Below are 144179 nucleotides of genomic sequence, written 5' to 3'. Positions count from 1 at the left end.
AGCTAACCCTGCCACCCAACTTCGTATCGTCTGCAAATTTCAAGATACTTCTATCCCTACATCCAAGTTGTTGATATATATCGTAAACAACTGCAGCCACAGCACTGAGCCCTGCAGTACCCCACTAGTCACTGGCTGCCATTCTGAAAATAACCCATTTATCCCTACTCTTTGCTTCCTGTGCCTCAACCAATTCTCAATCCACCTTAATACCATACCTCCTATACCATGCTCTTTAAGTTTACCCCCTCTCTCCTCTCCCATCTCGATCTATGTTCAAACCCAGTCTTAGTGTCATCTGCAAACTTGCTGATCCAATTTACCACATTATTATCCAGATCATTGATATAAGTGACAAACAACAATGGTCCCAGTACGAACTACATGGATATTTCTGCACAAAAATTTTATAGACAGTCATTTTGGTGTCACCCCCAATCGTTGTGGTTGTAGTGCAATACACAAAAGTTCTATAGAAACTCAGCAGGTCTCACAGTGTGTATTGGAAAAATATTGGAAGATATAACCAATGTTTCAGGCCTGAGCTCTTCCTCAAGGTGTAAACAAAAAAAAACAGGCAGGTGCCTGAATAAAACGGTGGGGGTGTGTTGAATTGAGAAAGCATATCAGGTCGGTGGGTTCAGAGAGAGTCTGGACACAAGGGTTTGCAATCACACGCAGCTTTTATTAACAGACAACAATTGTAGAAGAGCATTGGAAAATCTTAACAGGAATAAAACACACACACACACACACACACACACACACACACACACACACACACACTCACACACAATTTATAAAGGAGCGTGGGAAAATCATAACAGGAATAAAACATGCATGCACACAATTTAAAAAAGAATGTGGGAAATATTAAGCAGTACACAGTTACTAATTCACACAGGTGATTCCAACATTCGAACACTATAAACAGGGGTTCTACACATACTCCCAGACCCCTGAGTGTCGGGAGGTGCAGCTCTACTGCAAGTATCAATCTATAGCAATTTGAACTATAGTGATACTATGGCTCAGCTTCAGAACAGTAACCCTTCTGAGCAAAGTCAACAGTAGCAACTTGGCATGGAGCAGTGTCCGGGTCTTGAACCACAAAGCAGAGAGAGAGAGAGAATGCTCCGTGCTGGTGCTAAATACAGGACTAATTTGTGTGTCTAGCCAATAGTGATGGCGAGTGATTTGACCAGGTGTGCGCTAATTAGTTCCAGAGTCCAACCTTGAATGATGTAACTTCTGAATAAATTTGAAACGGGAAGGACACATGACAACCCACAATACACATGTTCCAGAGAGGCAGGGAGGCCACATTTCTTCCACACAAAACATGCCAACACTCGGAAGCCACATTACTCTGGAATTATTATGATGATAATCAATAACTGAGGTCCTCCATCAGCCAGCTCCCCACCATGACTACCAGCCCCCCCACATCTCCATCGGGCACACAAAACTCAAAACGGTCAACCAGTTTACCTATCTCGGCTGCACCATTTCATCAGATGCAAGGATCGACAATTAGATAGACAACAGACTCACCAAGGCAAATAGTGCCTTTGGAAGACTACACAAAAGAGTCTGGAAAAACAACCAACTGAAAAACATCACAAAGATAAGCGTATACAGAGCCGTTGTCATACCCACACACCTGTTCGGCTCCGAATCATGGGTCCTCTACTGGCATCACCTACGGCTCCTAGAACGCTTCCACCAGCGTTGTCTCCGCTCCATCCTCAACATCCATTGGAGCGCTTTCATCCCTAACGTCGAAGTACTCGAGATGGCAGAGGTCGATAGCATCGAGTCCACGCTGCTGAAGATCCAGCTGCGCTGGATGGGTCACGTCTCCAGAATGGAGGACCATCGCCTTCCCAAGATCGTGTTATATGGCGAGCTCTCCACTGGCCACCGTGACAGAGGTGCACCAAAGAAAAGGTACAAGGACTGCCTAAAGAAATCTCTTGGTGCCTGCCACATTGACCACCGCCAGTGGGCTGATATCGCCTCAAGCCGTGCATCTTGGCGCCTCACAGTTTGGCGGGCAGCAACCTCCTTTGAAGAAGACCGCAGAGCCCACCTCACTGACAAAAGGCAAAGGAGGAAAAACCAAAGACCCAACCCCAACCAACCAATTTTCCCCTGCAGCCGCTGCAACCGTGTCTGCCTGTCCCGCATCGGACTTGTCAGCCACAAACGAGCCTGCAGCTGACGTGGACTTTTACCCCCTCCATAAATCTTCGTCCGCGAAGCCAAGCCAAAGAAGAAAAAAAATCAATAACTTTATGTACATGTAATAACTGAAAAAAACAAAGATGAACAAAAAAACTTGTTTGAAAGAATACTAACCAAATGGTTCAATATATGCACAAGTGCCTTCTGAATGCTTGAGAAGGTGCATCATCAAATTCAATGACAGCGCCCCACCACCCCCCCACCCCATTGAGCAAACAGGGTTGCTGTGTTACCAATGGAACAGGGAGCTGTGTGGGATGCTCCCCAGTGTCAGAGAGGAGGGTAGAAAAAATCATTTGCCTGGTCACCGACTCCCATGCCTGGTTTCTCCAGCTTGGCTGGCGAATGTGAACACTCTTGCCATCAACGTCTGCGAGCAGGCAGTGCAGGGTCATCTATCAGGTGCCAGAACCCTCTCTTGGGTTGCTCATCCTGCACTTTGGCCTCACGTTTGGTCACTGCCTAAGCACAGAGCCCAGATGCCTGTCGCCATGCTATCCTGTGATGAGGCAGGCTGGCAGGCATACATCCAGGGTGTACCGGGATTGCCCTGTTTTGCTGGCCTCCCATTTGACACCAGGGTGCCATTGCTGCTCGCATTCTCTTTAAGTGGGTGCCACGAGTGCATGTGTCGGATTCCTGTAACGATAGCCAGGAGGTTTCGGGACTGAAAGTTAGCCAATTTAGTGATTTTAAATAAAAGCTACCAAAGCCCCCACCCCATGAGGTATTTGTTTCTGTTAGAGGGAATTCTGGGTCAATGCTGGCATTTTCATGATCATATTGAATGATTGTGGTAGACAATAGACAATAGACAATAGGAGCTGGAGTAGGCCATTTGGCCCGTCAGGCCAGCACCGCCATTTTAGATCATGGCTGATCATTACCATCAGTACCCCTTTCCAGCCTTATCCCCATAACCCTTAACTCCGTTACCCACAAGAGTCTTATCTAACTCTCTTTTGAACATAGTCAGTGAATCCGCCTCTACCACCCTCTGTGGTAGAGCATTCCACAGATTCACACTTCTCTGGGTAAAAAAATGCTTTCTCATCTCTGTCCTAAAGGGCCTACCCTGTATTCTTAAACTATGCCCTCTAGTCCTCGTCTCCCCCATCATTGGGAACAAGTAATCAGACTTCACCTTGTCTATCCCCCTGATGATTTTATATACCTCAATCATGTCCCCCCTCATCCTTCTAAACTCCAATGGATACAAGTCCAGTTTTTCTAGCCTTGCTGCGTACGACAACCCTGCCATCCCTGGAACTAACCTTGTAAATCTGCGCTGCACACCCTCTATAGCTAGTATGTCCTTCCTCAAGTTTGGAGACCAGAACTGGACGTAATACTCCAGGTGGGGTCACACCAGGGCCCTGTATAACTGCAGAAGGGCATCTCTGTTCCTATACTCCAATCCCCTCTTTATGAAAGCCAACATTCCATTTGCCTTCTTCACAGCTTTCTGAACCTGCATGCTAGCCTTCAGTGACCGGTGAACAAGTACACCCAGATCCATTTGCACTTCCCCACTCCCTAGCTTGTCTCCATTTAAATAATACTCAGCTTTCCTATTACTTCCCCCAAAATGAATAACCTCACATTTGTTCACATTGAAATTCATCTTCCATTTAGCCGCCCATTCCTCCAGCCTGTCCAAGTCCCTCTGCATTTTCCTTACATCCTCCTCACACCCCACACCGCCACCCAGTTTAGTGTCATCTGCAAATTTGCTCATGTTATTCACAATCCCCTCATCCAAATCATCAACATTAACTACAAACAACTGAGGACCCAACACCAATCCCTGAGGCACTCCACTCGTCACATCCTGCCATTCTGAAAAAGACCCATTCACTCCAACCCTTTGTTTCCTATCTCTTAACCAATTTCCTATCCATGTCAGCACCTTACCTCCAATACCATGCTCCCTGATCTTGCCCGCTAGACTCCCGTGCGGTACCTTATCAAAGGCCTTCTGGAAGTCCAAATACACCACATCCACTGGCTCTCCCGAGTCCACCCTCTTTGTCACATCCTCAAAAAATTCCAGAAGGTTAGTCAAGCATGACTTACCCTTAAGGAATCCATGCTGACTAGCCCTTATACTATTATTACTGACTAAGTGTTCTGCTATTTCTCCTTTTATGATGGACTCCAATATCTTCCCCACCACTGATGTCAGGCTAACTGGTCTATAATTTCCCGTTTTCTCCCTCCCTCCTTTCTTAAAAAGTGGCACCACATCAGCCACTCTCCAATCCTCAGGGACCTCCCCGGAATCTATGGAACTTTGGAAAACGTCGACCAGTGCCTCCACAATTTCCATAGCCACCTCTTTAAGCACCCTAGGGTGCAACCCATCAGGCCCTGGGGATTTATCAGCCCTCAGTCCCAACAATTTACTCATAACCTCCTGCTTCTGGATCCGGATATCCATTAGATCCCCTACCTCCCCAGTAAAGTTCCCCAAGTCTCTTGGTACCGCATGACCACTACCCCCTAACTGACTATAACCTATATCCTCCTTGGTGAAGACAGTTGCAAAGTATTTGTTAAATTCCTCTGCCATCTCCTTGTTTCCGGTAATAATTTCACCCTTGCCCATTTTCAAAGGGCCAATTTTAGACCGAACCAATTTCTTCCTCTTCACATACTTAAAAAAGCTTTTGCTATCCTCCGCAATATTATCTGCTAATTTCCTCTTGTACTTCATTTTCCCGTCTCTTATGGCTTTCTTAGTTACCCTCTGATGTTCTTTGAAAGTTTCCCAATCCTCTAATTTCCCACTCCGCTTCGCTATCTTATAATTACTCCCTTTGGACTTGATAATGCACTTGATTTCCTTAGTTAGCCAGGGCTGCCATTTACATCTCCTAGAGCCTTTCCTCCACTTTGGAATAAATTTGTCCTGAATCCTGTGAAAAATGTCCATAAAAACCTGCCATTTTTCCCCAGTTGTCCTCCCAGCTAGTGTATCTTCCCATTTTATTTTGGATAGCTCCTCCCTCATAGCTGCAAAATTCCCTTTATTTAACTGAAGTACAGATGCTTCCGACTTCCTTTCCATTTCCCTTTCTAATTGCAGCTTAAAAGTAACCATACCATGGTCACTATTCCCTAATGGCTCCCCTACATCAAGGTCACTTATTAAGTCTGCGTCGCTGCACAGCACCCAGTCCAGAATCGACTTCCCCCTGGTAGGTTCCTCCACTAGCTGTTCCAAGAAAGTATCTCATAGACATTCTATAAACTCGCTCTCTTGTGTTCCTGCCCCCGTCTGATTATCCCAGTCCACCTTCATGTTGAAGTCTCCCATAACTACCATATTGCTACCACTTTGACATGCCACTCTTAATTCCTGATTTATACTACTACCGATATCTGAGCTACTTTTCGGAGGCCTGTAAATGATCCCCATTATATTCCTCTTGCCCTTGCAATTTCTTAATTCAATCCAAACAGACTCTACCTCACCTGTTTCAATGTCCTTCCTTTCAAACGCCTGAATCTCATTTCTTACCAACAGAGCTACCCCACCTCCTCTTCTTAACTTTCTGCCCTTTCTAAAGGACGTGTACCCTGGAACATTTATTTCCCAATCCTGCCCTTCCCGCAGCCATGTCTCCGTTATTCCGACAATGTCATAACCTCCCATTGCCATTTGCGCCTCAAGCTCATCCATTTTATTCCTTACACTCCTTGCATTCATACACAATACCTTGATGCCATACCTCCTTCCTCCCTCCACCTTGGATCTTGGTGCATTCGTTCTTATTCTCCTATCACTTTTAGCTCCCTTATTCCTTATTGTTTCACCGTCTATCGGAACCACCCCTATATTCTCTCTCCTATCTACTTCCCTATCAGTCCTGTTCCCTTCCCCCTGCCAAATTAGTTTAAATCAGCTCCGACAGCTTTATTAAACCTAACTGCCAGTATATTGGCCCCCTTCGCATTCAGGTGTAAACCATCCCTCCTGTATAGGTCCCGTCTTCTCCAGAAGAGATCCCAATGGTCAATGGACCTGAATCCCTGCACTCTGCACCATTCCCTCAGCCACACGTTTAACCTCTTGATTTTATTATTCTTGCCCCCACCCTCGCACAGTACAGGAAGCAGCCCCGAGATTACAATCCTGGAGGTCCTGTTTCTCAACCTCCTTCCGAGCTCACGGTAGTCTCTCTTCAGGATCTCCTCCTTCAATCTATCTACGTCATTTGTGCCCACGTGTATCAGGACCTCTGACCGGTCTCCTTCCCCCCCCAGGATAATCTGAACCCTATCCGAGACGTCACGTACCCTGGCTCCTGGGAGGCAACACACCATACGGGAACACTTGTCAGGTTCGCAGAATCTTCTGTCCGTTCCCCTAACGATGGAGTCCCCAATGACCACCTTGTTCCCCTTCTTCTCCTTCCGTACCACTGTCTCCTTTGGCGCTACCTCTGGCAGGTTATCTCCCCCTACTTCATCCAATACTGTTCTGTCCTGTCCTGAGTATAAATGGCTGGCCCACCCACTGATGACTTGATCCCCTGGAACCCCTCACCCTGTGGACCTGGCCATAAAAGTCAACCTCCCTACCCCCTTCTATTCATTCAAGCACTCATGAAGTCAGGCCAGCTGAAATCTAATGTGTATTAAAGCCGATCATTCCTCACTCAGTCTTTGGAGTCATTGACAGTACATATCAATGATCTTATTGAATAGCGGAGCAGGCTTGATGGGCCGGATGGTCTACTCCTGCTCCTATTTCTTACCTTCTTAAAATATATACAATGTTTCTTACTATTGTTTGATCTACGACACTGCTTATTTGAATTCCCTAAGTGTGCTTTGTAAAGACATCATTAGTACAGCTCAGGGTGATTAAAAAGGAGAAAAACAGCACAAAAGGTCCATTCAAAAGTCTATGCCCCTAATGCAAATCACAATAGATGCAATGAAATATCCAGTGTTGAGGTTTAGGTTTCCATGGAAACAGCTGTTACTTGTCTTGCTGAGAATTGTTTGCATAATAGGTGTCAACAGCTCCTTGCTGATTAGAGGAGCTGGTATGGTGACTGAAATCAGTGACGGGATCGCAGCAGGCTGGATTGATGGACTTCACATTGAGATGAATTGCAGTTGTATGTTGTGACAAAGTGGTCTTTGTCCTGCAGGGTGGGTGGATGAGTGGAATTTCTTAACTCCCTCTTGGAAAGTTTGATAGTATGGTAGCATATTAATGCAGTTTCACATGGGAATGCAACCCACTGAATGCTTCCCAGTCCCCGAGCAACTATCTCCCCTTTTCTGGGCAAACCTTCTGGCTGCTGCACTCATACCCGAATGGACCCCCTCAGAGTCATGAAGGTCAACCTTGTCCAATTTTTGATATGTTGGTGTGGCCAAATGTCTATACAGTGGGGCATGATTTGAGATGGTCCACTGCTTCTTGCAGCATGCTGAGGCACCCCTTGAGCGTGCTGATGAGTAACAATGTTGAGGAATCATTCATGTGCTCTATTAACCCTGATGCTTTTGTGTGGTAGGGGATGTTCAACGGCCATGATATACCAGCCTCTGTTGCCCAATTCTGTGTCTTAGCCCCAGTAAAATGTGAGCCCTGATCAGACTGTACCTCCCATGGTTTTACATAATGGAAGATTGGTATTTCAGCCTCCGAAAGGTGCTGTCCTGGTCGGGATTGAAGACCAATAAATCCTCAGAACCCAATGATCTACATCCCAGAATACTTAAGAAAGTGACCCTTGAGAAAAAAATGAATTCTAAACTTCGACAGACTTCAATGCTTTCAAAAGATTAAAAGTATTGAGAGAAGTAAGACAGCTTCAAGTAGTTTTTCATACTGATTTTTTTTTAATGAGTTTGATCTGAATCCACTTTGGTGGGAAAAATCAGAAAAACTGTCATAAAAGTAGTAAAATTGAGAACTCTGTCAAACAGTTTATTAAAGCCCAACCATGTGCCACAAATAAAATAATTTAAATGCAAGCAGTGCAACTGATATTTTATATAATGTTTCATAAAATTACTGAGGTACGAGAGAAAATGTTGCACTTTAATAGTATGATTTTCCTGCTGAGTTTCTCCAGCATTAGGTTTGTGCTTCAACCACGGTGTCTGCAGACTTTTGTGTTTTACCCCTGTATTTGGTGTCTGATATGCCTTAACCCTTTAATCCATTTGTTGTTCTCTTGCCACAGATGATTAATCCTGTCCTTGCTCTTTTAATGCCATATTTTCCAACTCCAGGTGACTTCAAATTGAACTCATTATTCCTCCCTCTGATTCATTGCAAGATGTTTCTCACAATATTTTAATCCTTAAATGCAGCTACATCGATCTCTCCGAGTATTCTTTACATTTATAAATCAAAATCACATCCATGATAATTTGGTTAACACAACCATACCTTTTGATTATATCCTGTGTGTCGCATGTAGGTGTGCTTGACGTTCAACTATTATCATAACAAAAATGTTTTGATGGAGAAAAGTTTATTTTTTGAGTTTATCACCAGTTTAATAAAACACAATGAAGGCTTCCATTCACATTCAGATTTGCCAAAGCCTGTCAATGACAAAACTTGGCATGCTAGAATCACCTTGTCATTTATGCTATGCCTTGTGGCAGCACACATCGAGACGCAGGTGAACCAGCTCTGCAATGTTGCGGCAGCAGAGCAGCCAAGTCAAGATGGCGCCGCCAAGCTCATCTTCTCCCGTGCTCAAATGGGCCACGCACGCGCACTCGGCTGCATCGTGACATCACCGGCCAGACATGGACGGGACTTATGGGCCGCCTTGTACGCCGCAGCATGGGCTTTACAAAATTAAACCGTTGGAAGTGCAAGTGACTTAGTGTGTGTAGTCTCCTTATTTCACTTTCCCTTAGTAGCTACTGCTACATTGGTGACCCCAACAAGCCCAGAAGATTCTGGACTCTACACCATGGACGATGCAGCAGTCAGCACAGTGGCTATGAAATTGCCAACCTTCTGGACGCTTTGCCCAGGTTTTTGGTACAGGCAAGCAGAAGCACAATTTCACCTCCAGCAGATCACCTCCAACTCAACAATGTTTTACCATGTCGTCAACTCTCTAGACCAAGAAACTGCAGCCAGGGTGGATGACCTGATACACGACCCACCGGAGAAAGGTAAGTACGCAGCTCTCAATAAGCTCCTCCTGAGTACCTTCGGCCTGTCCAGATGACAGAATGCTGCCAGGGTCATGCACCAAGATGGCGTAGGTGACAGAGCACTATCCACCCTTATGGACAAAATGCTTGTACTCGCAGAGGGTCACAAGCCTTGTCTCATGTTTGAGCAGGCTTTCCTGGAACAGATGCCAGACAACATACAACTGCTGTTGGCGGACAAAGATTTCTCAGACCCACATAAGGTCGTGGCCAGAGCAGACATGTTGTGGCGCACAAAACATGAAAACAAGTCCACCATGAGCCAGTTGACTCATCCCCACCCGGGTCAGCAGACTGGACCCCATCCGAACTGAGCACAACCAAGCCCCAGAAAGCCAGCAGAGGCACCGAACACTAACTGGTGTTTTTATTACCAATGTTGGGGGGAAACAAGCATGAAGATGCAGACAGCCTTGCTCATTTTTGGAAAATGCCCTGGCCAGCTGCCGGTAATGGCTACGGTGGCTGGCCATACCAATAGCCTATTGCATGTCACCAACAAGAAGCGTGGCTGGCGATTCCTGGATAACACAGGTGCTGAACTCAGTGTCAACCCACCAACCACCCTGGACAAATGAACGTGCCCACAAGGTTCCACTCTCCAGGCAGCAAACAACACCGCCATCAAGACCTTTGACACACGCAACGTTCAAATACAACTTGGCAGAGAAAAGTTCCAGTGGAATTTTACACTAGCCATTGTGGCACATTACTCCTCGGCGCAGATTTTTTACGAGCTCGCAGCTGGTGGACATGGAGGCCAAACACCTAGTCCAAGCCCAGACATTCCAGACTGTCCAACTTAAAGCAACCAACCACCGCAATGCAAGCATGGCCACGGTGAGTGCCCCAAAGGACAAGTACAATTGCATCCTGGACAAATTCCCATCCATTCCCAGACCGCAGTTTACTTCCACCATGCCACAGCATGGGGTGCAACACCACATCTCAACCCAAGGGTTCCCCCGGATAAACTGCAATCGGCCAAAGAAGAATTTTCTTGGATGCAGGAGTTGGGCATAGTCTGTATGTCCACCAGTCTGTGGGCATCCCCACTTCACATGGTCTCCAAGTCCTCAGTCAGGTGGCTGCCCTGCAGGGATTTCCACCTCCTTAACAATTCCACCACACGTAACTGCTACCCAATCCCGCATATACAAGACTTCATGACTAATCTGAATTGTGTGAAGGTTTTCTTAAAGGTTGAGCTAGGGCGTGGCTATCACCAGATTCCCATCCACCCAGAAAACATTTGAAAGACAGACATCGTCACCCCATTTGGACTTTTTGAATTCCTCTACATGCCGTTTGGCCTCAAAAACGCTGTGCAAACTTTCCAGCACTTGATGGATGCAGTGGGAAGAGACTTGGACTTCATGTTTATCTGCCAGGATGACATACTCATTGCAAGCAAGGACCATGAAGAGCACGAAGATCATCTCTGCAGACTCTATGCACACCTGTTCGACTTCAGCCTCACGGTCAACTTAGCAAAGTGCCAGTTCGGGAAAGACTCCATGCAATTCCTGGGTCATACTATCACCACAAACGGGGCAATGCCATCAACGGAAAAAGTCACAGCCATACGCCAGTTCACCTGCCCTAACACCCTCAAAGGCCTCCAGGAATTCACCAGGTTGGTTAATTTCTACAACAGCTTCATCCCAGGCGCAGCACGCATCATGCGACCACTGTTCGCCATGATGTTAGCCAAATGCAAGGTTCTAGCTTGGACAGAGGAGGTCAACGTGGCTTTCACCACAACTAAAATGCCCTGGCCAATACACCCCAGATCAAATGTTCCCATGGCCTTCTCCATTGATGTATTAGCAACAGCAATCGGGGGCATCCTCGAACAGTCCGTCGACAGTCAATGGAGGCTGGTAGCCTTTCTCAGTCACCATCTATGCCCTCCAGAGCTTAAAAACAGCGTGTTTGACAGGGAACTCCTGGCACTCTACCTTGCCATGAGATATTTCCAGTACTTTCTGGAGGGCAGGCCATTCACGGTTTTTACCAACCACAAACCCCTCATGCATGCCTTCTCTATGGTAAATGACGCCTGCTCAGCGTGCCAGCAATGCCATCTATTGGATATATATCGGAGTTCACCACCGCCATCCGGCACCTCTCCAGTAAGGACAACGTTGTGGCTGACACCCTCTGTCAAACCACCATCCAAACCTTGTCCCCCGGGCTGGCCTACTCCCAGCTGGCGCAGGCCTAAGAAGAGGACGTAGAAATGCAGGCTTTCCACACAGCCATCACCGGCTTCCGATTTGAAGACATTAGCCTGCCAGACAGCTCCGACACACTGCTGTGCAATGTTTCCACTGGCTCACCATGCCCGGTCATACCACAGCAATGGAGGTGCCAAGCTTTCCAGACCATCCACGACCTCACCCACCCATCCATAAAGACCACAACCCACATAGTGGCGGAGAGGTTAATATGGCATGGCCTGAGAAACCAAGTTGCTCAACTGGCCTGCAATTGCACCCAGTGTCAGACCTCCAAGATTCACCAACATGTCCATCAGGTCGACCCTCCAAAGAGGCAGTTCACATCATATACACATCAACATCTTAGGCCTGCTGCCTGTCTCCCAGGATGCTCGGTACCTGCTAAAAGTGGTAGACCGCACCACAAGATGGCCAGAAGCCAACCTGTTAAAAGTCACTTCCACTGATTCCTGCACCAGGGCACTGCTCACGCATTGGATTGCGTGGTTTGGGATACCAGCTCATATTACCACCAACAAGGGGGCACAGTTTGCATCGGCACTGTGGACACAGCTAGCAACTGTCCTGGTAATTAAGCAGCACCACACCGCCGCTTACCCTGGGTCCTAATTGGCATCTGAACTGCACCCAAAGAGACCTGCATTGAATTGATGTACAGTGCCCCATCAATCCTGCCAGGTGAATTCTTCCCAGCATCCCAAGACCCAGGTGTCGAGGGGAGAGCAGAGTTGCAGAAACTATGGGACAGGTTAGCCTCCTTCATCATCCCCCCACCCTCACAACATGGGTGACAGCCCACTTCCATTCCTCAGGACTTATTAACGACATACTTTTTTTGTCCCCTGTGGACCACATTCTGCACACCCCCCCCCCCCAACGACTCTATAAGGGCGTGTACAACTCCTACGCAGCACGGGCAAAACCTTCACACTGGACATCGGGGATAAGGAGGAACTGTTCACAGCTGACCGGCTGAAGCCCACACATCCCGAACTCAGCCAGCTGGTCATGCCAGTGCAGCCCAAGCGCCAGGGACGACCTCACAAAGGCCCGCTCCCACTACGCTCAGGAGTAACGGAAAGCTAGAGCCGGTTCTGGGGGGTGAGCTTGTTTGACGGTGCACATTGAGACATTGGCAAACTGGCTCCGCAATGTTACGGCCACGATAGTGGAGCAGCCACGTCAAGATGGCGCCACCAAGCTCATTTTCTTCCATTCTCAAATGGGCCATGAGGTGCACTGGGCTATGTTGTGACATTACCACCTGCATGTAGGCGGGACTTACAGGCCATCGTATAAGGAGTAGCGTGGGCTTTTCAAAATTAAACTGTTGGAAGTGTAAGCAACTTACAGTGGGTAGTCTCCTTATTTCACTTCCCTTAGTAGTTACCGCTACAGGCCTTGTCATTTTTAATGACAATAATCCAGTATTAGAACACAAAGTTAGTCTTTTAAATTAAATCCAGGATTTCTTTTTAGCTTACAGTCTGCTTGAAATGTTTGGCATTGACATTGGATCTCATAATTCTTTGGGTCAGGAATATCAGTTAACCTTTTAGTTGATTTTTGTTTCGTCAGGAGTTGCGACTTCTCACTGAATGTAATTGACTCCATTGAAAAGATGCATTATTGAGGGAGAGCAGGGACAAAATTTGTTCAGCTCCTCATGTTAGGTTTGAGAAATGTTTGGCCTCAGAGGAAGGTATGAACAGTCGGCTCATTGTAAAACATATTCACACTTTATGGATTTTTTTCTGATTAATCTGAAATATTGTCTTCAGAGATATGATTTCATCAAAGAATAATTGGTTAATTTTTTTCCTCTTTTATTTATTTGATGTTATTTCAGACAAAGTCTTAATTTGGCCCATTGATCATGTTCTGTGATCTTTTGCTCACAATAGATCTCCAACATAATCAAGCTCCACCTTGTAGAATGGAGTGTTGGCAGCCCTATATCATTCTGCCCAGGATTTCTTTCAGCTTCTTGGTGGAACACACCACCGTTAAAAATAACTTGTAAAAAGTTCTTTATTTAGGGCTTTTTCTAAATACTCATGAAATACAAGCACTTATTAAAGGGATTCTGACCTCCAAATGTGTAATGAATAGGTTCGAAATTTATGCAAACTGTTTACTCTACTCAATTTCCTTCATAATTCTTTGAGCCTTTATTCTGTACACAATATGTGTGCATTGCTGTTAAAGATAGCATTAACTAGCCATTGCTAATTGCCTCTGAGAAAGCAATAATGAGCCACCTTCTTAAACCACTGTTGTATTGTCAATGGATTAATGTGAATCAGTACACTCCATATTTATCTTCGTAATGTTCTTACTGCAACATTAATATTGCAATGTTGTTCAAGGTTTATTGGTTTCGGGTGAGTTCCTAATTTGGTTACAATTTGATTTTTGAATTTAAACTTTTCTTATTTTGTCCATAACATCCTTCACTAAAATTCTCCCTACAACAGTTCTTCTCTCTCAATTTCCCATCATAACCTTCCCAAACTCATTAAGCAGACCTTTGAATCTCAGGCATTGTAAATGTCTTGCCACCCCAGCTCCCCTCCACATCACCAGCATCCCCAATTCTCTTAAACTCTCCAATTCTCCCATCTCCTACTTCAACATTTCTGTTTTGTGATAGAAAGAGCCAAGATTTTGTGTAACAAAAGCCATTTTCACACTTGCAAGTTATCCCAGGAATTAACCGCCAATCGCCCTTGAAAGTACCATTTGTGAAAGCAAAATCACCACATCACCAGCATCAGATGATGTCATCAACCCCTAGTACAATCCCTGGCATCTATAGATGCTAGCATTGCAATCAGGCAAGTGTGAAACGGGTAATTGGATAGTGCGATTCAAATGACTCAAGTTTTTGCGTGAGTGCAGGAAGAAAAGATTAAAATGAAGATATAAACTTTGCGTGAGAAAGTCGCAATGGGGAGAGAAAGAGAGAGAGAGGGGAAATAAATAGCAATGAACAGCAATAGATAACAATAGTGGACATTTTTAAACAGCGTGGGAAAATTAGTAGCCCTGTAGCACACAATTTATAAAGACTGTGGGGAAAAAAAGCAATGGTGGACCTGACTTCCTAGAATGCCATGCTCCATGCATGCAGCCCAGTATACAGCTCTTTCTCTGCTGCAAGGCATTCTGGGAGGGTAGGTTTGCCATCGCTTTTTCCCATGGTATCTATAAATTGTACATTATAGTGCTACCAACTCTCCCACGCTGTTTAAATTGTACGCGATTGTTATCAACCTTCCCATGCTATATAAATTGTGCACTAAAATTTTCCCACCCTATTTAAAAATAGTCCACTATTACTATTTATTGCTTGCCCTTTAGAACAGTCCCTTATAAAGGTTTATATAGGTTGGCACAACAACAGGGGCTAAAGGGCTCATACTGTGCACTGCAGAAAGCTTAACTATGTTATAATTATGCATGATTAATTTTGTTCAAATATAAGATCAGGATTTAGGGCAGGTCCACAATCTCTTGATGCGTCATGATGTCATCAGTAGAATATAGAACAGTCCTAATCCTGGGGATGGCTCCTTGCAAGAGTGACACCATTCAGTGTCCCAGTTAGGAGAGGTCAAATGTGAAAAGCCCATTCCTATCCCAAGACACTGAATGGCCAATTCACTGGGATGCAAGGGTGAAAGGGGCTAAATGTGTGAAAATACCACAAGTGGAACAAAATCAGAGAGATTAAATTGCTGGACAATACTGTTTCATCTGATTGTATGTGAACAGCAGTCAAATGATAATAAATTAACTTGAACTAGAATCCAGCCTGGGACATTGATTTAAAGACATGTCCAGAATCCCTGGAAAATTTAAATTGAAATGTTTAAAAAAATGTAAAATGAAAAGCTCAGTTTAATTTCCCATGGTTACTTTAGTTATCCTGTATTCAGGGGTTTGAACAAATATTGCATTTACAGTCTTCCCTTTTTTTTTGATGCCATTTAGCTTATCACATTGATAAGGAGGAAAATGTCTACAAAGATAAATATGATAGAAATTAAGATGTTCACAACTGACCCTTGCTTGAGGAGAAGTGAGTGGGAGGAGAACAGTTGTCTCCATTTAGTCCTGCTTCATCTACTATCATATAAGGCCTGGAAATCTCCACAAAGCTCCACCAATAACTCTTGTAAAATTAACTGGAATTGAACCACCAATGTAACATTCCCAAGACTTACTATATGCAACAGGCTCTCAAGAAGATACTCAAAAGAGGATCAATAAATATAAAACATACAACACAAGAATTGTATTGCAGCTCAGTACAGGCCCTTTGGCCCTCGATGTTGTGCTGACCCATTTATTCCTTAAAAGTACTAAACCTTCCCTAACCTGTAACACTCTATTTTTCTTCTACCCATGTGCCTATCTAAGAATCTTTTAAATGTCCCTAATATTTCAGCCTCCACCACAATCCCTGGCAAGGCATTCCAGGCACCTGCTGCTCTCTGTGTAAAAATCTTACCCCTGATGTCTCCCCTAAACTTTCCTCCTTTCACTTTGTACAGATGTTCTCTGTTTTTTTGCTATTTCTGCCCTGGGAAAAAGGTACTGGCTGTTTACCCAATCTATGCCTCCCATAATCTTGTAGATCTCAATTAAGTCTCCTCTCATCCTTCAATGCTCAAAAGAGAAAGTTCCTGCTCTGATAACTTTGCTGTATAAGAATTATTATTTTCCAATCCAGGCAATATCCTATTCAATCTCCTCTCCAACCTCTCCATAGCTTCCACATCCTTCCTGTAATGAGGTGACCACAACTGAATACAATCCTCTAAGTGTGGTCTCACCAGAGATTTGTAGAAATGCAACATGACCTCTCGACTCAAACTCAATCCCTCTATTAATGAAGCTCTACATCTCATGGCCCTTTTTGTTTCAGTTTATACAAATCTTTATTACTAAATCTAAAGCTGATTTCAAACTAAAATATGCAAGCCCTTCCCAATTATACTTATCAACACCTGGACTGGTCCCAACTGCCGAAGCGAGGCAACGACTGCACATTTGTAGTAGGTTGTCTGGGCGCCGGTAGCAGCTTCTCCACCTCCCCCAACCGGGACGTTGGTTGGAGTCTAGAAGTTCTTCTTTTCGCTGAGAGACGTTTCCACCCCTTAGAGAGTCTCATCTCATAGCCCTTCTTAATTATTCCATCAACATGTGCCACGACCTTGAGGTATTGTATGGATTTGGACACCAATGTATCTCAGTTCATCTGCACTCCTGAATAACTGACCATTAACCCTGTACTCAGCCTTCTGGCTTGTCTTTCCAAAATGCATCACCCGACACTCATCCAGATTGAACACCATCTGCCCCTCTTTTCAACCAATAATGCATCCTGTATATATCAGTTGGTAACCCACAGCACCATCCATAACTCCTCCAACTTTCGTATCATTCACAAACTTACTGACTCACCCTTCAGCTGCTTTATCCAGGTCATTTATAAATATCACAAAGAGCAGGGGTCCCATATAGATTCTTACAAAACTCCAGTAGTCACTGACCTCAAGACAGAGGAACTAAAGCCTCTTTCTTTCCTCCAATGCTGTACAAGCACTTCTCACAAACCCATGTTCCTCCAAAATTCTCCTGCTGACATTTAAACACAAGAAGTTGCAGGTATTGCCCCATGCTGATGTAGAATGTCTCTTATTCAATTCTGACAATTACTTGATTTAAGTCATCACATCCTGGTGGGTAGATCCCTCTATGACTTTCAATCTTATGGATCTCTAGCACCTTCTCCAGTACTTCCAGATCATTGGGCTCCTCCAGGTCAGGATTGATTTTTCCAGTATTTTGCAGTATAAATTCCTGTTTACATAGCACCTTTAATGTACCTTTAAAAGTTGCAAGGTGGTTCATCAGGGTATGTCAAACAAAATAAAGAAATCATAGAAAGTAATCACCAGGGTAAATGAACCAAGGCCTGGGTAATGAGTTCGGTTTTAAAGGAGGAGAGATAATAGCTCTGAAATGTTTAGAAAGCGAATTCCAGAGCTTAGAACATGGACGGCTGAAAGGCATAGGCGACTGGAATGATTACATTAAAATCTACTCAAGAGGCTAGAAGTGGAGGACTGGAGACTATGGATGGATATGGAGATAAGAGTGGAATGGAGGATTACTGAAACAGAAATCTGATGGTATGACAACTAGAGTCAGACATCACAGAAACAGGCTTTTTGACCCTGCCAGTCTGTTTCAAACATCAAACACCAACATACAACAATCTTACACTTTTTCTTTCTTTTGTCCTTGAATGCCCAGCATGAGGAAAGGAAAGCGATGTTAAAAACCTGAAATGATGCTTAATCAGGAATTGAGCTCAGCCACACCTGGTGACTGTGTTTTCTTCCTCCAGGCTTTTTAATCTTTCTTTTTCAATCTTTTTATTGATTTTAACATATGCAAAATACATAGGTATATATGGTAATAATAATAAAATAAATTAATATCAAGTTACAGGTATCAACCAACAATGAGCAAGGTACATATGAACCCATGTTATTAAATGGGAAAAAAAAGAAAGAAAAATAAACATATTCCTAAACTAAGAATCAAATCCATCCCTATGAGGGCTGCTGGCCAAGTCAAGGAGTCCTCTACTACTACTAATAATAACTATGGGGTCTTGAAAAAAAAATCAAAAATAATTAATCTGCAAGTTTTGAAAGTAATTGTGAAAAAGACCCCAAGGAGAAAGAAAGTTATGATCCATTGCAGTGGAACACCTAATTTTTTTCTAGAGACAGACATGCATCACATACAACAACCAATGAGTATGAGTGGGAGGGACAGCTCAACAAAATGGTCTTTCTAGTGATGAGGGAAGCAAAAGCCATGATATGGGATTGTGAAAAAGTCAATAATAAATCCATTGGCCCACTCATTCCAAAAATAGCAGTGAAAGGGTTTGGAGTCAAGTTAATATTAAGAATTAATGATAAGGTATGAAATACACCTTACCAGAAATTAAAGAAAGAAAGACATCGCCAAAACATATGATACAAAGTATCTTCCTCAGTTAAGCATTTATTACATTCAGAAGAAATGGTAGGATAAAATTTAACTAACTGAATCTTGGAAAAATGTGCCCGATGGTCTACTTTGAATTGCATTAATGAATTCTTAGCCAAAAGAGATAAGCGAACACATTTTAAAATAGAATCCCATGTAGCTTTGGCCCAAATGAAAGTCTTGTTCCCATATTTTCTTAATGCCACTCTAGGAACTACCCCTAGATGTTGAAAGTAATTCATAAAGTGCAGAAAGCTGTTCTCTATAATTATGTTTAAAATTATATTATTCACAAATAAGGTTAAGATCTAAGTTCTGGGGAAGCTTCAATGTTAAATAATTAAAGAAGGTACTAATCTGTAAATAATGAAGAAAAGTGATGTTTAGGTATTTTAAATGGTTTAAAAGAAGAAAAATTATGGTAACTATATAGTTACCATAATTTAGCCATTGAGTATAACTAATATCTTGGACAGGCTTTTTAAACTTTGAATATTATTTACACCCCTATACACAGTCTTGTAAAAATTATGGTGCAGGAAAGAGATTCAGATACAGTGAGGTTAAGGTTATGTTTCGGGCCTAAGCCTTTCATTGCAAATTCCCAGAGCATTCTTGATGATGAAATGGCAAGAGTAAAAATACGCTGCTAGGTGTTAGGTACCAAACAGTAGCCAGCATGGTGACAACAAATTGCAACAGCAGATTGAAAAGGTGTGGCAGAAGGGCATTGTTATGGTAGTCATGGAGAATTTTAACATGCAAGTAGATTGCACTTGCCGACACCATGTTTCCCCAGGATTCCTGGCCAGGTTTCTGAGTCTTTGCCGACGCGAGCGCTGAAGTCGCCAAGGATGACAACCTTGTCGGCTGTAGGGGTGCGTTGAATGAGGTTGTGCAGATCAGTGTAGAACTTGTCCTTTTCTGCTGGTTCCGCCTGGAGGGTTGGAGCATAGACACTGATGAGGGTGATGCGACGCTTGTTTTGAAGGGGAAGTCGCATGGACATGATCCGGTCTGAGTGGCCTGTCGGGAAGTTTTCGAGTTTGGAGGCAATGGAGTTCTTGACCATGAAGCCTACACCAGATAGGCGTCGTTCATCCATAGGCTTGCCAGACCAGTGGAGTGTGTACCCCGCGCCGCGTTCTTGGAGGCTGCCTACATCTACAAGGCGGACTTCACTGAGAGCGGCTATGTCGATGTCAAATCTGAGGAGTTCACGTGCGATGAGGGCAGACCGACGTTCAGGTCAGTGGCTGTCAGCCTTGTCTAGCATGGTTCTGATGTTCCAGCATGTTAGCTTGAGTTTGTGAGCATCTTTTGAGGGGGAGGACGTGGAGGGGAAGGACGTGGACCTGTCCTCGGGCCTGCGCAAAGGAACTTTTAGGTGGAGTGCAGTGTGCGCAGTACTGGCCCCACCCTTTACACCCATAGTTCTTGTGCCATGGCCAAGCAAGCTGGGATGTGGCAGCGAGGTCCTTGGGTCGTAGGTTTTATATCGGAGTGACCTTTTCCTATGCAGGTATCTTACCCGAGCTGGAGGGGCCTGCCTCCCCTCCTATGTCGGACCATACCTGGTTGCAAAGGGTGTGACTCGGTCAACCCCGTCAGAATCTAACCGGGTCCCTGACCTACCTCAGAGGTAGTTAGAGAACTCAATTAAACTTACCTAGGCCATGTCCACAGGTGATTTGCGACCAGGTATGGTCCGACATAGGAGGGGAGGCAGGCCCCTCCAGCCAGGGTAAGAAACCTGCATAGGAGAAGGTCACTCCGATATAAAACCTACTACCCAAGGACCTCGCTGCCACGTCCTAGCTTGCTTGGCCACGGCACACGAACCATGGGTGTAAAGGGTGGGGCCAGTACTGCGCACACTGCACTCCACCTAAAAGCTCCTTTGCGCAGGCCCGAGGACAGGTCTACGTCCTCCCCCTCCACGTCCTCCCCCTCAAAAGATGCTCACAAACTCAAGCTAGCATGCTGGAACATCAGAACCATGCTAGACAAGGCTGACAGCCACCGACCTGAACGTCGATCTGCTCTCATCGCACATGAACTCCTCAGACTTGACATCGACATAGCCGCTCTCAGTGAAGTCCGCCTCTGCGCAGAACAGCGGCTTGTCATTACAAACACCCTTCTTCAGCAGAGGGACAGCCTGAAGACTACCTGGATGTATCCCCGATCCAAACACTGGCACCTCCAGGACTACGTCCTGGTGCGAGAAAGAGACAAACGAGATGTGCTCCACACCAGGGTCATGCCCAGCGCGGAATGCCACACTGACCACTGGCTGGTTCGCTGCAAGCTCAACCTTCACTTTAAGCCAAAGTCCAGGAACAGTAAAGCCCCCAGAAAGAGGTTCAATGTTGGAAACTTGCAGTCAGATGAAGTGAGAGGAAACTTCCGGGCAAACCTCAAAGTAAAGCTCGAGGATGCAATCCGCCTCACGGACTCGGCCCCTGAAACCCTCTGGGGTCAGCTGAAGATTGCCATACTGCAATCCACTGAAGAGGTACTGGGCTTCTCCTCCAGGAAAAACAAGGACTGGTTCGACGAAAACAACCAGGAAATCCAGGAGTTGCTGGCAAAGAAGTGATCTGCCCACCAGGCTCACCTTGCAAATCTGTCCTGGCCAGAGAAGATACGAGCCTTCCGTCGCGCATGCAGCCATCTTCAGCGCAAACTCAAGGAGATCCAAAATGAGTGGTGGACTAGCCTCGCCAAACGAACCCAGCTCAGTGTGGACATTGGCGACTTCAGGGGTTTTTACGAGGCTCTAAAAGCTGTGTACGGCCCCTCACCCCAAGTCCAAAGCCCGCTGAGCAGCTCAGATGGCAAAGTCCTCCTCAGCGACAAGATCTCCATCCTTAACCGATGGTCAGAACACTTCCAATCTCTTTTCAGTGCCAACCGCTCAGTCCAAGAATCCACCCTGCTCCAGCTCCCTCAACAGCCCTTAAGGCTAGAGCTGGATGAGGTCCTCACCCGGGAAGATACATATAAGGCAATTGAACAACTGAAAAATGGCAAAGCAGCACGTATGGATGGAATCCCCCCCCAGAGGTCTGGAAGGCTGGCAGCAAAACTCTGCATGCCAAACTGCATGAGTTTTTCAAGCTCTGCTGGGAGCAAGGAAAGCTGCCTCAGGACCTTCATAATGCCATCATCATCACCCTGTAAAAAAACAAAGGCGAGAAATCAGACTGCTCAAACTGCAGGGGAATCACGCTGCTCTCCATTGCAAGCAAAATCTTCACTAGGATTCTCCTAAATAGAATAATACCTAGGGTCGCCGAAAATGTTCTCCCAGAATCACAGTGCGTCTTTCGCGCAAACAGAGGAACTACTGACATGGTCTTTGCCCTCAGACAGCTCCAAGAAAAGTGCAGAGAACAAAACAAAGGACTCTACATCACCTTTGTTGACCTCACCAAAGCCTTCGACACAGTGAGTAGGAAAGGGCTTTGGCAAATAGTAGAGCGCCTCGGATGCCCCCCAAAGTTCCTCAACATGGTTATCCAACTGCACGAAAACCAACAAGGTTGGGTCAGATACAGCAATGAGCTCTCTGAACCTTTCTCCATTAACAATGGCGTGAAGCAAGGCTGCGTTTTCGCACTAACCCTCTTTTCAATCTTCTCCAGCATGATGCTGAAACAAGCCATAAAAGACCTCAACAATGAAGACGCTGTTTACATCCGGTACTGCACGGATGGCAGTCTCTTCAATCTGAGGTGCCTGCAAGCTCATACCAAGAAACAAGAGCAACTTGTCCATGAACTACTCTTTGCAGATGATGCCGCTTTAGTTGCCCACTCAGAGCCAGCTCTTCAGCGCTTGATGTCCTGTTTTGCGGAAACTGCCGAAATGTTTGGCGGGAAGTCAGCCTAAAGAAAACTGAGGTCCTCCATCAGCCAGCTCCCCACCATGACTACCAGCCCCCCCACATCTCCATCGGGCACACAAAACTCAAAACGGTCAACCAGTTTACCTATCTCGGCTGCACCATTTCATCGGATGCAAGGATCGACAACGAGATAGATAACAGACTGGCCAAGGCAAATAGCGCCTTTGGAAGACTACACAAAAGAGTCTGGAAAAGGAACCAACTGAAAAACCTCACAAAGATTAGTGTATACAGAGCCGTTGTCATACCCACACTCCTGTTCGGCTCCGAATCATGGGTCCTTTAACGGCATCGCCTACGGCTCCTAGAACGCTTCCACCAGCGTTGTCTCCGCTCCATCCTCAACATTAATTGGAGCAACTTCATCTCCAACATCGAAGTACTCGAGATGGCAGAGGCCGACAGCATCGAATCCACGCTGCTGAAGATCAAATTGCACTGGGTAGGTCACGTCTCCAGAATGGAGGACCATCGCCTTCCCAAGATCGTGTTAAATGGTGAGCTCTCCACTGGCCACTGAGACAGAGGTGCACCAAAGAAGAGGTACAAGGACTGCCTAAAGATATCTCTTGGTGCCTGCCACATTGACCATCGCCAGTGGGCTGATATCGCCTCAAACCGTGCATCTTGGCGCCTCACAGTTCGGCGGGCAGCAACCTCCTTTGAAGAAGACCGCAGAGCCCACCTCACTGACAAAAGACAAAGGAGGAAAAACCCAACACCCAACCCCAACCAACCAATTTCCCTTGCAACCGCTGTAACCGTGTCTGCCTGTCCCACATCGGACTTGTCAGCCACAAACGAGCCTGCAAGTGACGAGGACATTACCCCTCCATAAATCTTCGTCCGCGAAGCCAAGCCAAAGAAAAAGAAAGATTGGGAAAACTAGGTTGAGACTGGAACTCAAGGGAGAGATTTTGTAGAAAGCCCATGAGATGACTTTTAAGAACAGCTTGTTGATGAGCCCATGGAGGGATCAGTTGTACTGGATTAGGTGTTGTGTAATTGTGTGATTAGAGAGCTTAAAGTAAAAGAACCATTAGGGGGCAGTGATCACAACATGATTGAGTTCAATTTGAGATTTAACAGGGAGAAACTAAAATCAGATGTGTCAGTTCTTCGGTGGAGTAAAGGGAATTGTAGTGGCATGAGAGAAAAGCCAGCCAAAGTTGATTTGAAGAAAACACTAGTAGGGAAATGGCAGACCAGCAATGCATGATGTTTCTGCAAGAAATGAGGAAGGTGCAGGATAAATACATTCCAAAAAAAGAGGAAATATTTGAATGGAAAAATGTCACTACTGTGATTGACAAGGGAAGTCAAGCCAGTGTGAATGGAAAAGAGAGGGGTACAACAAAGCAAAAATTAGAGGAATGATAGAAGATTGGGATTTTTAAAATTTACATAAGGTAATTTTAAGCTCATAAGGTGGGAAAAGATGAAAGTAGGTTAACAAATACTTGCAATGAAGATACAAAAAGCTTCTTCAAGGATATAAAGACTAAAAGAGAAGCGAGAGTAGATATAGAAAATGACACTGGAGATATAATAATGTGAGCTAAGGAGATGGCAGAAGAACTAAATGAGTACTTTGCATCAGTCTTCATAGTTGAAGATGCTTGCCACATGCCAGATGCCGAAGGGTATCAAGGAAGGGAAGTGAGTGCAGTTACTAAGGGGGAAGTTGCTAAGAAAGGGTGGCTAAGTCTCCTGGACCAGATGGATTGCACCCTTGGGTCCTGAAAGAAGAACAGTAGAAATTGTGGAGGCATTGGTAATAATCTTTCAGGAATCAATAGATTCTGGCTTGGCCTTGGAAGACTGAAAATCGCAAATGTCACTCCAATGTTAAATAAAAGGAGAGGCAGCTGAAGGAAATTATGGGCTGCTTAGCCTGTCATTAGTGGTTGGGAAGATTTTGGAGTTGATTGTAAAAGATTAGGTTTATTTCGAGACACATGACAAGATAGGCCAAACCCTACATGGTTTTCTTAAGGGAAAATTTATTCTGTCAAACCTTTTGAAATGTTTTGAGGAAGTGACAAGCAGGCTGGATAAGAGAGATGCAATGGATGTTGTGAATCTAGATTTTTAAAGGGAATTTGACCATCTGCTGCACATAAGACTACTTAATAAGATAAAAACCCATCATATAACTGGAAACATTAGCATAGATAGAGCACTGACTGATTGGCAGGAAGCAGAGAGTTGGAATACAAGGACCATATTCAGATTGGATGCCAGTTGCTAGTGTGTTCCACAGGGGTCAGTATTGTATATTAATGATTTGGATTATGGAATGAATGGCTTTGTGGCCAAGTTTGCAGATAATATGAAGATAGGTGGCGGAGCAGGTAGTGTAGAGGAAATGCAGAGACTGCAGAAGGACAGACATATTAGAAGAATGGGCAGAGAAGTGGCAAATTAAAGTGGAAAGTGTACGGTCTATGATTTGGTGACCATCTTTTAGTTAACCATATAATTATCTAACAATTACAGCCCTTCTAGTCCATCCCAAACACCTACTCCCACCTAGTTCCATTGACCCGCACCCAGTCCATAACCTTCCACACCTCTCTCGTCCATATAACTATCCAACTTTTCCTTAAATATCAACATCGAACCCGTATCTACCACAATTTTCCACCACTACTTTCTGGAATCTCCCATCCAACCATTGTTGAATCCATTTCACTACTTCAACATACCTAATGCTTGAATGGTTGAAAGTAAGATCTTCTCATCGAGGTTCTGACTGGCCAATCCCTAATTTTGAATTAAAGACCCTTGTTTTGAGACACTGCTCTATTTCTTATACACTCATAAATGTGCAGCCAAATTCCGCTTCAAAACAATCCACTTTCAATGACAACACCACCATTGCTGCTGAATAACAGGAAATGATGATTGTGAATACTGGCTTGAGATCGTCTGATTGTGTGGTACCAGAACAACAATTTTGCTCTCATGTCACCATGATTGAGGATTATGGGAAACTTTAATTTCCCCAATATTTTCAGGGACATCCTTAGTGCCAGAGGCTCAGATGGGGTAAAATGTGTTAAATGCGAAGGTTTCTTAGTTTAGTTTATTCTATTTATATAGCACATTTAAAACAACTCATGTGGACCAAGTGTTGTACAGATCATAAATTACATCTCAAACTAAGCAGCAATTTAAAGTGTAGAATAAAACAAGTACTTGAGGTTCAGAATTGTACATACAACATGGTATCGATCAACAATCTCCTCAAAATAATTTCAAGTGAAAATACAACTTCAACCTGGATTTAAAAGTGTTAAAGGAAAAGGTTGATTTGATGGAGGGAGGAATATTGTTCCACAGTTTGGGGACTGCAATAGTGAAGGTGAGATCTCCCCTGAGTTTGCGATCGAGCACGGAACAACCAAGCATCCTAAATTGGCTGATCTGAGAAGTCTTAAATTGGAGTAGGGCATTAAGAGATCAGTGATGTAGGAGGGGGCTAGTCCGTTAAGGGCTTTGTAAACAAACTGGAGAATTTTAAAATCTATTCTGAGCCTCAATGGCAGCCAGTGAAGGGAGGCCAGAATAGGGGCGATGTGGTCCTTCTTCTTGGCTCCTGTCAGAAGCCTTGCTGCAGCATTCTGCATCAGTTGCAGATGGGATAATGACGACTGACTAATTCCCATATGTAGAGTTAGAGTAGTCTAAATGGGAGAAAATGAGGGCGTGGATAACTTTCTCAAGGTCTTTCAGTGACAGGAATGATTTGATTTTGGCAATATTGCGGACTTCGAAAAATCTAGCTTTGACTACTGTGACTCAATTGAAGATGGAATCGAATATCACACCAAGGGATTCTTGGAGCAACAGTATATCATCCAACCAGGGAAGGATCAAAATTTGACCTTGTATTAGGTAATGAGCCTGGTCAGGTGATCAGATTTCCAGTGGGAGAACATTTTGAGAACACTGTCAGACATGGAACACCAACCCATTGGTGATATTAAAACAAAATGACTTTAATGATATGACACAGCAGATGCATGCTGAAAGCTGTTCCAAAATTTCCAATACACTCTCACTCATCCTTAACTCCCAACACCTTTCATACATATTACCACAGCCCATGAATTTCAGACGTGGGATATTGATCTGGGATGGTGGCATCACTTTCTCTCCCACTCGCCCAATTTTACTTAAAATAGCATTTTTGCTGTTTACCCTGGAGGCAGCTCTCTCAACCTATGTAGCATCACCAAAGGCCTCCAAACGAGCAGCTTGCCTTCCTCTCCTGAGGTGGGCGAACCAACAGGAATGGAACAATTCGTTCTTTTTATTTTGCTACTTCATGGAAGTTTACTAATTCCAACATCGATTTCACAGACTGGAGTATCTTGGATTAATTATTTTAGACCTCTCCATTAACTATCATTTCTTGTGCTTTGCTCCACCATCCTGATCAGTCTCCCCTTTGACAAACAATCATCAACATTTTAATATAATATATTTATAAGCAGCAGACTGTTTTGAGCCCTAGGCCGAGCTGAGCACAGGGGGAGGTGCTGACCGGTGGGTGCAATACCTGATGTGATGGTCACTGTGTGCCATACCACTTCCTCCCTCTGCCTTACCAGATTAACGTGTGTGTTTAAAGGACCTTAGTCAGAAACACGTTATTCATGATGCAGAAGCAGGAGTGCGGCCAGGTTTTAACATTATGGGGAGTGGGAGCTCATAAAAAAGATGCCATGACCACACGTGCACAAACGTTTTATAACCAGCGTGCACACACACACACACACACACACACACACACACACACACACACACACACACGTACTCAGACACACACTCATACTCACACACACACACACACACACACACACACACACACACACACACACACACACTCACACTCACAGACACATGCACACACACTCACACTTTAGGGGCCTCTATGTGGATGGGAAAGGGTTATTAAAATAAAGGGGGCAGATTGTTGGTATGATGACTGCACAGTTGGTCGGGCTGGAGATTGCAAAGAGTTATCCAGAGGTTCCATTTCAACCCCAACCCTTTCTGACCAAAATGGCCACAATGGCCACACTGATTTTTATCCTCATCTCTGGTTGGTCTGCGATTTCATCTTGGCCTGGCCCGTCGTTGTGGTGTCACCTTGCTGCAATATAAACCGCTCCCAATAGCTAAATTGTGTTTTGTTGAGCAACCTCTGTTAATAAGGGAGGCAAACCAATTCAGTGAATCCCTACTGTTGCCATGTTAAAGTAGCCTGAGTGACCCATGAGCCCAGGCAGTTTAAGAGGGTCAGTACTGCTGAGGGAATGCCATTAATAGAGGCAGAGGACTGCCAAGTATCATGGAACTGGAAGATGAACTCAGTTATGATTTCTCCTGACTTTGGTGCCTCAACGAAGTCATGATGTTGAGATGGCCGCACCTTGAGCCAAATTTATCTTCACACATTGCCTTGGCCATTATCACTGTGTGCCCAATCTCCCACTATTCCTCTTGGCACCCCAGATCCTTTTCACGGTGCAATCTACACCATCTCCAGTTTCATTTGAACATCCCTTGTAAACAATTGTTAAGGATTATATTTCTCAGAAATTTGATCCCACTGTCTTTTATTAATTGGGGTGGGAACATCCTGTATCAATCCCTGGACACAGAGGGGGTCCACGGTTGGGGATATTGTTCAACAAACTCGCTCCCTTCATTCTCCTCAAATATCCCCTTGGGTTCTATTGGTTCCTGTTATCTTCTCTTCCCATCATGACTTTGGAAATTAATTTATTGTCGCCCCATCCTAGTGGTTCTCAAATGCCTGAAGCACTGCTAATTGCACTCATGTGTTTTGCCGTGAACAGGTGGGTTGATCGTTGGACTGTCGCCTCCACATGAGCAATATACCTGGCCTATGACTTCTGCCACAATTCGCCCCGATACAGGGCTGGATGGGAGCTCTGGTGTAGCTGAAGGGAAGGTTCAGAGTTGGGACTTAAGCATCGGGAAGCTCCGGTGTAGGCCGAGGGGATGGTTCGGAATTGGCTGTCAGGAGCTCCCAGCTCTGGTGACCGGAGCTCTCGACACCTGACTCCAAAGACCGAACCCTCCCCTTGACAGTCAGTCTACAGGTGCACACCGGAGCTCCCAATGCCAACTCCGAACCCTCCCCTTGGCTTACCTGAGCTGTGGGCATAGATTGTAAATCAATTCAATTTTCAAATAAAACAAAAATAAATTTACCCACAGCTCTCACCTCGGGTTCTCCCTCTGATTTACTGTGCAAACATAAATCTCAAATTCTTTTAGCACCTTGTATTAGCAATCATTCATGCACGCATGGCCAAATAATAACTCAATCAGCAGGGACATCACACAAGGAGATGTCAGGGTAGACGCCATGGTCTCACAGTTCAAAAACAGGCACCACTTTTGAACGAATGTGCTCAAATGGAGTGGTCGCTCCCCCTGCAGCCCCCTCCTCCCCTAGCAATGCCACTGAAGCAGAGGTGCTGGAGCTCTTGGAACCTCTCTTCAACAGCCCCCCTCTGAGGTTTGCACCCTAGGCTGCAGCTTCATTGGCCTAATGGAGGCACCGATCCTGTTTATAAAGGAGTAATTAAAGGTTGTGATAGATGATAGTCCTTTGGGTTGGATTTATGTATTTAAAAATATTAAGGGAGGATTAATAATGATCAAAAGATAGAGACTTTTAATGAATGGGCCATTTTCAGATTGGTGTCTGGTATCCCAAAGTTTTATAATAATCAACATTAAATCTCAGCTAACAATCAGCATTATGTTTTGAATGAGTATAACTTACCCAAATTTTGTGACAACACAAAGTCAGGTGGTAAAGAAGATGCAATAAGGCTGTAAAGGTATGGAAGCCAACTGAATGCATGAGCAAGACAGTAGATGAAATACAATGAAGGTGGAGGGACTCCTCAGGACAGGCAGAAAGAAATGATTAGTTGACGTTTCGGGTTGGAACCCTTTATCAAGGTAGGTAGGGATGATATCAAATATATCAAGAAACAGCATAAATAAAAGGGCAATAATCTGAGGAGGGGTGAAAAACTGATAGAAATTTGGACAGGAGGTGGAGAGACAGGTCAAGGGAGAGACCATTTGGAGGGAGGGAAGGATTGAGAGAAAAATAAAGACGGGAGTAGGCAAAGATAAAATGGAAACAGTGGAAGCAGACAGAAATGGGGGTTACCTGAATTTGGAAAACTAGATCAAATCAACACAAACCTGTGGATAATCCTTTTAGTCTCCTGTCAGCACTCAACTTTGGCCACATCAGTGTAATTTTGCTTGGGTATCTGGAGTGGCAATTAAACCAGGGTTTTACTAGATTCTTCCAACAATGAAAATTTTCTCCCAGTACTTGTGGAGTTCCCAGTAAAAGGCGAATGAACTGCTGTTTCTTTTTTCAATTTCAATCACTATTAAATTAAATCAAATTGTTTATTGTCATGTGGGTGGTGAAAACTTTGTTTTGCATGCTAATCAAACAAGCAATCCTTTACCTATTAGATCAGGTAGTGCAAGAATGAAAATGTAGTGCGGCAATAAAACTAGGGTGCAGACTATAAGATCAGAATGAAAGATATAATGTAAAATAGAAAAGCACAAGGCATCAGCTACTGCTTATGGGAGTCCATCTAAGGGTCTGACAACAGAAGGAAAGAAACTGCCCTCGAATCTGGAGGTGACTATTTTCAAACATGTATCTTCTGGTCAGAGGAAGCAGAGGAGAGTATGACTGGGATGGGAGGTGTCCTTGACTATGTTTGTTGCTTTCCTGAGGTATGGGAAGTGAAAATAGAGTTGAAGGAGAGGTAGCTTGTTTACATGAAGGGCTGAACTGCTTTCATAATACTCTACAGTTTCTTGTGGAAAGAGCAGTCCCCATAGCAAGCTGTGATGCATCTGACAAAAGAATTTTCTGCGGTGCATCGATAAAAACAGAATGTTTTCATCTGTGGCAGCTCCATTCATTAATTCAGGGAGACATTCATGCTGAATGTATAAGTTAGAGTTTCCCGGGTTGTGGAGACATTGTTATTCCTAAAAGGTTGGATTTTTTTTGGTTTTATTTATTCTTACTGTGATCAAAATCCATTTCAGATTAAGATCCCTGTTCATATTCCATACACCAGCTGACATAATGTTCAAGCATCTGAACTCTTGTATTCTGAATCTTAATTTAAATTCAAGATTCCAGATGCAAGATTCACTTATTGTTATGTAATAGTACAGAAAATGTCATGTTACATGAAATTTCCTTTTGCCTACCGTAAGGCAGAGAAATAGTCACCATGAGCATTGCTCAACACCCCTTACAGTAAGAGAAAGGGAAGCAAAAGAGACTTCCTTCCGAGGCAGTGCGTGTCCATTGTCTCACCTCCAGCTCTCCCACAGCCTCTGCACCCACACAGATCCCTGTTTGATCCATCAGCAACCTGAGCTCCAGATCTAAATCACCAATACAATCAGGAAGCCTTTAGTGCCTGAGGCTATTTGGGGTCCTTCTTATCCTCAGCACCATCTCGAATCGTATTCGATACCTGTTCCCCATGAGCTTGTCTCCTGCAGCCTGTGTGGATTCTTCGACTGACAGTTGCCAACAGCTTGCTGCTTGTGTGATGACCGTTGAGTCCCTTGCTGGTCCTCTGATGTGGTCATCATCAAGTTGGGTTGTCTCCTATTCTTCTCCTTTTCTGGTGCTTTGCGCCAGTCCACTACTCCCCCACAATCTGAAGTCCCTTAAAGCCATTGCCCAGCACAGATGCGGCATCTTGTAATAATAATAATAATAATAATAACAATTACAGCACGGAAACAGGCCATTAGGCCCTTCTAGTCCGCACCGAACCAAACACCCCTTTCTAATCCCACCTCCCTGCACAATGCCCATAACCCTCCATCTTCCTCTCATCCATATACCTGTCCAACCTTTTCTTAAATAATACAATTGACTCCGCCGCCACTATTTCTCCCGGAAGATCATTCCACACAGCTACCACTCTCTGAGTAAAGAAGTTCCCCCTCATGTTACCTCTAAACCTCTGCCCCTTAATTCTTAACTCATGTCCTCTTGTTTTAATCTTTCCTCCTCTTAACGGAAATAGTCTATCCACATCCACTCTGTCTATCCCTTTCATAATCTTAAATACTTCTATCAAATCCCCTCTCAACCTTCTACGCTCCAAAGAATAAAGACCCAATCTGTCCAATCTCTCCCCATACTCCAGATGCTTAAACCCAGGCAACATTCTGGTAAACCTTCTCTGCACTCTCTCCACTCTGTTTATATCCTTCCTATAATTAGGCGACCAGAACTGCACACAGAACTCCAAATTAGGCCGCACCAACGTCTTATACAATCTCAACATCACCTCCCAACTCCTATATTCCATGCAATGATTGATAAAGGCCAGCATACTAAAAGCCTTCTTCACCACCCTATTCACGTGAGTTTCTACCTTCAGGGAACGATGTACCGTCACTCCTAAATCTTTCTGCTCTTCTGTATTCCTCAATGCTCTCCCATTTACCACATATGTCCTATTCTGATTCTTCTTACCAAAATGAAGCACCTCACACTTATCAGCATTAAATTCCATCTGCCATTTTTCAGCCCACTTTTCTAAGCAGCCCAAATCCCTCTGCAATCCTAGAAAACCTTCTTCATTATCCACTATTCCACCTATCTTAGTATCGTCTGCATATTTACTAATCCAATTCACCACCCCATCATCTAGATCATTAATGTATATAACGAACAACAATGGGCCCAATACAGATCCTTGAGGCACACCACTGGTCACCGGCCTCCAACCTGACAGACAATTATCCACTACCACTCTCTGGCCTCTCCCTTTCAGCCAATGTTCAATCCATTTGACTATCTCAAAATTTATACCTAAAGACTGCACCTTCCTAACTAACCTTCCATGTGGTACCTTATCGAAGGCCTTACTGAAGTCCATATAGACAACATCCACTGCGCTACCCTCATCCACATTCCTAGTCACCTCTTCAAAAAATTCAATCAGATTGGTCAAACATGACCTTCCTCCCACAAATCCATGTTGAGTACTCCTGATCAGACCCTGTCTATCCAGATGTTTATAAGTACTATCTCTAAGAATTTTCTCCATTAATTTACCTACCACAGACGTCAAACTTACAGGCCGATAGTTGCCAGGCTTCCTCCTTGAACCCTTTTTAAATAACGGAACCACATGCGCAATGCGCCAATCCTCCGGCACTATCCCCATATCTAATGACATTCGAAAAATTACCGCCAGAGCCTCTGCTATTTCCTCCTTCACTTCTCTCAATGTCCTGGGGAAGATCCCGTCTGGTCCTGGAGACTTATCCACCTTTATATTCTTCAAAAGCCTTAAAACTACACCTTTTGTAATCTCTATATTCCCCATATTTACCCAATTTGCTTTTTTTATCCCACATCTCCCAATATCCTTCTCCTTAGTGAATACCGAAGAAAAGAAACTGTTCAATATCTCCCCCATTTCTCTAGGTTCCACACACAGTTTTCCACTCTGATTTTCTAAGGGACCAATTTTGTCTCTAGCTTTCCTCTTACCATTAACATATTTGTAGAACTCTTTTGGATTTGTTTTCACCCTGCTTGCCATAGTTTTCTCGTACCTTCTTTTAGCTTTCCTAATTCCTCTCTTAAGATTCCTCTTACATTCAATGTATCTTTCAAACATCTCCTTAACTCCATGCTTCTTATATCTAATGTACGCCTCCCTTTTTCTTCGAACCAAGTTTCCAATATTCCTTGAAAACCACGGCTCTCTCAAACCTTTTGCCCCTCCTTTTAACCTAACAGGAACATAAAGCTTTTGCACTCTCAAAATCTGATCTTTAAAAGACTTCCATCTCTCTACTACATCCTGCCCATAAAACAAATTGTCCCAATGCACACCCTGCAAGTCCTTTCGCATCTCCTCAAATCTAGCTTTTCCCCAATCAAAAACCTCAATCCTTGGCCCTGATTTCTCTCTTTCCATAATGACATTGAAGCTGATGGCATTATGATCACTGGACCCGAAGTGCTCGCCAACACTAACCTCCGTCACTTGACCCATCCCATTTGCCAACAGTAGATCTAACACTGCTCCTTCTCTGGTCGGCACCTCTACATATTGTTGTAAAAAACTATCTTGCACACATTTCACAAACTCTAACCCATCCATTCCTTTCACAGAATGTGTTTCCCAATCTATATGTGGAAAATTAAAATCTCCCATAATTACAACCCTGTGCTTATCACAAATATCTACTATCTCCCTACAGATTTGCTCCTCTAGGCCTCGGTCCCCTCCGGGTGGTCTATAATACACCCCTACAAGTGTAACCTCTCCTTTCCTACTCCTCAGTTCCACCCAAATAGCCTCCGTGGATGTGCCCTCTAATCTATCCTTCCTAGGCACCGCTGTAATATTTTCCCTGACAAGCAATGCAACCCCACCTCCTCTTGCCCCTCCGACTCTATCACACCTAAAACAACGAAACCCAGGGATATTCAGTTGCCAATCACATCCCTCCTGCAACCATGTCTCACTAATCGCTACCACATCATACTTCCAAGTATCAATCCACACCTTCAGCTCATCCACCTTTTTTACAATACTCCTGGCATTAAAATATATGAATTTCAGGGATTTCCCATTTTTTAATCTCTGTTTTCCCTCATCTTTAAGAACAACATTATTTACTTTTCCTGACAATTGCCCTTCATCTTCTTCCAGAGCATTTCCCTTCTCTATCACCTGCCCATCCATATTCAAATACTTACTACAAACTTTCATTGTTTTCATTCTAACCTTCTCCTTACTGCTCTGTACTATTTTGTTCCCTCCCCCCAACCATTCTAGTTTAAAGGATCCTGAGTAGCCCTAGCAAATACCTCTGCCAGGATTCTGGTCCCCCTGGGATTTAAGTGTAACCCGTCCTTACTATACAGGTCACATCTCCCCCAAAAAAGGTCCCAGTTATCCAGAAACTTAAAACCCTGCCCCTTACTCCACCCCTTCAGCCACGTGTTAATCCTCCACCTCATCCTATTTCTATTCACACTGTCACGTGGCACAGGGAGTAATCCAGAGATTACCCCCTTTGCGGTCCTTCTTTTTAACTCCCTACCTAACTGCCTGTACTCACTTTTTAGGACCTCTTCTCTAATTCTCCCTATGTCATTGGTACCTACATGTACCACGACCTCTGGCTCCTGTCCCTCCCACTTTAGGCACTTGGGCACAGATCTTACACACACACACACGAGAATTTTAGAAAACATTGTCGGCTCCTTTAATAGGCCGATTATCTCACCAGACAGTGGGACCCTGTGGAGCATCACTGTGTCTCCACTCCCTGCTCTCCAGGGTCCACACCAGTGGCAGGTCTGCCATTACATTAGCTCTGGCAGTGTCTCTATTTTTTTTGCAGTAAAGCTTACTCGGTGCAATATTTACTCTCCATGCTGATGATAAACTGAAGATAATGAATTGATTACACATCCTCTGTGTTTATGATTCCAGAATGAAATCTGCAGTTCCTTAATTATCATTCAATCATTCCTGAAATGACTCATCTATTTTATTTCTAAATATTTGAAGTTCAGCCAATACAGTGACATATTTTTCACTATAAAAGTTAAAAAATTAAAATCTGGATTGAATCACCAATTTTCCTAAAATAGATGCATGAAATATCACAAAGAAATAAATTGCTCCCCCATTATTTCAGAATGAATTTTTAGTCAACAACGTTCTAAACCTTTTTATTGCTCCATTAACATTAATAAAAACAAGAATGTGCACTTACAACTGTATATAATTCTGTGCACCATTTTTTTGTGGTTTTAATATGATTTGCATTCCTGATTTATTAATACAGCACCATAATACATTGGTGGGTAAAGTGGTGGTAACACTTTATGACGGTAGTGGCTGTTCCATTGTGTACAGTTCCACATAACATGCTTGGTTCACTCCTTGGATTTATTTGCAGGGCTGCTTACATCAGTTGTATTGCTTGACTCTCTCAAGCATCAGTCCATATTTGATCGAACCCATTCCTATATCAGAGAATGTCACTCGGAATGAAACAATGAATTAGGAATTTTCATGTGACTTTTCAGTGTGTTTTCATTCACTCACATCTCAAGTCTGTCAGCTTCCAGCATTTTCAAACAGAAATATTGCTTGACTGTAATAATAAAGATGTGAACAAAATTTTTGATATTTGAAAGCTAATCTTGGGGGATTTTAAATGACCACAAGATGGAGTACAGGAACAAAATAGAGTGTTTGGTGGCAAGGTAAGAGGGCTCCAGATAATGTTAAGGCAAACAGGATTTTTTCATTGAGGTTTGGTGAGACAAGAACCAAAGGACGTGGGTAAGGAGGCAAGAAAATGTTTAAGAGCAACATTAAGGGGAATGTCTTCACTCAGAGGGTGGTGAGGGTGTGGAATGATGTTCCTGTGGAAGCGGTGGATAGGGATACAATTTCAACATTTAAGAGAGGATTGAATAGGGAGGAGTACAGAAGGCAATAGTCCAGTTGCAGGTGAATGGGACTAGGCAGAATTAAAAGTGCAGCAGCAAGTGGATAGGCTGAAGGGCCTGTTTCTGTGCTGTAGTGTTCTATTGTTCTAATGATATCAGGACAACAACCTCTCCCTCATTATCAGCGAGACGAAGGAGCTGGTCCTTGGCATCAGCAAAAAAGGCATGAGCATTGTCCCCTGTGTATATCAACTGTGCTGAGGTGTAGATGGTGGTGAGTTTCACATTCTTAGGAGCAGATGTCATCAATAACCCATCCAAGTCAAACAAAGAAAGCAAATCAATAATTCTACTTTCTTCACAGCCTAAAGAAATTAGCTATGCCACTGAGGTCTCCTCCTCCATTTTTACTCCATAGACAGCAGGCTGTCCAGATGCATTGCCGCTTGGTACAGGAACTGCTCTGTCAAAGATCACAAGAAATTAGAGAGTTGTGAATGTAGCTCAGGCCATCATATATACAAACAAACCTTCCCTCCATTGACTCCGACTACACCTCTTTTTGTTTTGAGGAATCTACCAACATAATAAAGGATCCATCCTTCCTTGATCACATTATTTTCTCTCCTTTCCATTGTGCAGAAGGTACAAGAGTTTGTAAACAAACCTCCAGATGTAAAGGCAGCTTCTTTCCTGTTGTTATCAAATGCTTAGTTGAACCTCTCATTAGTAAAAGGCAATGTCGTTCACTTTGTCATTGTATCCTGCATTCTTTGACTAACTGAAACTCTATACCCTGTGTAGCGTAGTTAAAAGCTCACACTTGACTGGAGGGAGAACAAACGCTTTTATTAGCTTACAACACTGGTGGGTTGTAAGGACCATCGCCTTCCCAAGATCGTGTTATATGGCGAGCTCTCCACTGGCCACCGAGACAGAGGTGCACCAAAGAAGATGTGCAAGGACTGCCTAAAGAAAGCTCTTGGTGCCTGCCACATTGACCATCGCCAATGGCCTGATATTGCCTCAAACCGGGCATCTTGGCGCCTCACAGTTCGGCGGGCAGCAACCTACTTTGAATAAGACCGCAGAGCCCACCTCACTGACAAAAGACAAAGGAGGAAAAACCCAACACCCAACCCCAACCAACCAATTTTCCCCTGCAACCGCTGCAAACGTGTCTGCCTGTCCCGCATCGGACTTGTCAGCCACAAACGAGCCTGCAGCTGACGTGGACATTACCCCTCCATAAATCTTCGACCGTGAAGCCAAGCCAAAGAAAAGAAAAGAAGACACTGGTGGGTTCATGAACAGGCTTCAGAGGGGTTCTGGGTTTAGGTGGGAAACCAGGGTTATATATTGGCCCCTGGAAAAGGAAGTGGGAGGCAGGACCAGTCGTCAGTACAGGATATTTTAGTAAATCCCAGTTCACTACTTTTGGGCGCTATCGGTAGCCCCAATAATGACGCAGACAAAGACTGAGGGGAACGATATGCTTTATTGAGCAAGAGACTGCTGGCTCAGGTCTAGGCTAGGAAAATGAGCGGGAAGGAGAGGGGACTCGACCTTTATGTCCTGGGATCACATGGCTGGGAACAAGGGAGGAGCTAAGACAGGGAGACCCTGGAGGGCAAGCCAGCCAGTGCATACAGCCAGATCACCACATTCACCACCCCCCCCCCACCCCCGCTTTTTAAAAAAGAACCCACCGGTAACAACAAAACTCAGAGGCAATAACAGCAATACAGAAATATTTAACAATTAACAAACAACCAGGTTGAAGAAGCGGACGCCCCCCACTGGCTAGAGGTTGAGCAGCACAAACGACCTCCTCTGTCTGCCGGACTGCCGGGGAACTGGCGTGTCAGTACAGCGCTCCTCTGAAAAGGGGGCCGATGGGGGAGTGTCCGCTGCAGGAACTGTGAGGGTTGGAGTATTAGCGCTGGACTCCTGGAGTACTGGGAGGTCCTCCACAGCTGCAGGAGTGGTAGGAGCCTGGATTTCTGGCTACAAGGTAGGCACCTCGGACTCCAAGGCTGTGCTTGGATGTGGCACCATCAGGTCTGCGGTGTGGTCAGCAGCTGGCAAGGGAACCTCGGGGACTCCGGCCCTTGCTAGGTCTCGTATGGGCACAGTGTCCTCGTGGCCAACTGGGTACCTCACAAATGCATACTGGGGGTTGGCATGAATGAGGTGTACAGCTTCAACCAGTGGATCTGTCTTATGGCCTCTGACGTGCCTCCAAAGGAGAACCGGTTTTGGGGATGTCAGCCAGGGAGGGATGGAAGAACAATTTGCCGACCTCCTAGGGAATCCAGTAAAGGGGCGTTCAGGCGGGGTGGTGTTAGTAGCGGTGCAGAGTAATGACCGGATAGCTTGGAGGGCTTCGGACAACATGTCCTGCCAGTGGGATACTGGTAAGTTTTTGGACCTCAGGGCTAGGAGCGCCGCCTTCCAGATGGTGCCGTTCTCCCTTTCCACCTGGCCATTATCTCTGGGGTAATAGCTGGTGGTACTGCCAGTGGCTATGCTTCTGGTCAGGAAGTACTGATGCAGCTCCCTGCTCATGAATGAGGTCCCTCAGTCACTATGAATGTAGTCAGGGTACCTGAACAAAATGAAGATACTGCTCAGGGCCTTGATGACCGTGGCTGAGGTCACATCCGGGCAGGGAATTGCAAAAGGGAACATAGAAAACTTGTCCACCACCATCAAGAAGTAGGCATTCCTATTTGTGGTTGGGAGGGGGCCCATGATATTGACACTGAGTCGCTCGAAAGGGTGAGTGGCCTTGATGAAGTGTGCCTTTTCTGGCTGGTAGAACTGAGGCTTACACTCGGCGTAGATCTGGCAGCGTCTGGTCGTGGACCGGACATCCTTGATGAAGTATGGGAGATTCCTTGACCTGATAAAGTGATACAACCTCATAACTCTGGGGTGGCACAGACTGTTGTGCAGGACTTGGAGACAGTTGAGATGCGCACTGGCGCACGTCCCTTGGGATAGGGCATCCGGGGGATCGTTGTGCTTACCTGGCCGGTACAAGATATCATAGTTGTAGGTGGATACCTCAATCCTCCACCTCAGAATCTTGTCATTTTTGATTTTACCCCATTGTTTGGCACTGAACATGAAGGCCACTGCCCTCTGATCAGCCAACAGGGTAAATCTTTGACTGGCTAGTTAGTGCTGCCAGTGGCACACTGCCTCAGTGATCGCTTGCACCTCCTTCTCGATAGAGGAGTGCCATAGTTTGGGGCTTTGAAGGGTGCGGGAAAAAAATGCTACCGGCCTGCCTGCCTGGTTTAATGTGGCAGCCAGTGAGAAGTTGGAAGCATCGCTTTCCACCTGGAAGGGGACGCATTCATCCACGGCATGCATTGTGGCCTTAGCGATGTCCCCCACGGATCTGATTAAAAGCAGCTTTGGCCTCCGCCAATAGTGGGAAAGTAGCTAACCGAATTAGGGGATGGGCCTTTTCGGCATAGTTGGGCATCCACTGTGCGTAATATGAGAGCAGCCCTAGGCATCTTTTCAGCACCCTCTGGGTGTTTGGGACAGGGAGTTCCAGAAATGGTCGCATGCGGTCAGGGTCGGGAGCAATGACACCATGTGCCACAACACATCCAAGAAAGGCCAGGCGCTCCATGTTGAACATGCACTTCTCCTTATTGTACATCAAGTTAAGTAACTTGGCCGTACGCAAGAACTTGGTGAGGTTTGAGTCATGGTCCTGCTGATCATGGCCGCAGATGGTGACATGGTTGAGGTAGGGAAACGTTGCTGTCAGCCTGTGTTCCTCCACCATCTGGTCCATCACTTTCTGGAAGCAGAAACACTGTTAGTAACACTGAAGGGCACCCGCAGGAAATGGGAGAGTTTCCCGTCGGCTTTGAATCCAGTATAGATTTGATCGCTCGGACGGAGGGGGAGTTGGTGGTAAGCTGACTTGAGGTCAATAGTCAAAAAAATTCTGTATTTGGTGACCTTATTGACCAAGTCGGCTATATGGACGAGCGGGTACGCATCCAGCTGGGTAAAGCGGTTGATTGTTTGACTATATTCAATTAGCATCCGGAGCTTACCCGCCGCCCTTCTGACCACGAGGGTTAGGTTGTCAATATGTGGGCAGTGGGATAATCATCCCCCCTGTGTTCACCTGTTTCCCCTCTCTGGGGTTCTGTGACACTCTGAACTGCCACTGTGCTGGCCCATGTTTTCATTACACTGTGTCTGTTTCTAGCCCCTGTTGGCCTCGTTTCTTCTCCTCTGGTGGGTTTCTGCATCATCCATTGACTGGCTGGGTCCGCTCTGGGATTTTACAATTTGTGTGGGATTCCTGTTTGGGTTATTGGGGGGTTTTAGGGTAAGTTTGGGTATGGGTTAGGGAGACCCTGTGGTCCCCCTTGTAGGTGTTGGCTGGGGAGTATGCATTGCCCAGTGTCTGGGTTTGCTATGGTGGGGTTTGAGAGTTTGTGGGGTTCTTGTTTGGGTTATTTGGGGAGCCAGGGTAAGGTTGGGCCTGTGTTTAGGTGTCCCTCCGGTTCCTCATGGGTCTTCTGGCCCAGGGAGTCTTTTGTGGGGATTGGGATTGTTGTGGGGCTTCTATTTGGGTTGTTTTGGGGGGGAGGTTGTCTGGGTAAGGGTGCCTCTGTGATCCCTGATTGTCTCCTGGTATGTGGGGGGGGGGGGGGTGGTGGTGGGGTCCTGCCTTACTCAGTGCCTGGTGGAATTTGCTATGGGGCCCTAGGGCCCATGTGAGATTAATTTTGGGTTATTTGGGGATTTAGGATAAGGTGAAGTCTGGGTAAGGGTGCCTCTGTGACCTGTAATTGTGTCCTGTCCTGCAGAGTCTGCCTTAAGCAGAGCCAAGTGGAGTTTGCTGCAAGGGCTTAGGGTCCATGTGACCTTAATTTTAGGTTATTTGGGCGGTTATTATAAGGGTTAGGGATAGCGTTATGTGTTCTCCAGGAGCTTGTGCTAGGGGCTATGATCCCCTCCGCCAGGAGTTGCTGGTCCTCAGCCTGGATAAATTTCATATCCTCCAAACTATAGTGCCGACTCTTGGTGGTGATGGGTTTGCAATCTGGGGTGAGGTTTGCAGTTAGTTGGGAACCGAGTGCCGGGATCACTAGACGGTCACTAACAGGGACTGGTTATCTGGTCAGGGATAGTCACCCGAATTCTGAGGGCTGCGAACGGTTAATGGTGGCTGGGAGCCTCCGAATGCCATCGTCACACTCCTAAACTGACTCTGAAAGTCAAGGCCTAGGTGGATTGGCGCGCAGAGGCAGGGCATGATTAATGACACAAAGTCATTATTACAATCCCCCCCCACCGTCAGTGACACTACACAATACCCCCGGATACTCGTCTGTTGGTCCCCAGCCACCATTGAAACCATCCCGGTCATGGGTTGGACTGGGAGGGAGAGCCTCTGGACCACATCGGGGTTTACGAAGCTTTCCGTACTGCCACTATCAAAAAGACAGTTAGTTTTATGTCCACTCATCTCGATTTGCATCATTGAGCTTGAGATCAGGTGAGGACTGGCTTGGTTCAGTGGCACTGAAGTGAGGAGCGGCGTTCCTTCATCGTCGTCATCGGTGGGGAGGTCCACCCAAGATTGCGACCTCCGTGTTGACCACGCAGCATCGGATGAAGAAGAAGCTGGAAGTGGAGTCGTAGTGCACAGAAATGACGTCACTAGAGTGGTAGGCCGAGGTGCTGAAGTTGGGAGTGGTGGCAGGTAAAATGCTTCACCATGCACGCGGTCAGCGCCGGAAGCTCTTCCAGGACGCATGCTGCACTGTTCGCTGGCTGCGATCTGGACCTGCAGACCCTATGATAGTGGCCCCTCTTTCCACAGCCTGAGCATGTCACTCCTACGCGGGGCAGAGGCATCTCACGTGCCTGGCCTATCCGCAGAAGTTGCATCTCGATGATATGATCAGTGTGATTGCTGCCGTTGTGGGGTTGCTGATGTCTGATGCTGATTCCCAGGCCGATGCCCTTGTGGTGGAACATACACAGTTGGCCCGCTTCTGCCCATGATCGATACCGCTTGGCACTGGGCCGAGTCCAGAGTTCTGATCAGTTTGGGTCCTCCTCGAGAAGTCTTTGCTGGATGTAGTATGACCTCAACCCCAACACACAGGCGTCTCTGATCAGCTCTTCCACGCACTGATTCAGCGATATCATGCCTGGCCCCGTGAAATCCCTCAAACAGTCTTTTCCCAGTGCAACCAGAGACCAAACGAACTCTTTGGCAGACTCACCAGGCTGTTGTTTCCGGGTCACCAGCAGGTAACGGCAGTAAACCAAGTTCACCTTCAGTTTATAGAGCGCCTGCAGTTCAGCCGTCACTGCGGTGTAAGTCGTGCAGCCTAGGATGATCAGATAGGCCTTCTCGCCAACTCGTGCTTGAAGGATCTTGAGCTTCTTTTCGTCTGAGTTGACCACCTCCACAGCAGCGAGGAGGAAATTATTAAAACAGTTCACCCACTGCTTGAAGAGTACCGATGCACCCGGGACTTGGGGGCCTACTTCCAGCCATTCAGGGCACAGCAATTTCTCCATAACTGGAGAATTCAAAAATTTTTGCTCAATAAATTGTTGGGCACTATCAGTAGCCCCAATAATGATGCAGACAAAGACTGAGGGGAATAATAGGCTTTATTGAGCAAGAGACTGCTGGCCTGGGTCTAGGCTAGGAAAATGAGCGACAAGGCGAGGGGACTTGACCTTTATGGCCCGGACCCACATGGGTAGGATCAAGGGAGGAGCTAAGGCAGGGAGACCCTGGAGGGCGGGCCAGCCAGTGCATACAGCCATATTACCACAACTACATTCACCCCTTCCTTCAGATTTAAGGGTTTAAGGATGAAGAGAACAAGGATCAGAAGCTGGTAATAGACACAGAAGAGAAATATTTACAATATTATTTACAGATTCAGGTGGTCTGGGGGTCTGGAGATCCTGGTGGAGCACCTCAGCACCAGGGCGGAGGGGGGGGGGGGAAGCCTTAGACTCCTTGAGTCTCCTATTCCACCTGTGATGGAAGGGTGGTGGGCTGGTCCTCCGGCCTGATGATAGAGGGGGTTCACTCTCCTCTTGAACCCGGTCCTCTGAGGCCCTAAGCGGGGGTGGGAAGAAAATGCTTGGTAGCTCATGGGCACTTGAGGCAATGGATCCTCGGTTCCAGCGGGTGCCTGATGGAGACAGTGTCCTCCCTGCCATCTGAATACTCTACATAGGCGTACGTGGGATTGGTATGGAGCAGTTTCACCCTTTCCACCAGGGGGTCGGTCTTGCTTCTCCTCACATGCTTCTTGAGAAGGACCGGACCAGGACTAATGAGCCAGGCTGGGAGTGTAGTCCCTGATGCCAACCTTCTGTCAAATGTGAACATGAGCTCATGAGGAGTAGCATTGGTTGCAGTGCGGAGGACATCCTGCCAGCATGAATCTGGAAGGCCTTTTTGTTTCAGGGCGAGTTTGACAGCCTTCCAGATTGTGGTGTTCTCTTTTTCAACCTGCCTGTTCCCCTGGGGGTTGTAGCTAGTTGTCCTGCTAGACACGATGTTCCTCACCAGTAGGTACTGACGTAGCTCATCACTCATGAAGGCTGTGTCCCGGTCGCTATGAATATAGCCGGGATACCCAAACTGGCAGAAAATAGAGTCTAGGGACTTCATAATGGACAAGGTGGATGTGTCTGGGCATGGGATGACAAACGCGAAGCGACAGTAATCATCGATGACCGAGAGAAAGTAGATGTTCCAGATCGTGGAGGGGAGAGGTCCCTTAAAATTGACGCTGTGCTGTTCGAAGGGCCTGGATGATTTAATCAGGTGCACTTTCACGGGGGTGAAATAAGCACTGCTTGCACTCAGTGCAGACCTGGCATGACCTGGTCATTTCCCTGACGTCTTCTATTGAGTAGAGCAAATTACAGGACTTGACAAAATGAGCCATGCAGGTGATCCCTGAATGGCATTGTGTATGGTCCACAGTTGACCGGTGTGTGTGGAGGCATGGCATCCCCTGGATAAGGCATCTGGAGGGTCGTCAAGGGCCCCTGGCTGGTAGGTGATGTCAAAACTGTAGGTGGAGAGCTCCACCTAGCAATTTTGTCATTCTTGATTTTTCCCCTCTTAGCATTGCTGAACATGAATGCAACAGAGTGCTGGTCCGTGAGGAGCATAAATCTTCTAACACCCAGGTAGTGCCTCCAGTGCCTTACAGCTTCGACAATGGCCTGAGCCTCCTTTTCCACAGACAGGTTCCAGAGCTCATGGCCTTGAAATGTCCATGAGTAAAAGGCAACAGGCCTACATGCCTGATTGAGAGTAGCAGCCAGGGCTTCGTCTAAAGCATCACTTTCTACTTGGAAAGGTACATTCTCATCTACCATGTTCATGGCGGCTTTCACAATGTAACTTTGGGGGTAATTAAAAGCCTTCTGGGCTTCAGCCAAAAAAAGGGAAAGTGGTGGCCTTTAAGAGGGGATGAACCTTGTTCGCGTTTTGGGGGACCCACTGGGCATAATATGAGAAAAACCACAAGCATCTTCTCAAAGCCTTTGTAGTTCTGGGGAGGGGAAGCTCTAACAGAGGGCACATCCTATTAAGGTCGGGGCCAATGACACCATTCAACACCACATAGCCAAGAATAGCCAGTCATGTAGTCATGAATACACACTTCTCAGAATTGTAAGTGAGATTCAGGGCTCTCACCGCATGGAGAAAATTCTAGAGATTGGGATCATGGTCTTCCACAGTGTGGCCACAGATGGTGACATTGTCGAGGTAAGGGAAGGTAGCCTTCAACCTGTATTCGTCCACCATCCTGTCCATCTGCCACTGGAAAATAGAGTCCCCATTATTAATACCGAAAGGGACCCTCCGGAACTGAGATAGAGTTGACTGTTAGCCTCAAATGCTGTGTATGGGTGGTCCTCAGAATGGACTGTCAGCTGGTGATTGGCAGCTTTCAGGTCAATGGTCAAATGGACCCGATTCTGGGCAATATCATTCACCATGTCCGAAATGCAAGGGAGGGGTTATGCATCCAGGAGTGTGTATCTGTTAATTGTTCGGCAATAGTCAATCACTAACCTGGACTTGTTTTCCACCTTTACTACCACCACTTGCATTTTCCATGGGCTGGTGCTGGGTTTGATGTTCCCTTCCTCCCGCAGGTACTGGATCTCCGTCTTTATAAACTCCCTGTCTGCTGCGCTGTACCTCCTGTTCTTGGTGGCGATTGTCTTAAAGTCGCCAGACAGCTTTAGGAACAGGGGAGGGATTCGTTGTTCAGAGTGGAGAGGCTGCAAGAGGCTGCAAGTGGGTCCTGATTTTGTGGGCCGTCCATTCCGAACCATTTCCAGGGAAGGGGACCAGAAAACTCGAAGGTCACGCTTTTAAGGTGACACAGGAAGTCCAGACTCAACAATACTGGAGCACACAATTCATCTAAAATGTACATGCAAAGTTTACAAAATTCCCCTCCTTCAAATGACTGATGAACTATACAATGTTTCTGTACCCGCACTGAATGAAACTGGGACACTAGCAAGATTCGATAATTAGAGTGGTACATTTTTAAGTTATATTTTTGCAGTCTTTGAGTCTATGAAACTTTCCGTGGAGCCAGTGTGAATGAGACATTTGGTCGAAAATCTGTTTATCCTCACCGTCACCATCAAGTTGCTGAGCTGGTGAGGTCTATTCTAGTCGAGGACCAGTGATGCCAGGTTGCCGGAGACACCGTGTTCTTCCCTCATGTGGCCCCTTCAATCCTGAATTGACCTGTGCAGGTAAAATGGTGACGACCTTGAAGCATGGCAATATGGCCGCCCTCCTTCCTCCTCTTCTGATAATGATGGCTCTGTATTCAAAATTGGGCTGCTGCAAGATGGCCAGTGAGCCTTTTCACGCCGTTTCCATAGGCAGTGGGTTGTGCAGCAGGCGATCTCGGGCGAGTCCAGCACAGACGGCTTGTGGGTGGAATCGGATCCAGGAGTGGTACAGGCTGTGGACTCCCCAGACCTCCCTTCACGTGGCAGACCCTCGCCCAATCTCCCTTCTTCCCACAGTTGGAGCACACCGAGTCTTTGGCCAGGCAGTGGGTACCTGGATGCTGACCTTTGCCACAGAAAAAGCGCTCCTAGGCTTGGAAAATGGCAGCCTTTAGAGCAGGGGCTACATTAGCATGAGCAACTGGTCCTTGGAGGTGCTCACCATAGAGCCCGAGTTTGCTGGCCTCGATGTTGTCATTCTTGAGGCTGGCCTGTTCCAGCGATTTGGCCAGCTTGACGTGGCTAGTGAGGTCCTTAATTCCCGACTCGAGCAGTCACTGCCTCATGTACCTCAAGCTGAGCCCTGTGACTAGGGTGTCCTGGATCTGTTCATCTTCCCAGATGCAGCCCAAAGCAGCCTCATACCTGCACTTCTTAGCCAGCGTCCACAGATCCAGCAGGTAGTCGTCAATCAACTCTCCAGGCTGCTGGTGGCGTAGGGTGAGCTGGTCCCTCTCTAGGACTTAGTTCGGGGCCTACATGTAGTGGACCTTCAGCGCCTTGATGGTGGCCTCATATATCAGACAATCTTGGACAACTGCGTACCCCTTCGTCCCTACCCTTGAGATGAGCACCGACCTCCTGAGCTCATCTTTATGAAGCCCCTGGTTACATTCAGGTAGGCCTGGAAGCAGTCTAGCCAATATGCAAACTCCTCAACTATGTCGGGGGACTGGGGGTCTATCAACAGCATACTGGGCTTGAGCAATGCCTCCATCCTTATTTGTAGGCTTATAAAATTGTAGCATAGATAAAAGCTCATACTCGAATGGAGGAAGAACAAACTTTTATTAGCTTACAACACAGGTAGGGTTCATGAACAGACTTCAGATGGGTTCTGGGTTTAGGCAGGAACCCAGGGTTATATATGGGCCCCAGTGGGATGAGCCACGAAGCAGGACAAGTCGATATTACAGCACACTTCTAGTGAATCCCAGTTCACTACATCATGTACATAATTTTTACTGCAGTACAATTTTGATTATCTGAATGCTTGGGACCTGACCCATCTTGGATATCCGAATTTTTCAGATAATCGAGAAATTCCTTTCACAAAACAGTAGAATCACCAGAACACTTGTATCTGCAGATAAACAATGATAAATAACAACAGAAAGGTTTTCAAGCAGCTTGATCTTTCTGTTCTAGAGACAGACATAAATGCTTCTTCATTTTCATCTCACTGATATAGACAGCACTATCTGCAGACCTTTATGCCATTGCAGCTATATCTTTGAACAGTGAACAAGAGCTCCATTGATTCAAAATGATGCTAACAGCACAACAGACCCCCACCAGAACTGTATCTTTGATCAGAACTGTACACAAGAGCTCTGTTGATTTCAATTGCGATAGCCACACATAGATCCACACCAGGGCTGTATCTCTGAACAGTACACAAGAGCTCTATTGATTCCAGTGATGCTAACTGTGCAGCAGACCCCCACCAGAGCTGGAGCTTTGAACAGTACATGAGAGCTTCATTGATTCCAATAGCATGACAGCCCGACTTGAGTAGTTGGGTGAACTCTTGTCCTTGCAGCTGTTACTTTGACCAATACACGAGAGCTCCATTGATTCAAACGTGTCAGACCCCCACGAGCACAGTGGGGAAAAAAAAATCAACTTTTTTCAAGTTGTGATGTCATGTCTCAGCTGAAAAATAGTTTGAATATTTGAGAATTTCGGTAGATCGGTTTCCATTTAATCGGACACGTACTGTATTGCATTACCTGTTGTACTTATGTGTTAGTTGGCTTGCCTCAACAGCACACAAAATTAATCTTTTCACTGTATCTCAATATATGTGACAATAAACAAATCAGTTCAAATTAATTCAATTTATTTTAATTCAATTAGTCTAACCTTCAAATAACTTACTGTTACACTATCAACCCTTAACTGCATCTGATTCTTTGAATTAAATTAATTCCATGTATCCCAACTACATCATGATTAATTAGCAAAATTTATCGACAATCATTTATGCTTAATAAAGATGCTTGTATCTGAGAGCTTGCTTCACAACTACATCCACTGTCTTCTTTACCACTCCTGCTGCCATTGACACTGACTAATTCAATCATTGGGTTTTCCTTCCAAACAGCTCTGCAAACAATATCCTCCAACAACTACATTGATGCTGTCTCGTCCCCATGATGAGCTCATCAACTTTATCCACTTTGATGCTAACTTTCACCCTGACCTTAAATTCACTTGGGGTACATCTTTGGTAACACTCTTACCATTCTTGATCTCTCTGTTTCCATCTCTGTATCTGTCTCTACAGATACTTTCTGAAAGCCCACCAACTCCTACTATTCATTTAGGAAGGCTGGAGGTGTGGGCTGAGAAATGGCTGATGGAATTTAATACAGATAAGTGTGAGGTGTTACATTTTGGAAAGGCAAATCTAAATAGGTCATATGCATTAAATGATAGGCTATTGAGATGTGCAGAGCAACAAAGGGATTTAGGAGTTATGGTAAATAGTACCCTCAGGGCTGATACTCAGGTAGATGGTGTGGTGAAGAAGGCATTTGGAATGTTGGCCTTCATAAATCGGAGTATTGAATTCAAGAGTAGGGAGGTTATGATGAAATTGTACAAGGCATTGGTGAGGCCAAATTTGGAGTACTGTGTACAGTTTTGGTCACCAAATTATAGGAAAGATATAAACAAAATAGAGAGAGTGCAGAGAAGGTTCACGAGAATGTTGACAGGATTTCAGGGTTTGAGTTACAGGGAAAGGTTGTGCAGACTGGGGCTTTTTTCTCTGGAGCGTAGAAGATTGAGAGGGGACTTGATAGAGGTGTTTAAGATTTTAAAAGGGACAGACAGAGTAAACGTGATTAGGCTTTTTCAATTAAGAGCGGGGGAGATTCAAACTAGAGGACATGGCTTAAGATTGAAGGGGGAAAATTATAAGGGGAACATGAGGGGAAATTTCTTTACTCAAAGGGTGGTGGGGATGTGGAATGAGCTTCCGGCAGACGTGGTCGAGGCGGGATTATTGGTTACATTTAAGGAAAGACTAGATAGTTACATGGATAGGAGAGGACTGGAGGGGTATGGACCGGGTGCTGGTCAGTGGGACTAGGAGGGTGGGGATTTGTTACGGCATGGACTAGTAGGGCCGAACTGGCCTGTTCTGTGCTGTAAGTGGTTATATGGTTATATTGCCTTGACAGCACCTCTTCAAACCCTGTCTCTGAAATAATTCTGTTCCTTTTCTATCATTTCATCCACCTCATTCAGCATGGTTTGCATAGCTGTTAACGCAACGCCTTTACAGTACCAGCAATTGGGAACGGACTGGGGTTCGAATTCCATGCTGTCTGTAAAGAATTTGTATGTTTTCCCAACGTCTGCGGGGGTTTTCTCCAGAGACTCTGGTTTCCTCCCATCATTCAAAAGCATGCCACGGATGTAGGTTAATGGGGTATAAATTGGGTGAAACAGATTGTGGGCTGAAATGTTACCATGCTGTATGTCTACATTTAATTTAAAACTGTTCCTAAGAGATGTCTTCCAGAACATCTGAGATGTTCCTCTCCACTGCCATCAACTTAGCCTTCAACTTCAAGATTTAGATCAAGATTCAATTTATTGTCATAGTAATGAAAGTGTCATATCACATGAATTTCTTCTTGCTTGTTGTAATGTAGACAGATTCACCACTGGCAGGATTTGCCTAAGTGCCTCTTACAGTCAGACCTACAATCAGAGAGAGAGAGAGAGAGAGAGAGAGAAGCAAAAGAGAGTCTCCCCAGAGTCACCAAGTGTCTGTAGATTCACCCCCAGTGCTTCTGCAGCCCCCACAGCTACACAGAGCCCCGCGCAGCTTCCGCAAGTTTCTTGCCTCAAGTCACCAGCAGCCCATCGCATGCACTGATTCCCCCAGCTGCAAAGCCCCCTCACTGTCATCTCCTCTATTTCAAGATTCAAGATTCTTTTATTGTCATGTAATAAAACAGAAAAAGCAACAGTGCATCAAATTTCCTTTAGTCTACCTTAAGACAGAAAAAGCTTCGCCACAGCAGAAATTGCCTGGTGTCCCTTGCAGTCAGAGAAAAAGAAACAAGTGAGCCGCTCCAGAGTCACTGAATTCGCCTCCAGCGCTCCTGCAGCCTCTGCAGCTGCAATCCAAACCATCGGCAAACCTAGCTCCAGATCTGAACCTCCTACACGATCAGATAGCTTTCAGCACCCTCGCCACTGCCTTGCATTTTGGTTTCAACACCTGGTCTCAATCCAGTCTCCAGCAGCCTGTAGCCTGGTTTGAATCCCTTGACAGCAGTTGCCTGTGTAGGTTCCTTGCCTCGAGTTACCAACATCCTGCCATCCGTGTGTTCTTCAGCCTCAGAGCCCTCAATGGTCTGCTGCCGTTCTAACTGTCCCACAGTGCCTTGCACCAGTCCTCTGCTTCCCAGAATCTGCAACTCCTTGAGGCTGCTGCCGATTGCAGGCACCACCATCTTGGACCCAGACCCTGAGGACACAGGTTTTAAAGTAGACCACCATCGACTCCTTTAGCAGGCCATTTAAAGCCTGTACAGAACTGATGACAGTCAGACTGGATGGTTGGATCCTGCGGGGGAGTGCTGTGTCTCCATTCTTGACTCTCATGGGTCCACACCAGACACAGCACTGCTCAAGCAGCCCCCTGCCATTTTATTCACCATTTTCACACATCTGCCCTGGCCCTGTCCACCCAAGATGCAAAAAAGATTATGATTCCTCTTGCCCTCACCAACCACCTCACCAGCCTCCGCATCCAACGTATCATCCTCCGCAATTTCCATTACCTACAACTGTATCCCAAAATCAGATACATCTTCCCCTCTCTCTCTCTGCCTTCTGCAGGGACTGCTCTCCCCATGACTCCCTCCTCCACACCTCTGTTCCCACCAATCGCCCCCTTGGTACTTATCCCTGTGCCTGAAAGAAATGCTGTACTTGCACCTACACCTCCTCCCTCACCACCAGTTCTTCCAAGTGATGCAACGCTAGTTGAGAATCTGCAAGGGTCATCCGGTGCTCCCATTACGGACTCCTCTACATCTGGACACACACTAGGAGATCATTTTGTGAAGCACCTTCGGCCTGTCTGCTGCAATATCAGAGACCTCCTAGTTGGTATCCATTTTAATTCCACATGCCATTCCCACACCGACATGTTGATTCACGGCCTCATGTACTACTAAGCGGAGATGACCCGAAAATCGGAAATTTCGTCTGAGCACTCTCCAACCAGATGGCATTAACATAAACCTCCCTCCATCGAATCTCTCTCTTTCCCTATCCCTTTCTCCTTTCCTGCAGCACCCTCACTTTCCCTTCTTCTCCATTAAAAGAGCTGCCCCTCTCCATCACCTTATCTTTTTTTCTCTTCTACTCTCCCTCCTATATCTATCTATGACCTCTTAGCCTATACCTGCCCCTTCCTCCCTTTGTTCTCTCCTCTCCTCTCTCCAACATTTTTATTCTGAAGTCTGCCTCCTTTATGCTCACAATTCTGCAGAATAAAGAAAGTCTGACCAGATGAAAGTTTTGGTAACGTCATTTTGTGGAATCCACCGAACACACTGGAATGCACAAGAAATTTTTCAGAACATCTGAGATGTTCCTCTCCTCTGCCATCAACTTAGCCCTCAACTTCAAGATTTAGATCAAGATTCAATTTATTGTCATAGCAATAAAACAGTGTCATATCACATGAAATTTCTTCTTGCTTGTTGCAATACAGACAGATTTACCACTGGCAGGATTTGCCTAAGTGCCTCTTACAGTCAGACCTACAGTCAGAAAGAAAGAGAAAAGCAAAAGAGATTCTCCCCAGAGTCACCGAGGGTCTGCAGATTCACCCCCACTGCTTCCGCAGCCCGAAATGTTGGTTCCCTTTTACTTCCTTTCGATGCCACGTGACCTGGTGAGTTTCTCCAGCCCTGTGTTTATTGTACTGTAAACACAGCGTTGTGCAAACTTTCCTGTTTAACTCCTTCAACATGGATTATCACAGTTGTACGAGAGTATCATGGACACATGGTGCCAGTACCTAGTTTTCTGGTTTAAAATTGTCTTACTTGGCCCATCTTTCTTCCTCATTGACCATGCCGAAAACATTGTTTTTCTCAGACTTCTTTTTCTTGAAAGGTTTAAAAGAGACTCACATTTCTGTTGCTGTGCTAATTGTCTAAAGCAGTGGTTCTCAACCTTTTTTCTCCCACTCACATAGCACTTTAAGTATTCCCTATGCTATCGGTGCTCTGTGATTAGTAAGGAATTGATTAAGGTGGTAGGTGGGTGGAAAGAAAAGGTTTGAAAACCACTGTTTTAATCCTACCTCATTGACTCATTATGTGCCCGGTTTCATAACTCCAAAGGAAATGGGCCAATGACCATTTTTCTCAAGCAAAATATTTCAGTCACAATTGGGTCAAGAGCAGTGATTCTCAGCCTTCCCACTCACATCCCACCTTAAGCAATCCCTTACTAATCACAGAGCACCGATGCCATAGGGATCACTTAAAGTGGGATGTGAGTGGAAAGAAGAGAGTCGGGTACCACTGGCTGAGAAAAATATTTGCTTTCTGGTTCTGGTTTAAATGTGACGTGCTCAGTTACTAACGATGCATTATGTTCTGGAAGCTGTCAGGAGCCCCATTGACTAGTTCATTCCAATATATATTAGTTCAGTCCTCAGATTTATTTAGTTCAGGGACTGCTTACATCAGTTTTATTTTGTGGTTCTTTCAACAAATCAGTCCATATATTATTCAGCAGGTGCCTGTATTAGACATTCCTGCTCAGAATGTCTTAAGAATTTTCATGTACCAATTGAGTTTTCAGTGGTTTCATTCGCTCCCCTTCCAAATAAACACCGAATTTTCCAATTTACATAACCTCAATCTCAATGTTGTTCCCCATTATCCATCTCTCCTTGACCCACTTCCGTTCTCACTTTTCTGCTTCATATTCTCACCCCCCCCCCACAAGAATTACCCCAGTGGTCTCCCCCTCTACCTGCCTCTCCATTCCTCACGAGTTTTTATGGTGCTCTATCACCAGTGGTTTATCTAGGTATAATGAACTGGGATTCACTAGGGGTGTCCTTTACTGACAACTGGCCCCACCTCCCGGCCCCTCCCCCTGGGGGCCTGAATATAACACGGCCCAAAGCGGCCTCATACCTGCACTTCTTAGTCAGCGTCCGCAGATCCAGCAAGTAGTCATCAATTGACTCTGGGCCATTGGCAGCAAAGGGCGAGCCAATACCTCACTAGGACCTCATCAGGGCCTTCATGTAGTGGGCCTTCAGCACCTCGATGGTGGTCTCGTACGTTGGGCAGTCTCAGACAACTGCGTACCCCTTCATCCCTCCCCTTGAGATGAGCGCCAACCTCCGTAGCTCATCTGTATGGAAGACACCCCGGTCACGTTCAGGTAGGCCTGGAAGCAGTCTAGTCGATATGCGAACTCCTCAGCCATGTCAGGGGACTGGGGGTCTATTAACAGTATACTGGCCCTGAGGGCCCGTGTTATAACACGGCCAAAGCCCTGAACCCCTCTGAAGCCTGTTCATGAACCTTACCTGCGTTGAAAGCTCATAAAAGTGTTAGTTCTCCCTCCAGTCGTGTATGAGGTTTTATCCATGCTCCAATTTTATTTGCTTACAAACAAGGATTGAGGCATTACTCAAGCCAGTATGCTGTTAATAGACCCCCATTCCCCCGACGTGGCTGAGGAGGATCTGGTACACCATAGTCGCAGGGTTTCGCTCAAGGTACGTGAGGCAGCAATTGCTTGAGTTGGGAAGGAAGGACCTCGCTAGCCATGTCGAGTTGGCCAAATCGCTGGAACAGGCCAGTCTCGAGAATGACGACCTTGAGGCCAGTGAATTCTTGTTCTCAGGTGAGCGCCTCCAAGGACCAGCTGTTCCCGCTCTAACAGCTGCTGCTTTCCGAACCCGGGGGTGCTTTATCTGTGACAAAGGACAGCACCCCGGGGCCTGCTGCCTGGCCAAAAAATTGGCGTGTTCCAGCTGTGGGAAGAAGAGACATTGGACAAGGGTCTGCTGTGTGAAGGGATGTCTGGGGAAGTCCACAGCCTGTACTGTTCCTGGATCCGATTCCAGCCCCAATTCTTCTGTGCCGGACTCTCCTGGAATTGCCTGCTGTGTAACCCACTGCCTATGGAAAAGGCTCAGCAGCCATCTTGCAGTGGCCTGATTTTGAACTCAGCACCATCATCGTCAGAGGAGGAAGGAGGGCGACCATCTTGCTGTGCCAAGAGGTCAGCTCAGCACAGAGGGGGCCACTCGAGGGAAGAACACGGCATCTCCGGCAACCTGGCATTGCTTGTCCTTGACCAGAATAGACCTATCCAGCACAGCAACTCGATGGTGACGGTGAAGGTAAACGGACATTCGACCAAATGTGTGATTGACGCAGGCTCCACACAAAGTTTCATAGACTCACAGCCTGTGCAAAAATGTAACTTAAAAATGTAACACTCTAATTCCGAATCTTCTTAGTGTTCCAGTCCCATTTGGTGCGGGTACAGAAACGTTGTATATTTCATCTGTCATTTGAAGGAGGGGGAAATTTTGTAAATTTCACATGTACATTTTAGATAAATTATGTGCTCCAGTATTGTTGGGTCTGGATTTCCTGTGTCACCTTAAAAGCGTGTCCTTGGATTTTTCTGGTCCCCTTCATCTGGAGATGATTCGGAACGGAGGGCCCTCAAAACCAGAACTCCCTTGCAGCCTCTCCACACTGAACATCGAACCCCCCGGCCCTGTTTCCAAACCTGCCTGCTGACTGTAAGCCCATCGCCACCAAGAAGAGGAGGTACAGCGTGGCAAATAGGGAGTTTATAAAGATGGAGACCCAATGCCTGTGGGAGGATTCATGAACGACTTTAGCATTATTTCTTTTAAAGCATTATTGAATTTGTGGAGAAAACGACACGTAAAAATAAATAAAAAGAACAACTTATTAGAAATAAAAAGCTCCAAAAATACACAACAAAAATAGTAACTTCATCCATTGCAATGGCACAGTTTGTATCCTACCTCTCAAAGTATTTCATATGAGCAATTGTCCAATTAAATTTGATATTGGACCATATAATGTTGGAGGCTTAAAAGACAGTGGTGGAGAGGTTTTATATGAAATTTTCAGAGCTTAAAATGAAAGAAACTAAATCAAAGGATATCAGGATTAGTGCAAAAAAAATAAGGATTCACAGGAGACCAGACGGGAGCAATGCAGAGACCTTGATGGATGGTACATAATCAATCAGTATCTGAGGACCAAGTTAGAATCAGAAGTGTAACTCAAGGCACTGATAACTTGTTTTTTCTTTGGCTTGGCTTCGCGGACGAAGATTTATGGAGGGGGTAAAAAGTCCACGTCAGCTGCAGGCTCGTTTGTGGCTGACAAGTCCGATGCGGGACAGGCAGACACGATTGCAGCGGTTGCAGGGGAAAATTGGTTGGTTGGGGTTGGGTGTTGGGTTTTTCCTCCTTTGCCTTTTGTCAGTGAGGTAGGCTCTGCGGTCTTCTTCAAAGGAGGTTGCTGCCCGCCAAACTGTGAGGCGCCAAGATGCACGGTTTGAGGCGATATCAGCCCACTGGCGGTGGTCAATGTGGCAGGCACCAAGAGATTTCTTTAGGCAGTCCTTGTACCTTTTCTTTGGTGCACCTCTGTCACGGTGGCCAGTGGAGAGCTCGCCATATAACACGATCTTGGGAAGGCGATGGTCCTCCATTCTGGAGACGTGACCCATCCAGCGCAGCTGGATCTTCAGCAGCGTGGACTCGATAACTTGTACGCAACAACATACTGGTAAGTGACTAGCAAAATTTAACTTAATAAATCATGGTCCTGGTGTTTGATTCATATGGCACTCTTTTTCTTCTCCCTTTTTAAATTATTTTTATTCATTTTAAACAATACAAAGTAAAAATACAATGAAAATCCATTATGAAGTGTATTAAACAATACACTTATGGGTATTAAACAATCAGTACATCAAGACAAGTATATAAATTGAAAAACACTTCCATAAATCATAGTCTGGCATATGGCCCTCTTGCAAATGCAGGAAATCTGTCAGAGAATAGGTTGGTGGATGAATGATATATATCACTGTTCCATTTTCAAATACATTGTCCATTTAAAAAAAAAATCACTTATTAAATGCCAGGAATGCAGGATATCATTTAGTTGCCCAATCAAATGAGGATAATAATTACAACTCCATATTTAACCTTGTCGACTTGGAAGTTCAGCATGTCGCCATTCAGGCAGTACAAGTATTACTAATCATTTGCAGGCTGCATTATGATACTCTTTTAAAAAGAAATATTTTTAATTTCCTCAAAATGTAGTACAATAAAAGACTAATCTTGCAGCATCAGGTTGAAATGTGTACTTCTACTACCCTTGTTAAATGCCATATATTCGCTCCATGGTCATCCAAACTTTCACTTCAATGGATACAAAATCATCTGCCCTCTACATTTCAATGTGTGCATAGAGAAGTGTTCGCATTGAAAATTTAGCCTTTTATGAAGAGATGCCATGTTAGATTCATCTTGCTGAAGCATCTGACTAAGTTTCAAAACAGGTGACACCTTACTCCCTTACAGATCCTTCTTGTCCATTTGATCATTAGGGTAGCAGTTGCAAGAACTTTCCATGAACATTTTGGGTCCAGTCACTATAATGTCATTCGTTTCAAGTTAATTATGGTCAAGGACTGGTCTGGACCTAAAATTGAGATTCTAAATTGGAGAAAGGCCAATTTTGTGGAAATGAGAAAGGATCTAGGAAGAGTGGATTGGGATAAGTTGTTTACTGGCAAGGATGTGTTCAGTAAGTGGAAGGCCTTTAAAGGCAAAATTTTGGGAGTGCAGAGTTTGCATGTTCTTGTCAGGATTAAAGGCAAAATTAACAGGCATAGAGAACCTTCGATTACAAGGGATAATGGTGATCTGGTTAAGAAGAGGGAGGCATATAGCAGATATAGGCAGCAAGCAGCAAATGAGGTACTAGAAGAGTATAGAAAATATAAGAAAATACTTAAGAAGGAAATCAAGAAGGCAAAAAGAAGACATGAGGTTGCTTTGGCAGATAATGTGAAGGTAAACCATATATTCTACAACTATATTAAGAATAAAAGGATAGTAAGGGATAAAATTTGTCACCTACAATTTCAGAATGATTATCTATGACAGAAGCCGAAGAGCCTGAATACAGAAGCCTAATAGTCTGAATATGCTAAGCAGGGTCAGTATTTAGAGGGGAGACTGGCTAGGAACACCAGGTGCTGTGGGTTTCTGTGAGGGGCACTGGACAAAGTGACGACAAAAGTTAAAGAATTTCATGTATGCTACATTCTCAATGTAATATTACGTGACATTAATTTACCTTTATGTGTGAAGCCTCAGGAGATGGGGAGACCTTAAACAGTTGTTTTGCATCAGTATTTACCCAGGAAACTGGCATCGTGTATAAGGAAGGAAGGGAAACAAGCAGTAGTGTTATGGAACATATAGAGATTAAAGAGGAGGAGGTGCTTGCTGCCTTACAGCAAATAAAGGTGAATAAATCTCCCAGCCCTGACATAATATTCCCTTGGACCTTGAGGGAGACTAGTGTAGAAATTGCAGGGGCTCTGCAGAAATATTTAAAATGTCCTTAGCCATGGGTGAGGAGCTGGAAGATTGGAGAGTAGCTAATGCTGTTCTGTTGTTTAAAAGGAATATTTCAAATGTAAACCAGGAAAATACAGCCCAGTGAGCCTGATATCAGTAGTGGTAAATTATTGCAGGGTGTTCTGAGAGATTGTACATACAAGTATTTGGACAGCCAAGGGCTGATTAAGGATAGTCAATATGGGTTTGTGCATGATAAGTCATCTTTAATGAATCTGATAGTTTTTCAAGGAGGTTACCAAGAAAGTAGATGAATGAAAGCCTGTGATATTGTCTCCATGGATTTTAGTAAGGCCTGTGAACAAGGTCCATCATGGGAGGTTAGTTCAGAAGATTCAAACACATGGAAAGGTTGTAAACTGAATTCAAAATTAGCTGAATGGGAGAAGACAGAGAGTGGTAGTGGATGATTGCTTTCAGACTAGTGTGCCTCAATGACCAGACCAAGGGCCATTGTTACTTGTTGTCTATATCAATGATCTAGATGAGAATGTGGGAAATTGATCAGCAAGTTTGCTGATGACATTAAGTTTGGAGACACTAAATTTGGAGGCATTGGACAGCGACTGAGTTTTGACTGTATGCTCCTCTTCACTAAGAAGATATCTTTGCCCAACCTACAAGACTTCACAAAATTATTTTGATCGCTTTGTGATTTGACAGATGTTTTGCTAGCGGTGAGGATAAATGAATTTCACATATTTGATGTTAGTCTCAGGAATTGCCACCATTTAATCATTTATATGACATGACAGTCCAGCATTTCTTGCCTATCTTTAATTAGCCCTTGTTACAGAGTTCTATGTTGTGCATTGACCTATGTGTTGTGTGGTTTTATGTTGAAAAATGACAGTTTGCCTTAGAGAGCCAAGGTGAAGGTGGACTGCTGAGAGAGTGGGAGATGGACTGAGCATGTGCAGAAAATTATCTAAAGATTTCTGGACATGGAAGATAAACCACCACTAGGGGTGCTGTGGAGTGAAAGAAGGCCCAAAAAAATGAGTAATTGTCTGTAAGACAGTTTAGAATGCTGAATGGGAAGCAGTAAGGCAGGCAGAAATGGAGGAGAGAGAGAAAGAATGGAAGCATGAGCTAGAACTAGCTAAATTAAAGCTGACCCTAACGCAAGGAGAGGGAAAAGCCCAAAACCCACATGCTGGTCAGGAGAGGTTTCTGGTCAGTAGGGAAGTTAGGTTAGTTCCTTAGGAAGCAGAAATAGACCAGAATTTTCAGCATTTTGAGAAAGTAGCTGTAATTTTAAAATGGCCACCAGACCAGTGGTTACTCCTGCTACAAAGTGTTCTTAAAAGGAAAGCCCAACAGGTGTATTCATGTCTCATGGTTCAACAAGAAGCTGATTATGAATTTGTAAAGCAGGCTATACTCTGATCTTATGAACTAGTCCCAGAAGCTTATAGACAAAAGTTCAGAAGTTTAAAAAAAAGCAGAAACCCAATCTTTCCTGTATTTTGCTTATAGGAAGGTTATGGGTTTTGATTGGTGGTGTGTCGCATTGAAAGTAGAAAATAATTTTGATTTATTGAGGTAAATCATTTTGATTGAGGAGATTAAAAATTGTGTTCCTGACGATATTCAAATGTACTTGGCAGAGAAAAATATAAAAACTTGGTAAGAATTGGCTAAATTCGAAGAGGAATATGCCTTAACCCACAAGCCTAAGTGGACACCAGGGAAAACCTTTCAAAGGAATGCTGCTGATAATCCAAGTAGAGTAGAAAGAAAATCTAGAAGTAAGGATAAAGGAAGAGAGGAAGAGAAATGGGTGAAGAAAAACATTTCGAGTGTTATTTGCCTCTATTGTAAGAAGGCAGGGCACATAATAATAAATTGTCCTGCACTGAAAAGGAAGAAAGAGAATGGGGTGGTACCAACTGCCTGTGTTCAGAGTGAGAAAGTTAGGGATATTTTTAAACCATTCATGACTGAAGGTTTCATTTCGGTTAAAGAAGGATCCAATCAATTGCCATTTAAAATCCTGCAGGATACTGGAGCATCCCAGTCGCTTGTATTAAGCAATGTTTTGAATTTTGGTGAGGAGACCGATACTGGAGATGTGAATTTAATTAAAGACATTGGTGGTGAAGCAGAGCCTATACCTTTGCATAGAATAGTGATGAAATCAGACTTAGTTAATGGCCCTGTTATGATAGGGATAAGATCAAGTCTGCCAGTGGATGGAGTTTCTCTTTTGTTAGGGAATGATTTAGCAGAGGGTAAAGTCATATCTGTGGAGAAACTCACAAGCAAGCCATTGGTTTATGAGACTGAAAAGGATTTGGAAATCTACCCTGCATGTGCCATTACTCGAGCCATGTCTAGAAAAAAGGTAGAGGTAGAGAAAGTCTGATGATCCTGTAGTGGAGGCAAGTATTGAGGACAAACCTAAGGATTCATCTTTGCTGTTGTCAAGAGAAGAATTAACAGCCAGACAAAAGCATGATCCTGATCTTGCTGAGATAAGAGATAAGATTCTGTCTAACCAGGAAATTGAAACAGTGCCAATAGGTTACTTTGTTCAAGATGGAATATTGATGAGAAAGTGGAGAGTACAAATGATACCTGCCAGTGAAAACTGGGCGGTAGTAAGGCAAGTTGTAATTCCCAAAACTTACAGGAATGAAATATTAAAGTTGGCTCATAGAACACCTTTAGGAGGACATCTTGGAGTGAAGAAGATGGTAGAAAAGATAAGGAAACAGTTTTATTGGCCAAAATTAAGAAAGGATGTTGTGAACTTTTGTAGAACCTGTCACACTTGTCAACTGGTGGGCAAACCTAATCAAGGACCACCAGTGGCACCTTTACAACCCATCCCTGCTTTTGGGGAGCCCTTCTCAAAAGTGATAGTGGATTGTGTTGGCCCATTGCCAAAAACCAAAGCAGGAAATGAATATTTGTTAACATTCATGTGCACAGCTTCAAGGTTTCCAGAGGCTATTCCCCTGAGAAACATTAAACCAAAGACGATTGTGAAGGCTATGCTAAAATTTTTCACACTGTTTGTCCTACCAAGGGAAATTCAATCGGACCAAGGGAGTAATTTTATGTCTGGAATATTTCAACAGGTGGTGTATGAATTGGGAGTCCATCAAATTGTTTCATCTGCCTATCACCCTGAAAGTTAAGGGGCCTTGGAAAAGTTCCATTTAACTGTGAAAAATATACAGTTATTACGAGGAGGGCTTATTGCGTGGAAAATAAAAAGGATTGGGATGAAGGAATCCATTTGTTATTGTTTGCTGTTAGAGAGGCAACTCAGGAGTCTCTTGGCTTTAGTCCATTTGAGTTGGTGTTTGGTCATGAAGTCAGGGGTCCATTACTATTGTTGAAGGAATAGTGGATACATAATGATATACAATCAAATCTGTTGGATTATATTTTCAAATTTAAAAGCAGATTACATCAGGCTTGAGAGAGAGCAAAGAAAGATTTTAAAACTGCTCAGGGAAAAATGAAAATTTGTTATGATCAAAAAGCAAAAATTAGGGACATTAAACCTGGTGACAAAGTATTGGTTTTATTTCCAATGCAGTCAAACCCTTTGAGAGCTCAGTTTTCAGGACCATATAAGGTGAAATCAAAAATTAACCAGATGCCTGATCATCGAAGAGAGACATTACTTATGAAATTTAAAGATATATTCCCAGATGTTCCAAAAAGAACTACTGTGGCTGTCATAGAAACATAGAAGCATAGAAGATAGGAGCAGGAGTAGGTCATTCGGCCCTTTGAGCCTGCTCCGCCATTTAATAAGATCATGAAATATATTCAATGAACCTGCCTCTACTGCTCTCTGTGGCAATGAATTCCACAGATTCACCACCCTCTGGGTAAAGAAATTCTTCCTCATCTCGGTTCTAAATGGTTTGCCTAGTATCCTCGAACCATGGCCCCGGGTTCTGGATTCCCCCACCATTGGAAACATTCCTTCTGCATCCATTCTGTCCAGTCCTGCCAGAATTTTATATGTCTCTATGAGATCCCCTCTCAATCTTCTAAACTCCAGCGAGTACAATCCCAAATTGTGCAATCTTTTCTCATAAGTTATCAGCCTGGTGAATCACCTTTGTACTCCCTCCATTGGAAGAATATCCTTCCTCAGATAAGGCGACCAAAACTGCACACAATAATGTGGAGATAGGTGATGCTAGCCTATTAAGCCTATTAAGCAGCATCCTTACTGAATTAATCAGGAAAAGAGCAGATTGTTGGATCAAGAGGTGGATTATATGCTCAAAAATGACATCATCCAAATATCAAGTTCAAATTGGAGTTCACCCTGTGTTCTGGTGCCTAAGCCAGATGGCTCAATTAGGTTTTGTACAGATTATCGAAAAGTAAACATGGTGACAAAGACTGATGCGTTCCCTATTCCAAGAATAGATGATTGTATAGATAAAGTGGGGAAGGCTAAATTCTTACAAAGATTGATCTCTTAAAAGGATACTGGTGTGTTCCTTTGACAGAGAAAGGCAGGGAGATTTCTGCATTTGTTACACCTTTGGGATTGTATGAGTATAATGTTATGCCTTTCGGGATGAAAAATACACCTGGCACATTTCAGAGAATGATTAATGCAGTAATTCAGGGTTTAGAGCACACAGGAGCCTATATCGATGATTTAGTAATTAGTTCGGATACATAGGAAGAACACATGCTTGAATTAGAGCAGTTATTTCAGAGACTGGTGGAAGCACACCTCACAGTGAATTTGCACAAGAGTGAGTTTGGACATGCCACTGTAATTTATCTGGGTTATGTGGTAGGACAGGGACAGGTGGCACTGGTTGGAGCAAAAGTATTGGCTATTATTGCGTTCCCTATCCCCGGTAATAGGAAAGCTCTTCAGAGATTTCTAGGTAAAATTTTGTAAAAGCTTTGCAGAAATTGCACTCCCATTAACAAAACTACTTGGAAAGAAAGAAAAATGTATTTGGTCAGATGCATGCTAGGAAGCATTTCTGAAGTTAAAGGCCATTTTATGCCATCACCCTGTACTTGTGTCCCCTAACTTTGAAAAGTCATTCTCTTTAGCCATGGACACCAGCGATGAAGCAGTTGGTGCTGTACTGTTACAGAAGACACCAACTTTTTGTACTTCTCGAAAAAGTTTAATGACCATCAATGAAATTATTCAACCATTGAGAAGGAATTATTAGCGCTTGTTTTAGCATTGCAACATTTTGATGTGTATATTTTTACTGCTCAAAAACCATTAATAATATATAGTGATCATAATCCATTAGTTTTTCTGTCTAAAATGAAAAATAAGAACAGATGGTTATTGAACTGGAGCTTAATGTTACAAGAGTATGATTTAATTATTACACACATAAAGGGAATGGATAACATAATAGCAGATTGTTTGTCAAGATTTTAATCTGGGTAGATATAAATCTAATCACATACTTACTGTAAAAAAAATGGAGTGTTTATTTTATTTATGTAATACTTCCATTAATTGTTTAAAATTTGTTCTTGTGGACCAAAATTTGTTTTAGCAGGGGAGGTGTTGCAGAGTTCTGTGTTGTGTATTGGCCTATGTATTGTGTTGAAAAGTGACAGTTTGCCTTAGAGAGCCAAGGTGAAGGTGGACTGCTGAGAGAGTGGGAGACGGACTGATCATGTGCAGAAAATTATATAAAAATTTCTGGACTTGGATAATAAACCACCACTGGGAGTGGCTGAGGAGTGGAAGAAGTGCCATTTTTTCCATTCATAATTTTCTTCTTCAGTGAAGACTGATGCAAAATACTCACTTAGATCCTCTGTCACACATTATAATTTCTCCAGCATCATTTCTCTCTTTTACTCTTCATATATTTAAAAAAACTCTTACTATCTTTTTGTATGTTATTTGCCAATTTCCTTTCATGATTCATCTTTTCATTCCTAATGTCTTTATTTGACTTTGTAAGTTTCCCAGACCTCTGTTTTCCACTAATTTTTACATCCTTGTATCCCCACCTTTTTGCTTTCATTTTTGCCTTAACCTCTCTTGTTACCCACATTTGTGCCATTTTTTCCATTCATCATTTTCTTTTGTGCTATCTTATGTTTTTTATTTTTGACACTATGAACCATACTAACCAAAATGCACACAAACATTTCCCTCTTGAATATACACAGTGTCATTTTCTCCCCTTTCCCCCCTCCCTTCCCTCCCTCCTTCACCGCCCCCTCCCCACCCACTCAACGTTCAACCTATATGATACATTAAACCCATTAAACAATGTCATCACACAATGAAAATAAACAAGAAATTTGTGTCTTCTACTTTTACATACTGGGTCAGTTCATTTCGTCTTCTTCTCCTTCTGTCATTTTAGGCGGTGGAGGTCCACGGTAGGACTTCTCTGTTGTGTTCCATGAACGGTTCCCAAATTTGTTCGAATACTGTGATGTTATTTCTTAAATTATATGTTATTTCATGCAGTTTCATTTGCCAGAAGTCCTGGGATGCATCCAATTTAGTGAAAAACTTTGCACCGGCCATCTCACCTGTAACTTCATCCCTGGTTGGAATCTGATCATGTTCTCTCTTTATATTGGCATTCAAATCTTTTGGGTCATTTCACACATGCAGGTCACAGTTCTTCTTTCTGAAACACACCATTAAATTCACCCATTCTATGGGCTCCTCCGCTTTCTTTGTGACTCCTACTGCCATCATTAGGTTGATCTCCTGCTTGAGCTTTTCTTTTAGTGATGCTGGAATCCACTTTCAGGCATGCGCTACTGGCTGTATGTTCTCTTTTAACTGTATCTTATAGGTGAATGGTCAGTTCACTCATAGGAGTGCTACCGGTACCATGTAACCCAGTACTACCTGCATGTTTGGGTGGTCAGCGACTAAACCAGCTTCCCCCACCCAGCTTGCCTGGTGCGGAGGGTGGCTGGACATGCTGCAGGATGAAAAACAAGACCTGTCAAAGGGCAGAGAAACCCTCTCATAGAGTCAACTGCCTTCTATGCTGTGAAGGGCAACCCTTGCATCAAAGCTTGGTCTGGCCATTCACTGAACTACCCCCAGCTGTCTTGGACCTGTTAGGTCTGCTTTGTTCAGGAATGAGTGAGTCAAACACCAGACTGAGTCGAAATCAAGGTTCTTTGTTCTTTATTGCCGGATTGTAACACTTGCAATTAACAGTGTTAGTTGGAGAAGGCGCATTCTGCCGTTATCAGCAAGTGGTGTTTTTTATATACCTTAGGATACGTACTTAGTAAATTATCATACCATGACATTGTCCAATGAATAAACTGTTGCTGTCCCTCTCTGCTAGCCTCCTGCACATCAATTTGTCATCCCCACTCTTATCTTGAGAGTACAAGGTCACAACTGCATCTTGTTACGGCCCAGCACTGGGTGACTCCCTCTACATTCCCAGCTCATGATGTTTTTACCTAACAGACCTCACCATGCCACTGGCATTCACGCATGCTGTTTCTTTCGGAGAAGTGAGGTATCATCATATCAAACCCTACAAACTGACTGAGAGGAACCATCATGATTCTACTGAATGGATAGCCTGAAGAAGATAGGTGAATGGTAGAACGCCAAACACCTTGAAAATGTCTGTTAAATGATCCAGTATTTCCACTATGCTGTTCCATGTATTGTCTCTGTTAATGTGGTACACCCTCTTGACTAGGCTTAAGTTTTCATATAATTTGTCACCAAGCAGTCTATCTCGGACTACTGTAGACCTGAGGTGGTGCTCTTTATCTTTAACTTTCACCTTGAGTTTGCATGTACCATTCGTGTTAATGTGTTATCCATTGTAGGCTTTGAGTTGAAGAGGATTTGCATGAATGTATGGGTTTATCTTCATTGTCCTGATATCGTGTTCAACTTGAAGGTGGTATTTGTTCCATTTGTATGTTGTGACACAGTCCACTTATCCTGCTCAACGTTGTTCACACTTGGCTTTCAGTGTCTGTTGGTTTATAGTCTTTCTGCACTACCATGCCAATGAAGAATGCATCATTAAGATCAGTTTCTTCTGTAGTATGTATTGGTGTCCACGCTTTTCTGTTTTCCCCCTATGGAAAAACATTGCTTTGCATAACGATTTTGCCTTTTCCATAGGCTGAGCATTGTTTTGGCTCATGTTGAGTGCCACATCCTTTGCACTTGAACGTCTCTCCACCTTTTTTGTGTTTCCTATATCTCATTTTTTGTTTATGTGTGTGGACACACACTGTGCCTATGTTTTAACTGGCTTTTGTGCTCTCACTGAACATTTTTACATGCTGCAGAGCTAATTCACTGGAGTGGCATATCTTCATAGCTTCAGCTAAGGAAAGCTCTGTCTCTTCCAGCAACTTCTCTTTCACTTTCTTATCAATAATCCCGAACATAATTTGATCACGGATCATGGAATCTTGTACTGAACTACAATTGAATGTTCTTGCTTTTAATTTCAAGTCCATTAAAAATAAAGCATCAAAGCTTTCTCTCTGCAGCTGTGTGTGTCCGCAAAACACATATTTCTCAAATGTTTCATTTCTCTTGAGTGAACAGTATTTATCAAACAGCTTGATAACCTTGTCAAATTTGCCATGGTCAGTAGCCTGAGCAAAACCAAATGTGTTAAAAAATCTCTAGTGCTTGAGATCCTGCCACAGTAAGTAGCAGTACAATCTTTCATGCATTAGATTTGGTATTGAGTCCAATAGCTTCAAGTACACAATGAATCTTTGTTTGAACAGCCTCTATTTGTAATCAACATTACTAGTCCAATTTGCAGCATAAGGAGTCTTCACATTTCCTATTTCTCTGCTGCAATTGATTGATTTGCACTCCTGGTACCATGTAATGCTTCTTTTATTGTAATAAAGAAACTTAGGTTCTTTTAAAAGAACTTGACTTTATTAGCTATAGAACTCAACTCATGACTGTGTGGAGACATCCATCTTGAAATCAACCAAAGTTGAAACAAACAATTCTGATGTTTGCACAACGTCCAAATCGCATAAGGTCCTATTTCACAGACCATATTGTGAATGTTAAGCAATGCATGAATCTATTATGATCTTATCATCTCTTATTAATCCTAATTCATTTCTGATGACTAAATCTAAAATGACTTGTTCCATATGGATTTGGTTACAGACTGTTCTAAGAAGTAATCACTAATGTATTTCACAAATTAACAAAAGAATGTTATGTCAAAATGCTAGAAACTCTGTTTAACCCCTTTCATGATTAATCTTGTTACTTTGTGTTCTGTGAATTTAGAAATCCAAAATATCACTGGGGCATGACAACTTCTAATCATCCATGCATCACTAAGCTTTTCATGCCATTTCAGTGCACATGACGACAGGCAATACACAGTTTATTCTTTACAATGGACAATAATCTGAGTGGTTTGCAATGTAGTGCAGTGGGAACTGTTGAATTGACAACTTTGCTGTAGGTCTAGTTCAAGAATCAATGGATTCTTAGAACAGCAAATGTCTTTCCTCAAAGGACTTTAATTAACCAACAAGGCCTTTATAATGATCAAGTTATTTCATAGTATTATTGGCATTAGAGCTTCACTGAAGTTTTTTTTAAATTTCACTCAATTTATATTCTCCGGCCATCAAAGAAGGATTTCAGCATTTGTCACTGGATCATTAATTCAGACCTCTGGATTATTAAACACCCATATTCCTAAATGCATATGTCACACCCAGTTTCCAGATATATATGGAGATGGACGCGCCAACATATATAGTGTATATTTGTATGCGTGTAGTATCTAACCTTCCATTTTGTTCAGCAGCCAGTCTGCCTATTTTTCTAAAACTATTTATTATACAGGTACTTCCTGATTTATGACTGTAATTGGGACCAAAGGATCGGTTGCATCTCGGAATGGACCTAAGTTGGAATTTTGCCCTCACATAAATTAAAAAAAAAGAAAAAATATAAAATTTGCATGGTTTATGTTGTATTTGACAAACTATCAGAATGATACAGGGAATGTAAGCGCAAAAATGTGTGTACTTACCTTGTTAGTCAGCATCCTGTGTCCATAGGATGGTCACTGTAATCTTGACTTGTGAGCACACGCGAGTCTTCAGCTGGCGCATGCGTATTGGAATTCAGATGGCGCATGCGCAAGAGTTAAGGACACAAGTTCAATATCATCAGGGAACTTAACTCTCATACATGCACCAACCGAACTCTAATACATGTGCCAACTGAAGACTCTCGCATATGCCAACCAAAGACTCGCATATGCGCACAGGAATCAAGATTCCCGCGTCAAACCTATGGACACTGGGACACTGACTAACAAGGTAAGGACACACATTTTTGCTCTTACTTGCCCTGTATCCCTGTTATAGTTTGTCAAATACAACATAAAATGTGTAAATTTTATATTTTTCTTTATTTTTTTAAATTCGGTTATATGTACAGATGGACATAAGTCACATAGGTTGCAAGTCGGGGAGTACCTGTACTACATTATAGGGAATTCTTGTAAAACAGAAGCAACATCAACCTCAGGCTGGTTACATTTACATAAAGAAATTGATCCATTTTGTACAGCTGCCTCCCAGCTTCAGCAACCCAGGATTAAACATGACCTCTGGTGGTCTCTGCTCTCATTATTCCTAGGGGGTTTAAACCCAGTGCTCCAGTGTCCTTCCTCCTCCCAATGACATGCTAGTTGTAGGTGACTGTGAATAATTATCTCATGGAGATAAATAACAACTGAACTGAATAATACGGGAGTTGATGGGCATGTGTGAAACCAAAATAAATGAGGTGTGAATGGAACTCATCACTTTGTTCTATAAAGATCCATTGTGATCATGATGGAATAAACAAATCCCTTGAGTGTTTCCTAAGGAAATTCAAGTGTAATTTATGTTTCCATGCAACTTCCACCTTTTTCTTTTTTTTTAAATTTTTTATTTTTCACACCATAAATCACGTTAGCCATGATATACACTTTTTCTTTTTCACACATATACAGTGACTTTTTCTCCCCCCCCCTCCTCCCACGCCACCCCCCCACCCCCCCCTCTCATCCATTTTAGGTATACAATCTAGGTTGCATTAAGCCAGTCATACAATGTTGTCATTCAACAAAAATACACCAGAAATTCTACTGAGTCCATTCTTTTCTTTTCTTCTCCTTCCATCAACTTAGGTAATGTTTGTTCCTGGTAGGTTTTCGCTATTGTATTTAATGTAAGGCTCCCATACTTGTTCGAATATTTCAATATTATTTCTTAAACTATATGTTATTTTTTCTAATGGAATACATTTATTAATTTCTATATACCATTGTTGTATTTTCAAATTATCTTCCAATTTCCAGGTTGACATAATACATTTTTTTGCTACGGCTAGGGCTATCTTAACAAATCTTTTTTGTGCATCTTCCAAGTCAATTCCAAATTCTTTATTTTTTATGTTACTTAGGAGAAAGATCTCTGGATTCTTTGGTATATTGTTTTCTGTTATTTTATTTAATATCTGATTGAGATCATCCCAAAATTTTTCTACTCTCTCACATGTCCAGATTGCATGAATTGTTGTTCCCCTTTCTTTTTTACATCGAAAACATCTATCAGATACTGTTGGGTCCCATTTATTTAACTTTTGCAGTGTAATGTATAGTCTGTGTAACCAATTATATTGTATCATACGCAGCCTCGTATTTATTGTATTTCTCATCGTTCCAGAACATAATTTCTCCCATGTTTCCTTTTTTATCTTTATATTTAAATCTTGTTCCCATTTTTGTTTAGTTTTACCATTTGTTTCCTCATTCTCCTTTTCTTGCAGTTTAATATACATATTTGTTATAAATCTTTTGATTAACATTGTATCTGTAATCACATATTCAAGGTTACTTCCCTCTGGTAATCTCAAATTGCTTCCTAATTTATCTTTCAAGTAGGATCTCAGTTGGTAATATGCCAGCGCTGTATCTCCAGTTATATTGTACTTATCTCTCATTTGTTCAAAGGATAAGAATCTACTTCCTGAAAAACAATTTTTTATTTTTTTAATCCCTTTTTTTTCCCATTTTCTAAAGGAAAGGTTGTCTATTGTAAAAGGGAATAGCTTACTTTGCGTCAATATTAGTTTTGGTAATTGATAATTTGTTTTATTTCTTTCTACATGAATCTTCTTCCATATATTGAGGAGATGGTGTAATACTGGAGAAGTTCTATGTTGTACCAATTTTTCGTCCCATTTATATAATATGTGTTCAGGTATCTTTTCCCCTATTTTATCTAATTCTAATCTCGTCCAGTCTGGTTTTTCCCTTGTTTGATAAAAATCTGATAGGTACCTTAATTGTGCGGCTCTATAATAATTTTTGAAGTTTGGCAATTGTAAGCCTCCTTGTTTATACCATTCTGTTAATTTATCTAGTGCTATCCTCGGTTTCCCCCCCTCCATAAAAATTTCCTTATTATTTTCTTTAACTCTTTGAAGAATTTTTCTGTCAGTTGTATTGGCAATGCCTGAAATAAGTATAGTATCCTTGGAAAAATGTTCATTTTAATACAGTTTATCCTTCCTATCAGTGTTAGTGGTAGCTCTTTCCAATGCTCTAAATTGTCCTGTAATTTTTTCATTAGTGGATTGTAATTGAGTTTATATAATTGGCCTAGATTTTTGTTTATTTGTACACCTAGGTATCTTATTGCCTGCATTTGCCATCTGAATGGGGATTCCTTCTTAAATTTTGAGAAATCCGCGTTATTCATAGGCATTGCTTCACTTTTATTTATGTTTATCTTGTATCCCGACACTTCTCCATATTCCTTCAATTTCTTATATAATTCTTTTATTGATAGTTCTGGTTCTGTTAAGTACACTATAACATCATCCGCAAATAGACTGATTTTATATTCCCTGTCTTTTATTTTTATTCCTTTTATATTATTATCTATTCTTATCAATTCTGCTAGTGGTTCTATAGCTAGCGCAAACAATAATGGTGATAGTGGGCATCCCTGCCGCGTTGACCTGCTTAAGTTAAATTGCTTTGATACATGTCCATTTACTGTCACTTTCGCTAACGGTCCCTTATATAATGCTTTAATCCAATTGATATACTTCTCCGGTAAACTGAATTTTTGTAATACTTTGAACAAATAATTCCATTCTACTCTGTCAAAGGCCTTCTCTGCGTCTAAAGCAACTGCTACTGCAGGTGCTTTATTTCCTTCTACTGCATGAATTAAGTTAATAAATTTACAAATATTGTCTGTTGTGCGTCTTTTTTTGATAAATCCAGTTTGGTCTAAATTTACCATTTTCGGTACCTGTTCTGCTAATCTGTTTGCTAATAGTTTAGCTATTATCTTATAATCTGTGTTTAGCAAAGATATTGGTCTATATGACGCTGGTGAGAGTGGATCTTTCCCTTGTTTTAGTATCACTGTAATTATTGCTGTTTTACATGAATCTGGTAAGTTTTGTGTCTCATCAATCTGGTTGATTACATCCAGGAGGGGCGGTATTAATAGGTCTTTAAATGTTTTGTAGGATTCTATTGGGAGTCCATCCTCTCCTGGTGTCTTATTATTTGGTAATTTTTTTATTATCTCTTGTATTTCTACTGTTCCAAATGGTTCTGTTAATTTATTTTGTTCCTCTATTTGTAGTTTTGGTAGTTCAATTTTAGTCAAAAATTCATCTATTTTCCCTTCTTTCCCTTCGTTTTCAGTTCGGTATAATTGTTCATAGAATTCTCTGAAGTTTTCCTTAATTTCTTTTGGATTATATGTAATTTGTTTGTCTTTTTTCCTTGTTGCCAATACCATTTTCTTAGTTTGCTCTGTCTTAAGCTGCCATGCTAAGATTTTGTGTGTTTTTTCACCTAGTTCATAATATTTCTGTTTTGTCTTCATTATATTCTTCTCCACCTTATATGTTTGTAATGTTTCATATTTTATTTTTTTATCCGCCAATTCTCTTCTTTTGGTTGTATCTTCCTTTATTGCTAATTTTTTTTCTATGTTTACTATTTCCCTTTCCAACTGCTCTGTTTCCTGATTATAGTCCTTCTTCATCTTGGTTACATAACTTATTATTTGCCCTCTAATGAATGCTTTCATTGCGTCCCATAGTATAAACTTATCTTCCACTGATTCTGTATTTACTTCAAAATACATTTTTAATTGTTTTTCAATAAATTCTCTAAAATCCTGTCTTTTAAGTAGCATGGGGTTTAATCTCCATCTATACATTCTTGGAGGGATGTCCTCTAGCTTTACTGTCAGTATTAAGGGTGAATGGTCCGATAGCATTCTCGCTTTATATTCTGTTTTTCTTACTCTATCCTGCATACTAGCTGATAACAAAAATAGGTCTATTCTTGAGTATGTTTTATGTCTAGTCGAGTAGTATGAGTATTCCTTTTCTTTTGGGTTTTGTTTCCTCCATATGTCCACAAGTTTCATTTCTTGCATTGATTTAATTATAAATTTGGTTACTTTGTTCTTCCTGTTAATTTTTTTCCCCGTTTTATCCATATTTGGATCCAAATTCAGATTGAAATCCCCTCCTATTAGTATGTTCCCTTGCGTATTAGCTACCTTCAAAAAGATATCTTGCATAAACTTTTGATCTTCTTCGTTAGGTGAATATATATTAAGTAGATTCCAAAGCTCCGAATATATCTGACATTTTATCATAACATATCTCCCTGCTGGATCTATTATTTTCTCTTCTATTTTAAATGGCACATTTTTGCTAATTAATATAGCCACTCCTCTTGCTTTTGAATTATACGATGCTGCTGTTACATGTCCTACCCAATCTCTCTTTAATTTCTTGTGCTCCAATTCAGTTAAGTGTGTTTCTTGGACAAATGCTATATCAATTTTTTCCTTTTTCAGTAAATTTAGTAGTTTCTTCCTTTTAATTTGGTTATGTATTCCATTAATATTTATAGTCATATAGTTCAGCGTAGCCATTTTATATTTTGTTTATCTTCTCTTTCCGTTTTTCCATCATTACCTTTCCTCCTTTTCCATCTCTGTTTTCTTATTTTCAACTCTTTACAAGACAACATTCCTACAACATCCAACATTTTCCTTATTCTCCTATTTCTATCTTCTTTATCCCCAATCTCCCCTTCCCCTCCTGACTTGTCCTTTATCCCTTGTCGGACAACCACATCTCCCCTCTCCATTTGGATTTGCGAATCCACTCGCAAGCGTCAACTGATTTTGCAGTGACCGCTCTTTTCCCCCACCCAGCCCCCCCAGATAAGATTTCACTTTTCATATGTCACAAAGGTCACTCTTTTAATTCCCTCCTTATTCTCTCTATTCCATTACCTTCCCTTATTAATTCTTGTCTATACTATCTACATTTTCCTCTAATTATAGATACTTTCACGTATGCACATTGTCTCTATTCACTCTTATACCTCTTTACCCGCATACATATCAGTCGTGGTCATTTTTACCCTCATTACCCGTCTTCATCCCTCAGTCTATTTTTGTCTTTACCCACATACATATCAATCGTGATCATTTTTACTCTCATTACCCGTCTTCATCCCTCAGTCTATTTTTGTAATTGTTCTGCAAATTTTCGTGCTTCTTCTGGATCCGAGAACAGTCTGTTTTGTTGTCCTGGAATAAATATTTTCAATACCGCAGGATGCTTCAGTATAAATTTATACCCTTTCTTCCATAAAATCGCCTTTGCTGTATTGAACTCTTTTCTCTTCTTTAGGAGTACAAAACTTATATCTGGATAAATGAAGATTTTTTGCCCTTTATACTCCAGTGGTTTGTTGCCCTCTCTTACTTTTTCCATTGTCTTCTCCAGTACCTTTTCTCTTGTAGTATATCTTAGGAATTTTACTACAATAGATCTTGGTTTTTGTTGTGGTTGTGGTCTAGAGGCCAATGCTCTATGTGCCCTTTCTATTTCCATTTCTTGCTGTAGTTCTGGACATCCTAGGGTCTTAGGAATCCACTCTTTTATAAACTCCCTCATATTCTTGCCTTCTTCATCTTCCTTAAGGCCCACTATCTTTATGTTATTTCTTCTGTTATAATTTTCCATTATATCTATTATTTGAGCTAGTAGTTCTTGTGTCTCTTTAGTTTTTTTATTAGATTCCTCCAATTTCTTTTTTAAGTCTTCTACCTCCATTTCTGCTGCTACTGCCCGTTCTTCCATCTTGTCCATTTTTTTCCCCATTTCTGTTAAGGTCATATCTATTTTATTCACTTTCTCTTCTGTGTTGTTTATTCTTCTTCTTAAATCATTGAATTCCTGTGTTTGCCATTCTTTAAATGACTCCATGTATCCTCTAACAAGAGAAAGTATATCCTTTACCTTGCCTTTCCCTTCATCTATTTCACTGTACTCTTCCTCTTCTTCTTCCTCTGGGTTGGCCATCTGTTGTTTCTTTGTTGCCCTTTCCTTCCCTTCTTTCTTGTTTCTATTGTCTTCTGTGGTCTCTTCTTGCTGCAGGTGTTCTGCAGCTGTCGTTGCCGGCTGTGGAGATCGACTCCCCAGCTGGTCCCCCCTCCCGTCGGTGTGTTTTTTTTCATGCGCATCGCGCATGCGCGACTCCTCGCGCATGCGCGGTTGCGCACTTTTACTTGGCTCTGTGAGCCATTGTTGTAGTTCTTTTTCTACCGACCTGAGGTAGCGGGCTCCTCTCTCCACGGCGGGCCTCTTCGGACAGGTAAGGCCTTCACCTTTTTCCTCCGTTGTCTTCTCTTCCTCTCTTCTTACCGTTGATTTTGATTTTTCTTCTTTTGTCTCCATCTTCTTTCCACCTTTATACTCACTTTTCTTTAACTTTTATTTCTGTGCTTTTGTATTTTCTCTTGTTTTTCCCGACTTTTCTGGAGAGGGCTGGAGTTCTCCGTCTGGCCACTACTCCATCACGTGACTCCTCCCAACTTCCACCTTTTTCAAGTCAAGTCTATTGTCACCTGATTGCACAAGTAAAACCCAAAGATACAATGTTCTACCATCCTCAGTGCAAAACACGTAGTCACAAAATCAGATATAACACACATACAGACAAACAATACATGTGCAGAACAAGTATTCATATATACAAATAAATAAATATTGTTTTGTGAACAATATTCAGATGGTTAATGCAAGCAGTTCCGTTGGTTGTTCAGAATTCTCATTGCCCATAGTAAGCTGTTCCTCAGCTTGGTGGTACTGGCTCTGATACTCCTGTAACCCTTCCCCAATGGGAGCAGCTGAAAGATGCAGTGTGCAGCGTGGAAGGTGTCCTTAATAATTTTATGCTCCCTCCAGGCAACAATCCTGGTAGATCATGTTGATGGGGGTGGGGTGGGGGGTGGGGTGGGGAGAGAGAGAGAGAGAGAGAGAGAGAGAGAGAGAGAGAGAGAGAGAGATAGAGAGAGAGAGAGAGAGAGGAGGGAGACTTCAGTGATCCTCTCTGCTGCTCTTATGTTCCTGTGATGCAGCCAGCCAGGATGCTCTCAATAGAGCTCTTGTAGAAGGTTAACATAATGGTGGACAGTTGTCTTGCCCACTTCAGTCTTCTCAGTAAGTACAATCACTGCTGCGCCTTCCTGACAAATGAGGAGATGTTGAGTGTCCACAATGGGTCATAGTTAAGTGTACTCCAAGGAACCTGATGCTCTTCACTACAGAATTATTAATATTTAGTGGAGGTTGGTCATTCCTTGTCTTCCTGAAGTCCAGGATCATCTTGTCTGTCTTGATGGCAATGTTCATAGGTTTGGAGATGCTATTGAGATTGTCTATTCAGGTAACAGTAATGCATTTTGTAAATGGAAAATACAAGAGCAGTGTAACCAGGATTTTTTTTTAAAGTGATGCTTAGGGTGGTGAATGAGGTATCAGTGAAGCTTCCTGGAAGTTGTTGGAGTTTGAACAATATTCCATTGAACTCTTGTGCAGTGCAGATGATGGAATTGCCTTTGGGATTCAGTATGTGAGTTATTCACTCCAGAAAGCCAAGGTACAGACCTATTGTGTAGCCATCAAACTGTAGAACACTGCAGCACAGAAACAGGCATTTTGGCCCATCTTGTACATACTGATGTATTATTCTGCCTAGTCCTATTGACCACCCAGAACGTAGTGCTTCATACCTAGCGATAATTCTCTTAGTTGACAAAATGCAACCTGTATCCACCTCTATTTATATTATTTATTTTTGCATCTGCTCAATGGTGATCCCTAGATATTAATGGGTGGGTACTTAAGAATGGTAATATCATTGAATGTTATGGATAGGTGATGACTTTTTCTTGTTGGAGATGGTTATTATATTGTATTTCCTATATTGTCAAAGTAAGAAAGAGGCTGTTTTGTCCATTGACTTTTTGCCAGGTGTCTGTCCATTCTCATCAAAATGTTTATGTGATAATTTCCTTCAAATTAATTATCTCTCATTAACCCAGCCTTACCAACAACTCCCCCCCCCCACCCATATACCTTCTGCCAGCTGCATACACCAAGTGGCTATTTGCAGTGGTCAATTAACCTGTCAGAGTATCTTTGAGAGGTGCGAGGAAACTGGAGTGCCTCTGAGGGGCATCCATGTAGTCAAAGGGAGAACATGCAAATTTGACACAGCATAAACATAGAGCAACGAGTTAGGGTCACTTATATCGCTCAGTGGCCCCCATAGCTCTTGGCATTCCACCATACATGAGTTGAAATGACCATCGATTATGGCTTCCTTTGGTCTGATCTAAGAAACAGGGACAAGTGATAAGGTCCAGCAGATGGCATCAGAAAGGAACCATCTCTGCGTGTAATACCTTGAAGAAGGCCTCAGGCCTGAATTGTTGGTTATATCTCTTTACCCCTTATTGACACTGTGTGACCTGCTGAGTTTCTCCACCATTTCTGTGCTTTTTTCCCCTACAATTACAGCATCTGCAGACGTTTGTGTTTCACTCCATCTGCCTTTTCCAGTCCCAGATATGTGAGAAAACTCTGGGTACATTCAATAAATCCAATAATATTAAAAATAATTGGAATAGAAGATTTCAAAGCTGAGAAAATCAGCAGAGGAAATGAGGCCTGCAGTTCCCATCTCAGATAAATGTTCCACAATATGGAGTTAACCAAATAAATAAATAAAATTCAAGATAAATATCTGCATTAAATAGTCATTAAAAATTGACAGAAGTATTTTAACCTGCGATAGTCAGCTGTTTCAGCAATCAGTAAAATGTGCTGTGTTTTAACTCTGTCCACTCTGGCTATGTTCACTATAGCAAAATACTATGGAAATAGTAAATCTTCCACTCGTGGGAACACATTCATCTTAATACAGTTTACTCTTCCTATTAAAGTTAACGGTAATTCTTTCCAATTCTCTAGATCCTCCTGTATTTTTTTAATTAAAATTTAATTTGCATAAATGTTTTAGGTTGTTATCTATTTTGATACCAAGGTAATGCATTTCACCTGTGATTGTCATTTGAAAAGGGTATTTTTAAAAAATTCTGAATAATCAATTTTGTTCATTGGCATCACTTCACTTTTACTGGTGTCCCGCTGGCAGGACGTTTTGCCCGAAGCACTCCATGCCATCTGATTGCTCCTGTGCACAGCAACTAACACCACCCTGCATGAATGCTTGTTTGCTTTCCCTAGGAGATCGGCGAATGGTCCCTCCATTCCTCCTTGGCAGGCAACCCCAGGGCCAGTCCTACTACGGAGACACGTGATAGGCCTTAAGACAGATCCACTGGTGGAAGCGGTGCACCTCATTCACGCCAACCCCCAATACATGTTCATGAGGTACCCTGATGGCCACGAGGACACTGTGCCAATCCCAGACCTGGCGAGGGCTGGAAACCCTGAGACCAGAATGCAGATCTGATCGCACTGCACAGGAGCACAGTTCTAGAGCCTGAACCGCCTGTCTTTCCATCAGACCTCCAGGAGCAGACCCCCAGTGTGGCAGCGGACCACTCACTCCCTTGGGAGTCCCCCTCCAGCACCCCATCCACAGCAGTTCCCATCCCAGATTCTCCCACGGCACCCCCCACCCCCCGCCTCCAGATGAGCAGCATTCGAACACTCAGGCCGAAGGAAGTTGCCCATGTGACTAAACCTCTAGTCTGAAGGAGCCCTCTTCCCCCACCCTGTGTTTTTTTTTCTCTTCTCATGGTTGTTACCGGTGGTTTCTATTTTAAAAAGAGGAGGTGAATGTAATAATATGGTTCTATGTATAGGCTGGCCCACCCTCCTGATGAATCCTCTCCGCGACTCCTCCCTGGACTCCTCCCATGTGACCCAGGCCATAAAGATTGAATCCCCTCTTCCTCTCCTCATTTTCCCTAACCTTAACCCGGGCCAGCAATCTCTAGTGTAATAAAGCCTATCGTTCCCCTCGGTCTTTGTTTGTGTATTATTTGGGCAACTGGTAGTGCCCAACAATTAACAAATTAATAACTCATTGGGATGAATATGTTAAAAGTGATATAGATGTTACAGGGCACAAAATCCATTCTGATTCCCCAGTTAAGGTTCATAGAGCAGAAAAAGGCAGAAATCTTATAAAATGTTCATTAAAGCTGGCCAATTGCCACAAATGAAGCAAAATGTATAGAAATATGACAAATAAAATACTCTAACTTATGTCACATATGCATCATAAACTTTATCTGCATGTTTAACTTAGCGGTTAGTGCAACACCTTTATAATGTTAGTGATCAGGATCAGATTGGAGTTCGAATCCCATGCTGACTGTAAGGACTTTGTACATTATCCCTATGTCTGTGTGGGTTTTCTTCCGGGGCTCTGGTTTCATCCCACTTTTCAAAAACGTACAGAGAGTGTTGGTTAATGGGATTTAAACTAGGTGGAACAGACTCATGGGCTGAAATGGCCTGCTACTGTGCTGTATGTCTAAATTTAAAAAAAACTGTGTTCACAGTTTCATTCTAACCTATCCATTAAGTTTAATTATTACTTAGTGTTTACCTTTTGTATGGCTCAGCCAGAAATCTCAGAACATAGAACAATTCTGTATACAAGTACTGGCTGCAGTGAAGAGTGCTACCACCAGAAGGAGTCGGAAATTAGTTTGTGGCATTTTGTGTAGATTTAAGATGGATGCCCCCATAAGGTCTTGACTGAGTAAGTTCTGCTTTAGTTAATAAATATAGTTGTTTAAAAAGAACCCAGTTCTTTTATGTAATAAAAGAAACATCACATGATACCAGGAATGGAAGAAACAGCATCAGGAGTGTACAGTGTGCACAGGTGTGGAAGATACAGTACCAAGGAGTGAAAAAAACCGACCCACAGTGTGAAGAATGATTATTAGTAAATAACAGCAGGTACATGAAAAATGTAAAGGCTCCTGACGCTGTAAATATTGACTACGAGTGGAGGCTGTTTAAACAAAGATTTATGCGGAACCTGCAAGCTATTGGAATTAATAATGAACAGAATACACCACACAGCGAGTCCTCAAGTACTAGAGCTTTTCAACACATTTGATTTTGCTGAGGCAGAAGACCAGAGCAAATTCAACAAGGTTATCAAGATGCTTGATGAATACTGTTCACCAAAGAAAAAAAATGAAACCTTCAAGAGGTGTGTGTTTCACTCACACACGCAGCTGCAGGGAGAGAGCTTTGATACTTTTGTAACAGACTTTAAACTAAAAGCAAGAACATGCAATTTTGGATCGCTGCAAGATTCAATAATCAGTGATCAAATTGTGTTTGGGATTATTGATAAAAAGATGAGAGAGAGGTTACTGCTAGAGACAAAGATTTCCTTAGCTGGAGCTGTGAAGATATGCCACGCCAGTGAATTAGCTCTTCAGCACATGAAAAAGTTTAGTGAGAGTGCAAAAGCCAGTGAAAACAAAGGCATAGTTGTAGCCACAGTGTCTGGACACACCCACAAACAAAATATGAAATATAAGAAACAACAAAAAGATGGCGAGACATTCATTTGTAAATGATATGGCCCGTGACATGCACCAAAACAATGCCCAGCCTATGGAAAAGTTTGTTACAATTGTAAAGGACAGAATCACTATGCAAAGTAATGTTTTTACAAAAGGAAACTAAACAGAAGTGAAACTGTACAAAGAATAATCTGCCCTCAGTAATACACTTTTTGTTGGCATGGTAGTGCAGAAAGATAATAAAACAACAGACACTGAAGTGCCAGACATCAACAGAGCAGAGCAGGACAAGTGGAATGCGTCTTTGAATATAAATAGAACAAATATTCCTTTCAAACTGGATGCAGGGCAAAAGTCAATTTGATCTGTGGCAATGAGGGTTAAGCTATACATCCATCCAAATCCTGTACAGCTCAAAGCCTACAATGGACAAAGTATTGACATGAAAGGTACATGTAAAGTTAAGGTGAAAGTTAAAGATAAACAGCACCATCTCATGTTTGCAGTAGTACCAGATGGCCATGAATCACTGCTTGGTGACAAAGCATGTGAAACTTAAACCTAATCAAAAGGTTATGCCACATTAATAGTAGCCTCTTTGAAACTGCAGCACCTGGATTGCCCTCCTGGGGAAAGCTGTTTGAACACGTTTCAAATTGCAGGGAAATCTACCCATTAAATCGCCAACCCGGCGATTTAATGGGTATCCCATCCCCACAATGATGCATCACCTACTCACCGGAAGTACCGCCAGATGTTTGGGTGCTGGCTGCCCAGAGATGCATGCACACAAATGTTGACGTCACCCAAATAAGCTGGCTGGCCATTTTAATTTTCAAATTGCCTATGGACGTGACTTAGGTAAGTTTAAATAGGTTCCCTGACTACCTTTGAGGTTGGCCAGGGACCCGGTTAGATTCCAATGGGGTTGACCAGGTCTAACTGCTGCATAACTGGGGCACTAATTGCCCGGTTAACCTCATTTTACATAGCAGTTTGAAAGGGCCTAGTGACAATGCACAGACCAGTGTAGAGGAAATATTGGATCAATTTCCCGACAGCTTCAAAGGGTTTGGAGTTTTACCATTCACCTATAAGATACAGTTAAAGGAGGACACCCAGCCAGTAGAGCATGCTCTGAGGCAGGTTCCAGCACCACTAAAATATAAGCTCAAGCAGGAACTCGACCAAATAATGACACTAGGGGTCATAAAGAAAGTGGAGGAGCCCACAGAATGGGTGAATTCAATGGTGTATTTCAAAAAGAAGAACAATGACCTATGTGTGTGCATGTACCCAAAATTCCTGAATGCCAATATAAATAGAAAACATTATCAGATTCTGACCATTGATGATATTACAAGTGAGAAGGTCAGTGCAAAGTTATTCATTTAGTTGGATGCATCCCAGAGCTTCTGGCAAATAAAAGTGCATAATGAAAGCACAAAATACTGTACATTTAATACACCATTTGGCCAATACTCCTGATTAAGCATGCCTTTTAGAATTTCTTCAGATCAGAAGCATTCTACAGGACAAAGGAGCACATCGTAGAAGGCATAAATTGGGTACGTGTGTACAAAGATGACATGATCCTATGGGGATCAACTCAAGAACAACACAATGAGAGGCTTATCAAAGTGCTACAATGCATCCAGACGTATAGATTAAAGTTAAACAGAGAAAAATGTCAGTTTGGTGTGAGGGTAATCATCTTTCTGGGAGATAAACTGTCAGAGCCAGGTGTGGAGCCAGATAAAAGCAAGGTGAAAACAATTTTAGAGATGCCAAGACCCACTGACAAAATAGTCATGTTGATTAATTTTCATAGGTAAATTCATACCAAACCTGTCTTCCAAAACAATGTACCTACAGAAATTGTTTCAGGACAAACGTGAATCCAAGTGGACGGACAACCAAGAGGATGAATGGGGATGACAGAAGACCATTCTAACTATAGAACAGCACCTTTAATGTTCTTTGACACATCCAGAAGGACAAAAATATCTATGGATGCTTCAAAAGATGGAATAGGTGCTATACTACTTCAGGCTGTGGGAGAAGATTGGAGGCCAGTAGAATACGTGTTAAGGATAATGACAATATCTGAATGTTCATATCCAGAGATCGAGAAAGAATGTCCAGGTCTGGTCTATTGACTCGAGAAATTCCACAGTTATGTGTGTGGTCTACCAATGTTCATGGCAGAGAAAGACCATAGCTATTAATAGACATAATCAAGAAAAATGTCAGTGAAATGTCAACAAGAATCCAAAGATTGATGATGAAGCTACAATATTATGACTTTTAATTGATGTATACACAGCAGGGAAACATAGTGTGCTGGCAGATGTGTTATCTAGGGCAATGAAGCAGAGTGAAGCACACAATGAGAGTTCCACAGACAGATGTGACTCTCCATGTAAACTTGATCACAGAATCTCTTCCCATATCTGACATGAAATCAAAGTAGATTGCAGCTGAAACAGAAAAGGACACAGTTCTACAGAAAGTCATCAAGAATCTGAATGAAGGATGGCCTAGGAGTGAATGTCAGCCATACTACAACATCAGAGCAGAGCTGAGTGTTGTCAATGGCTTCTACTCAGACAGAGCAGAATTATCATTCCTCAATCACAGTGACGAGATGCTGAAAAGGGTGCATGATGGAAAAATGCAAGAATAATTCCCAGAACTTCTGTTTATTGGACAGGGATAAATGCTGACATTGACAGGATGGTTTCCAGCTGTGAGACCTGTTTCAAACATCGCACAAAGCAGAAAAAGAAGCCCATGATAATGATTGATGTACCAGCAGAACCATGGCAGAATGTTGGGACTGATCTGTTCCACATAGATGAAAACAAATACTTGCTGGTTATTGATTATTTATCGAACTATCCAGAGATTGCATTACTTTCTAACATGTCTCCTGCTTGTGTGAGCAAATATATGAAATTAATCTTTGCAAGATATGGAATTCCTCAAATTGTCTACAGTGACAATGGACCATGCTACTGCTGTAGAAAATTCCAGAACTTTGCAGAAGCATATTATTTTCGACATGTGACTTCAAGTCCTCGGCATCCACAGTCAAACGGAATACCAGAGAAAGGACTTCACATAGTTAAACAGTTGCTCAAGAAAGCACTAGACAGTGGCTCAGATCCATTTCTAGCTCTATTGAGTTATAGAGCTTCACCACTTGAACATGGCATGTCACCCACTGAGCTTCTGATGGGATGTAGAATATGGACCACATTTCCCTACTGTACAGACCCAAACAAGAACTGAGATTCAAAGATGTTGAATGGAAAATACTGAGGAGGAATCCAAAAAGCCTGCTGAAAATGCAAAAGACACTGCAGGAACAAACAAATGCAGAGGATTCAGCCTGCTCAGAAACAGAGAAAATCCCACCAGTCCTGGACAGTAGTGGACCAGCAGAGCTGACACAAGCACTTGCTTTAAGAAGATCCACACGAGTTTTTGAAGCACCTGATAGACTGAATCTCTAAAAGAAAAACAACTGGACACTTAAATGTTTGTGCTGCTGATGTTCATGTTACATTTGTGTAAAACTTTAAATTGAAAAAAAAAACTGTATTAATGTGTCATGTAAGATTAAACATCTCAAGGAAAGGGGATGTAATGATAAAGTTCTACCACCAGGAGGAGTCAGAAATGAGTGTGTGGCATCTTAGGTAGATTCAGGATGGATGCCTCCATGAGGCCTAGTCTGAAGAGCTGTGCTTTAGTTTATAAATAGTTGTTTAAAAATAACCCTTGTTTATTTATTGTTATAAAGAAACTTGCTTTTTAGTTTTCCTGATCCCTTTTCTTTTACAATCAGAAAAATTACACATCAGCCATTTGATAGATTTGATAGATACCATCACCATCCTAGGAATGTTTAATGACCAACTATTGGCACAATAAAGATATTTCGGTGGAGGAAAACTTTTTAACAAACATTTTGAAATAATTATTTTTTTAATGTTTATATTTCCAAAAGAATACTGAATCAGCCATTTTGAAGCCAGCCTGTTATCTATCCAATGCCCTGTAATTTTGGTGACAATGCCACATACCAGATTAAAGCTTGCATTTGTACAAATAATTGCTTTAGGATTTGTTTTCATTTGACAGCCAGTGTGAAAAATTCAGCACCGTTTTTGAGTTCACCGCAGTATATTGGGATAAGAGTTTGGTTAATTTTAATTGTTCTTGTTGAAGGCATCACTATGGGGCTGATGAGGGATGAAAACAGCTGGTGGTTTGTGAAACAAAGAGAAACAAAATTAGCATTAAGTGGCAGTAAATTACAAAATTCATTATGTTTGCTAATTCAGTGCAATTTCATTTACTTTGAGTAAATGTATTGGGAAGATTTGTACCAAATGCCAAGCTGCATCTCATTTTGAAGTGAACTTTCTCAGAAATCAAGAAATCACAAGAAAGAGAGTACATAACATCCTAGCCAATAGCTGTCACATCTGTGCAAAAGCAGATTAAACACAGATTGGGTTCCTAAGTGATCACCAGTTTTATCAATGAACTTACTTCTTGAGACAAAAAATTCCCTATCATGAATCTATTACAATGCTTAAGTGCATTTTTCAGCTCAGTCAAGCACAATATATAATACATGATGAAGTAAAGCAAAACTTTGTAGTCATTTATGCCAGGGGATTAAATAATGTGTGGTTATGTGTTATCAATCTCCTGCATATATAGGACCCAAAAATCCATACAGATTCTTGTAAGGCCTACAAAGGAGTGGAGAAATTGTAGAAGCTGTGCTTCAGAGCTGAGCAAATTAAGCAGCTTGGTCAAGTAAACAAAGTAAACTGACGTCACTCCCACAAATCTCTTCCATCGTGTAGAAGATCATCTGATCCCTCCTTCTATAGTCTGGAGAGAGAGGGCTGAGGGGAAATGCAACACCCAGCCTTTTATATCTTCCCGAACATTGGAGTGACCAAATCCAGATACGGTGGTTCGTATGGACTTGGTGAGTTGCAGGCCTTGCTTCCATAAATCTTTAAGAATCTTTCTCTTATACACAGAACTGACACTATCCAAAAATATGGGAATGCCAAAAATCTTCATAACACTATTGTTTAATTGTCTTTAATTGGCCTGGATATGGTGGGATGAATATCTATCTTCCTTTTGAGGAGGTTTGAAAATAACATGTTTAATATCCTAAAAATTACATTATAAACTAGTTCTGCTGAACATCAGAGTCCAGCTAGAAAATGTTGAAGTAACAAATGCATGATGCCATGATCTTGGTATTATGATCACTAGAAAAAATAATCTGAAATCTGAATTATGATAAGGAAGGAAATTAGATAAGAAAAGAATGATTCCAAGATGACAATGGCTTCGATATATTTTATTTTATTTAGTGCAGTGAAATAAACTTGTCTGTCTGGAAAACAGATAAAGGAAATGGAGACCCTGGTGTTAATATCTTTAGACAGATAAGATAATTGAGTCCATTAAGCTCGAGCCATCAGAGTGGACTTAAATGAAGAGGACATTCCAAGACAGTTTGAGTAAAATCAGAGATGAAGCAGGGTCACAAGCAAATTCCCCAATCATGGAGGTGTTTGTTCAGAAGTGATTATTCTAGGCCTGTGGTGATTAGAACAGTGATTAACAGGGAGCATTTTCCAACCCATTGAAATTAGATATTGTCTCTGGCTTTACCTTACTCTTGATTTAGTCTATGTGTGGTCTGAGTCCAGCGTGTTCTTTGAATGAAGTGATAGGAGAAGGTATTCGGTTCAACAGTCAATTTATTACACAGCACAAGAATAAAACTTAACAGAGCTCTGGATCAGTCATTAGTTCATAGGTCACCTGCACAGTGAGCTATTCCCCAAGACTGACCCCTATTGTCCAGTTGGCTCAGTTTATATAAATCAACCTTATCATACAGAACAAAAGTTGTCTTCCTTTGCTAGATCTTTTTGCATAAGGGTTATCACAAGTCATCTCCTGTTTTGCAGATATCTGGGGTGTAGCGCTCCCATCTTAATCCTCCAGGCCAGACTATCCTGTTGTGTTGATCAGAAATTAATTGATCCCCAGATATTTCTAATCACCATTCTGTTCCTGTCTGGCCAATTTCTGCTGTTCTCTTTAACACCTCCTCATGCCTTAATCTTCCTCCTAGACTGGTTTTTCATTCCCTTTGTTTCTTGCAGGCCATTCTTTGTTCTGGTCAGGCCTGTGACTCCTGTGCTACTCACCACCTCCTTCAGTTTGAGCATTCCTCCTAAATCGTTTTATGCATTTCCTCTCCCTGTATTTGGGAGCAGACAATTTTGCTCAGCCAACTTTGCTCCATGCTGTGATTGCCACTTAATCACATTCCTCTTTTTCCCTGAACCATGCAGTAAATATAAAATTATTAATTAATAATTTCTTTCATAATGTTTTAACCCCTAGATTCCAGCAGTCCCCCTTTTGGTCTCATGAAAATGAGACCAACCACCAGTTAACTTATGGGACCAAGACCTCCGAAGTTTTTGCAAGGACCGGCATCTCCGACCCCTTGTTAAACTTAACCTCACAAACATGGCCATTATGAACACACTTCAGTTCAGTGGGGGCCCCAACACAGTGTTCAGGAACGTCAGTCCAATCCGCAAAGTACTGTTTCGGTTCGTTATGGGCTTCCCAGGCTAACCGCAAACACTTCATACAGTGGTTTTCTTCCCCAGCCCCTTCAAGGGCTCGGAACACCAGTACCCATAGTCCCCACATAGTATTCATCCCAGCTCCCTTCATTGTTTTGATGCCAATAAATTGATTATACCGTCAACCACTGATATACAGTCACCGTAGTCCAATAGTCTCTTTAAAAAGGGATGTGTTAAGTGTTCTTAGTCCGTAGTTGCTTCACAGGTTCTCAGTCACCTCCGTTCGAATCTGTTCCAGTGTCCGTGTTGGTGGGTCCATTGCTGTTCACAGACTCCAATGATACCACGTCTCGCCTTTTCCCTGTAGTCGAACCGCGTGGGACGTCCTCTCCACCACTCTGTAGGGTCCTGTCCACCTGGGCTCCGACCACTTTCTCTTGATGACCTTTAGCAGAACCCACTCCGCGACTGATGGTATCGATGTTTCCCCTTTTCTGTTGGGACTTGTGACCTGTTGTGAAAAATCTGACACCAGAGCCGTTAGTTTAGCATAATAAAGCTTGCATCCCATTGAACTTACCTCATTCTTCGTAGCCTGAATTCCGGCTCCCGGTCCCGGACACTGGTGCCCCGTTTGTAGTTTGTAGTTCATATGGAGTCACAGAACTTACCAAACTCCTTATTGACAATAATGCCAGGGGCAACACATCCACCCAATTTAGTTTGGTCCGTGCCTGTACTTTCCCGATCTTACCTTTTATTGTTTGGTTCATCCTCTCCACTTTCCCTTGGGATTGTGGATGGTACACCGTTCCAAAGGCATGTTTCAATCCCAACATCGCTTCTACCTCCTGTAGATCGTTATTCTTAAAATGACTTCCATTATCGGACCTAATTTTTCTAGGAAATCCGTGTCTCGGAATATACTGGTTGATCAGGAATTTACATACCGTCCTTGCATCTTCTCTTTTGGCAGGGATTGCCTCCGGCCACCCTGTGAACACATCTACTGCTACTTACCCTCTCAATCATGTCCGTATAATCAAGTACAATTTCCTGCCCTGGTAACTTAGGTAGCGGGAACTGACCTTCATGTGGCTTTACAGTCGCCTTGACATTGAAAGTTATACATATCTCACACTCTCTAATATGGTTCTCCACCATCGCCGGCAGGAAGGGGTGCCACCAATGTATCAAGTACCTTATCATCTGCTTCTTTCCACAGTGTGTTAGCCCATGCGCCTCCTCGAGGAGGGGTTTCGTGAGTCCAGATGGTAAAACTGGCCTCCCGTCTATCGATCTCCATAATCCTTGATCCTCGCTTGCCCCCCTTTCCTCCCACACCATCCTTTCCTGAGGTGATGCATTGCTTGTTCCTGTATTATTACTTCTACCCTACACGGTGGTAATAAGTCATGTGCTGTTCTGTCTGCCTGTATCATAATAATCTGAGGGCCTGCTGCCCTTTTAGCGGCCATGTCCGCTTCCTGATTTCCCTGAGCCACCATCGTATCTGTTCTATCATGTCCTTTACATTTAAGAACTGCTAATGCCCTTGGTTTCAGGAGGGCCTCAGCCAGTTTCCTAACGTCCTTCTCGTGTTTAATTAGGGTCATTGCTGCTGTTAAAAACCCACTTCTAATCCATTGACTAAGCTCAATCTGTATTGTCCCTACCACATATGCCGAGTCTGTATATATATTGACCTCCTTCCCTTCTGCCCATTCTAATGCTGCTATCATTCCCTGTAGTTCTGCGAGTTGTGCTGACTCCTTTCCTCTCACTGTCCCTGTAATGATTTCTTCAAATCCTCCTGTAGTTTTTCGTACCACCGCATAGGCAGCTTTCAATCCATCTGTGGGGTGTCTGTAACAACACCCATCTGTAAACAAGGTTTTATCTGGTTCTCTTAAGGGTGTAGCCTGTAAGTCAGGTCTTATTTTAATATCCTTTACTACCCTCTTCTCACAACAGTGTGGTTCTCCCTCTCCCATATTGTCTGCCATGTTAATGCCTTCATGGGTAAACGTAACATTTGGAGCATTCAGGATCTTTTCTAGTCTCGTCTACCTTAGCGAAGTCATTGTAAATGCTGTCGAGCTCACAAATGCTACAATACTATGTGTTGTTAATACCGTCAGACCATGTCCCATTACTATGTGTGCCACCTTTTGTAGAATCTTTGCTACTCCCGCTGCATGTCTCGTACATGGTGGGTGTCTGTCTTCCGTCGGGTCTAGTGTGATACTCACATACATGAGCACACATCTTCCACCCCCTTTTTTCTGAAAAAGAACACCATCAATTGTGTGTGCTTTTTCAGAAACATCCAAAAAGAAAGGTAGTTTATAATTTGGAATCGCCAAATCTATAGCTGTTGTAAGAGCTTGCTTCAATAGAATAAAACTCATCTCAGCCTGTGCAGTCCAATCAAGTGTAGCTCCCAGATTCCTCATCCCCTGCTCATTCACCAAAGTTCGCAGTGGATGTGTCAACTCACCATATGATGGGATAAACTGCCTACTATATATAACCTGACAAACCCAAAAACGAAAGCATTTCCTTAACTGTCTTTGGTTTTGGATGTTGTAGTATCGCTGTTCGATGTGCAGGGGAAATCCCTGTGCCTTTCGCTGAGACCATTCTCCCTAAAAAGGTGACCACCTGGCTGCAGCATTGCAGCTTTGAGCGAGAGACTTTAAAGCCTGCCTTGAACAGCTGCACTAGCAGGAGACAGGTGGTCTCCAAACAGGAAGTATGATCAGGTGCTGCTAATAGGATGTCATCTACATACTGGATCAGAACTACCCCACCTGGCAGTGCTAGCCCCCCCAGCTGTTCTTTCAACACCTGATTGAAAATCCCTGGAGATAAGATAAAGCCTTGCGGAAGCCTAGTATACTGTAACTTTCTACCTTATACGTGAACGAAAACACATCTCTTAATGGTTCTGCCAGCAGCAAGCAAAAGAAAGCATTCGCTAAATCTATGCAAGAGAACCACTTGTGGTTAGGGGTTAAAGCAGTCATGGCAGTATATGGGTTTGGTACTGAAACTGTGGGTTTTCGCACAATACCATTGATGCGCCTTAAGTCATTGGCCATCCGATATTTGCCCGTGTCCTGTTTTGGAACAGGTAAGATGGGTGTATTCCAACTAGAACACGAATGTTCCAACACCCCTGAATACATAAGGCCATCAATGGTATCTGCCAGACCCACCTCAGCCTCGGGTTTGTGGGGATACTGCATCTGCCAAATTGGGGTGTAATCTGACAGTTCGAAGGTTATGGGATCAACCTGCTGACAAAAACCCACATCTGCTGATCCTACTGACCACAGGTTCTTAGGGAGAGAATCTAGCATAGGGGCCGAGTTGGGGTGATCCATCTTCTCTCTACCATGAAAGTGTTCAATCTGTCTATGCTCAAGGAGGACTCGATCATATGTCGGGGCCAAAATCCTGTATGCCTGACACGATGAGGAGAACTGCACTGTCGGTATTTGGGTATCGGACCAGTCACTTCGGGACATCAAGTTCCGACACATCGGTCCCAAATCTTTTGCCTGGTGAGTAGTGCCAATTGCAAGGGTGACATGAGGAATGTCCTCACCTGCCATCTCATACCATTCCAGCTGTTCAGATGTCAATGCTACCGTAGCAGCCACTCACTCCTTTCCTACCACTATGTAGTCCGAATTAATCTCCCATTGCCTGCTCTCTACCTCTTCATAAAAGGCATGCTGATACATTTCATCCCCATCCCTATCGTAAAAGAGGGTCATATGGGGGGGGTCCGAGGGAGGGGTATACGGGTGTACCGTCTTGATCCACGGCTTCCATTGATTATAAAGCTTTAGCAGACCTCCCTTTTGTGGGTCCTCCGGTTCCAACAGCCCCCAGTAAATGTCAGCCCATTCTCCCTCAGACACGGATCCTCCAGCTGCCGCCAACAACATCTGAGAACCGGAATGAAGTGTAGTTAATGAACAGTTCATAGAAAATCCATTTGGAAAGGTGACCTCTATTCCGCTGGGTCCACAAAGGATCGATACTCTGCACCTGACCAGCAGGTCTCTGCCCAAAAGATTAGTAGGGCACCTGGCTGATAAAATGTATTGATGTGTAAAAGTCTGTCCCGCCACAGAAGTGACTAGTGGTGTAGAAAACGACAGATTTTCTGGTGTACCCGAGAACCCTATCAGCTGGACGCTAGAGGATGATGTTTTCGCTTGAAACTCAGCGCCAGTGAGTGTTGAAAATCTGGCTCCCGTATCCACTAAAAAGGATACTTCCATGTCCATTACTTTAATCTGCAGGAAAGGGTCTGCCAACCTAGCCTGCTCGTGGGTGCTCGGGCTCCGTCACTGTGGGCAATATTGCTCCTCCTCTGTCAGCAAAGGGAATTGTCTCTTCGGAGCTAGAGCCGCATAGGGTGCCTGATGTACCGGGGGTGGCACTGACGATCTCTGGGGCTGGACCCAATGCTCATTTTGTGGTGGTCCATATCCCCCTTCCCCCAGTGTCCTGAGGACCCCAAACTAGGGGGCAGTCTCTCTTCCAGTGTCCTGGCTGACCGCATACAAAACATACAGCTGGCTGCATTCGTGGAGCACCCCGACCTCTCCCTCTTACTCGGAATCCCCCATTGGACCTCCTGTTCTGCCCACATAGGTGGGACCCGGTGCCCAATTTGGGGCCGGGTGCCAATTCGTATTATTCCCTTGAGGTGGCTGCGGTGGCTGCTGAATCATCTGGTTCGCACCCTTTGAGGGATTCTTTTTTGCCTCATTTGCCTTTTTCCTAGCCTCTTCCAATTGAAGCTTAAGGAGTTGCACTTGTGCAGACTCCATAATTTGTTTGTCCTCCTTTTGCTTAGCCCTATAACGCTTCATGTGATGGGCCAAATGTTTTTCCCATTGCTCAGTCAAGCAACCAGGAATATCAGGGTTATTCTCTAACGCCTCCCTGACTACAGCTGGCAGCCCGCTCGTTACTGCAGACTTAAAGAGTGTAGTCTGCAAGGGTTCTGTGGCTGGGTGTACTCCTGCTTTATCCGTCCAACTCTCCTTACACTGATTCAAAAAGGTCGAGATCTCCTCATCCTCTGACTCCTTTTGTCTATTGTGAGGAGTGGGGGTGGTGTGATCCTCTGACATTCCTACCGAGAAGGCATTCTCAAGTGTCTGTTCTTGCTCTCTCTCATTTGTTTTTTCCAGTCGCATACTAGTTTCCCTTACTTTACATACATCATTCTGTATTTCCTTCGTTAACTACTTCATTTCCTCCACCCTTTCCTGCATAACTCTCTTAAGTCTCTCCTTCACCCTCTGGAGTTCTGGACCTGTTAACTCAGTGACATTCACTATTCCCTCACTTATCTGCATCGTTGGCATCTGGGGAATAGGATAAGGTGGTGGCAATGTCTCTGGTAACTTTGGATATAGCGGGGCTGATGGCTTAACCTCCTCGTTTTCTCCTTTATGATAGGGGGTCCCTTTTTAATATCATGTTGAAGGTTCGCTTCCACAGCCATGCAAGCCAATGTCATATTGTGTAAATCTGCCCTTCTCTGTTCGTTCACTTCTTTCTGCTGTTTAAGCCTTCTTCTATTCCATATAGATCCTTGTCCCTTTGCCTCATGTTCCCGTACCTCCTTTGCCGCTTCCTTCTCAGCTTCTCCTAAGTACATTACCAGCCGGATTTTTTCAAACCCTCGCGGTACCTTCCCATGACTCTGCAGCTCTTTCCATATCTGTTCGTACCGTGCCATAGCCTGTACCTCCTCTCCCTTCGGTAATCCTCCCAGTAATTGATTCCTTGTTTTTTCCCACTGTCGGTTTACAGATGGGGGAACCCATCTGTCTTCCCCGAACTCTTGCCCTACATCCCTAATTACTCCTTCCATCTTATGTTCCGATTTTTAACCCTTTAGACTTCGTACTTCACTGGGTCTCTCCCCTGGCAGGATTTTGCCACCCCGCAATCCACTTCGACCCTTCCCACGTTATTATAAACACCAGTGGCACACTGTACACAATCCTTAAACAAATACTTATTATAAACTATTATGATACACTACACGATTCTTAAACAGATACTTATTATACACTATAGAAACAAATAACTATAACACAATACACCTGATACAGATACTTATTATACACTACTATGGTACACGATCCTTAAACAAATACTTATTGTCTTTCTTTCTTTGGCTTAGCTTCGCGGACGAAGATTTATGGAGGGGGTAAAAAAGTCCACGTCAGCTGCAGGCTCGTTTGTGGCTGACCAGTCCGATGCGGGACAGGCAGACACGATTGCAGCGGTTGCAAGGGAAAATTGGTTGGTTGGGGTTGGGTGTTGGGTTTTTCCTCCTTTGCCTTTTGTCAGTGAGGTGGGCTCTGCGGTCTTCTTCAAAGGAGGCTGCTGCCCGCCAAACTGTGAGGCGCCAAGATGCACGGTTTGAGGCGTTATCAGCCCACTGGCGGTGGTCAATGTGGCAGGCACCAAGAGATTTCTTTAGGCAGTCCTTGTACCTTTTCTTTGGTGCACCTCTGTCACGGTGGCCAGTGGAGAGCTCGCCATATAATACGATCTTGGGAAGGCGATGGTCCTCCATTCTGGAGACGTGACCCATCCAGCGCAGCTGGATCTTCAGCAGCGTGGACTCGATGCTGTCGACCTCTGCCATCTCGAGTACCTCGACGTTAGGGGTGTGAGCGCTCCAATGGATGTTGAGGATGGAGCAGAGACAACGCTGGTGGAAGCGTTCTAGGAGCCGTAGGTGGTGCCGGTAGAGGACCCATGATTCGGAGCCGAACAGGAGTGTGGGTATGACAATGGCTCTGTATACGCTTATCTTTGTGAGGTTTTTCAGTTGGTTGTTTTTCCAGACTCTTTTGTGTAGTCTTCCAAAGGCGCTATATTGTACACTATTATGATATACTATTCTTAACCAAATACTTATTATACACTATAGAAACAAATAACTATAACACAATACACCTTATTCTATTTGGCCAAGTGTCTAAACCTATATCTCGAGATCGCTACGAGGGGACTCTAACCCTGTTCTACTAGGGGGACTCTAACCCCCTTTTTCTACAGGGGACTCTAACCCTGTTCTACTAGGGGGACTCTAACCCCCTTTTCTTGCAGGGGACTCTAACCCCCGCTTCTTACAGGGGACTCTAACTCCTGAAGCTTTATTCTTTGGCTTTAACTAGGACTTTTGCAGAGTAGTGACAACACACAATTTTATCGTTGCCAATAGCAGAACTTTGTTTAAACAGGCGTCTGCTTACCTCCTTTTGTTGAATGGCCACTTGTTGTTATCACCACACCACAATCGACCGGTGTTTCGTATCTTTTTCTTCCGTCACTTCTCCATCTTCATCACGTCGGGGTCACCAAATTGTCGGACTCTGGCTTTACCTTACTCTTAATTTAGTCTATGTGTGGTCTGAGTCCAGCGTGTTCTTTGAATGAAGTGATAGGAGAAGGTATTCGGTTCAACAGTCAATTTATTACACAGCACAAGAATAAAACTTAACAGAGCTCTGGATCAGTCGTTAGTTCATAGGTCACCTGCACAGTGAGCTATTCCCCAAGACTGACCCCTATTGTCCAGTTGGCTCAGTTTATATAGATCAACCTTATCATACAGAACAAAAGTTGTCTTCCTTTGCTAGATCTTTTTGCATAAGGGTTATCACAAGTCATCTCCTGTTTTGCAGATATCTGGGGTGTAGCGCTCCCATCTTAATCCTGTTGTTTTGATCAGAAATTAATTCATGATATTTCTAATCACCATTCTGTTCCTGTCTGGCCAATTTCTGCTGGTCTCTTTAACACCTCCTCATGCCTTAATCTTCCTCCTAGACTGGTTTTCCATTCCCTTTGTTTCTTGCAGGCCATTCTTTGTTCTGGTCAGGCCTGTGTCTCCTGTGCTACTCACCACCTCCTCAGTTTGAGCATTCCTCCTAAATCGTTTTATGCATTTCCTCTCCCTGTATTTTGGGAGCGGACAATTTTGCTCAACCAACTTTGCTCCATGCTGTGATTGCCACTTAATCACATTCCTCTTTTTCCCTGAACCATGCAGTAAATATAAAATTATTAATTAATCATTTCTTTCATAATGTTTTAACCCCTAGATTCCAACAATATTTAAGTTCATATGCAGAGGATGGAGAACAGGAATTTCTGGAATACTAACTCAAAACTGTCCCATGATGTTAGCTTTTGCTCAACAGCTTGATTGGCCCCAAAGTATGACAACAAAGAAGAAAACAGTGAAACTGTTATTGTTGTATAAGGCAGGCACCGAGATATTTGGCTATTGCTGCTTAATTCATCAATCTGCTTCACAGAATCGTTACATCTGCTGCTGGTTGTAGATCTGCTTTGCTTTAATTCATTAAGATAATTAAGGTAACTGTCATTTTGTTGCTATCTACTCAGGACAATGCATTCCTTGACCCTTTATGTAATAATTTAGGAGAAGTTCAATGTTACAGACACCATAAATTTCTCTGGTCCTTGATTCTAGTAGGACACAGAAACAGGCAAATATTTGTGTTGGTACTTGGAAAAGTGCTGTGAAAAAACTGACTGATCTTTGGACAGTTTTTAGTTCATTCCATGAAAGTTGACTGGATACTATTTATTGGAGGTTGCAGTTGTAAAATAAGGAGCCATTTCTGTAAAGAAAACTGGTCTGTTTTCTGATGATTAATGTGCTAGAGATGTGCCAAGAGAATGTAGGACAGGGATTCCAAAGATCGACATTTTGACATAATATTTCTGGAATTTTAATGTTAATTGTTCCATTTTATTCTCCTTTTGTAGGATACAAACTATTCACTCCCAATAGGAACTGTCTTTCAATGTGAGTGTGTGAGTGTGCACATGTGTGCATGTGCATGACATATATAGCTCTGTCTAATTTGCCTTGAGCATGGTGTTAATGCAAACCTAGGAGAGTTTGGATTTTATCCTGCAGCATACCAAAACTAACAACAGATCTGTGGACAGATTTTGCAAACTTAAGACCTATGAGGAATCTGAAGGGAAATGCCTGAAACCATATGAGCAGAACTAGGCTACTCGGCCCATCGAGTCTGCTTCACCATTCTATCATGAACTGTCCATTCACCTCACTCCTGTCTTCTCCCCATAACTTTTGATTCCTGACTATTCAGTTACCTATCAATCTCTTACATGCTAATTGGAAGAAATTTCCAGATAAATGGTCTGTCGCAAAAATAACTGTATAATTCAGATGTCAAAAATATTGTCACATTAACTTATTTTATAAAGGTATACAATGCTTTTTTTAAAAATTAATTGTACATTTTATGTTAGGGAGAAGAATTTGAATCTTTTAGTAGGATTAACTATCATTCTATCTGCAACACAAGACATATATTTCAAAATAATCTATCTCAGACAAACTATCATGAAGGGATTATTTTGGAATATTTCCATCACATGTTTATTGTCTGTATCTTAGGACTTGCATGAAGTTCACAATAATGAGTATGAGGGAGTATTTCCTTATGGTTCTTTGAATAGCATAGGTGCTAACTTAATGTATGTGAGTATGTATGTGAGTGGAGGAAAAAAAAAGGTTGAGAACCACTGCCCTTTTCCAAGAATGATGCTCTCAGCATTCTCTCATGTTTCCTTTGTTTGACTGTCAAAAATCACGTCATTTGTCACACATCATCTTTGGAGTCTGTGTTCTCAGCAAGTGGGATAACAGAAAAAAAGTTTCTTTTTTTTTATTTTACAAATAGTCCAAGCTGCTTCTTGTCCTAAAATGGCAATTTAATTTCAAAGTCAAGACAAGAGCTCCATCAAACTTATCAATTTGCTTCACCCTGACAGCTGAGGTGAAGGAATGTGATGAAGGTACAGGATTTCCAGAGATGAATAATCTGCATGGTCTGCATTTTTTATTGCTTTTAATTTTTCAGCTAATAATTCCTTCTTGGTGCTTCAGTATCAATATCACATTCCAAGCATGACCGGTCAATAGTTCTCAACCTTTTACTTAGGATACCATAGGTGCTCCGTGATTAGTAAGAGATTACTTAAAGTGGTCTGTGAGTGGGAAGAAAAGGGTTGAGAACCACTATCTTAAAATGATACCTTGGTTAATTGTTAAGCTGTATTCTATTCATGCAAAGGGCCATTCACTGGCTGGTTATCATCCAACACCTAACAACACCAATACCATCTGGCTTTGTGATAAGCTCCTCCGATGATCTTTAAGAATGGATGAGGATTGTGTTAAATTCTCTTCACGCCAAGCAGTCAAAACATTCAGAGAATCACAAAGTATCTCATGAAACTTGCCAAAAAATTGTAGTGCACTGGCACAGACAAACATTTAAGAATTCCATTGTTATCTGTGTGAACTTCACTTCATGATTGTGAATGAACTCTATTCTGACAACTTTTTGTGCATGATTAATTGTTGTGAATTGCTGACTAGAATTTTTCAAAAATATTCAGGAGATTGTTTTTTTTGTGTGTGATTTGGAAAATACCATCACCTTTTATTTCAGCCCTCATGAGGCTAAATTTGATTGGATTGAGGTGAAGGGGAAGAGGAATGCAGCATTTAAATATGCAGTGTCAACTCCTCTTCTCCCTCCTCCCTCCTGGCATGTCTCCAGATTACTATTGTGTCTTTCTTTCAACATGCATCAATGTTCGCATAGGGTCTGCCCAGAGCAGAAGTGGTAGGGAAACTGGGAGGGAAAAGGCTGGGAACTAGATACCTCTGCCAACATCACTCATTTTGGGTTCAGGAATGACACTAATTCCGAGTACCATCTGATGTGGAGGAGGTGAATGTTGCCAGGCCTCTAGCAGTGATCTTGTGCTTTTACTTAAAAAGGGCATTATTAGATTCATTATTATGGGCCAAAAATCAACCTTTTCATTCATAAGCATTTCAATACTTTTGAAGAAAGCAATTGATGGCTAAAAAGGGCATACTTAAATTAAATACTTTTCTGGGTGGCTACCATTGGTGTTTCATACAACTTTATTTAAACAGCTCTACAAGCAAAATATGACCAAGGCACTCCATTGGCTAAATATTTGTTCCCATCTTCACCAAAAGTTTACATTAGTGGTCCTCAACATGTAAACCAGTGGTTCTCAACATTTTTCTTTCCACTCACATACCACTATAAGTATTCCCTATGCCATCGGTGCTCTGCGATTAGTAAGGGATTGCTTAAGGTGGTATGTGAGTGGAAATAAAAAGTTTGAAAACCACTATTTTAATCGTACCTAATTGACTCATTTTGTGCACGGTTTCATAACTCAAAAAGAAATGGGCCAATGACAATTTTTCTCAAGTAAAATATTTCAGGAACAATTGGATCTAGAGCAGTGATTTTCAACCTTCTCTTCCCACTCACATACCACCTTAAGCAATCCCTTACTAATCACAGAGCACTGATGGCATATGGAATACTTAAAGTGGTATGCGAGTGGAAAGAAAATGATTGAGAACCACTGGTTTACATGTTACTTCAGAGAACACTTACTTTTACAATTTTAAACATATTTTTTACCTATTATTTTATTCTTATTTATTTAATTTAAAAAAATATATTTTTCTCATTTTTTTGCCAGTTCCTTGAAATCTGGACACTTGGAGTTTAACATCAGATATACATTCAAGGCATGACCTAGACTCATTTCTGGATGACCAGAACTTGTATGTAGCAAATGAAATTCTTTTTTATATATACCAAACTAACAGACCATGTCTCTAACAGAATAGTTATGTATAATGAATATTGTTCATGATAAATTCCAATGTCTGAGACTGGACAATTTTCTGTTTACATGAAACAGAAATAGTTTATTAATGTGTTTTAACATTATCTATTAATTCAAGTCACAGGATGAGTCATCACTTATCTTGTAGCATTGGAGGATATTTATTTATTTGTGTACAAGGATTAAAGTTAAACCATATTTCCTGCAAATTTTGACAAAAAAAGGCATCCAGCATTTTCTGAAATGATTAGTAGGAGATGAGATGATGATTTACAAGGTGCATCTCAGACTATCTGTGAACTCGCACCTTGTGGGGATAATATATACGATCAGAGATTAAGAAAAATTGGAGTCAAGGCTCCTTAATGGGTGAAACCATCATGGTAAATAGACTCCCTACTATATCCTGGACAGAATATTGATTTAACTGTGTGGTTAAAGGAAAGTCATTATTATGATAAATAGTACTGTTAGTTCCCTAGCACCCAGAGGAGAAGGGGAGGGTAAATTCCTCCCTTGCCCTCAGTGCACAGAGGTAGGTGTAAGCTTTACGCCTACCTCTAACTCTGTAAGTAACAACTAATGAGTGTAATCAACATTTTCATCTAACTTATCCAAGATGCTGCAGAAAAGCATTTTACACCACAGGCATTTGAAGGCAACGTCATGCACTCCCTCCCATCTTCTAATGGTTTGATTCTATTTGGGAGGTGGTGTGGGCTCAGAGGTGGTGAGTATTGCTGTCAGAAGAATGGTGACAGGTTTGCAAAAGGCTATAAGCAGGCTGCTAGAATGGACAGATTCATGGCTGATGAAGTTTAATGCAGAGATACCTGAAGTGATTTATTTTTAACAGGAAGAATGAGGAAACACAATGAACATTATAAGCCCTAAATGAAGGTAGTGTAGGATCAGAAGGTTCTGGTGCTTTGAGAACTCTGATCGTCAAAAATATTGGGGCAGGTTGAGAAAGCAATTAATAAGACATGCATGAATCTGGACTTTATGAATCGAGGTAAGTGCATAAAAGCAGGGAAGTTATGTTGAATTTTTATAAAACATTGGTCAAGCTTATCCTCTGTTCACTTCTGATTGCCTCCTTAGAGTAAGTACATGAAGCCATTTAAAAAAAAGAGTCCAGAAAAGATTTATAAGAATGGTTTGTGGGATGAGCAACTGTTTAACTTGAGAATAAATTGTTGAGGTGAGGGATGGTGAGAGACCTTTCATTTTGGAAGAATTAAGGAGAAAATTAATGGAAGGAGATTTAAAGTGATGGGAGGAAAGACACTCTGTGCCTGATGATATGTGATGTGTCGAATCATGTTCCTGTGTGGCATTCAAGAGAGAATTGCATAAATAGATGGTGAGGAAAAAAATTGCAAGGCACCAGATAAATGGTCGGGGTGGAACCCGTGAATTGTTCGGCAAGAAAGTGTGTGTGTGTGTGGACACATTAATGTGAATGACCTCCTTCTATGTGTACAATTCTAAGGTTCTTTCCCAATCCTGAGGGTCACACCCAAGTTCAGTCCAAATCACATAAGTCTAGGTTGAATTTTTCCTCTAGGCATGAGAGAACATTTAATTTTTTGGAGTCTTTTTCTGATCTTTGATGACATTAATTTAATGTAAGATACTCTCTACTGCTTCAGATGAATCTTAAATATTATGGCATTATATTGAAGAAAGGAAAGTTGTATTTAGTGTGTGGATAATCATTATCCATTAATCAACAGTCTCAAAAATTATTTATTATGAGAGTAATAAAGGTAATTTTAGCCCATTAGTTACATGCTGACTCACAAGAGAAACACACAAAGATCAGCGTGTACAGAGCCGTTGTCATACCCACGCTCCTGTACGGCTCCGAATCACCTATGGCTCCTAGAACGCTTCCATCAGCGCTGTCTCCGCTCCATCCTCAACATTCATTGGAATGACTTCATCATCAACATCGAAGTACTCGAGGTGGCAGAGTCCACAAACATCGAATCCATGCTGCTGAAGACCCAACTGTGCTGGGTGGGTCACGTTTCCAGAATGGAGGACCATCGTCTTCCCAAGATTGTGTTCTATGGCGAGCTCTCCACTGGCCACTGAGCAGAGGTGCACCAAAGAAGAGGTACAAGGACTGCTTAAAGAAATCTCTTGGTGCCTGCCACATTGACCACCGCCAGTGGGCTGATCTCGCCTCCAACCGTGCATCTTGGCACCTCACAGTTCAGCAGGCAGCAACCTCTTTTGAAGAAGACCACAGAGCCCACCTCACTGACAAAAGACAAAGGAGGAAAAACCCAACACCCAACCCCAACCAACCAATTTTCCCTTGCAACCGCTTGTAATGGAGGATTAAAACCATGTACTCAGATGCTTTTTGCTTATGTGGAACTGACGACACTGGGTCCACACGCAGGTCACCTTACTTTCAGAACTAGCAGATGTAATTAAACTCAGCCATGGGGACTTATCTGAAGATACACTTTGAAATGGAATTCCACCGTGAGGCCCAGGGAAAGCAGTTGTCAAATACGACACTCTGAAATTGACGTATTGGTCACAACCTGTCTTGCTCAAGAAGTTTTAATGAGTCCTTGTATCTACGAGATAAACCAGGATATCATAGCATCCTGCTCCATAATAATTAATCTTCTAAACTGTAGAATAGTATGCTCAGCTTTGATTTTGACTGACAAATGTTAGAGGGAGTGGGTGCATGATTAATTGTTTTTGGGGTATAAAAGTCTGTGGTCCTGCTGCTGAAGTTTAGACTCTCCGAGGGGTGGGAACACCCCTTGTCAAGAAGGAAGAACAGCCAGAGTCCGAGCAACGTCCCGGTCGGGGGAGGTGGAGAAGCTGCTACCAGCGCCCTGACAACCTACTACAAGTGTGCAGTTGTTGCCTCGCTTCGGCAGTTGGGACCAGTCCAAGCGTTGATAAGTATAGTTGGGAAGGGCTTGCATATTGTAGTGTGAAATCAGCTTTTGAATTAGTAATAAACATTTGTATAAACTGAACTGCTCTCGGTGTGTGTGTCTATTTTCTTTCGGTAGCTAAAACACTGTGACCAATCTAAAATGAACAAAATGAGAGGTATAAGTTTACCCAAGACAATTGGCGCTGCGAGCAGGGTTGGTCTCAAGATGTTTCGCCGAAAGAAAGAGGTGAGCCCTGAGCAGTTCTTAATTCCTGGATGGACTTCCAAAGACGATGGGTTTGGCATGTTGGCCAATACCCTGTCTTTGTTGGGACCACCCATTAGTTGGGATGAGAAGTTAGACTCATCAAGTGCACCTCTGGGAGAGCGGGTTGCCACTCTCCTTCGAGAAAGTAAATTTCCTGATAAAAAGGGAATGCTGACGAATGGTTTTTGGTTGCTGGCCACAGCATTACGCCACTCCGTTCAGCGTGAAGCAGAATTAATTCAAAGAGAAGTAGAATCTCAGTGCAAAAGAAAGCAATTAGAGGAGGAGCTAGAAGTCCTGCGACAATGCTGTTCCATGATGAGCGAGATTGTTCGTACCAGTCAGGACAGAGCCAAAGAATGGGAAGATAAGCATGTCCAAATGATTTGCCGTAATATTAAACTCCGGCAGCAGCTCTGTGCAGATAAGGAAAGGCATGGAGTAGAACCCGATCCATATCGTATTCATGCCATGATAAGGAATGGTGACGATCCTGATGTAATTGAGGATTGGGATGGGAATATCTGGAATGACAATGGTAATAATGCAGATACTCCTCAGCATGTGTCTAACATACTACCCTCTCCATCTGCTGTTCATGCCCGCCCTATAAGGCAGCAGATTTCCCAAACAGACAGAAGGGGGGATGATGTAAGGGTAGAGATGGAAGGGATAGATACCCCGGTTTCCCATGTGGACCCAGGGGAAAATACCCAAACCCCTGCTTATGCTCTATGGCCTACTCCCTCTGTTGGATGGCCTCCACCTCCTCCCCTAGACTGGGTGGAGGACCCTGTGAGCCAAAGTGGGAACAGGGGTCGGAAGGAGTCAATGATCCGTGATTTCTCTGTAAAAGAGCTGGCTGCCATTGGAGATCGATTTAGTCAAAAAGCAGGGGAACATCATCCCCAGCTGCTGAGTCCTCCTGGCCCAGCTGTGCTTTCTGCTCCCACTGCTGCTTCTATCGAGCTGGCTTCTCCTGCTCCAGTTACTCATGATGAGGTAAAACAATGGGTTAAACAGGCTCTTAAAGATAACAATAGCATGTGGTCCTGGAAGCCCCCGAACCCTTCTGAAGCCTGAAGGTGTGGGCAGGATTCCCGTGTCTACTCCATCGAGACACGGCGCACACACGGGGATCCGCGGCCCTACATACCGTTAACAATCCACTGGGGTGGGGGTAATGATCGCCAATACTTGGCTTTGGTCGACACCGGTGCAGAGCACTCGGTGATTCCTGGTAATCCAGACCTCTGGACTGGACCGGCCTTTCGATTAGAGGGGTTGGGAGGAGCGGTCACCCTGGCAAAGGAAATAAAAGTCTGTGCCATGGTGGGTGATAGCCCTTCCCCTGTCTGGTTACATGCCCTGGTGGCTGCTACTGACGAGTGTATCCTGGGTATTAATATGTTGGCCGGTATGGCCCTTAATACTAGCTAAGGGGGATTTGAATTTGGAATTCGAACTATTACAAAAAAACTAGTAGTGGGTCAGGCTAAGTGGGATCCTGTGATGGTGCCAGCCCCCATGAAACCAGTGTGCATTCCACAATATCATCTCCCTGGGGGGCAGGAAGAGATTACTGCCACCATCGATGCTCTGCAAGAAGAAGGGGTAGTGAGGCCCGCAACGTCGCCCTTTAATAGCCCTGTTTGGCCGGTCCAGAAGCCGGACGGCTCCTGGAGAATGACAGTTGATTATCGTTTTTTGAACAAACATGCCCCACCACTTGCTTCAGCAGTTCCGGACATTGTCACTCTTATTGAAAACATTGCTACTGGGAACTCAGGAACATGGTATGCTGTCATTGATCTCGCTAAGGCCTTCTTCAGTATTCTTATAGCTGAGGACTCACAGGATCAGTTCGCCTTTACCTGGAAGGGGCGCCAGTATACCTTCACCCACCTTCCAGTATCGCCTTCCCTCTCAATTCACCATTATATTGATGATGTGGCCTCCTGGAGCCTCTGGCAGAAACAAGAGGGTCGCCGAGTCCCACTAGGATTCTAGTCACGTACCATGCCTGAGGCTGCCACTCGTTATTCTGTTTTTGAACAACAGTTACTAGCCTGTTACTGGGCCCTGCTAGAGACTGAAAGAATGACAGGTGATGCAGATGTTCAATTGCGACCTGCACTTCCTATAATGAATTGGGTCCTGGCTAATGATGCTAATCTAAAGATCTGGCGGGCTCAGCAGTCTTCTATTGTTAAATGGAAGTGGTATATTCAGAGTCGTGCGACCAGAGGGCCTGAAGGGGTGGGCCGCATACACGAACAGGTGGCTTACCATCCTAGGTCAGGAACTCAGTTATCGGAGGAGGGGGATGGTGGCTCCAGTCAGTATGCTGAGTTGAAGGCAGTCACTTTACCACTAGATCCCCATGATCACCCTCTTCGCCTGTTTACTGATTCCTGGGCTTTGGCTAATGGACTTGTGGTATGGATGCCTGATTTGCAAAAGAACAACTGGATGATACATGACCACCCAGTATGGGGCAAAGAGTTGTGGCAGCTGTTGTGGGATGCTTCCCACCATCGTGAGATAACCGTTTATCACGTTGATGCCCATACCAATATGGCGACTAACATGGCTCAACATAATGCAGTAGCAGATCAGCTTGCCACTATCAGCTGTGCTGATACCGTCCCCCTGGCTCGATGGGCACATGAACAGAGTGGTCATTTGGGGGAGAAGGGATCAGCTATGTGGTCCCGTACACATGCTTTATCCATCCATAAGGATGATGTCCGCATGGTCATATGTACATGCCCAGAATGTCAGCTTGTGAAGTTCCATACCGTTCCACCTGGTCTGCATGGCCGAATAAAACGGGGTGCTCACTCAGCTGCGGTCTGGCAAATTGATTACATAGGCCCCATGCTAGACTGCATGGGTAAATATTACGTCCTAGTAATGGTTGACACCTTTTCGGGCCTGGTTTTTACTTTTCCCATCAAGACGGCTGACCAAGCTAGCACTATCCAAAGACAAAACCATTTGATTTATCGTTATGATGTTCCAGAGGAGATTCACTCTGATAATGGCTCGCACTTCTCCGGGAAAGCAATCTGTGATTGGGCAAATGACAACGGTATTTTATGGGTCCACCATATTCCTTATTACCCGCAGGCTGCCGGGTTAGTTGAACAAATGAACGGCTTACTGAAGGAACAAATTCATTTGTTATCATCACTGGGGACCCTGAAGGGGTGGTGCCATGTGCTGCAGCAGGCAGTCGACAATTTGAATCATCGCCCTTTAAAAGGAGGTACACCTTTCCACCGACTTCTTCACGCTCCTGAATTACAGCCTATTCCAGAGGAATAACAGTCAATGCCCCCCATCCCCGAACTAGAGAATGTTGGACAAAAAGTATGGGTGGCACCACCAGGTAGTGGCCCTCCTGTAAAAGGGGAAATAGTGACACCTGCCCAGGGTAACACTCGGTGGGTAGCTATTGAGGGACAGGATGATTTAGTCTGTTTAAACACTGAACGCTTATGGTATCGTGAGTGACATGTGTCAGGCTTCTTTGTTCCAGGTTCTCCATTTTACACTCCTGGTGATCTGGCTTAACAGCTGCTTTGATGCCAGCAATTAGATTTGTAATGTCGAGGACGTTCCAAGGGAGTTCCCCGTGGGAAACACGGTCCGATGCATTACACCAAGGAAGTCCTCGGTCACCAGCCTCAAGTGCAGCTTATATAAATATGTTATTGTTCAGCATGTTTCAAAATCTGTTCGTGAGCTCCAGTATCTGGGTATTGTGGCCAACAAGGATAATTTGAGCCTTGGTTGGAATCCTTTCTCATGGCTAACTGCTACATTTGGGGGAGTGGGCCACACTATCCTCCGTTGGTTGCTCGCGTCATTGCTTATCTTTGTAATTGTTGTTTTGATTTCTCTTTTTTCGCTCCCTCTGTACTCAAATACTGGTTAGGCCTCGCAAATGACAGATTGTGACCAAGGGGTGGAATGTAATGGAGGATTAAAACCATGTACTCAGATGCTTTTTGCTTATGTGGAACTGACGACACTGGGTCCACACGCAGGTCACCTTACTTTCAGAACTAGCAGATGTAATTAAACTCAGCCATGGGGACTTATCTGAAGATACACTTTGAAATGGAATTCCACCGTGAGGCCCAGGGAAAGCAGTTGTCAAATACGACACTCTGAAATTGACGTATTGGTCACAACCTGTCTTGCTCAAGAAGTTTTAATGAGTCCTTGTATCTACGAGATAAACCAGGATATCATAGCATCCTGCTCCATAATAATTAATCTTCTAAATTGTAGAATAGTATGCTCAGCTTTGATTTTGACTGACAAATGTTAGAGGGAGTGGGTGCATGATTAATGGTTTTTGGGGTATAAAAGTCTGTGGTCCTGCTGCTGAAGTTTAGACTCTCCGAGGGGTGGGAACACCCCTTGTCAAGAAGGAAGAACAGCCAGAGTCCGAGCAACGTCCCGGTCGGGGGAGGTGGAGAAGCTGCTACCAGCGCCCTGACAACCTACTACAAGTGTGCAGTTGTTGCCTCGCTTCGGCAGTTGGGACCAGTCCAAGCGTTGATAAGTATAGTTGGGAAGGGCTTGCATATTGTAGTGTGAAATCAGCTTTTGAATTAGTAATAAACATTTGTATAAACTGAACTGCCCTCGGTGTGTGTGTCTATTTTCTTTCGGTAGCTAAAACACTGTGACCAATCTAAAATGAACAAAATGAGAGGTATAAGTTTACCCAAGACACCGCTGCAACCGTGCCTGCCTGTCCCGCATCGGACTTGTCAGTCACCAACGAGCCTGCAGCAGACGTGGACATACCCCTCCATAAATCTTCGTCTGCGAAGCCAAGCCAAAGAAGAAGAAGCTCACAAGAGAACAATACAATTCAATCAGTTCCATACCTCTTTATATTTCCCAGTCTCTGCGACTTATTTCCTCTAACAACATCCAATTAAATTTCCAGAACATGTGGAAAGAAACCAGAGCATTCAGAGTGAATTCCACACAAATTCCACCGAGGTGAGGGTGTAGCGGCGCACAGTGCGGTATCGCGGTATCGCGAACTGTCACCGGCATGGTTCTGCGGGCGTGTGGAACCATAATATGGATGTCTGCATACTCACCTAATGGACCGTGCATGAGAGATACTTAGTGCCGAGGAACGGCACGTTGAGATGTTGAGTCTCCTGCCGGAAGGCGTGGGACTCTCAAAAGGCTAAATTTAAACCTGCCGATCCCGTGGATCGGTAGCAATCTCATAGTGACGTCCCACCTTGTCTCATGGAGCCTGGGACACACAATATAAAAAAGAAGCTTGTAAACTTAATAAATCGGTCTTGAGTTGACTAATCTGGTGTGTGTTTTTGTATTACTTCAGTAGCCACTACAAGGGCACTGATGCAAATTCTTGTTGGGGAATTATTGCATTGCAGTTTTGCTGTAGCATGCTGTGTGCAGAGTGGCTGCTTATTTTCTGCATGGCAGAATGTTAGGGATGCTGAAGGACTGGAAGTTGCTACATCAGATGAAAGCCTATGATTTTATCTTCTCTGCAAGCATGTGGAATCAGTCTTCAGGTTACAGCCCACCATTATGTACACAGATATGTCCTCCTCTTGCAACATACTGGCTGTAAGTATTTTCAAGAAGCATGGGTTTGCTGGAGGATCTGTTCACGCCAGGAAAGTTGACTCAGTTCTTATGAAAGGTTACAAACCCAAAATGCTAACCAGGGCTGGTTAAATTGGCCATAGTTTTTGATCCTACTAAATGCCCATTAATTTGGATCATTGTTGGAAATTGCATACATGCACCTATCGCATGAGATGTAAAATAAGGCAAGTTTGAATAATCATTTTTGTCTTGGTCGGAATATAGTCAAGTTTATTATCATCTGATTGCACAAGTACAACCCCATTAAACAGCATTCTCCCGTCCTCGGTGCAAAACCTGCAGCCACACAACCGGACATAATACACATACAGACAAAAAATAAGTATTCATGTATAAAAATAAATAAAGAAATATTGTTTTGTAAATATGAGAGCCTTGGATGGTTAGTGTGAGCAGTTCCTTTGGTCATTCAGCATTCTCACTGTCCGTGGAAAGAAGCTATTTCACAGCCTGTTAGAGCTGGATACTCTTGTATTTATTTCCTGACAGAAGTAGCTGAAGGATTTTGAGTGTGGGGTGGTCGGGGTTTTTAATGATTTTGCGAGCCCTCTTCAGACAACGATCCTGGTAGATCACGTCGATGGGGCGGTGGGGGAGGTGGTGGAGGGAGACTCCAGTGATTCTTTTGTCTACTCTAATGGTCCTGTAGATTGACTGCTAATCTGTTTCTCTGCTACAACCATACCACAGTGTGATGCACCCGGTCAGGACACTCTCAATAGAGCTCCAGTAGAAGATGAACATGATGGTGGCCAGTAGCCTTAACCTCTTCAGATTTGAAAATCTAAGATTTGACAGGGATCCGAGACAGGAAAAAGGCTGAAGTCCTGTTTGTTCAGGCCAGGTTGGAAGGGACAGTATGACTTGCATTGGATCAAAAGGGAGGCTGCAAATTCTAGGTTTATTGCAGTGGGGTATTACTTTAAATGTAAAACATCTCAGCTGCAACTGGATAGTCCATTCCAGAAATCATATATGGTTTTTTTATACATAGCCACTGCATTCTAGGAAATTATTCCCATTTTCCCAGAACGCATGCTATATAAAAAGGTCTGAACGGGAATGAGGGTGCCATTCCTGTTCTGATATTTTACCTTCTAGACCAGGGGTGTCAAACTCAAATTCACAGAGAGCCAAAATTAAAAACTTGGACTAAGTCGAGGGCCGAACTAAATATTTATTGAAAATTTTCAACAACATCTGCAGGTTTTCTCTTCTTTCAACATATGTAATGTTAAACTTTTTTCTTATTAAAATAAATGTTTAATAATAGTTTTGGATAAACTCTTTCCAGAACCATTAACAAATGAGAATTAAAATATTCAATAAATAATATTTCCTATAGAGGATTTGTCAAATGTTGCTAATGTGCTGTCGAATAGTAAAATCTGAGGGCTATTGAGAATGTGGGAGAATAACATGATTCCTGAAACAATCAAATGGGTGATTGATTGTGGGCATGAACTCTAGCAGGGTTATTTGCCATGCCCTTTTTCCATTGGTACAGATATCGTTTGATTTACACACTTTTCAAGTTTTATGCCTAATGAGCTTGTATCCAGGTGCAGGACCATTTTTAACCAGGAATATATTTATCACTGTGACATGAAACTATTGGAAGATCGTTTTATCCTGAGATTAAAGTTCATAATCCTTACTCAGGCCTGTGTGTGGGAGGACAGGGTTTGCGGGCGATCGGGTTGGACAACGACAGTGCGGGGGCATCGGCTCTCGCTGCAGGGCGGCATCTCGGCGGATCAGCGGCCCCGTCACTGTGAGTCGCGGATCGGCCTGCGGCAGGGAGGGGGAGTGGGCAACGGTCCTGGCGAGGTCAGGCCCGAGGCCTCCGGTTCCGGGCGCTGGGAAGCGGCCTTGGCTTCCCCTGACACCGGCCAGGCCCCAAAACCAGAGTCCACGGTGAGACCCTGCAACGTAAACAGAGGAGGTGGGGGCGATTAGCAGGCTGACGCCAGTGCATTCTGGGATTTGTTGTATTACTGTGCATGCGCTATACTGGTGCGGCGGCCAGCGGGCCACCTCTAATACATTTTTGAAATGATCTTGCGGGCCAATTATAATTATTGGCCCGCGGGCCAGAGTTTGACATGTGGGTTCTAGACCCTTAGTAAATTTCCCAAAATGCCTGCAGTCTAAAGTGAACTGCAGGGATTCTGTCAACAATGGGTTAATGAATAGCACATCTCGACGATGCGCATTGAAAGTCTCGCCTCTTTAATTACCACACATTCAGAATGCCTGTCTAAACTCACATAAGGAAACAAAGATTTCGTGGTTTAGTCGTTTGTGTGTGAACGACCAATGATGAGATGTCGGACATTCTTCAGACCAGTAAAATCACTCAAATTCTATCTTCGAAACATAATAAGTCATCCGTGGATCATCAGGCAGAAAGACACCAACATCAATCAAGATTATCCAGGGTTCCCTTAACAGGAGGAAGAGAAATAAAGGATGGTGATTCATTATGTTAGTTGTTAAATTAAGATTGCTATCTTATTTTTTATTCTCGAAACAATTCATGACAGTAAAAGGAATTTTGTTTGTTTCTCAGCAGGTGGTCATTGTATGATTAACGCTTTGTAAACTTAGGTATGTGCTTTCAAGTTCAAGTTTCATCTTTATTGTCATGTATACCTGGTAGAGTGAAAACGTTTTGTTGCCTGAGTGGTCCAGCCAGCCAACTCTAACATGCATGCATCAGTACAATATAGAAGAAGAGGTGCTCATTACCCAGTGTAATGTTAGAGTGAAAGAATGTTAGTACACAGCCAAGGGCAGCATGACATCACTATCTGAATTCCAATCAGAAAGTCAATTGCTGCAGAAAAAAATGTACTTGAAACTACTGGTGTGTGATGTCAGCACCCTTGAATCATTTCCCCAGTAAGACAGGGGGAAGAGAGTGTGGCCAGGGTGCAATAAGTCCTTTAGTGTGAATCCTTGAGGCAGCATGAAGTGTAGCTGGAGTTGATGCAAGGGTGGAAGGTTTATGTGATGTTCTGTGCTCTGCTCACCACAAAATGTACACAAATAACCTTAAAAAAAATCTGGAGTGTGCACTTTAATGACATGTGAATTGTTTGATTACATATTCAAAACTGTGGAGCACATGACAAGTAAAGGTATAAAGTGTCTTTGACCCAAACATTATGGAGGGCAAGCACTGTATCACATACAACCCTGAGATTGTTTTTTTCCTATGGGCCAGGCAGAATTTCTATTTATTGATCTCAAGATAAAGATAAGCATACAAAAGAGAAATGTGAACAAAATGACTGTGAAATATGGGGGAAAAAAATCAGTGACAGTCAATGTACAAAGTAAGAGTCTTTAAATGAGACTGAGTTTGTTGTCTCGGTGTCTGATAGTGGAGGGGTAGCAATTACTCCTGAACCAGGTGGGCTTCTAGTGTCTGCAGTCAAAGGACTCACATCAGGCTGCGGAATGATTCAAGACTGGCTGAAAAGGTACCAAGTCTTGGAAACGGGAAGTGAGAGGGTGCCAAAGCCATTGAAGGCTTCCTGATCATGTCGGAGGAATTTACACTCCCCTTGTCCTCTGGGTGCTAGGGAACTAACAGTACCATTTTTCATAATACTGACTTTCCTTTAACCGCACAGTTAAATCGATATTCTGTCCAGGATATAGTGGGGAGTCTATTCACCATGATGGTTTCACCCATTAAGGAGCCTTAACTCCAATTTTCCTTAATCTCTGATTGTATATATTATCCCCACGAAGAGCTGGTCGATTTGTTGTCATTGGGGTAATGATAATTTTGGAGTCATTTCATTCTGCAAACTCAACTGTGCACTTATAGGTATGAGTAACCTTTGAGCTTTCATCAGCAATTCAAAAGATTAAATCATGCTTTGCAGAGGAAATCAGCTTTAGTCGTTAGTTGGTTACTCTTGTGGCCCATGTCTTATTGAGGCATTGTTAGAATAGAACCTCAGATTTAAGCCAAACTGCATTCCATTCCCTCTTTTTCCCACCAACATATGGCACTGATTCCCTCTTCTATTTTCTCCCTATTTTATGAAACCCTGAACCTCAGATCCTCTTATCTCTGTAAACCTCCAACCAAGGGTTGATTAGGGATAGTTGACATGGCTTTGCAACTGGAAGGTCATGTCCACAAATCTAAGTGAGGTTTTTTGAAGATATGACTAAGAAGGTTAACGAGGGCAGAGAACATTTAGCATATTTTTTTTTAACAGTTAGTGCAATGTTATTATAGTGACTCGGGTTCAAATCCTGTGCTGTCTGCAAGGCACTTATACGTTCTTCCTGTGACCTGTGTGGGTTTCTTCTGGGTGCTGCCTTTTCCTCACACTCTCCAAAAAACATAGGCTTTGTAGGTTAATTGGAGTATTTTCGCAGCATGGGCTTGTGGGCTGGAAGGGTTTGTTACTGTGCTGTAACTAAAAATAAATTTGGACAGGGATGGGATTGGATTTGAGGGATATGAGTTAAATGCAAGCAGATGGGACATTTTGGTTGGCCACTCACTCCCTAGCCTGATGACTTTGCCATTTCCTCTATAAAAATCACTCCACAAATGAACATCTGATCCTTATAGACAGCCTCATCTCTCAAACTTATCCCTAACCCCAGGACTTGCACTTCCCAGACACCCTCTCTCCAAACCCAACCTGGACCTCAGATCCCTCCACTAAAATGCCACCCATCAGACTCTTGATCTTGATCTAAAGCCAACAACAACCTAAAAAACAGATACTTCCTGACAATTTCCTCATGAACCCAAGCATCTGACCTGATCCTTTCAGATGATTTCAGATGGCCGTTGTGTGGAGAGTATAGGGCGAGGTCAACCCATGGAAAGGTGCTGGACCAGATAACATTCCTGGCAGAGTGCTCAGGGGATGTGCAACTCAGCTGGCAGATATTCTCACCGATATACATAACATTTCCCTGAGAAACGCCGTGGTCCCAACGTGCTTCAAAGCCATCACCAATGTCCCCATGCCAAAGAAGTCATCTGTGTCCTGCCTCAATGACTACAGCACTGTCACATTCTCGTCTTCTGTCATGAGATGCTTCGAGAGGCTCATCATGGGGCACATCAAGCTCCTGCTGCTCCTATCATTTGACCCCCTGCAGATCGCATATAGATCCAACTACTCTATGGACAATGCCATCGTTATCACCATCACCCACCTGGAAAATAAGAATACTTATGTTCAAATGCTGCTTATTGACTTCAGTTCGGCATTCAACACAATCATACCTCAGTACATGATAGGAAAGTTGACCCTGTTGGGTCTAAACACGTCCCTCTGCAACTGAATTCTTGACTTCCTGTAGGGAAGACCTCAGGCAGTCCAGATCGGAAACAGCCCTTCCAAGACCATCACTCTGAGCACGCGGGATGGGGGAGGGGAGGGGGGGAGGGGGAGGGGGTGGCAGGGCTGTGTGCTTAGTCCACCACTGTTCACTCTGCTGACTCATGACTGTGAAGCAAAACACAGCTTGAACCACATCATCAAATTTGTTCACAACACAACCGTGGTGGGCATTATTAGTAAGAATGATAGGACAGCATACAGAGATGAGGTGCAGTCATTAACGTACTGGTGCAGAGCCAACAACCTGTAGCTGAGCACTAATTAAACAAAATTAATGGTTGTCAACTTCTGGAGGGCCCAGGGTGGATCACTCTCCACTGACCATTGATGGCTCTACCATTGAGATCATCAAGAGTATCAAGTTTCTTTGAGTGCACGTGGCACCTTAATACCAGCTCCATAGCCAAGAAATCCCAGCAGTGCCTTTATTTTCTGCGAAGGCTGAAGCAAGTTCATTTCCCACCCTCCATCCTCTCTACATTCTACAGATTATATATAGAGAGCATTCTGAGCAATTGCATCACTGCCTGGTTTGGAGGTTGTACCTCCTCAGACCATAAGTCCCTGCAGAGGATAGTGAAGTGAACAGAAAAGATCATTGGATGCTCTCTTCCTTCCTTGATGGACATCTACACCACTCGATGCATGCAGAAAGCAATAAATGGCTGTTTTAAGTTGTCTGCTGTCATGTCTCGAATGGGGCTTTGAACATCAACTCTCCAATCAGATGTGGGTTCAGTGCCAGTATGCCAAAGCTGACATTTATCATCTTAGAACCATAGAAAGTTACAGCACAGAAAAAAGGCCATTCAACCCTTCCGATCTGTGCCAACCAATAAAACTAGCCAGTCCCATTGACCTACTCTCATTCCATAACACTCTATACCACTCCTATGCATGTATTTATCCAATTTATTTTTAAAACTCAAGATTGAATCTGCATTCACTACATCAGATGGCAGCTCATTCCACACATCTACAACTCTCTGAGTGAAAAAACTTTCCCCTAATGTTCTCCTTATACCTCTCCCCTTCCAGTCTAAAGCTATGACTTCTCGTATTTATCTCCCCCAATCTAAGTGCAAGCATCCTACTCACATCTACTCTGTCTATACCCCTCATAATCTTATAAACCTTTATTAAGTCTCCCCTCATTCTTCTTTGTTCCAAGGAGTATAGTCCTAAACTGTTTAATCTTTCACAGTAACAACTCCTGAGGACCTGGGAACATCTTATAAAATCTTCTCTGCATTCTTTCAATCTTATTGATATCTTTCCTGCTGCTGGGTGACCATAACTGCACACAATATTCTAAGTGTGGCCTCACCAACAATGACTTGAATAACTTCAACATAAAAGATATCTTTTTAACCCTGTCCACACATGACACCACTTCAGGGGAAAATGTATATGTATTCCCAGATCTCTTTGTTCCTCCACACTCCTCAATGGCCTACCATTTACTGTGAACATCCTTCCCTGATTCGCTCTTCCAAAGTGCAACACCTCACACTTATATGCATTAAATTCCATCAACCATTTACTAGCCCAATTTCCCAGCTGGTCCAGATCCCTCTGCAAGCTTTGAAAATTTTCCTCACAGTCCACTGCACCTCCTATCTTTTTGTCATCAGCAAACTTGCTGATCCAATTCACCATATCTAGGTCATTTATATAGATAACAAACAATAATGGTCCCATCACAGATCCCTGAGGCACACCACTTGACACAGACCACCAGTCTGAGAAGCAACCATCCAGCATCACTCTGTTTTCTTCCACCAAGCCAATTTCAAATTCAGTTTGCAACCTCTCTATCTATACCTAGTGTTCTAACCTTCTGAACCAATCTCTCATGTGGAACCTTGCCAAAGGCCTTACTAAAGTCCATATAAGCAACAACTACAGCCTTTCCCTCATCAACCTTCTTGGTAACTTCCTCAAAAGACTACAAGATTTGTTAAACATGACCTACCTTGCACAAATCTATGCTGGCTGTCCTTAATGGGTTGATAATGGGCCAAATATCTATATATCCTATCTCTCAGAAATTGTTCAAATAATTTGCATACCTACTTATGTCAGGCTCACTGGCCTATAATTGCCTGGTTTACTTTTGAAGTCCTTCTTAAACAGTAGGACAATATGAGCTCTCCTGTGACTAAGGACATTTTGAATATATCCACCAGGGGCCCTGCAATTACAGCACTTTTCTCCCTCAATGTGCAGGGGATATCATATCCAGTCCAGGTGATTTGTCTACCTTAATTCATTGCAAGGCAGAAAGCACCTCCTTCTCCTTAAACTCCATATGTTCCATGACACTTCTATTTGTTTCCCTTCCATCCTTATTCACTATTACAGTTTCCTGCAGGTAATTATATGGATTGTACATGGATTGTATATAGTAATTGGCCGGTAAAGGCACGGGCTGGCCCACCCCCTGATGACACTCTCCAATGGAGTCCTCCCCTGTGGCCTAAGCCATAAAGGTCGAGCCACCACTCCCTTCCCTGCTCATTGTCCTTGTGATTATTGGGGCAAATAGCTAGAGGTGGATCCACAAGTCCCAGGTGCATTGGAACTCTTTAAACAGTGGATCAGTTGTTTTAACAACTTTCTTGAGGCCACTGCTGAAATGGTCGACTTGGATGAGAAGAGGCTGAAAGTTCTACAGGCAAAAGTCGGCCAGAGGGCTTTCTAGGCCAACAGAAGCTGGTGACCTACACCGAGGCGATGGCTGAGCAATGGGCAGTATACAAGCCTAAAATCAACAAGATCTACATCCGCTACCTCCTGACGTCTAGAAAACAGGAGCCTGGTGAGTCGATGGAAGAGTTCGGTTGAGGCCTGATCACACTGGGGAAAGACTGTTTGGGGTACCCCATGGTCCCTGTGCCAGGAGCCCAAAGCATGGATGACCTGGTCTAGGATGCTTGTTTGTCAGGGTTGAGGTCGGATTATATCTGACAATGTCTTCTTGAGGAGGATCAACTCCCATTGATGATCCAACTGGCCAGGACCTTAGACTCGGCCCAGCACCACGCAGAGTCAGTCGAAGGCAGAAACGGGCCTATCCAGTATGCACCGCTATGAGGGCCGCTATCCTGGGAGTTGTCGTCGGGGACGGCAGACCCGACCGCGGCTGCAGTGGCACCAAGATCCACAAGATGCCACTTCTGTGGGCAGGCAAGAGACGTCTCTGCCCCGCAAAAGGAGCTACCTGTTCAGGCTGCAGGAAGAAGTGTCATTATCAATGGGTCTGCAGGTTCAGAGCCCCATCCCAAAGCAGCACAGCGTGTATGGCCGAGGAGCTTCCAGTTCCTGCTGCATGCGTGGTAAGGTGGCACCATCTTACTCACTTCTGCCCCCATCCTCTACGTAGCGGCGGCCCTCATCGATGATGTCACTTCTGCCCCCAACAACACCACATCCGCCTTCTTCATCGAAGTTGGCAACATGGTCAACATAGAGGCCCCCATCTTGGGCATCGGTCCTTCCCACTGATGATGAAGATGTCACACCCATCCTGGCATCGATCACCTTGAACCAAGCCAGCCCTCACCTGATCACGAACTCCATGATGCAGATCGAGGTGAATGGGCACAAGTCAAGCTGCCTCTTCGATAGCGGCAGTACCAAAAGTTTTATCAACCCCAAAGTGGCCTGTATACTCTTAATACCCATTTGGCTGATGACTGGATCAGTGTCAATGGCGGCGAAAGACCAGCAAACTTGTATCCAGGGGTACTGTGTGGCATCTCTGACAGTGTGGGGGGGGGGAGCGGGAATGTTATAATGACTTTTTGTTATTGGTCATGCCTCAGCTCTGTGTGCCGATCCTCCTGGGCCTCGACTTCCAGAGTCAGTTCAGGAGCATGACAATGACGCTCGGGGGCCCCCAACCACTGCTTATTGTTTACAACCCACAGCTTACGGACAACCCCCCCAATTGAGGTTGCAGCCTCGGGCACCGACCTGCAGCCTCACCACCCTGTGGGTGCCCCTGTCACTATTTGTGAACCTCACCCCGGACTGTAAATCGATCACCACCAAGAGCAAGCGCTACAGTGCTGAGATTATGGCATTCATCCGGGCCATGGTTAAGCGACTCTTGGCGGAGGGGATCATAGCCCCTAGCTCCAGCCCATGGAGGACACATATCCTTGTGGTCAGAGGGGCAGTCAAGTCCCGGATGGTGATTGACTACAGTCAAACCATCAATTGCTTCACCCAGTTAGATGCATACCCTCTACCCCGGACAGCCGACTTGGTCAACAAGGTAACACAATACAGAGTCTTTTCGACCATTGACCTCAAGTCAGCTTATCATCAACTCCCCCTATACGGGCTTCGAGGCCAACGACAAACTTTTTCACTTCCTGTGGATGCCTTTCGGTGTTACTAGTGGTGTCTCTGCTTTTCAGAGGGTTATGAATCGGATGGTGGAGGAGCAAAGCTGACGGCGACATTCCCATATCTCGACAATGTCACCATTTGCAGCCACGACCAGCAGGACCACGACACTAACCTCGCAAAATTGTTATGTGTGGCCAAGACACTCAACTTGATGTACAATAAGGACAAGGGTGTGTTCAACATAGAATGCTTGGCCCTTCTCGGATGCGTCGTGGCACATGGTGCCATTGTCCCAGACCCCAACCGCATACGTCGCCTTATGATCCTCCCAGTCCCAAACACACTAAAGGCGCTGAAGAGGTGCCTGGGGCTGTTTTCCTATTATGCACAATGGGTCCCCAATTATGCCGATAAGGCCCACCCCCTGATTAAATCCACAACCTTCCTATTATCGGCGGAAGCCCAAGCTGCATTCTATCAGATCCGAGGGGACATCGTGAAGCCCACGATGCATCCCGTGGACGAGTCCATCCCTCTACAGGTGGAGAGCGATGCCTCTGATTTCACACTGGCCGCTACGTTAAACCAGACAGGCAGGCCAGTAGCATTTTTCTCCCACACCCTGCACGGTCCTGAGGTGCGGCACTTCTCAGTCGAGAAGGAGGCACAAGCGATTGTTGAGGTGATGTGCCACTGGCGACATTACCTAGCTGGTAAACGATTTATGCTGCTGACAGACCAGAGGGCTGTGGCCTTCATGTTTAATACTAAACAGCGGGGTAAAATCAAAAATGACAAGATTCTTAGGTGGAGGATCGAGCTCTCCACCTATAATTACAACGATCCCCCAGATGCCCTATCCTGGGGCATGTGCACCAGCACGCATCTTGACCGCTTCCAGGCCCTGCACGACCTCTTCAATAACCTGTGTGTGAATAAAATACATGGACAGATTTCATTGGGAAAGTCATACTATAGTGAGCAGTTTTCATTCTGCAGCCTTATCTTTTATGTCACTTGAAAAGACATCCTTTTCAATCAGACTTTGTAACCAAGATAGCGTAGGGTGAAGACGTGGGAGCCTATTTCTCCTCAGCTAGAAAGTTCAGAACCTGAATTTTAAAAACTTAATACATGTTTGAAAACTTTATAAAACGACTGTATTTGATATGAGAAGAAAGTTGATTAAGAGAAAACAAGTTCAACATTCGAAAAAATTACATTTTAAGAAGTTGGAAGAGTTGGAAAAAATGGGCCTTACTGAAGATTTGAAGCCTCGAACTCAAGTGGAGATGGAGGCGAAGAGTCAGCGACCCATATCGGCAAGGTTGGTTACAGCAATGGCATCTTCTACGCGTAGAGTGACGCAAAATGGCGCCACTGCTGCCGCGTGATTGACGATGTTAAGGAATTCCTGCGACGTTCGTGGATCAGCTGTGTTGGCCGCGTCGAGTAGCGCAGCCGATCGTGGGGCAGTGGAAAGATGCAACACGTCCTTTGCAACTGTGTCCTTAACACAGTATGCGAGAGATGTTCCAAGGACGGCCTACCAGCGCTATGCGGTCGCTGCAGTGACGCGGGCAGCGGTGTGCATGCATGAGACTCTCGAATGGGTGAGAGCTGTGGGGGCTGCCACTCAGCGTCGAACTGAGGAGCTCAGCTCGACACTGAGTGAGGAACAGACCTGCAGCCAGCCTGAAGAAGTTCAGGAAGCTGAGATACAAAAAGAGATGGAAGAAGAATTAGAACATTATTTGGAAGCAGAAGACAATCAATTATTGTTAGCTGCAGCTAAAGTGAAAGGTACTCCAATATCTTTGAAAGTACCTTCACTATATAATTCTCCCAGCACTATGAGTCCTATGCCCCCTTCTGATATAATGCTAGTGTTGGAAACTATAACAAAACAAAATGAGAGTTTGATGGATTATGCTTCTACTAGTTTTCAAAATGTTGACCAGCAACTTTCCGACATCAGACTTAAAATTACTGATATGTCTGATGAAATTGCTTCAATGAAAGTGGATGTTAGTAAATGTTTGACAGCAGTGGATAAAGTCGAAAACAAAATTAAAAACGTGGAAGATAGTGGATCAAGTGGAAGGAGCGGTTGCCGGATGGCAGATTTGAGAAGAATTTTTTACAGAAGATTCTTTAGAAAATCAAATTCGGCGGAATAATATAAAAATAGTGGGGTTACCAGATGGTTTTGAGGGAGTAAATCGTACAAAGTTTTTTAAGAATGGATTGTTGAAGTATTTGGTCCAGAATATTTTCCGGAGGGTTTGGAGATAGAGCTCATCGTGCATTAAGAAAAAAAAAACATTACCAGGGCAACCACCCAGAGCTGTTTTAGTGAGGTGTTTGAGGTATCAAGATTGTGAGATGATTTTATGTGCAGCGGTTTTACGGGCACATATGAATGGTCCAATGGTAATTCAAAATAGTAAGGTTTTTTTATGCGGATTGAATCAGAAGGTAGTTATGAAACAGAAAGAGTTTAATCCTGCTCAACCTGTCTTATGGAAAAAAGGCTATAGATCTACTTTTAGATATCCAGCAATTTTAAAAATATTTTATGGGCAATACCAATCTCAGTTTTTTGAAAATCCACAGGCAGCTGTAACCTTTGCTAATTCTTTACCAGATTCTAAGTTGACACAGGAATTTGCGTTGAAATCGTTGGTAGTGTTGGATAAAGCTGGAAATGGGAAAGTTGAGAAGAAACTGGAAGTTGAACAATTGATGGATTTCCAAGAAGAAATTCCAGAAGCATTCAATAAATGAAGGGTTTCTTTGCTCTCTGGCTGGAGAGAGGATGCTATCCCAGCTAAATCCAAAGTCATCAGCCACTGTTGGTAGTATAATAATAAGGCGGTTACTGCAATGCAGTTTTTTTTTGTTAGGGAGGGTTGAAGGGGATTTTTCTAGAGGGATTTTTTTGTTTAAGGGTTTTTTTTTCTTAGTGAGTTGTGAGAGATTGGGTGCCATTATATAGATTGTAATGAGTAATTTAAATTTTGCAACTTTTAATGTTAAGGGGTTAAATCATCCGATAAAGAGGAAATGTATCTTAGATTATATTAAGAAATTAAAAATAGATATAGCATTTTTGCAAGAAACTCATTTAACAGAAAAAGAACATTCAAAATTAAAAAGAGATTGGGTTGGACATGTAATTTCGTCTTCATTTAATTCTAAAGCTAGGGGGGTGGCGATTTTAGTTAATAAGAAAATATCTTTTGAGGTAGATTCTTTTATTGCAAATGCAGGAAGAGTGTTAATTGTTAATTGTAATTTTTTTTCTGAAAATTGGACTTTAATGAATATTTATGCACCAAATGAAGATGATGAGGCTTTTATTTCAGAGGCATTTTTAAATCTGAATCAGTCAAATGGGAATGTATTGGTGGGAGGAGAATTTAATTGTTGTTTGGACCCATTGTTGGACAAATCTCCAAAAATTGTTAGAAGGTCTAAGATGGCAAAAAGATTGCTTGAAATGATGAAGGATTTGAATTTAGTGGAAATTTGGAGGAAATTAAATCGAACAGAAAAAGTTTATTCATTTTATTCAACTCAACATAATTCTTTTTCTAGAATAGATTTATTTTTGATTTCTGCACATTTACAAGGTAGATTTAATTTAGCAGAATATAAAAGTAGATTATTGTCAGATCATTCATTATTGCTAATTAAATGTTCAGGTACTGAATTGGTTGAGACAGCTTATCGATGGAGGTTTAATGAAATGTTATTGAAGAGGTCAGACTTTGTTAAATATATAAGAGATCAAATTAATTTTTATTTACAAATTAATCAAAATTCAGTTCAAAGTAAGTTATTTCTGTGGGATGCTTTAAAAGCATATTTAAGAGGATTAATTATTAGTTATACTACAAAGATTTTTAAAAAAACAGTCTCAGTAGAAAGTTCAAATTTGGAGAAAGAAATTGAAGGTTTGGAGAAAAAAATGACAGAAAAAATGCACAGAGGATGATAAGATACAATTATCTAAATTGAAATTACGCTATAATAATTACAAATGTATAAATATAAGAAAATGATACTGAGGTCTAAGCAACATTATTATGAATTGGGGGAAAGAGCACACGATTTTGGCATGGCAACTTAAAACTGAGTAAGAATTGAGGACAATTAATGCTATTAGGAAGAATGGAGAAATTACTTATAAATGAAAAGATATTAATGATGATTTTTTAAAAATTTATGAAAATCTGTATATATCAAAAGGTAGTCAAGATATTGATCAAATTGATTTATTTCTGGATAATTTAACATTGAACAAAGTAGAAATAAAGAATTTAGATATTTCATTTACTGAACTAGAATTGAAGGAAGCTTTAAAATCGATGCCTAATGGGAAATCTCCTGAAGAAGATGGTTTTACGGTGGAGTTTTATAAAGAGCTTAATGATTGATTATTTCCGTTATATAGAGATGCTTTGAAACAAGCAACTGAAACAGGTGTATTTCCAGAATCTTTCTCAAGAGCATTGATTATAGTTATACCCAAAAAAGTTAGAGATCCTTTAAAAGTATCACCATATAGACCAATATCATTATTAAATATTGACTATAACTTGGTGGCAAAAGTCTTGGCCAATAGGTTAATGAATTATTTACCAAAACTGGTTCTTATTGATCAGGTAGTTTTTGTTAAAGGTAGGTATTCAGCAGACAATAGAGTCAAGTTGATTTCATTAATTAATGTGGCAGAACAATAAAATAATCAACCAATGGTTATATCTTTAGATGCTGAGAAGGTGTTTGATCGTGTTGAATGGAAATTTTGTTTAAAGTATTGTAAAAATTTAATTTTGGCCCTGTTTTTAGAGTTTGGGTTAAGGCTTTATATGCAGGACCTACAGCAAGGGTGTTAATGAATGGTCAGATTTCAAAATCCTTTAATTTGTCTCGTTCTACAAGACAAGGTTGCCCTCTTTCACGTGCTTTATTTGCTTTTGTGATTGAACCTTTACCTCAGGCAGTTCGACAAGATTTAAGTATTATGGGGAATTAGAGTGAAGGAAAATGAATATAAAATTAATTTATTTGCAGATTATGTTTTGATATACGTAACTGTCCCAAAGATCTCATTAAATTCATTACAAGAATTATACAATAAATATGGTAAATTATTGGGATATAAGGTTAATTGGGAAAAGTGTGATATTTTAACATTAATGGAGGAAGATTATAAAGACTGAGACAAATTACTAAATTAAGATGGTCAAATAAAATTAAATATTTAGGAGTAGTTGTAAAAAAATTATAATGATTTGTTTAATTTAAATTATGTACCTTTATTAAATAAGATTAAAATTGATCTAGATGAATGGAAAGATTTACCATTGACGTTCATTGGAAGAGTGAATTGTATAAAGATGAATATTTATCCTCGAGTACAGTATTTTTTTCAATCTATTCCATGTTTGATATCGAAAAACTTTTTCAAGGAAATAAATCAGGTAATTAGGTTATTTTTATGGAAGGGTAAATTATCAAGAGTTTCCTTACAAAAATTGACTTGGAGTTATGAATTAGGTGGCATGCAATTACCTTGTTTTTATAATTATTATAAATCGGCTCAGTTGAAATTTATTAATAGATTATTTGACACTGAACTATCTTCTAGATGGGCGAAGATAGAGATGGATCAGATTTTTGAAGGTAATATTAAGTATTTTATTTATAAATGAAATTCTTTATTGTTACAAGAATTGGATTTGCCAGTTTTACGACAGATAATGAATATTTGGTACAATCGTAATTAAATTATAGGGTTTAAAGGGATGATTTCAATAAGATCACCAATATATCAGAATAAATTAATTCCTTTTTCATTGAATAGTCCTTATTTAAAGGATTGGAAAAAATAAAGGAATAGTTAATGTTATAGATTGTTTTGAAGCAGGGAAGTTTTGTTCATTTAATAGATTACAGGAGAAATATGGTATTGTGTCAAATTCTTTGTTTGCTTACTATCAATTTTGAGATTTTTTTAAAGAAGAGTTATGCTAAGGAAATAAATTTGACAAGTCAAATGAAATTTGAATTAGTGATTGAAGATAAAAGTGAAAAAGGTTTTACTTCTGATATGTATGGATTGTTGCAGGAAAAAATGGAAAAAGTAAATATGTATAAAATTAAAGAGAAATGGGAAAAGATTTAAATATTGTATTGGTAGAGGAAGAATGGTCACAAATGTGTGTTGATAGTGTTACAAAATTAATTAATGTGAGATATAATATGGTTAATTATAATTTTTTGCATCAATTATATTTAACTCCTGAGAAATTGAAAAGATATGGGTTTAGTATTACAGATTTATATTTTAGATGTAAAGAACAGATAGGTACTTTGTACATTCAGTTTGGTAGTGTAAGAAAATTAAATATTTTTGGGAGGAAATTATAAAATTTTTGAGAGATTTGTTTAAAATGGATATTTGATTGGACCCAAGGTTATGTTTATTGGGATATGATAAGGCCTCACTTGTCAATTTAAGAATGCCTAAACCATATTTAGCTTTTTTAAAGTTAGCTTTAGCAGTAGCAAGAAAATGCCTAGCTGTTACATGGAAGAATGATGTACAATTAACTTTGCAAAGATAGCATAATGAATTACAGTCTTGTTTGCATTTAGAAAAATTAACATATAATGTGAAAAATAATAATTATTTTTTAATCGATATGTGGATATTATATTTGAAATGGATGGCTATAGAAATTAATAACTGTAATACATTTGGCACACCAATCAGGGAATATTGGTTTTTGTTGTTAGCTTTTGGGGGGAGGGGGAAATTTTTCAGTGTTTTTATTTCATGTTATAGGAGGCAGGGGGGGAATGGGTTATAGTAATTTTATGTTTGTGTGTAATTTGAAAAATTAAATAAAATTTAAAAAACAACTTTGTAACCAGCAAGAGCCTGCATTCTCTCTGCTCTGTGCCTTTCTCCATACAAACTTATTCTGGATTGATCCAGCATGACGAGTGAGATGTCATGGGAATCACATATTTCATTATGTTTAGGGAAGCCATTCTGTCATACGAGTTCATAGTCTAATAGTGTCATTCCCATTCACTCATTTATCACCCTGTCCCTTTGTGTCCATTTGAATCTCCTACCTACTTACCAACAGCAGCAGCAATATAAAATGACACAGCTCTCTCTCAACCTACATATCTTTGGAATGTGGAAAGCAAATGGAGCACTGATGGGAATCCCACATGATGACAGGAAGAATCCGCAAACTCCACCCAGACATCATTGGAGGTTGAGACTGAAATCCAAGCTGCCAGAGCTGGGAAACAAACAGCTCAACGAGCATCCCCATAATTTAATATGAACTTCGACCAGATGTACACTGAAGCAGAAATGTAATTATCTTGCTTGATCTTGCTCCAGGCTGCACTTCACACACAAGGGATCAATCTTAACTTTTAGGATATTAGAGCCTTCAGCTCTCTGGTGTTTAAAGTTCACTAAATTCATTGGAGCGACTTCATCTCCCAACATCGAAGTACTTGAGACGGCAGAGGCCGACAGCATCGAATCCATGCTGCTGAAGATCCAACTGCGTTGGGTGGGTCACGTCTCCAGAATGGAGGACCATCGTCTTCCCAAGATCGTGTTATATGGCGAGCTCTCCATTGACCACCGAGACGGAGGTGCACCAAAGAAGAGGTACAAGGACTGCCTAAAGAAATCTCTTGGTGCCTGCCACATTGACCACCGCCAGTGGGCTGATCTCGCCTCAAACCGTGCATCTTGGCGCCTCACAGTTCGGTGGGCAGCAACCTTCTTTGAAGAAGACCGCAGAGCCCACCTCACTGACAAAAGACAAAGGAGGAAAAACCCAACACCCAATCCCAACCAACAAATTTTCCCCTGCAACTGAGTCAGCCTGTCCCGCATCGGACTTGTCAGCCACAAATGAGCCTGCAGCTGACGTGGACTTTACCCCTCCATAAATCTTCGTCCGTGAAGCCAAGCCAAAAAAAGAAATGAAAAAGTGAGTATTCAGTAAAATTTTATGCCAACATGCAATGCCCTTCATATCTCTGCAGGTGATTGTCATGTCAAACTAATTGATGCTTGCAGTGAACTGAGATTCACTGGTTATGTGTTGTCCTGATGGCTGGCTCCACTCCCATCTACCCATAATTAACCCTGGTTTCCTGCTTAAACCTTGAGCCCTTCTGAAGACCACTGTAAAACCCTACCCTCAATTATAAGCTAATAAAAACATGTGTTCTCCCTTTAGTTGTGAGAGCTTTTATTTGTGCTACAATTTTATTGGCTTATATCTCTAGAAGATGGAAGTGCTACTCAAGCCAGATATGCTGCTGATAGACCCTCTAGCCCTCAAGGCTAGACTGTTTCCAGACCCACCTGAATATGACCAGAGATGTCTTCCACACCGATGAACTCAGGAGGTCTGCAATCGTTTTGAGGGTAGAAATGAAAGGGGATGCGGTCATCAGGGATTGCTCTACATATGACTCTGCCGTTGAGGATTTAAAGGCTCGGTACCTGAAGGCACAAACCAAGGTCCTAGCGAGGCACCAACTCGCTCTATGTTGCCAATGGCCAGGAGAGACTATTGATGATTACCTGCTGGATCTGTGGACGCTTGCCAAGAAGTGCAGGCATGACTCGGCCACAGGCCATGTTCAGCAGGCAGAACAGATTCGAGATCCTCTAGTCGCAGGGGTCCACTCGAGAGTTGTGAGGCAGCAACTGTTCGAGTTGGGTAAAAAGGACCTGGCTAGTCACATTGAACTGGGCAATTCGCTGGAACAGGTCAAGCTCGAGACCGACGACCTCGAAGCTAGCGAACTCATTTACCCTGGATAGCCCTTCCAAGGTCCGGCAATTTCCACTACCCCTCCTCTAACGACAGCTGCCTCTCATGCTAGAGAGCACTCCCGTGTAAGGGAATGGTTCTTCTGTGGTAAGAGTCAACATTCTCGCTCACAATGCTTGGAAAAAGACTCCAGCTGTGACAAGAGGAGTCATTGGTCAAGGATCTGGTGCACAAATGAGAGCCCAGGGAAGTCCACGGCCTGCACGGCTCCTGGATATGATTTCAGCTCCAAGTCATCTGCACCGAATTTGCCTGAACCCACTTGCTGTGCTAAATACTGAAGGAGGGTTACAGTGAAGAAATGGTGTGAAAGGGCTTGTCAGTCATCATGCCGTGACTCAAATTCAAATTCAGCACCTTCATCATCAGAGGAGGAAGGAGGGTGGCCATCTTGCTGTGCCACGAGGTCGATGCCATCTTACCTGTGGGTAACTCATGACAGTGAGGGCCACTGGACTGAGGAATATGGAGTCTCCAGGGTCCTAGCCTCAATGGTTCTGGATCAGGACAAACCTCACCAGCTCAGCAACGCCATAGGGACTGTGAAGGTAAACAGACATTTCACTAAATGCCCAATCAAGACGGGCTCTACTGAAAGCCTCATAGACTCACAGACTGTGCAAGAGTAGAACCTAAAGATGTATCCTTCCAACTATCGCATATTCCTCACCTCTCATTCACCCTCTACCTGTATTCATGAACATTGTATAGTACATTTGTCATTTGAAGGGGGGTATTCTATAAAACACATCTGTCTGTACTTAATGAATTGAGTGCTCCAGTGCTGTTGGGTCTGGACTTCTTGTGACACCTTAAAAGTGTGACCTTGGAGTATTCTGGTCCCTTCCCCTCTGTAATGGTTCAGAACAGAGGGCCTCTAAAGTCGGAACCCACATACAGCCTCTTCACACTAAATATCAAACCCCCCTCTCCTCTTCCTGAATCTGTCCCCAGACTGAAAACCTATTGCTACCAAGAGCAGGCAGTACAACACAGCAGACCAAAACTTCATAAAGGCTGAGACATAATGTCTACTCAATGAAGGTATCATCGAACCTAGCACTAGCCAGTGGAGAGCGCAAGTGGTGGTGGTAAAAGAGGAAAACAAGTCTAGGCTAGTAAATGACTATAGTCAAACAATTAATCACTTCACACTCCTGGACGCCTACCCTCTCCCTTGAATCTCGGACATGGTGAATGATATTGCGCAGTATCAGGTCTATTTGACCATTGACCTGAAAGCTGCTTATCATCAGCTGCCAATCTGTTCCGAGGACGGTCCCTACGTGGCATTTGAGGCAAAAGGTCTTCTCTATCAATTCCGTATTTCTAACAGGATTTCTATCTTCCAGAGGTAGATGGACAGAATGCTGGATGAGTATAGGTTGAAGGCTACCTTCCCCTACCTTGACAATATCACCATCTTTGCCATACCATGGAGGATCATGGTGCCAATCTTCACAGCAAAAGCCTTGAACCTCACTTATAACTCCAGTAAGTGTGTGTTCAGGACCAATGTCTGGTTATCCTTGGCTATGTGATAGAGCCAAGGATAACCGACCCTGATAGAATGCCCCCCTGCTAGAGCTCCCTGTTCCTAAGACCAAGAAGGCTTTGAGGAGATTCCTGTTTTTTTTTCATATTATGTCCAGTGGTTCCCTCAATATGCTGATAAGGTTTTCCCCCCTACTGAAAGCCACTACATTTCCTCTCTCGGCTGAAGCCTAAATGGCTTTTAACTACATTCCAAACCATATTGCCAAAGTCACCATACACGCAGTGGAAAGCGATGCTTTGGACTTAGCCCTGGCTGCTACCCTCAACCAGGTGGGCAGGCCAGTTGCATTTTTTTCTCGGACGTTGCAAGTCCATGAGCTCCTAAACCCCACTGTGAAAAACGAGGCTTAGGCCATTGTAGAACCCGTGAGGCACTGGAGACACTACTTGGCTGGTAGAAAATTTACACTCTGCACTGACCAGCGCTCGGTCGCATTTATGTTCAATAACGTTAAGAGGGGAAAAATTAAGAACAAAAAAATTGCTAGGTGTAAGATCGAGCTCTCCACCTACAATTATGATATCACCTATTGACCAGGAACGCTTAATGACCCTCCAGATGCCTTATTCAGAGGAATCTGTGCCTTTACACACACTGGCCAACTGTGGTCTCTGCATGGCTCATTTTGTCAAGGTGCACAATCTGCCCTACTCCATGGTGGTTATCATGGAAATGACCAGGTCTTGCCAGGTATGCACGGAGCGCAAGCCACATTTCTACCACCCTACAAAGACGCACCTAAGTAAGTCATCCAGACCCTTTGAACGGCTCAGTGTTAATTTTAAGGAACTTCTCCCCTCCATGAATGGGAACACATTTTACCTCTCTATCATTGTTGAGTACTCCCGCTTCCCATTCACCATTCCATGTCCAGTCACGTTCACTTCATTAGTCATAAAGGCCCTAGATTCCATTTTCACCCTGGTTGGGTATCCCAGATATATTCATAGCAACTGGGGCTCATCATTCATAAAGGATGAGCCACATCAATACGTGCTGGCAAGGAGCATTGCATCCAGCAGGACTACCAGCTACAACCCCCAAGGGAATTGGCAGGTTAAAAAGGAAAACTTCACGGTCTGGAAGGCTGTCAAGCTGACCCTGAAGTCAAGACACCTTGCAGACTCACACTGGCAGGAAGTCCTACCTATCATGTTCCATTCCATCTGGTCATTACTATGTACTGCGACCAACGCTACTTCTCATGAGCCCCTATTCAATTTTGAAAGAAGGTCAGCATCGGAAACTACACACCCAAACTGGCTCACTACTCCTGGTCCAGTTCTTCTCAGGAAGCACGTGAGGAGAAACAAGAGCGGCCCCCTGGCAGAAAGGATGAAGCTGCTCCACGTCAATCCCACGTATGCCTATGTGGAGTACCCGGATGGCAGAAAGGACCCTGTCACCATCAGGGACCTGGCATCTACTGGAACAGAGGGTTCATTGCCTCAAGTGCCCTATAAGCTCCAGAACCCATTCTTGCCACCCCCAGCTAGGGCCTCAGGGAATCCAGCTCAGGAGAAAATTGCATTCCCCTCCACCTTACAGCCAGAAACCCAGCCCACCTCTCCTCCCTCACAAGGGAGCCCAAGGCCCTCCAGTGCTAAAGCTCTCCACCAGGATCTCCAGACTCCAGACTGCTTAAATCTGTAAATTTGTAAATAACTATATATTTTTCAATTTTTTAATCTTTTGAATCTATGTTCTCCGTCTTCATCCACAGACCCTAAATTCTGCTGGAAGGGGTGAATGCAGTGAACTAAAATTGACTGGTGACGTATTGTACTGCTTGGCTGGCTCTGCCTCCATCTACCTATATATAACCTTGGTTTCCCACCTAAACCCTGAGCCCTTCTGAAGACCTCTGTAAGATCCTACTCTCAATTACGCTAATAAAAGCATGTGTTCTCCCTCCAGTCATAAGAGCTTTTATTTGTGCTAGAATGCTTCAATTGTCTAATAAGTATATGTGTAATATGCATAACATTGTTATTATATTTAAGTATGGGTAGCATGATTAGTGTAGAGGTTAGGGCAACGCCTTTAAGCGTCAGATATTGAGACTTGGGTTCAAATCTGGCGCTGTCTATAAGCGATTTGTACATTCTCCTATGTCTGCATGGGTTTTCCCCAGGGTCTCCAGTTTCCTTCCACCGTTCGAAACATACTGACAATGCAGGTTAATTGGGTGTAAATTGGGGGGCACGGACTTGTGGGCCGAAATGGCCTGTTGCCGTGCTGTCTGTTTACATAAAGCATAAATGAATGGACAAATAAATAGATAAATAAATAAATAGGCAGATTTAAAAAAAGATATATAGACAGAAAAGCAGTTAAAAATATATATATATATATACATAAATTCCAAAAGCCTGTTTAAAAGAAAATGATTTCCTTTGTTGCAAGAGTCTTCCTTTCTCCATTACTCCGTTGAGTTCCAATTCCACATTCTGATTCCATTCTTTAACTCTTGGTTGTATTGCAAATGTTTTGAATATTGTTCCATGGAACAACTGTGAAGGACTGATCATGGGAGAGATGAAGAACATTGTTTGGCTTAATACAATGGTTTTCAAACTTCTTTCCACTCACATTCCACTTTATTGAATTCCTATGCTATAGGTACTCTGGGGTTAGTAAGGGATTACTTAAGGTGGTATATGAGTGGAAAAAACATCAAGGACCACTGGTTTAGTACATCCTTCTGAATTGAAGTAAGACTAATAGACAATCTTACTAACAATGATCAGTCTTGGCGTGAGGTTACATCAGATCCCTAAGGTGAAAGAGGAGAGATCCAATTTGATATGGGGAATCCACAGAGTGTGGTGCAAATAAAATAACTGCTTTTTTTTAGAAAGCAAATGAACACACATATGCAATGTTTCATAGCAGATGGCTTAACAGGACCTCAAAGATGGATGCTAATTTACCCTTTTAGAACTCTACCTTACTCTATCAATGCTTCATAGATTAAAATGTATCGGAAATGAAATATGAAGAATGCACTTTAAGAGTTAGCGGATCACTTATACTAACATGAAGGAAATTATATTCTTTACTTTTCATGCATTTTAAGCTAATTGGCATTAATTTGACAGTATTTTTTGCAGTCTGAGAGAAGAGCAGGGTAAGTCGATGATATGGTATGTCATAGAGTTACTTGAGCAAAGTTCTTTTTACTTATTATTGGCCTCAAAAGCCTTGTTATGATAAAAATGTTAGGAATTTTTTGACTTGACACAAAACTCAAAAATGGAGAAAGACAAAGTAGAAATGGACACAGTAGACAGCAATGAAAAACCCCAAGATGCCAAAGAATATATTTCAGAGAATGTTCTGTCGTTTTATTTAATTGGTGCTATTTTTTGAGTAAATGCTGCAAATTGAATAAGTTAAAGGAGAGTAGATATGTGCTGTATGTGAACTCAATGAAGCGTAACATGCAGCACTGCACAAATTAATAAACTCAGGATACTGGCTGCTTGAGGGTAGACATTGTGTAAACTAATGTAGGAAGTGATCGTTCATATTCTCGAAAAATCAGTTGTTTACCCTCCTTACTCCAACATAAATTGTGAAAGAATAAAGGGGATTGTCCAAATTTAAGTTCCATTCTATAAACTTCGGCAGAACAACTAGACATAAAATATAGAAATATAGAAAGATAGGTGCAGGAATAGGCCATTTGGCCTTTTCAAGCCTAAACCGCCATTCAATATGATTATGGCTGATCATCTACTCATTTCAAATTATGAATACATGTATGTGCTCTCATTACAGATACAAGATTTTTTAAATATTAAAAATGACCAAAAATCTGATAAGAAACCTTTTTAAATAACTTAAGTGTGCCTGTGATAACAGAGTTAGACGGACAGTGGTCTGAAGATGATAACATGGCTTTAAAAATCATTAAAAATGCATTGAGCTTGCATCAACTGAACTGCTCATCTGATCCGCTTTGACAGTAGAAATCCATCTATTTTTTCTTGTCTGATGAGACCTTTCCAAAAATTCATGCAAAAAGGCCTCCAACTCCCACAGATCATCTTCCCATTGGTTCAAGTCTTCTGGGCTCCAGTCAATAGCATCTGTTCAGCAGCTTCAAATTTGCAATAATGGAAAAGGTTTAGGATGCTAAAATATTGTTGCTGAAAGGAAGTATGGAATGCCTGTGCTTTCTTCAACTCCCAGCACTTTTCCATTACTCATCGAATCATAGAACATCACAGCACAGAAAACAGGCCCTTTGGCCTCTCTAGTTTGTGCTGAACAATTATTCTGCCTAGTCCACTAATCTGCACCCAATCTATAGATATAGAAGATATATGCATGGTCCAATTTAAGAAGGGGTACTTCACTGCTGATCTTCCTTCCATTATAAGGTCAGAAGTGGGGATATGATGTTTGCATAATGTTCAATTACATCACCAGTGTTGCCATTCATGCCTGTTGGCAGCATGGCCCCTACAATATTTAGACAATGGTCGATAAATGGACCACTCAATTTGCACCCCCCCCCCCCAATGGCAGCCAATGAGTTATTCCATCCACTCCCATTTTCCCTTGTGTCCTCCCTCCCTAATCCATCTATTACCTCTTGCCTGTACTCCTCCCCTTTCCCATTAGCTTCCCCTCCATTTTATTCAGACACCTGCCTATATTTTGCTCAAACTTGATGAAGGGCTCAGGACCAAAACGTTGCTTATGTATCTTTATCTTTACTATATAAAGTACACTGTTTGACCTGCTGAGTTTATCCAGCATTGTGCTTTTACATTTTCAAGAAGAGATTGCCTGACCATCTATCTTAGAAATTCATTGCTCCCCCACAATCATGATCAGGTTAGAGGCTCAATATTCTCCAGTAAGTGGTCAGATATCTTTACCTTTTACATTATCTAGATCAACTAGATAGGGTTGTCCTTTGTCACCAACTTTGTTTGCATTGGTTATTGAACCTATGGCGCAGATGAGTAGCCAAAATAAAGCTATAACAGGTATTAAGGTGAACTCTGATGAATATAAGATACACTTGTTTGCAGATGATGTGTTGATAGACTTAACACACCCTTTGGAGATCTTACATAAACATTTGGAACAGTATGGAACGTTATCTGGTTATAAGGTAAATTGGGAGGAGTGAAATTATGCCTTTGGCTGAGGGATTATTTGTCATGTAGACAGATTGAGAAGTTCAGATGGTCTGATCGTATTAAATATTTGGGTTTTATTATTGATAGTAATTATGAACATTTATTTGGATTAAATTATTTACCCTTATTGGCTAGAATTAAAAGTGACTTAATTAGGTGGCAGGATTTACCAATAATGTTGGTGGGACGGGTGAATTGTATTAAAATGAATATCTTTCCCCGAATTCATTATTTGTTTCAATCTATTCCATGTAAGATACATCATAATTTTTTTTAAGGAATGGTAAAACTTTCTTTAGTAAGAAAGTTTCTGTGGAAAGATAAAATGGCGAGAGTTCCATTACAAAAATTAACTTGGAAATATGCACTAGGAGGTTTACAACTTCCTAATTTTCAAAAATTATTATGAATCAGCTCAGTTAAAATTTATAAATAGGATGTTTCAAGTAGATAGCCCCTTGGGATGAGCTAATGTTTAATTATCTCAGATTGGAGAAAAGAAGATGGATCAATTTATTAATCGATGGAATTCTCATTTATTATGTAATTAGAATTTACCAGTATTGAAACATTTGCTTGCGTTATGGACTAATAAGAATGAACTTTTAGGTACTGAGGGTAAAATTTCGGCCAAGACGCCTTTGTTTCGAAATAAGCTTTTACCATTTGCGATCAATAATCAACTTTTGATGTTATGGGAACAAAAAGGAGTGACATTGGTAGAAGATTGTTATGAGGCAGGATATTTTATTTCTTTCCAAAAAATGAGTCAGAAATATGATATACCTTTGAGTACTCTCTTTACTTATTATCATGTTAAAGCTTTATTGTTAGATAATATTCTCCAGTAAGTGACTCTCCCGGCAGCCTGAAAGAAAAGGGTGATTGAAAATTCATAATTTCACTGGACAAGGGCCACTCCAACACCCCTTAGGAATATCAATGCTATTCAGCTTGCTTGGTTTGTATCCTTTCCACACTAAATATTAATTCTCTGCATCGCTGGTGTACTTTGGCCGAGGTGGGAATCATCTGTAAAATGCATACTAGTGACTCACATTAACTACTGCAATAGTGTTTCCAACTCAATGACCTCTAACACCAAGAACGATAAAGCTAATAAGTGTGACATTGCCGAAACCAGAAGGGTTGGAGTGGTATAAGGTGGATCACCATCACTTTCAAAAGGACAATTATGGATTGGCAATAATGAATGCTAGCTTTGTCAACAATGCTCACATCCAATAAAGACTGATTTTAAAATAAAAAAACTCACTAACTGCAGAATGTTTGATAAACTTCTATTACATCCAGGCCAGATTCTGATTTCACAAATAAAGGGGTGGCACGGTTGGTGTAGCAGTTAACACAATGCCTTTATAGCAGCAGCAATCAGGATTGGGGTTCAAATCCCGTGCTGTCTGTAAGGAGTTTGAATATTCTCCCCATGTTTGTCCGGGTTTTCCCCCAGGGACTCTGGTTTCCTCCCACTGATCAAAACATAGCAGGGATGTTGACCAATTGGGTGGCACAGACTCGTGCTGTATGTGTAATTAAAAAAAAATTAAAAACAATAATATCTTATTATTCAGGAATAGTAGAACATTTGGAAATTCTATTGTATGAAGGCAGTGAGATGATAGTGTGACAATTAGCTGACATACGGTAATTCGAGCTGTGTTCTACTGAGAACATCAATATCTTTGTCATTCCCTGCAATAATTTGAGAGTTTTATCAGATCGTTCCTTATCTCTGAATCTTTGCAGAATTGAACCTGTGTAGAATTGACCCAGGCATATCAAGAATCTTACTTTTCATCTTATTAATATTCTGTTATGTAAAATTTTGCTTCAACCACCCAAGTTTGAATCTAAAATAACATCCAACCAGTAGAACTGCAGCAAGATCTTAAAAAGCAAAAAAAAAAGTTGTTGCTGGAAATCTGAAATAAAACTAAGAAATGTTAGAGATATTCAAATGATCATATCCTATTTGTAGAGAGAATCAGGTTTCTTTCAGAATAATGACCATTCAGAATTGGAAAATTGAAAAGAAAAGCACAAACATGTTTTTTGCTGTAAAGACAGAGAAGGGGTGAAGGCAGAGAAAAAGTTAGGGTGGGAACCAACCTTGATCTCCATTTTTATATTTCAATTCTGATGAAGGGTCATTGAATTTAAATGATACTGTTTCACTTTTCACAGATACTATCTGACCTGCTAATATTAAGAGTCAGTTGGGAAACAGCCCTTCAGCCCATCAAGTCCACAATGATATTAACCAGGCATCCACTCCTATCTCATTTCATTCTCCCCTACATTGTTGTCAACTGTTCTAAAATTCTGTAGCTTTGCTGACAAAGTCCGTGACAGTCTTTGCCATTTTAAACTTGTTCTTATGCTCTTTTTATATTGTCATTATCCACTTCACATTCCAGCTTGTGAAGCTCTGAATAGACTCACCATAACTTCAAATGTCATATCTTGGAATAGCTAGACTAATTCTGGACATTCATTACATTTTTATGTCTCCCAAATAAATCCTTTTGCTACTATGGGACACCTTCCAAGTCATGAAGTTATTTCAATAGTTTCCAATGACTTCAACCAGCATCTTTTCAATGAATTTCTTTACTATACCTTCTGAAAGTGTTGTTATTGAATGTGCAATAAACTCAAATTAATATTTGTCATTTAAGCAGCCCATTCTAAAAAAATCTATTGAATTCAATGTAATTATTTTATCCACTACCATACTGATTTTGAAATTAATATTAGTAAATGTAATGTTGACACTAATCTGTAACCATCTTCAGTTCTATTGTAATAAAAACTCATCACTCTTAACAAGTTTATATGGTTTACATAAATCTGGTTACTTTCTTTTTCCTTTACCATTCCTTTTAACGTCTATTTAAAAAATAAAACATTCCAATCAGCATTTACACCACAAAACATACTCTTTTTGATGTTCATGCTTTTTGCCTCTTTTCGATGCTTTCTATAAGTTTTAAATTCTCAGTCACTATAATTCACATGTATACCAGAAGTCTTTTTCATTTCATTACTGAAATCAACTGATTTTGTAATTCATTCTCATGTTATCCAGAAGTATCCCTTTTGAGTTTGTTAATATTAACAACTTTCCTGAGAGACTTCTATTATTGATAATATGTTTTTACCATTGTAGCTGTGCACTACTGGAAGAAAGGCACACACACGTAGTGTAGTCAGGTTAAGCTCTGTGTTTTATTAGGGTCTCAGATCTGACTTTTATACTCGCCGTGTTTCCGCTGTTTGTCCCTTTTAGATATGTCATGACCTGCATAACAAAAGCAGGTTTCCCGTCCGCAGGTGCCTTCTTGCAAACAATGCCCTTCTTCCCCACATGCTGTCACTGTTTGTTGGCTGCGCGCCAGGTCAGCACCATTTTGGGGTCACTGCCCTTTAAGTTGCCCTTGCCATCTGCCCGCTGGTTCACTTGTTGGGGCCAGTGCCGCTGTGCAGGCTGCTGGCCTTTAGTTGCACTCGCCACCCGGAGCGCTGGCTTGATTGCCACGGCAGCAGGCCGCCACATGTCCCCCCCAGAACTGGCGGTATTGTCCTTGGTGCCCAGAGGCAGAGTCTCTACAGCCTTTGGTGCCCTGCCTCTTTGGTGTGGTAGGGTGTCTCAACTAGTGCACCAGGACCAAGTGTGCTGGCTTTAGCCTGTCTGTGGTGAAAACCTACATTTTACCTCCAACCTCCAGTTCAAATGTGACCCCGTTGTTACAGATGACCTGGAAAGGACCCTTGTATAGCCTTTGCGACAGTGGATGATGTGGACCTCTGCGAATGAAAACATACTCACAGTCCTGCAGGTCTTTGTGTTTGTTGGTCCTCATGTGTCCATGTCTGGAAAATGGAATTGAGGCCAAGTTGCCGACTCTTTCCCTTAGCCTGCTGAGGAACGCTGCAGACTTGTCCTGCTGTCTTCCGGAGGATGATACAAATTCCCCCGGGACCACCAGTGGAGCTCCTTAGACGAATCTGGCCGAAGAGGTGTTGAGGTCCTCTTTGGGTGCCGTGCAGATCCCCAACAGCACCCATAGTAGCTCATCTATCCAGTTAGGTCTTTGGAGTCTGGTCATGAGCGCAACCTTGAGGTCCCTGTGGAAGCATTCCACCAGCCTATTTGACTGTGGGTGGTATGCTGTTGTGTGCTGCAGCTGGGCACCCCACAGGCTGGCGAGGTCAGACCACAGGCTGGAGGTGAACTGGACCCCTCTGTCCAATGTGATGTGGGATGGTAACCTGAACTGTGCCACCAAGGACGAAATGAGGGCCCAGGCACACAAGGTTGTGGACATGTCTGCCAGCGGGACTGCTTCTGGCCACCTGGTGAAGAGATCGACGATCGTGAACAGGTAGCAGAAACCCTGGGTTACCGGTTAGGTTCCTATTATGTCCATGTAGATGTAGTTGAACATTTGCTCTGCAGGCTTGAAGTGCTGAGGTGGGGTCTTTGTATGCCCCTGCACCATGGTTGTTTGGCACTGCATGCATGTCTTCACCCACCGCTGACCTGTTGCCACAATCCATGCCAAACGTATTTGCTGGCCACCCGCTGGACAGTGGTTTTGATGGATGGGTGAGCCAGTCCATGGATGGAATTGAAAACTTGCTGTCTCCAAGCTGCGGGTCGATAGGTCTGACCTGTCTGGTGGCTACGTGACACAGGAGGGTGGTGTTACCTATGCCGACTGGGATATCCTGGAGCTGCAGTCCTGATGTGGCAGTCCAGTATTGGGTCATCTCCTTGTCGCTCTCCGCACCTCTGCCAGTGCCACGAAGTCCACTCCCCTTGATAGCATGTGGATACTTTGTCTGCATAGTGCGTCGGCCACTGCGTTGTCCTTGCCGGAGACATGCCTTACATTTGTGGTGTACTCCAAGATGTAAGACAGGTGTCATTGCTGGCAGGCTGATCAGGTGTCCAAGATTTTAGCCAAGGCGAAAGTCAAGGGCTTGTGGTCTATGAAGCCCATGAAAGACCTGCCCTCTAAGAAGTACCTGAAGTGGCAGATGGCTAAGTACAGCGCTAGTAGCTCTCTGTTGAAAGCACTATACATCAATTCTGGAGGCCACAATTGTTTGCTGAAGAAAGCCAATGGCTGCCAACTTCCTTTGATCTGCTGCTACAAATCACTGTTTCTGAGGCATCCACCATCATGGCCATTGGAGTGTCTGCCCTGGGATGTGCCAGAAGAGCAGCACCTGCCAGGGTTTCCTTGGCCTCCACTGACTCTTCATCCCATGTGATGTCCTTTACTTTATTGCCATCTGGGCAAACAAGAGCTGCATGATCCGGGCAGCCGAGTCACTGGAAGGTCTGTGTGGCGTCCTTCAGCCCAAATGGCATTTGAAGGAATTTGAACAGGACGAATGGGGTGATAATTGTGGTCTTGGGGATATCATCAGGGTGTACCGAGATCTGATAATATCCCCGCACAAGGTTCACTTTGGAAAGGATCTTTGCCCCGTGCAGGTTAGCTGCTGTCCTGGATATGCGGCACAGGGTACCAATCTGGTGATGTGGCTTTGTTGAGCTGGCAGTAGTCATTGCATGGTCTCCAGCCTCAAGTTGCTTTGGGCACTATGTGCAGGGGAGAAGTCCATTGGCTATCTGACTCCCGTACGATGCTGAGCTCCTCCAGTTTCTTGAATTCCTCCTTCACCATCTGGAGCTTCTCCAGAGGAAGGTGTCTTGCCCTTGCGTGAAGCGGCAGGCTCTACTCCATGTTGAGGATATGGTGCTCTACTCCATGTTGAGGCATTGCTGTGGTGAATTGAGGGGTGAGCACTGCCAGGAACTCGGCCAGGCCCTTGGCATATTCATCAGTCGATTGCTGCATTGAGTTCAGGTGGAGAGCTGGGAGCCTTTTGTCTTTGAGGTGGATGGTTTGGAAAGTCCTGACATGGACCAATCTCCTTCCTTTGAGGTCCACTAGAAGACTGCGGATATGCAGGAAGTCTGCCCAAAGGAGCAGCTGTTCTACTGCGGCCGATATGAACACCTACGAGAAAAGTTTATCTCCCAACTGCCGTTTGGAACTTGCGGGTACCATAGGTCCAGATTGTGCTGTTGTTGGCAGCCCTCAATGTGGGGCCCAACTACCTGTTTCTGTTATCCTGTCCCAATGCGGGCAGGATGCAGACCTCTGTTCCTTTGTCTATGAGGAAGCATCATCCAGACTGGTGATCCCAAATGTACAGGAGGCTGTCTTGTTGGCCATCCATCATGGCCAGCAGTGGCTGGCCCCAGCATTTCTCTGAAACGTGCATGGCGGCCTGCAGTGGCAGGTTCCTGAACCCCATCTCTGGTGGTAGAAGCACTACTGGTCATTGAGATTGCCTCCCCTGTGGGGCTGCTGTTCTCTCGACAGGTCTGCATGTGTCTGGCTGCGAGGTTTAATGATGAGCCCCAAGGACGTTGAGCACTCTTTTTTCTGTTTCCACAGAACATCCGCTCGTGCTGTGACTTTCCAGGGGTCACCGAACTCAATGTCTGTCAAGAGTAGTTCGACGTCCTCGGGCAGTTGCTCTAGGAATGCCAGCTCAAACATGATGCAGAGCTTGTGTTAGCCCAGGAGGACCAGCATCTCATTCATGAGGGTTGACAGAGGTCTGTCCCCTAGCCCATCCAAGTGGAGCAGACGTGCCCCGGTCTCACGCCTTGAGAGTCTGAAGGTCTTGATAAGCAAGTCTTTGAAGGTAGTGTATGCGTCTTCTGATGGGGACTCCTGGATGAAGTTGGCCACTCAGCCTGGTCCAGGGCACTCACCACTTAGCAATACCAGGTGAATTCTGCTGTGATCTGCTGGATCTGGAACAGTGCCTCAGCCTGGTCAAACCACATGCATAGTTGATTCATCCACTACTGTGTTGACTGTTGTCTGTTTGCTCATTGCTGGGTTTAGATGCAGCCTAACCATCGGGGTCATCAATTGTAGCCCCGCGCTTCTTGAAGGAAGACACACACACACATAGTGTAGTCAGGTTAAGTTCTGCATTTTATTAGGGGCTCAGATCCAACTTTTACACTCGCCACATTTCCGTCATTTCGCCCTTTTAGTCATGTCATGACAAGCATAACAAAAGTGGGTTTCCCGTACATGGATATCTACTTGCATAACAATCCCTCCTCCATGCGCTGTCCTTGACTGTTGACTGCGCAGCCAGGTCAGTGCCATTTTGGGGTTGTTGCCCTTTAAGCTGCCCTTTCCATCTGCCTACTGGTTCGCTTGTTGGGGCCAGTGCCACTGTGCGGGCTGCTGGCATTTAGTTGCCCTCATTGCCTGGAGCACCAGCTCGATCACCGCCGCGGCATGCCGCCACATCGTAATTTATTTCATTCTGGTCCAGGAAATTCTTTCCTGACCCCACTGCAGTCAGTCTTATTAAATCCTACACAATGATATTTAACCTCTTCAAATGTTGTAATTCATCATTACCATTTTTTTTTTTCATGTTGTCTCACAAACAAAATCTGAGCAGCTCCTAGCCTCCTCCCACACCTTCCGGCAGTCTTCCCCCTGCCCCCGCCCCCCCCCCCAACTCTCATCTCCCATCCTCACCACTTCTCCCTTCCCCCTTTTGTTTGGATATCTCTCATGTTCACCCACACCTTGATGAAGGTCTCTAGCCCAAAATATTGGTGATGTATCCTTTACCTTTGCTACATAAAGGCACTGTTGAGTTTCTCCAGCATTTGTGTGTTTTTTCTATAATTTATTGTATGTTATCATATCAAGTATCATCTGATTCTTTGTTCAGACAAGTCTTTTTTTTAAGGTATCATGATATACTTTATTGAATGCATTTTATCAGCTTATTCCAGTAACATGAGATTTCATGACCAATGTCTTGAAGCATTGATCCTGCCAGACCTGCTGAGTGTTTCCAAAAACTTCTTGTATCTGTGTCACTTTGCACCACTCCAGTGTGGAGCGCGTTGAAAGAACCAAAGGATCCAAACCAAGGCTTTTATTAACTAAAAGACTGGAGCATATCACATGTAGATCGACCAGTCCAGAATGACCTGGTCTGGCTAGGAGCAATCCTTTAAGACCTGCCAGTAGGTGTGGCAATGGTCTCAGCCATCACAATCATCCTACACTACAATCTGTACATATACACATTGGTGATAGAATCTGTACTATCACATCCAGAAATGTGCCCAATTACATCAAACGATTCACTCTTATGAGTCCAAAATAGGGGAGTTTTATAGTTGGCCTGAGATTAAGTCATTTTCCGTTCAATGCACCGTTTGGAGGATGATTGGAGGGAGTTTAAATCATTTTGTCTTCAAGTGATCAGTGTGCCATCTTAGGACAACTATGTTTAACTAATACAGCCAAGACTGGGACCCCTGTAACTCAAGATTTTTAAATTTCCTTCAATCATTTGGATGCCAACACTCCACACACCAGTAACTACCCCCAGCCTAGCTCATAATCTTCATCTTGACCATGTGGAGCTCCATGATCCTCTGACCTTTCAATTATCCCCAAGCCCCTGATCATTCCATGGAGGCTACAAGACCACCTGAGTTCCTCCAGCATCTCTGTGTGTTTTTACTGATAGTAAATAGTCTATTTGACCTTTGGATTGTGTTCCTTCTCTCTCTGCTTTCACATTTGTTCTACTCATTCTGTTGCAGCCTTACTTGTCTTCTCTGTCTCATGTTCCAATGCCTGTCTGCTTTGGTTTGTGTCTTTTTTCCAACTTGTATCTTTTGAAAGTAGAGAAAGAAACCCCACAGATATTGGGATCTTGAACAAACAATGAGAAGCTGAAAGGTCTCAACGAATCAGTCGATGTCCAAAGGTAAAATTGGTCAATAAATGTTTTGGGTTGGATCACCAAACTCTTGCACTGGGTCTGAGTTAGAACCATTTCAATTCCCTTCATCATTCCCACACAGATGTGTTGTCCTCAGCTTCATCCATTTCCAGGATGAAGCTTAACAATATATCATGTTCTCTGAGACAGCCTTAAGCCCAATGGCATGAACACTGATTTTTCTAATGTATGGTAACTCCCACTGTGTCCATCTCTTTTTTACCTACTTCTCTTCTCCTCCTTGTGGTCTCTTCCTTGACTTCTTTCTCCACCTCTCCCACCATCTGCTAAATACCCTATCACTTCCTAGCCCCACCCAGTGTCTGCCCATCATTTCTTTTTTTCCCTTGATATACTTGACATCACCCCTTCCGACTTTTTTTCATTTCTACCCATGAATGTTGCCCGAGGTGCTGAGTTTGCAATTTAAAGTGGAATGTTTTTATTTTCTAAAGTTCAAAATGCCCAGATTATGCTAATTGTTCTCTTGTCTGTTCAAAGAACAAATTTACATTCAGGAAGACCTGAACAATTTTGTGTTTTAAGATAACATAGCTATCATCCAAAAAAATTCTTGCAAATAAAATGAGTCATTCAATTTTCAAAACGACATAGAATCATGAATAGACTTTAGCTGGGGCAAATAATTATAATTCAGTGTGATTATACAAACCACTGAAGCTTTATAATCGGATTAAGTAGAGGTTTTGAAATTGAACTCTATTCCTTACTTATGGTTTAGCAATAATAAATGCAACAAAATGTTCAAAGCAATATTACCCAATCAACATTTTCAGAATTTCACCTGCAACATTGTTTTATATATTTACAAACTGCCAGATGCATTTTGTTGCAGACTCAACCATACCAGCTCTATGAGACAAAGTAAACGCTACTAATGCTATTTTGGAACAGAGTAGTCTCTAACAACACCATGTCAATGAATTAAAGGTGCGTTTGGCAAATAATCTGATCCATCAAATAGTTTGCTGGGCATTAGGTTATTTAATCTATAAACAAAGTTGACATGAAGAGCAAAAGAACCCAGAAATCATTGAAATTTTTCAGTAAGAGCAGATTAATTTATCCAGCAAAATGCAATCAATGGAAAATAATTGCATATGAATTACAGAGCAAAATTGATCTCATCCACTTTTGGGAATATGTTTATGAAACTTGACTGACAGGTTAATGACCCAATCATTTCTGCTCTGCCTCTCTCTAGCATTCCCATTAAAATTACCTCGGGGGAAATCATAGCAGACCGGACTTGCTTAACCATCAGAATCAGCCATCAAGCCATCAAGCTCAAGTTAAGGGTTGTCCTCAGAGTGTAGCTAAATGAACATTCACCTGTCAATCAAGCTGAGAGACTCTTCTTAGACAGACAATTGAGAATAAGCCATTTTTTTTTCCAGAACTGTGGATTGTGACAACAATGTGGGACTAGCAGTCTTGATTACAGTTGGGGCAACAAAGTTCCTGATGGTGCGATGGGTAGTTTGTGAGATAATGCACTCCTTACACCACTGGGCTTCTGTGTGCTACTGATAATGATCATTGGCCAGGGATTCCAAGTCAAAGGCAATGCTACAAAGAGCCTTCGAGTATAGATATGTTTCATGATAGACAACTTCAAGCTGAACAAGAATTTCAGATTTGTTGTATCACATAGGTAGTTGGAGAAACATTAAATTAACTTTTATTGAATTTAGCATATTTAATCACATAATTATGCTGACACATTGTGTTAGTTCAACTGATCTAAAAATGTTTTGCACTGATTTCCATTCAGCATCTGATGCCTCTTGTGCCAGTGTCCAAATATAGTCAGCCAATACACATATATATAAACCTACTCCACCCCACTCCAACCTCCACCCTCTTCCATCCAACCCCCTACAAATGCAAGAAAAGAGTAAAAGAACAGGACAAGAGAACCACAACAGGAGTACGGAGCGAGCGAGTGAGAGAGAGAGAGAGAGAGAGAGAGAGAGAGAGAGAGAGAGAGAGAGAGAGAAAGAGAGAGAGAGAGAGAGAGAGAGAGACCTATAAGAGAAAGGTTCGAGATTCATTTAAATATTAATAACCAAATTTTGTAAATATAGGCACCATATTTTCGAAATTATATGGTATTTATCTCTTAAATTATAAGCAATTTTCTCATGTGAACTTCTCTGAACTTCTGCATACCATCTATCCATTCCCAAATAAATAGCCGATGCCAAGTTATAGCAATACATTTTCTAGCTATTGCCAAAGCAATTTGAACAAATTTCACTTGATACATATTCAATTTTAATTTAGGTTTAACCCAGATAATATCACCCAATAAAAATACTATTGGATCCTGTGGGAATTTTACCTCTGTTATTCGTTCTAATAAATTATCTATTTCAAACCAAAAAGGTTTAACTGTGGAATGCTGCCGAATTGAATGTAGAAATTTACCATCTTCTTGTCCACATCTAAAACATAAATTTTATGTATCTTTTGTGGTGTCAAATATAAGTAATGAATAAAATTATACTGAACTAGCCTATATCTCACATTTATTGTATTTTTCACACTTTCTCTACATATCTCAATCCATTTATATTCATCTATCTGCTTAACA

The 144179-nt window shown here is 42.8% G+C and overlaps 1 long non-coding RNA gene across 1 annotated transcript; it reads left to right on the top strand.

Moving 5' to 3' along the window:
* The first annotated feature begins 59140 nt into the window (after nucleotides 1–59140).
* On the top strand, nucleotides 59141–129413 carry LOC138757081 (uncharacterized). The gene is made up of 4 exons (XR_011353329.1): nucleotides 59141–59254; nucleotides 98297–98381; nucleotides 122722–122756; nucleotides 129241–129413. It is a non-coding gene; the product is annotated as an uncharacterized lncRNA (long non-coding RNA).
* The last annotated feature ends 14766 nt before the right edge of the window (nucleotides 129414–144179 follow it).

This window comes from Narcine bancroftii, chromosome 1 (genome assembly GCF_036971445.1).
Source record: "Narcine bancroftii isolate sNarBan1 chromosome 1, sNarBan1.hap1, whole genome shotgun sequence".
NCBI lineage: Eukaryota > Metazoa > Chordata > Chondrichthyes > Torpediniformes > Narcinidae > Narcine > Narcine bancroftii.
The sequence above is the reverse complement of the archived record's forward strand: the minus strand, read 5'-3'. Positions and strand labels throughout refer to the sequence as shown.